Source organism: Melopsittacus undulatus, chromosome 6 (assembly GCF_012275295.1).
Source record: "Melopsittacus undulatus isolate bMelUnd1 chromosome 6, bMelUnd1.mat.Z, whole genome shotgun sequence".
NCBI lineage: Eukaryota > Metazoa > Chordata > Aves > Psittaciformes > Psittaculidae > Melopsittacus > Melopsittacus undulatus.
The window spans coordinates 27,174,731-27,296,712 of record NC_047532.1 but is presented as its reverse complement, the minus strand read 5'-3'; the positions used below and the strand labels follow the sequence as shown (position 1 = coordinate 27,296,712).

Here is a 121,982-nt window from a genome sequence, read left to right as displayed (position 1 = left end):
AATCAAATCAGAACACTTCTATGGTCTGTCTTCAGAAGCAGATGCAAGGTTAAATGCTGTTCCTAGCACAGGTTCTTGAAGACACCTAGACTGACATGTGCAGAAGCTGTAAAGCGTTCAGAGTTTCTAAATAACTCACTTGAAACACCAATGATACACCCATGGTAACATTCTTTGCATTTTAGCATCATTCCTGCAAATGGTCACCAAACAGCAACAAAGGTCCAACAGAAAACCCTCTGAAGAGCTATAGCTGGCTTTTGCTGATAGCTCAACAGCTCTTTGGAGTATTTAGTACTTACACTGGACAAGCAATCCAGTTCACATCATTTATATATAACAAAGTGAGCTCAACTTTCAGATTCTCTACTCCTGTTTGCCCTCCAGCACAGAAACATGTACAACAACTATCAGAGGTAGTGTCTTAGACAGAAAATGTTTCCAGAATTTACACATTCTAATATGGCATACATAATATTTCAGTATTCGCAAAATGTTTATTTGCTCCTTCTCAGACTAGGAACCAAAATATGTATTAAGTGCAGAAGTTACTAATGCAACAAGCAACTTCACAATACACACTCTCTTATTACTGCAAACAGCTAAGGAAGTCAGAATAAATGTAACACACAAGTTACAAACAGGCCCCAAAATTTTATTTAAAAAAACATTCTCAAATGCAGCATTGAAAACAGAGGGAGTGGAATGTGCCAACAGTCAGAGAACTTACGCTGAGTTGTGTTTTCTTTGATAAACTAGCACCATTGCATCACAAGTCACAAACTAAATTATTTCTAGAGGCATAAAAAACTTCCACCATTATAAAATTTCTATGAGTTCTATTAAAAATTGGTTCTCAATTTACCACTCCTAAACAGATGAAAGCAGTTTGAAGTACAAGTTTTCATATCTACTCATTGTTCAAGTTACCCCTAAAAGACAGTTTATTCTTAAGTCTAAACATCCTGATCAAGGGGAAAAAAACATCTAAAGTGAGCTTCACAATTCTTTACAAACTAAACAAGTAAGAAAAATCTACTGTGTTACAAATATACACAGTACAATACATACAGGTCTAATCTTACAAAATAAGAACTTCCTAGTCCATAAAAATACTAAATCAACTACAAAATTTTCTTAGTGTTCAGTCAAGCTGTCTCAAGCAGTCACTACATCAAATTCCAAAACCACTGATCTGTTCCATAGCAGAGCAGCTTTAACATGTTCACAACAGGAAACAGACCAAAACTTCACCATAAAACTGATTTCTAACCCTAATTTCCCACTCAGGTTTAGTGGTAATGTTAGCATTTGCTATCTATCTTAACGTCACGAGACCTTTATGTATTTCTAGACTGTGTTTGAACTATTCAAAGTGCTGAAAGTGCGATCAAAGAATAGAGTTTTGTATCTATTCTCCAGTACACTCTTCTCTGGCACTGGCAACAATAGCCAAATATTTATAGGTCTACAAGGTCAGAAAGGCACATGCTCCTTTGTACGTGCTCAGACAAGTATGCACAGATACACACATGCACTTTGCTTTAAAGACCTGCCCCTAAACATTACAAGGCTTTCTTTTTAGTAGGGAGGTTCAAGAATTAGTTACAAATTATTTAATACAGATGCCTGGAATTCATAAAGACCATGATACAAACTGCTTAAAATGACTGAAATTGTGGGTTTGGTTTTAAAATTAAGATATCCAAGTATTGCTCCAGAGTACAGGAAAACAAAGTCTATGCTTTCTCACCCTTTATCAAGTGACATCCAGGTTACAACAGCCATGTGATTTATCATCAGAGTTCACACAGCATACGTGAGCACACACATACAATAACATCCCCTCAGTACTTGTTCTTCTGTTGGAGACTACCTGCAGACTGAATGAAAATAAAACTATTTGAAGAATGTTTCAAGCAATATCCTTTTGTACTTACACATACAAGAAATAACAGAACTGAACTGTGCCTCAATCAGAACACAGACTTTCACTGATACACAAGTTAACATCGTTTCCTTCCCACTCTCCTTCCCTACAGTGGTCTTCTATGACATGCATCGTAATAACTAGTGCTGTTAAAAATTAAGAACACATCCCTCTTGACAAAATTGACAAATTTTTCTAGGGGGCACATTGGTTTTGTGGACTTTTTATAATAATCCCTACAAAATGAGGTCTGGAATGTGACATCAGCGCCATTATACAGGATGCGGATAAAGTGATCTTTGGGTCTCTTCCCATCCTGCCACAGCTCAAAAACTAATCTGGCAGCAAATCTAGGAAATCTGGCATCTGTAATGCCCAAGGCACTAAGAACAGGTGACAATGTGACATCATGTGCAGAGTAAAGAACAAATACTTCTTCTTTCTTCCCTTCTACAATACGCTGCAGCCGATTAACAGTTTGGTTGAGGAGAGGATGAGTAGCCAATAGTGCATATAAGAAATAAAGTTTCTTTTCCTGTCTTTCTCTCTCATCCTCCAACTGGTGTCTTTTGATCACTTTGAAGTGTTCCATATCAATGCAGCCAGTTTTGGTACATGGAAAACTGACATTGTGGCAAAAATAGCACAAGAGAGAATCTATTGGGTTAGAAGCTCTCAACTGCCTGGTGGGAATGCCTACAACCTTTGCCATATCCACATATATTTTCTCTAAGTCATTGTTTTTCACCCGCAAACTGTACTGTCTGCGCTGTTCCTCTTCCAGGTAGTGGTTTCGCATAGGACAGTTGCAGCTTCCAGAGCAAAAAATGGTGCTCCATTGATGTCTGATGTTAATTTTCTTCCAGTCAAAATCTGGCAAAAAAGTGTAGAGCAGTGCCAAAGCACTCTGCAGGGTTCGACTTTTTCCTGTTGTCTCCAAGTAAAGCTGTTTTGCTGTCCAGTCACTCAGAAGCAGTTTATGTTTGTTTATATAAATATCTCGCAATAGTTGTCCATTTTTCAAGTGTTGCACAACCCCTGAAAGAGAATTTTAAAAGTTACAACACATTATTAGAATCTTGATTTTTTGAGGGGAGGGGAAAAAAAAAGAAACACAGCTAGCAGTCCTACTGGTAGATGAACAATTAGGTTAAAGGTCAAAAAAGTTCAAAACTGAAATTCACCTATGCTTTACTATTTAGGAATATTGCATGTAATGTGAGATACCTGCTATTCTTCAGTATGTCTTAGATTCTAGGAGTTAAACTGAGATGTAGATAAATAAAGCTGGCTCCTTAAGATTTGCTTCAAACCTTAGTATTTTTCTGGACTAGAGACACAGACTGAATGGGTCTACCATACCTGAAAGACAGTTATGAAGATGAATCCAGACTCCACCTGAGTCAGGTTTTCAGGCAGGCAGTGAATGCTGTGCTCGCTGCAAATTTATGGCAGCTGGTAAAACTACCAGCAGTCAGGAAATGAACACACAGAATATAAACTAGTGCGTGAACTCACAAAACAGAGTGGTGAGGTTTGTCAATTGCATCAAACTTCCTTCTCCAACTTTCTTCAGGGAAGTGCTACAATTGCTCAATAAATCTTACACTAATGCTCTGCCTTGATCCAGCTGGAAAGGAAGAGGGTGCGTATCCTTCTCACATGCTAAAACCTTTATTCCAGAATCCACCTTGCTTGTGTTATCCTCCCACAGCAGCAAAGCAGCAGTCATGGACCCTTTATGAACCAGACCATCTATATAGCTTACTACAGGCAATACAAGTCCCAGATACTCTCTCAGTTACAAGCTGTGGGCAGTGTTGAGTCCAGTTTCACACACAGCATGCTGTGTTAGGAGGAGCTCCTTGGTAACCTGACTAGCTTTCTTCTGACATCATTTTGCATTGACACTCGCTTAACACAAGCATTTCTTCTGGTGGGATCCCAGAACTTACAAGAATATGACAGGCAAGTTTTGGATTGAAGAATACAGGAGGGTAATGGAAAGACAGTTGGCAAATGGAAAATGCCACTAACTCCTCAGATCTTCAACACTCTTTTTGTTCTCCATACACAGTCTCCAAACCTACTGACTACCCAGATCCACTGTGATATGCTCTTCCAGTCATTGGTATTTCAGATAAAAAGAGCAACATAGTAAAAAGCAAGGTGTGGGAACAAAATGGAATGGATCAATGTTAAAATTTGAAAAGATATAGGAGAACAAAAAGTGTTATTAATGTGAATTTTCTGTTAAATTCTGAATGTTGAAGAGAAAAATCCACATGTGAATAACCTTTCTCACAGTCGCATTTCTGCCCAGTGGTGCAACAGTATATTTCCACATGTTTGTGGGAAAGCATTTCTATATGTTTGGTTCTGACACACTGATATGGATATATGCAGAAAAATAAGCACAGCAAACAAACACATGGACTTCAGCCCATACTAGTTCATCTGGCTATTCTGGGTGGAGAACACAAAAAATTCCAAGAGCTGTGGAATCTGTTTCATATAAAGTGAAAACTTATTTCTATACTTCTGCCTTCTTACCTTTTGTTCCCCTCATATTTTCTATTGCCTGCTGACAGCAGTCCGAGGTCTTTTGCAAATGCCCCTTTTATCGCTGCTCTGACCCAGCACTACCATTTTCCCTCTCCAATCCCGAACACATTATCTCTTTCTAACATTCCCAATGCCCTCAGCACCACATTACTCTCAACCTCCACATACTTCTACATACACAAATCCCTCATGGCAACACTTCCGGTTACCTCCCATCTCCCCCACCCCTTTGGTACAGATAAACTAAACAATATGTTCACTAGCAGAGCTCAGCAGTCTTCTTGCCAGAAGTAATACTGATAAAGTCTCAAAACTTCAACTTTTAAAAATAGTTGTTTGGAGCTTAATTGCTAATTTCCACCTTTCCACCTTTCCTCCCAATAAGTAGCTCAGCAGACCCGATAGATGGAATAAGAAAAAAACTAATTTTCCTGTGGAAAAAAATTACAAAAATAAATATGCCCAAACCCACAACCTTGGGATTTCACTGCAAAGCTTGGGGCAGGGGAGGAGAGAAGGAAAAAGCACCATGTGTAAAAAAGTTTTCTATTTCTATAATATAAGCATCAAATTTATCTATTGCATCTGAATCACTTGCAGGGGACACAGTAGTTACATCACAGGTAAAAACTGGCAACTAAATTCTTTAGTTCCATGGCCGTGCTGAATTACAAACCCTTACAGACCTTCCTCAGGAGGGACTGAGCAATGCCGTTTTCTTACAAGGGTGACCAAGCAATTTTGTGGTGCAAGTGCTATGACTTGTTACAAATAACATTACTAAGAGATGGCAAGTGTGATGGATCTGTAACAGAGCTGGCAAACTATAGGATAAAGCACAGTTTCTAGAACTGTTACCACTTTTACTGTGGAGACTCTAATACTATATGCAGAACTTAGCAGAAGCTAGGCTATGACCAACTTTATAAATTTCCCATTAAAAAAAAGCATTTATTTCAATATAAAGAAAATAGGAGATCCCTTTTTAAGCAGACTGTATTTAACAGAACAGAGGAAAAGACAGAGCTCTATTGGAACTTACCTGTCTGTGTTAGCTCTCCCATTTCACACAAAGAATGGCTAGGGTAGCGAGGCAGGCTGCTTAGGGAACCACCCATCTGGGCTGCAGACCCTTTTGACATATGTTTAATGAAAGCTTCAAGCTGAGGATGAGAAGGTTTCCTAGAGAGGTAAACCAAAATGTGAAAACTTCCAAAAGTATATGGGAAAACAGCTCAAGAGAGTCAAGTGTTCTAACTGTATCAGCTCAGACATTTAATGGTGTGAGGTTATTTCCCACTGAGACAACATCTGGTCTCACTGAAGACTTTTGGAAGTATGCAAGATAAACCTAAGTACTTACTAACTACCAAAGGCCTACAGGGAAACTTGTCATGTTAAAGCTATGATACCTTTTGGTAATTAATTTTGAAAGTTTTTTTTTTTTTTAAACGTAGTCACTAATACTGTTGTGAATTTTAAAAAAAAATCCTTACCAAAAAATACTCTGTCCAGTTTCTGAAGTACTAATGCACTTTAACCCTATGGCCAAAGGCACTAACAATCTAAAAGGGTTCAAATAACCAGTATTTTAAGTAGATGATCTTGAAGGTATTATCAAGTTTTGTAACATACTATGCTGATTGCAATATCAGCCTTTATTTCTATTTTTATTGGAACTAGATGATCTTCAGGTCCTTTCCAACAACAGCCTCAGTTAAGCGGTACCTGGAAAGTAGTATCTGGTATCCCCCTTAAAATTAGAAATCATTGTTTTGGATATTGTACCATTACCTACGAAGAAAGAGATCAACACTGCTGGACACTTAAAAAGATGAGATATTCCCAAAATGCACATAATGAATGCAACTGGAAAAGATATATAGACAAAAATGCCTAAGTTAACTCACTGAATTCAAGTCAGTGGAAGAATGCTTAGATGTCCTAAACTGATCTGCAAATTTCAGATACACTACAGGCTCTGTTCACTGCTGTACTACTCTGTGGAAAACTACACACACAAAAAAACTCCACAATGATTTAAAACTTTAGAAAACTAAATCTACAATCACACTTCTGCAACAGAAATACATAAGTAGGGATTTTCTTTGTTAAATGTCAACATTCAAGAAAAGTCACACAGTCACCTCTCTACTTTGGTGTAGAACTAAATCAAAAGCCAGCAACCCAACTCCACCCCAGCCAGTCCTAATTTTAATAGGGCTTTCAGCCTGAATACAGTAAATGTTTTTTATGTTACTTACAACAACAACAAAAGTATATAAAAATAGAAGATAAATTGGATCACATAACTTTTACAGAAGTCTGGTTTTAGTGTTTATTGTTCATATTTACACTTTGCTAAAATGATCAACTATTGTGATACAAAAACTTTAGGTCTGGAAAAAAAAAACCTTCAAGAGTTGCAGGAACCACAAGAGGGAGCAATAACACTATTAAAGTAGGAGGAAGTGTCTAATCAAAGTTTACTAAGACAAAGACATTCATGCTTATACATACAAGAGACATCTAAGACACTCCCATGTGCAAAAGCACCTCTTGCAGAGCAATGCTGACAGCATGTGTGTACAGGTCTCATAAGAATCAATACCTCTGTCGACAGAGAGGTAGCTCACTCTCATACCATTTTTTAAAACTTGAATTTTCTAGTATTTAATTTGCCTTCAGAAAGAAAAATATCTTGTGAATAAAATGGTACAATAAATTCTGGTGCAACTGCCAGAAAGAAAAAATGTAAATGAGACAAAAAGCAAGGTGAGATAAAAATATCTTTTTTTTTTTTCATTTTTACTTCCAATTAAAAAGAAAACCAGCCAATTTATGGCATTCTAAATCCACAGCTTCTTCTGTATATTATAATTTTGACAATTCAACTGATAATTAGTATTTGAGAAATAGAGCTACATAAAAAAGGTATTACTCCTTTCCAAAGCAGTAGAGCTTCCTCTTGCAGTAAGCATACATTAGAAAGCTTAATCCAGCTCCAGAGGTGAACTAACTTTTTGTAAATTTCACTGTTTTTACAGCCCAGCAGTACAATCTAAAAATTGAAGAATCAGGTTGAGAAAAAATTAAATTAAACTCATTAGTAAATAGCCTTTTAAGCTTATTACAGATGTAGCAGGCTGAACCCCCAGTGTTCTAAACTTTGCCCTTTAAAAAGCTATAAAGACAAATAAATTGTCAGTCATAATTTTCCTTAAACCCTGTTTACTTAATTAGCAATTTCTGCAAGTACATGTGCAAGAAAATGAAAAGAACTGCATTAACCATTCTGCTTCTTTTGCTGCTTTGCTTACAAAAATCTGAATACTAATGGAATCAGACCCACACTGATAAAAACTGTCTCAGCAATCACTTGGGGGAAGGAGGAAAGAAAAGAAGAAAAAGAAGTATGTATCAGCACTTTGCAAAAAGATTTATCTAAAAAGCGGCAGGGAAAATAAATTAACATCCAACACAAAATAATAACATATATGGTAATTTATAAAATCATATTCCACTATATTAATACAGCTTTTCATACACCCATGTAGATGCAAGTTACTTGACTTTGGATTACGTTCTTTTCAAAGTGAGCATAGGTTAAGCACATGCTTACAGAACTGAATTATGAAATATGACTGTTAAATGTATTTCTGAATATAAATTCAAAGCTTACTACTTGCTAAATACGTCCCAGGGGAAGAAGAAAAAACCCCCAAAAAAGCAACAGAAGTAAGAACTATTTTGCCTGACAAGGACAGCATCTCAGGCTACAATATACTATTACCCTGAAAGTAATCCTCATGTATGCAACAAGATTCTGAACAAACTGACAATTCTCCTGATTAACCCTGTATAACTGAGCAAATAAAAACTTATTTTTCTTAACAGCAAAATTCACTGCGCCACTCCGGCCACCTGGTAACAAAAGATTCCCCCTCCCTGCCCCAAGATTTCTCTTTTATTTAGAATATGAATCCTTCTGTTGAATTGGCCAATTTACAGATGCTGCAAGAGATGGGAGTATCTAGGCAACACGACTAAGACTGCTGGGACTGTTTGAGTGGGAAGCAAAGAAAATTACTCAGTTGTATAGTTGAAAAGACTGACATATCCTTAAAATTTAATTTCCATAAAAGTAACCAGAAAATAAAAATGGGCTAAAGAGATGACATTCTGTATGTTGCTGGGCATTATGATGATAAGTTACTACATTTGGGAAATGTATCTATACAATAAGTATCTCAAATTGTGTCAGAAGACGGAATGGCTTTTCACCTAACATCACTAGCAATAAACATACTTTTTCTTAATTTTGAATATCTATTTCCATCTTTAATGTCTGTTAATTTTCCTTTTAATAATCTTATTTTTGTAAAATAAAATAAATTTTATCTGTGACAAAACTGAGGACGCTTATTTTCCCCTCAAATAATGAATTCGGCTTATCTTTTTGTTATTTACAAACTAAACACTAGGATAATGGGCCCAGATTTAATAGTGCAGGTTTCATGCACTAGCATTAAAATAGACCAACATTTAAATCCTTATTCAACATTTAAATATCTTATTTGTAAAGGTCTTAAGAAGCTTTAATACCAAAATGTCACCTCTTTATTACTACACTGTAACCAGTGTACACTGAAAGAAACCATCCTGTGCAACCATTTGAACTATGGTTCAAATGCCAGCAACTGAGCTGACATCTTTTCACCCTTTAATAACAATTTCCTTTTTCCTTGAGGAGCTGAGATACAAAAAAAATAGAAATGAGGTGGTTGTTTTTTTTAATTAATTGCTTGATGGACTGATTTCTTTATTTATCTATCTTACTTATTTATGAGAAGTGAACACTAACTTGCTGGTTGTTTTGAATTAGCACAGCAAAGTGAGAAATATAGTATCAGAGTGAGCGCATGCACATGACACCTCAGAAAATCTGCTGATTGATTTTGGATGGTAACGCTATAATGGCACAAAACACTGTCAGAAACATGAACAAAAATATATCTATTGCACCCATTATAGACACGCAAAGGTATGAAACCTTATTCATGCAGTTTCACATTAAGTTTAAAGATACTGTACAGCAAACCTTCAAATCTTGCATAGCAGTACAATAACTTTGTCCCAGGACATTCTTGTACCCCACCCCATGAGACTAACTGAAGTCATAGAATCATAGAATAGTTAGGGTTGAAAAGGACCTTAAGATCAAGGTCGATATTTAGGAACTGGTTCAGGAGAAAATGAGGCTTTCTGCCCCTGGATAAAGTGATGCTCAGACTGAGTGCATGGAAGCCTATTTTGGTAAAATGTTAGCTCTTTGAGCTGGTTGCCTTTGTTTAAATATTATCATCATCAGCACAGTATGAAGACCATCGCTAGAATTCATAGTTAATTCACAGAGCAAAAAGAAAATCATTACTGTGTCTCAGGGCTACTTTTTTCAGGATCACTCAGGAAAATGCTGCTATTGATTTATACTGTCTACTTGTGAAATACTTGCTTCCCTTCTGATCCTTGTTAGCAGAAATTAGTTTTATTAAAGAATTAAAACATAAATAGAAATTGGATCTAGTTTTGCTCCTCTAGACCTAAACTGCAAAACAGACACAACAAGGTCAATTTGGGTAAAAATTCCCCACCTTACGTTTATTAATTCCCCATCTTAATGTTTATTAATTTTAGGATTACTTTTATAAAAATTAATTCCTCAGTAGGAACAGTCTGAGATTCCTTTAACATTCTTCCCTATTAAGGCTACTAGACCACTGAACTACTGCCTTATTTCTACTATGTATACTGTAAAATGAAGTACAGCATAAGCCTTGTTTCTTAAACAAATCTGATGGTCAACAAACCACAGCATTCACTCTGTCCTCCAACTCATTAAACTGAATGCTCTTTTGAACCATATACAAATTTGAGACCATATATCTCTAAAAATTGCCAAGTTACAGAATTTAAGTAACAGACGTGGAAAGACATCATCTTGACAAAACTAGAGGTAACTACAGTTTATTTAATAATTTACATGTTCATAAAAATTCAGGAGTGGCATAAATAACATGCTTTTGCCACTATGCAAAATGCTACAGGCCAAGGTTATAATTAAATAATGTTGGTCAAGGTTATAATTAAAAAGAAACTGTCAGAAAATGTAATTATTAATTACTGTGTCGCTTAATTAAAAGTAGAATTACGGAGAGGTACACTTTTTATTCATCTTACCTCTGTAACTGCACAGTGCTGTCCTTTTACAGCACTATAGAATTCTGAGGTCTACACGCCACAAGAAAGAACTTGTGGAGGTGGACATTTACAAAAATGAGATATAACTTTTTCCTTCCCAAATTGCATTTATCTATGCAAATGTCACTTTTGTTAATAAATGCAGAATTTGCAGAGGACTGAACATCTCACAGGGAGTTGCAGAACCCTCAGTGTGTCACTTGGTGAGTAAACATGACCACGCCTGGCACACACAAAGCTTTGGACAGAGGAACGTTACCTTTCTGTGATCATAAAATAGATATACAAGATCTTGTCTGGTAACTGAACCAAAGGGCAGTCCCTCTTCTCTTTACTTAAAATGAAAAAAATTACAACTTCAAGAAAAAATAACATGTTTTCTGTGATGTTTAAGTAGACAAAAAAAAGCGTTAGATCAAAGGACTATACTGTTTCCTTTTAGAAGGCAAATGAATGGAAGAGCCACTAAAACCAACAATAGATTATTGCAGTCTACAAAACAGATAGTTACAACAGCATCAGTACTGTTGGGGCATATTTATTCATATAGGTCTTAGAGCCTTTACATTTTTATAACACTCTGTAGTGATCCAGTCTACTTCATTGCTCTTCTGAGTTTCTAGAGAAGTCAGAAGAGCCCTCAGGAGACCTTTCTTCACCTAATTCTGGCCTGCATCATGTTTGACCTCCCTCCAAGTCAAACCCACACCTCCTTTAGCTTACAATATGGTACTTGTCTCTCCCACACTTTTTGCTCTAATTTTTCTGGCAGTCTCAAGATATGTGCATATTGAAGCTAAAATTCAAATGTTTATTACTAAGCTTCTTATGATTAACATCAACACCTTTCAAAATGCCTCAAAGCATATGCTAATTAAGCCAGCATACTATGAAACGATAGCATCTTTCAAAAAGCATTATTTCACTGTCTTGCATACAAACTCAGTGAAGAAACATTGCATATTTTTATATGCAATATAGTACATTTATGATTTTATAAGTATATACTTACATACTTTTGCATTTTATATGCAGTATAGAACATTTATAGTTTTGACACTGTAAGATACAAAGGGAAAATGTGGAAGATTAATTTATTCTTCCCATAAGCAAACACTACAATGAAAGGATTTTTGTAACATCATTCCATTAATTTTCTTGAGGAAACGAAAGTACATATTATTCAGCTCCCTTTGGAAATTTGTTTCCAGAACAATGAAAATAATATTAATTGAAGTTTTAGATGAAAAAAATCTCCAAAGCATCTAATCCATTTGCTTATATTCATTTCACACTTACATGTCACAATCCATAATTCACAAAACCGACGTGTGACCTCAAGGCTATTTTGCATACCCATTAGAAGTCCATGGGCCTGTAGCATAATCTACTTAATTAATGAATTCCATCAGCTGAATGCCAAGTCAAATAAAGAACAGACTGAATATGAGCAGCATACTTATCTGAAACTGAAGTCAAGATAGCTTAAATAAGGCAGAGTTTCAGACATCTTAGCCATACAGCACCACAAAAGCTTTAGTTCAAAGGTAGCAATTATATACCTTGTAATACTCTTGACATAAATATGTTTACAACTGAGCACCAAATTTACATAATAAAAGAATATAGGCCTGACAACCAAATGCAGCAAATAGCTTCCTGATGTTGAAGTAATAAATGTTCCATTCAAAACAATGGCAGAAGCTAACAATTCTAGCTTTATTCAGGTCAGCTTTAACACATCTGGATGAAATGGCACAGTCAATTCCTTTAATCTTTCTGCTGCCCTTTCAAAGTCACCCAGGAGATTCTATTTTACATAAACTTTGCTTCAAGGAGACAAAGTCTTTTTGGTTCTCCACTCATTTTCAGCAGCTGCGAATGGTAAGGGAGGTATCATCTATATACTGATGTTCTAATGCTTCATTAATTAGTAATAGCCAAGAGCATCTACCCTGCTAGCCCCATCACATCCTGACACTGTGCCCTCCTATCTGCTTGACTTGGTGATTCTGTTGGAAATGTTAAAAGCTGCACTACTTCTCTGCCTTATGTGGATAGTTCTCCTGAGTTCAGGGCCTTCATGCTGTGTTCCTTGCCTGAAACTGAAGCAGAAACAGCTATAAAAACTTTTCTGACAAATACAAAACTGAGGTCTTGCATGGCACGGTAATACTGAGAAATACAGCTTCTCATACAACATTGTCACGTGCAGTTAACATCTTTGCAATAAAGTGTTCTCACATACATTCTAATGTGACAGATACTGAGCAAGATCAGGAGATCACAGCCTATAAGAACTCCAGAAGGAATCTGGATCATATTTCTTTACTTAGTATTTCATGCTGAGAATAATCTCAGCCCTTATAGGCAGGTAATTAAAAATGTTGTCATAGCTATTAGCAGATGATTCATTTTTCATCTTGATAAAGAAATTAATTGGTCAGTTAAATCTACTGCAGAGATAATTGATCTTTGGTCTCCTGTCTGCAATCTCAGAGCTGCATATCTAATTTCAGAAAGCCAGTCAGCTCACAGCGGGCATAGAACACTGTTGGGATTGGACACCTCTCAAAGAAGTCAAACTTCTCTTGGAGGATGTTAGATAGGATCACCAAATGCCACTTTCACAAAACAAGGATTTTTGTGGTGGAAGCTGAAGTATCAATACAGAAAAGTAGCAACCAATATGGTATAAGAGGAAACTTTAAATCTGTTTAGATCCTCATGCAAAATGTAGGCAGGTAGATACAGTAGCGTGAATATAACTTGGGAGCTCCTAAGTACCTGTTACCTATGAACAGGTAGACACACATACAGGTGAAAACTGGTGATGGTTTCAGACTTTTGTAGGGTTGCCCTTGATTCAGCACTAATGGTTACTTTTCAATTACTCGTGCCAAATAGCATTACAACACTGACCACAACTGAAGTCAGCATTGCACGCCTTGCAGATTTCAGGACACCTACTAATAACAAGCACAATTTTTTTATGCAGCCAGGTATATGAAAAGAAAAGCAACATATTTCAGTCTTCTTCAGAGAAAGACCCTATTTTATTATCATTTTCTGCCAGCTTTTGTGTCCCCTACTGTATGTATCTACTAGATACTAGGCAAGCCTCTTTAATCAAGCTTCCCAACAGCTTTATGAGATGATTAGCTTCAGGTATTCTTTCATGTCACTTCAGTGTATTTAAGCAACATTCCTACTGTGCAATATCACAATGGTGTTTAGGTTTTAATATACTTGAGCCAGAAACTGACATAGGACCAGTTATGAAAACTGGTTCATGTTTTCAAACGGAACTGCTGTAGACTAGCTAATCACAAACCTAGAAGCGTAAAAGTGTACCATAATCCATCTTCTCCTTCAGAGAGATTCATTTGTTAAAAGCCCATTAAGGAAAAGCTGCAAGGACAGACTATTTCAGGTATAAAAGATAAAAATCATAAATGCTATTGATGACAGGAAGCTACTAAAATTTCAAGGAACACAGCCCATGAATCTATCTAAACAAGAAACACGCATCTGATGTATCTAAGTCAGAAATGTACTTTCAGTGTTCCATTAACACTTTCAGCACGGGAGAGTAAAGCCAATTCTGAATAATTGAAAAGCAAGAACATTATTTCTTTAAAGATAGGAGATTTCATGCTGTTCTCAAAAAAATATTTATGGTATATCTGCATTGTTTTGTATACCAGCATGCTATAACTCTTTTCCTGAGTAAGGTGTGCAAGTGTGCACAAACCAGATGCAGCTCCCAGTTACTGAAATCTCCACACCTGACACTGCTGAGTGGGCAGCAGCATAAATGTGTAGATTTGCTTAGAGGTTTTGCTAACACATCTGATAGTTAAAAGAAAAATACCAAGAAAAACCGTAAGTATTCAGTAGGTTCACTTGTAAGGCCTCAATTTTTATTTGGAAAAACAAACCCAAACAATACCACAGATCCTACTTAAAAGGAAAAACCCTCATGTAATCAAGCAAGCTAAGACAAAGGTTGGTGATTACATCATCACTGTTTATTTCTACTGCTCTAACACTATAATTCCTCTTTATCAATGAGACAAACAAGAAAGAAAGGTTCTTCCACAAGGAAGAGAAGCAATCCAGTTTATAGCTACAGCTCACAATGGTTCGTATATGAAGACAAGCATCAGACATCTACAAAGACATGATATTACACAGAAGCACACTATAATGAAATAGAGAGGTAAATGTTTATGGTTTAATGACAGACACAAATAAAGTGTGACAGTTTTAACCAGTGAATGGTAACTAAAGTAAAAGTGTAGTTTTCAAGTAGCGAATAATGTACTTTTTGTTTAACTTTTAATAGTTAAATGGACAACCTTCATATTTTTTCCTGAACACTGACTTTAACTAATAACTTTGATCATTAATTTGAAGGAACTATGATAACCTATATTTCTGAAAAGTTAAAGATAATGACAAATCACAAATATTCATTTTCCTATGGTAGTGATGAGCTCAGACCTGTTTGTATTCCATGAAAGGAAGTATACTTAGCTGAAATGGAAGAGACATTCTCAAATACTGCACATGCATTTAGAAAACATCTAGAAGCTTATCTAAGAGGAATGGTAACCTAAATATTCAATTAAATAGGTTTTGCTTTTTAAAGATATACCAAGAATTTCTTCTGATCTGAACTGGTAACAGGTAATAGTTCCTGTTTCCAAGGAAATTGTACTGATGCAGTCTTCTTTTTTTTATAATCCATGCCAATGCACAAGAAGTCACAATGTACTTCAGGCTGCACAAATTGTTTCCTGAAGAGGAATGAAATAATTATCAACCAAAACACACACTTATCAAAGATGAAAACCAAGAATTTCACCTGTTAGGCTGCAGTATACAGTCAATGTCAGGTCTCTTTGTCTTGGGAATGGCATATAGTGGATATCTGTCGCCATGTCGAATCAACACTTGAACTGAAACTAGCCTAAAATAATGAGGTGCATGCCCTAAAGTGAAGACAGAAAAGGGGGAGGGGGGGAAACAAACCCCCAAAAAGGAGTGAGAGAGAAATCTTTTCTTTGCACATGTTTTCTTTAATAAAATAGAGCAGGTATAATTAGATTAATAGTTTTGGCAATTCAGTGAAAGAAAACCCCATAAGAAATGACAACTTACCATCTCAAGAAGGATTTCCACTTTAAACTGCAAGACAACTTAGTACAGTTTCCACAATACATCTAAAGTCCAGCAACTATACAAGACATTACTCGAGCACTGAATTCCTCCAACATGATAATGTTGACCCACTTTTATAATGCCTCTCTTCCAGACCACTAGCATAATGATGGATTTTGCAGCATTTCTAATGTGGAACTTCTTGATATACCAGTTTGTAATTTATTTTACATGTATTGGTGGGATATTCCAATGAAGGAACTCATTCAGAATAACTTGCTGCTGTCTTGCTAGGGAAAGAATGCAGATGTACCTTCTAGCTGACTACTGGTTTGGAGTTCTAAAATTAATTACTTCTGTGTTTTGGAGGTTAGGGTATTTTTTTGAATTCCAAGTCAACTGTTTACAATGCAGCTCACTTGTAAAAAGAATTACAGTTCAAGTATTAAATACCTGTATCTCTCCCACACCTTTCAGTTTTAAGCCTCCAGTTGACCATTGACTGGAAACAAAACCACCTCCAAAAATCAACACAACAGAGAAGATATAAAGGGAAGAAAAGAAGAACAGGATATTTTGACTGATTTAACAGAATTCAGCAACCAGCTGGCATTTGCTGTTCCTTCTCCAAGCACCAAAGAACTGACAATGTACAAAGTTATCATGTCCAATGACATCATGTAGAAACAAGCAAATAAGCTGTCATTTGCATTTACAAAGCTTACCTTCCATGCTGCGCTCCGCAATGGTGGGAATGTTGCAGTAAACACGCGCTTCATAAACAGGATCTATTGCAGGAGGCTCAGTCAGCAAACCAGGCATTATTCTCTTTCGGCTCTTAGTGTTCATCCCATCTTCCCTGACAGAGTTCACTGGGATTAAATGCACTGAAAAATGCAAAACATACGCCATATACCTTTAAAGGTGTTTAAGGAAATCTAGGACTTTTTCTAAAAAGTAATTATGCACAAAGATTATGGTTTCCATGAAAAGATGTCACTCTACTGTATAGATCTTCGCTGTGATTTTTTCATGATATACATAGTAAAGCAAGCCCAGAGAGCTCTTTAGCAAAGTCAATGCTTGACTAAAACTGCAGAAATACGTCTAGATGTAGAACAACTTTCCCTTTTGCACTCTTCTTGAGGCTGCTCTGACAGCTTCTCATAAAGCTCTAAGAGTATGAACAGGAAGAAAAGGGCTGTAACAGGCCCAGCTGTCTCTCATCATTTTAATTTAAAAACTGAGATTGAAGGACTTAAGCAAAAGACAGCACAGTTATGTCAATGGTGCTACAAACCACTGGGAAAACAAAGTAGTTGAGATTGAAGGGGCTGGATTGTTCAAAATTTCTTACTAATTTCTGCCATTCCATTGTTACCCTTGCAAGCCTTAAATAGTCTGACTTATCTAAAGAAAATGCACACAAACTATATTAGTTGCAATGCAACAGAGACACAAAAATATTACATACAGAGAAATGCAGTTAACACACACGGCAAGGAAATTAACATAAATACCATCACTACGTCTTCTGACACAGAAGCATGCTGAAGCATATCTGAATTCAAGGCCAGAGCTGTATTGGCCATGTCTGTTTACCTTGTCTTGATGTGAAAGCATTTGTTAATTTTTGAACCTTACAAGCCTACTTGTAACAACAAATGACCACTTTCTTTTTCTATTATTATTTTCTGATATTTAAATCTCCAGAAGATTTGAAGGTTAAAATGACAAGGGAAAGTGTTAATATTTTTACCCTTAGTAGTCTTCTGTGGTGAGAGGGAAAAATTAAAAAGAAAGAGAAGACATTTCAATGCAGAATTTTACTAATCCTTCTGGGTCAGTTCCTCAGTTGCATCTTGATTCCCAGTCTTAATTTAAGAGGTGAATTTGTTCCACAGTAGAGTTGTGCAGACAAAGAAAACCAATGAAAACAGCAAACTGAAGTGAAACATACAAAGATTTTTAAGAGCATGCAGCCGTTAATGTAACACATTTCACTACATTTTAAATATTTTATGTGGTTTCTCTTTGCCTGCCAAAACCAGAATTGAAGCATTTTCCATACTGTTCCTAGTGCTGTTGACACAGCTAATACTTGCAAAGTGAAGAGACTTTCAACTTTTCCTTAAGCTGTTTCAGATTTTGCATATAACTGCCCACAGGACTGTAGCTGGTGAGAATTAAACTGTAGTTTTGATTTTGGCCACTTAAACTGCAGAGCTCAGCTGCCTTTCCAGCATTTATCTATCAGATTCAGTCTTTAGCTCTTTCCATGTGAAGACTCACGTTACCGTGAGTCAGTGCAAACCACTGACCAAGAAACTCTAGTGGTCACACAGTCTTGGCAACATCTATCAGAGGTTGGTAACTCTGACTTGAAGCGGAGCTTGCAGCAAATTTGTATTTGGGGTATAAATCCCAAAAGCTAAGAGTGTGCTACAACGGTTGCTGGACTCTGCAAGTAAGCTACATTACAAGACAGTAGCTGGTTAAAAAGTAGAAATGGGAAATTCCAGCAGTTGTGTTATACTGGTTGAGTTTCCTAGCCAGAAAAGGTTAGGAGCAGCAATTCTCAGCTTTCTGCTAACACCTTTTTCTCCAGAGCAACTCACAACATTGCTACTGATTGCTTAGTGTCACAAGAACATATGGAATTGGCTTTAGCACTCATGGAAGTGTTTCAGAAGACAGGGGAAACCATACCCCAACAGCAGCAGCTATTCCCTAGTGCTAAAATTTGATTGGGAGATTTAAAAGCAAAAGAAGGCACCTAATTTTTCTTCTCAGGCAGTTTTAACTACAAAAAAAAACCCAAATAGATCACATTTGTGCACTAATAACTACAGCAGACAACAGATGCATACATTATCTGATTAAGATCAAGCGCCTACAATTCATGGAGCCAAATATTTGATTAGAATTGAGACTTGCTATCTGCAAATAAAACTAGCTGAATAAATATTTTAACAGTGCCAGATGAATTTAAGAATAAGGAAAAGCACTAAATCTTAGAGAAGTCTACTCTACTTAAAACTAAAATTGCATATTAAAAATAGCACCTACAGGATTATCAGATTACATGTTTGAAGTTTAAAAAGCCACTGACAACACCTTTAAAGGATCAACACAGCAGTTCTGGGTGCAATGCAAGACTGTTTTGTGGACTCAAGAGATTAAGAATAATAACCGTTCCTGTCATTAATTTTAAAAGTTTGTTAAAAATTATCCTACTCTAAATGCTAACTACATTTATTAATTAGTAACAGCTAGTAAATACTGCCCTAACTGTACAGTGAATAAGCCTGGTTTATACCAGGGAAGGAGGGACATAGTACAAGCCTAGTAAACTACTTTCCCCACTAATCTACTACCACCATGTCCAAGTATCTCAGATAGGGACTGGGCTAAAGGAGCTTCTAACTTTGAACCTGCCTGGAGCATAACCATGTTGTCCGGATTTCTGAACATATCTGAGCAACCTCATCTAGTGAAAAATGTCCCTGACCATGGGAGGGGAATTGGATTAGATGATCTTGAAAAGGTCCTTTCTGACACAAACTGTTCTATAACTTGACATAAATAATTCAAACTGTTTGTATGTTTGACAGAGAAAAATATCAAGAAGGTAAAAAATCTCCAGTCACCTAAATAAGCACTTTTGTAGCAAACAGTATTTACTTTTAGCACACTTGAAATAAGACGTACTGGGGGAGAAATATTAAATAGAAAAAAAAAATCATATGATCCAGGTACCAGTCTAGTCAGTCTACTGGAAATTTCTACCAAATGTATACACATAAGAGTAGAGTATTCCCAAAGAAGGTGGAAGGAACAAGACCAAGGAGAGATGAATTCCAATTGGAAAGATGCTTTCTGTTTGCTCAGCCTTATCAGCACAGTGACCCTGAAAAGCCCACCCAGCAAGGTCAGCCTTTCTTTCCCCTTGTTAAAGCTCCTCACAAGCTGTAACAGTTATGCAATTTCAGTACTTTGGATCAGGACTCAAGACTTCTGCTGGTCCGAATGATGACACATTTTTCCGTACTGAAGCCAGGATATATACCAACAACTAAAGTCTCAGTGGTCTCTCAATTGTTTTCTCATCTTCTGTAATTCTCTCGACATTGCTAATGCCTTGTGTATTTATGATGTTTCTTCCTTTCTCCCTCCTTTTTAATTTCAAATACCTGGGCTTCATGTTTCCTTGCTGTCTTCATTTATCCCACTTCCTCACTGTTGAGTCCTTCTTTGCACACCTCATCCTCTCCAGCTCTCTACTGCCCAGAAGGCTCCACTAGTTCCTCCATTTTGGTACCCACTTCACCACATAGTTCAGCTATTTAAAGCTCTTTGGAGAGCCAACTGTCTCTCTGTATCCAAGTATTTAATTACTGAAAGTCCTCCTCTGCAGTGTCAATCCCACCTCTGTTTCCTAAGTCTATACCTCATTGCCTAGCCTGGGTCGGGTGTCCTGTCTCTCCTTCCTCCCGGCCTCCCCTCCTCCACCTGGCTGGAAAAAAACCTTGAACAAAACCACCCTCAAAACATGCTCAACCCATGACACTGGTCCATATGTAACTAGCCAACCTACAGCAGTATTGGACTGACACAGCTCACAGTGGGGGGAAATAGTCCAAAACGGTCCTTCATATGGAGCTGGAATTAATTTTTTTTTGCAAACTCTGTTGTACTCTTTCAGCTGTAAATCATAAGATCAGAATTCTGTTATCTAGGTTTCCCACAACTTTTTATAGCTTAGCACTGTTTTATGACTTGCTCTATTAGTTAACAGTAACAAGCACTTGCCCAAAACACAAGTTCTACCAATGTGTATATAGTCATACTTAAATCTTCGATTAAGGGAGTTTTTGAAAAGGATTTTTACACTGCTGTGCCTTTCAAAGCTGATGTTTTACTATGACAGGAATACAACACTGTAAAACAGAAATGAAACAGATGATTTTAATGTTCACTCCCCGCAGCCAGGGCAGTTAATAAAACATATCTGAAACCTATTTGGTGATCTAACTGGAAACTTTGCCAATGCTGAAACTATGAAGAATATGTAGTGATAGGACAAGGGGTAATGGGTTGAAACTTAAACAGGGGAGGTTTAGACTGGATATAAGGAAGAAATTCTTTACTGTTAGGGTGGTGAGGTACTGGAATGGGTTGTCCAGGGAGGTTGTGAATGCTCCATCCCTGGCAGTGTTCAAGGCTAGGTTGGATGAAGCCTTGGGTGACATGGTTTAGTGTGAGGTGTCCCTGTTGGAACTAGATGATCTTAAGGTCCTTTCCAACCCTAACTATTCTATGATTCTGTGATTCTATGTACATATTATTATAGAGCTAGTCTGACAACAAAAAGGGAAAGAAAATAAATATCTCGCACTATTCATAAGCTAATTTTTAAAACTAAAGAAACTGCATAAAAACTACTTTGAAACATTAATTTTTAAAGAGTTGTATCTAGGAAAAAAGCAAAAGATTTACAGAAACAGTAAAAAGAAAGAGACCTCAATGCAACTCTGCTTCGTGTTCCAGCTAGTTCAAGCTACTTAAAATACAAAGTAGAACTAAACCCATGGGCTGGTATCAGATAGAAGCAAGACTTGATAGAACAGTCAGCAGCTATCCTGTGAGAGACAGAGGGGCACTAGTCACATGGTAGGATAACTAAACAGTGCTGGAGAATCACTCCCGCCTTCAGGCATTTTGCAGGTCCAAGCTGAGCTTTTTTAAGCTGACAAAATTCAGAGGAAATAAAATCCAAACTCTGATACTAAATTTAATGAAATAAAAATCCTCCAGTAATTTTTATTTTAAATAGAACCACAGAAAATGGAGACCGAATTTTAAAGTCAACTGCTTTGTCTTTATGAACAAAACCAGTGGCATCTTAAATATTATGACATATGGTTTTATTCTTAGTGTGCATTAAATATTACCTTAAATAGGTCATAAGACCAAGAAGCTAATTCAACAGATTTCCACCCCCCCCTCATGCGTCCCACCCCTTCCTCCTCCCCCCCACCAAGACCTCAATGGCACAAAAATGTATCAAAAAAGACAACTATGAGATAAGTAGTTTCTAAGCAAGAGAGAAAATCACTCTTAAGTGCTTTCAGAATAACGACTGTAACAATCACTATACAGCAACTAATCCCTTCTGGAACAATGTCAAGTTTATCAAATCAGCTAGTGTACTCAGAAGCCCAAGCAGAAGCCAGCCTGATATGAATTAGGGCTACAAAACTGACATAAATTTGACAGACCTCAGTACAGCAGCAAGTCAAATACAAAGCAAAGTGCAGTTCATATAGTAGAAACACCAAATTAAATGCTTAATCACCCCATTACCGGTTTCTTAACCTCTTGCAGTCCTAGTTTGTTTCGAAAAACAAAAGGTATCACCCCTGACCACCAAAAAAACATTTATCCATTTAAAAAAATCCACTAATATTTACCTAAACCCAGATAGATAGGCAGCAAAACCATTTTCCATTTCTGTTTTCTCTTGTAGCTCCAACCAGCCTGCAAAGCAGCAGCCCAAGTAGCCATGTTAGTCTCAATATTCTCACTGAACAGAGACCTGAAGTTTTCATCTTTCACAAAACAGAAGGTTCTTTCAGCCCCATGCAAACGTACTATTTAAAATAGTCACATGGAAATGAAGCCACACAGCAAAAATGCAAGGAAAAAAATTAAAAATAAAAGCAAAAAAAAATTCTACCAACCCCACTGAAAGTAACCTAATGCTAACAGGTAAAAAAAAAGCAAATACGCACAGCAGAGAGCACAATAAGTTATTTATTCCTCCTCCACCTTCCTCCTTCCTCCTCCCCCCCCCCCCCCCCCCCCCCCCCCGCTCCTAGCAGGGCACTAACAAGGGTGCCCAGCGCAGAGAAGAGCACTCAGGCTTGTGAAATTCTGATGATGAAATACAGGCTTCTCTTCTAGTTGCTCTTCCTCTGAAGAAAAAAAAAAAAGAAAAAAAAAGAAAAGCAGCTAGGAAAAGAGAAGTGTAGGGAAGAACCACCAGAAGGAGGTAGGAAGGCTTCAAAAACCTGAGATGGGGGAAAAGGTGAAGATGCATACAGCAAGAAAACAATCTGGAAAAAGCAGATAAAGCGCACATGGGCTGGAGAGCATGTAGGGCAACACCAAAGGTACATGCTGGCAGTTTGGCAGCAAGGAAGCCTGGGCATAAAGCTGCAATAACTCCAATACCAAGCCACCCTGGGCTTGAGCCCTGCCACCCTGCACTCATCCCAAGGGTCACTTTAGAGTTCTGCTTCGGATTTCGAAATGCATATTTGGACACCAATGAAGTTCAGATATGCCTGTGTGACACACAATCTACCCTTCTCATTTTATTCTTTTGTACAGCTGAATAAAGGCTTTGCAAGCCTCAAAAGGTGAGATCTATATTAACAGAGAGGGCCTTCATCCAAAATGCAGACTCTGCAGGTGCCACAAGTGTCCACCATACTGCATACAGAAAAGGAGTATGGCATTAGTCCAGGAAGCTGGGAGCTAGTAACAAAGGGGGAAAAAAAAAGTCCACAAAAAAACCCTAAAACCAAAACCAATAAAAAACACCCAAACCCAAACAAAAAAAACCAAAACAAAAACACCCCCCCCCCCCCCCCCCCAAAAAAAAAGAAACAACCACAGCACCAAAAAAAAAAGTACAATAAAAAGCAAAGGTCTTCCTGCTCCAGAATCTGACAACCCCACCCAGAACGGTTTCATAGTTCTGCAGGGGGCTAACGAGGAAACGCACACTGCACCAGTAAACAGGGCTACTACTGGTGCACAGCCTGGGCCTGGAGCACTCAGCTTCCCTGACACCTTTCAGCTACTGACAGCGTCCCGCAGCTCAGCCCCTGCTGCAAGAGGACCTCCACCAGGGCAGCCCCTCCCAATCTGCACCCTCGCCTGCACCCCGCGCTCTGCGCTGCAGCCTCCCCTCTCATCTGCTCTGTTTGGTGCCGCCGCTGCCGCCCCCGGGGCAACCACAGCAGAGCTCCCAGAGCGGTCCCTACCCCTGAGAGGAGCACCCCGCCCGCTGCCCGCTCCCGGCGCCAACCCCCGCATCAAACTCTCTTCGGGGCGGGTTTTCCCCTCTTAGGGCGGGACCGCCCCTCCTGGCACCGCCCCTGTGAGCCCCTGCCCGTCTCCGCGGAGCTGCCAGGTCCTGGGCAAGGCCTGGCGAGGGCTCGGGGCTCTCGCCGCTCAGACCTGAGGCTCCGGGACGCGGTGCTTCCGCTCACTCCGGTTTAAGGCGTCCTCTCTGGAGATACCTCGGCAAACGATGACACAAAAGTTATAGTCTCGTTTCCTTCCCAAATTACTCTTTGTGATATAATAAAAAGGTGGATTTCCTTTTTCCTTTACTTTTGCAGACCCAGTCAGAACAGAGCCTGAATTACCACTTCCCTCACTATCCTCCCTCCACCTGGAGGATTCAGCCAGTCAGTCATGGGACAAGCAGGACAAGCTATGTGAGGAACCAACCACTCTCTTCTAACTAGAAAGAATAAGGGAAATTTGAATTAAGGTTTAGGATAAACAGATACTGTTTTTCACAGCCAAAGCAAACTTCAGCATTGCCTCAACTGTTCTTCAGCAGAAACGCAGAGAAGCTCAGCACGCTGTGACACATGCTGCATATCACAGTTTTCATAAATGTCATATACAGGTACACATTTTGTCTATGAGAGAAGTAGTGCCATGCAAGTTAAAGTACATAGATAATGACTGTTCCCCAAAACTTCACTTGAAGCCTTGCTTCTTATAATAATTACCCAAGACAGTCGATCCATCACAGACAGCACTTGGGCAGCGCCTCACTAACAAAGCACAGTACATGCCCCAGGACTGGCAAAACCTAGATGACAGCTTGCGCATTGCCCACTGGAGCAAGTGCATTACTAGTGTGCTAACGTGACTCAACATCACCATTAAGTTATCATCTTCAGGCTGATCGCTAGAAAACATCAGCTGGATTTCCTGTTAACAAATACTTGAAAGTAAAGGTATTTCAGCTATGTTTTAAAGACTGTCAAAGACATCCTTTGAGGAAAAAATTGCAGCAGACAATATAACTAACAAGACCATCAGCTACAGCAACTCACTATTATGCATCTTACAGTGAAAATAAACCAAATGCTCTTTTTGGTTTGCTGGCTTCATTTTCATTTGTAACCTGAGGAAAATCATGTGTCAAGGCTGAGATGGATGCATCTACTGGAAATAAGAAATTTTAATAAATGCTACCTGAAGTTTTCTGTATTCCATTTTTTTTTCCTAGTTCCTCAAGCTTTGATTTTTATTTATTTTTTTTTTCTCACTACTGGCAAAAGTACATGAGTTGTTTAAAGCTTTAAAGTTGTTTAAAGCTTTAAACAACTCATGAAAGTATTTCTGAGAACAAGTTTCTTATTTCCAGCTGCATTAGCTTTATGCTTTGCTGATTCTTTTACAGGGTCCCAGTCTGACTTACACAAGGAAAATAAATATGTTAAGAAAATCTTTTTTTAACCAAAGCACAACATGGCAGGCCTTGCAGTGTTGTGTTTTCGGGACTGAATTTAATCAGGTACGTTGAATTATACAATGGGTGTTTGTACTTATTAAGTCCAGATGTGGCTCTGAAAGAGCTTTATAGTTTTAGGGTTCCCCACCCCCCAGTTGTTTTTCAGTTGACAATTCAGAAGGGCATATGGCACTGCTTAAATAGCTTCCAGGATTTTCAGCTTGACAGCAATAACATAGCTATACTGACTGGAAACCCAAGCCTTTTCAAGTTCTGAAGAAGACAGTAATTTTCCACTTCTCCTCCCAGAGTGAAAAATTACTCTCTATTCTGTTTTCCTACTACACTGAAACACTATGTTGTTTAACATGGAAAAGATTTATATTTCCATCAATTAAATGTACTCCTCTCTTTAAAATAAATACATCTGCATAATAAAGCTTTTCCTTACCAGCTTCTCACTAATTACTTGACTGCTTGGCTCTCCAGTCGATTTGAAGGGGATGGGGGAGGTTCCTACTAGACATCTAGACAGGCAGACAGATTTCCTGCTCTACGAACACATTACTCAAGTCAGATATTGCTCATGCTCCAGGTTATTTAGTGACAAGATGCAAAAAAAGCCCCATCAATGAAGCAGTTATGTTGGTCCCTTGCCTATCCTTGTCTCATTAGGATTCACAAATGAGAAGTGTTACATAAACTGTACCATGATGCTATAAATAAAGTCATTCCCATTGATGTATCTGCATAGCTGTCGTGTCTTATCAGGCTGTGAGATGACTTTGACTTTACCAAATCAGTGTCCTGAAAGGTACCACACAAGGCTTAAGCATACAAAGTAGAGGGGTTTTATGGCCTGGAAACATAATTTTTATAAATACAGTAGAGCCAGACACTATCTAACAACTTATCTAACAAAATTCATGAGTACTACTATAAGATTCTAAAGCTCCCTCCTGTGTCTGTCTACAGAACTCAGCAACTGGTAAATGAACTAATCCAGCTGAGATGTCCTAGAACAGATTTTCAAAACAGCTTTTATCAGCTGTGTTCAGAAATCGCTGGCAAATCTTCACATTTCCATAGTATTGTCTCAAAATAAAGGTCAACATGAAAAGGTAGCTGCAGGACACAATACACTGAATGCTACTGCCATAATTTGCCTGTGGGTGGTGACCTTTATTATTCTTTTTTGTCCTGTGTATTTTTTGGATCTTGCAAATACTGGAGTGGGAAGCTGTGCAGCAATGATTACATCATGACTGAAAAAAAAAAGACACTTGGCTGTTTTCACATGTGAACTGAACACAAACATAGAGGCCAACAATAAGTGTTCAACATTGCAGAAGGAAACATGGCAAAAAAAAATTTCTCAGGAACATGGACTGCAAATCCTCTGGCTTCAGTGATGGTTTCATTGACAGCAGCTGAGAATGATACAAAAATACTCCCTGTGCAGTAGAGTACAAGATAGTTCAGCAGCTGCTCCTGTTCTCTTCCCTAGCAATCTGTCGCTAACACTTAACATCTTTGACATTGGCTCTCTGCTGCTGTAACATGCATGCTCCCCTGCATTATTCTTTAAGGAATTCATTAACTCTAACTAATCTCTTACTCCTCAAAGAGAAAGTCTGTACAATTGTTTTTTATCATCCTAGATAACATATTTTTTACCGCTTTAAAAGATAGCATATGGTTATCTACAGCTTCAGGTGCATGTCATTGCCTCTTATGGCTCTTCTTAGGATTAAAATCACAAAACACATAGGTAAAAGCAAAAAGATTAAAGGATTTAAAAGTACATCTTTGCCTTGCCCATCTTTACAAGCATTGCTCCTGTGGTTTCAGAACACCAATTCAGCAGCTTTTTGGGCTGTAACAAATTCTGTACATCTGCTCACTAGTAAAAGCATCTTTCTGTCACCACCCAACAGAGCTGCTTTCTGAACTTCGCAGCAGTATCTCTATGTCTGCACACCTGGGTCAGATAGAGTAATCTCTCTCAAGGGCAGGAAAGGCAGGAAAGCCCACCATGTCTACAGATCAGCCATAGCCTCTGCAAAGGCACAGGATGAAAACTGTTTAATATGTTAATGTCATCCATCAAACACAATCCACAGACATCTGCCACTTTTCTACACGAGTGTCCTTCCAAGATAAAAAGCCTTACGAATTCAAATCAATATTTTCACTACTGCGTTAAATTAGCAGCTTTCTGTTTCATATCTAATCCCAACTGTTTTCTGTCCACAGCCTGACCTGCTCAGGGAAGTGATCTCAACACCATATGCCACTGCTTACCCGAGCCAAGCCAGCTCACTTGTTTGTCCTTGTCAGCACCAGGGCACAGAAAACTGCCATGGGTTTGCTAGCAGTAAAGCCCAGAACAATGTATTTAATACTGTAGAGCCTGACAGATTTTTGTGCTGGGGAAGGCTGTCCAGGCACAGTCATTAACCTTAGAAATTCAAAGCAGCATTCTCTGCATCACAGCGTTATTGATATCTTTAAGACACTTGCCATAAACAAGCTTAGAGGAAGATGGTGAATCTTATTTCTTGTCTTCATCAGTATTAATGTGTGCAGTTAGTAAACCCAAAATTACACCATATACCTAGGGTTTCCAGCTCTTTTAATCCAACCATCTCACAAAAATCATAAAGGGAGATCACTTCCATTTTCCAACACTTAACAATTCACTGCAGTAAGTCCACAAAAGCCTCAATCTTTTAAACACAAACTGCTTAGACCCAACATCATTAAGCAATAAACCACAATGCCATTTAGTATGTGCAAGCACTGCTTTTCTCTTGGTGAGCGAGCTTTGAAAATTTAAAAGGGAAGTAACTTCGGAAACAGAGATTACGATTAAAAAAAAAAAACAGCAAACAAACAAAAACTGCCTGCAGTCACTAAAATCTTCAAAATCAGTACAGCCTCAGAAACCTCATTAATCACAGAAGACACACAAGCCCAAGAACACACAATAAATTTTCCAAAAATCTTCAGTCAAATGATGAGACACTTTGCATTAAATAAATCACTGTACCGTTTCAGCAATGAAAGCCCAGCAAAAGCACAGATAAAAGAACAAAACTGCCTAGAAGATAAATTGCAAGAGGAAAATTAAAAGGACTAAGAAGAAACATGCAGAAAAACTATCTGAAGAATATGAAACAGATATATACAGGAGAACTAGCACATCCATAAAAACAATAGTTTTCAACTAAAATTGCAGCAGCACAGTGGGGATTAAGGCAGGCACAAAGCACAGCTCTGAACAACAAACCTATCATCATATCTAACGTTTAAGCAGTCGTCCATGATTTCCTGAAGACGGCACGTAGCCCATAAATGGGGGAATACAACTGCATTATAACCACTGATGTTATGATAGTTTCTTGGTATGCTCACATTGAGACTCTGTGCCTGAACTCTGGACAAGGAGGAAAGAGAGTTAAGTCAGAACATTCCTCTGATGAAGATGCAGAACACAAATCTCAAAGAAAGGAGAACAAACTATGTACGAGGAATCCATTTGCAATTAATAGATAGCATTGTCCTAAAAGGTCTAATTAAAGAGGGATAAAGCTAATAGAGTATAAATTGACTGTGAATTCTCAGAAAGCTGGTCTAAGAGTGGTCAGCAAAAGATTAATAAAGGGCTTGTACTAAAACAAAGCAGAGTGATGAGGCTGTCTTTACCTTCTTAGCTTAAGACACCCAGGTTTTGTTTCAATGCCATAATCTACGAAACATGAAAAAACAAAGGTATAAGGGAAAGCAGCCTATAGCAAGCGGATGAGCAGCTGAGAAATTGCACATGGAAAAGAAACTTTCAGAGGTGACAATCACTTCCCAAAGTGCACCCAAAGCACAACCAGCCAGAACAGGGAAGCTCAGCAGAGGGTAAAAGAGATGGACAGAATCATGCCCAGGTGTTCTCTATGCCTTTGCCTATTCACCCACAGGTGAGCAAAGACCAAAGCTGCCCAAAGCACGTCTATCTTCTTGGCAGCCCACGGCTGTGGGGTCTGGATCCACACAAGTGCCTCTAGAAAACTGAAATCTGTTATCCTGGAAAACCCAAACAGGAGCTAGAATGAAAACCCTGCTCAGAGGGGCTGAATTCTTGTGAGCATTGAGGGCTTATACGGTGCAGATTTCACCTGCTTGAACCAAACCCAAATCCCAAACACCTTATGATTATAAAGAATGTAATAGCTTCACATTAGAGATACAACTATCCCTCTTTAGTATTTCTACAAACAAGGCGAATTTCAGAATGTAAAAACATTACACATGCTAAAACATAGTTCAGGTCAGTATACAACTAACCTATGGAAAAATCCTAGAACAGGTTGGTTGTTTTTTTTTGGCTTTAAAAGACCTGCTAATCCAAAACATATCTGCCATTACCTATATGGCAGCTTGACTCAGCATTAGAAAGCTATGGAAAAGGAACAGCGAAGAACTGCATTACTATGCTTTTGTTGAGTTGATAAGGGTGATATTCCTAAAAAAAAAAAAAAAAAGAATTTGCTCTTAAATAAATAAATAACTGACTGTCTACTGCTACAGAATAAACTAACCGTTTAGATTGGAAGGGACCTCTGCAGGTCATCTGTTTCAACACAGCACTCAACGCAGAGCTAACTCCAATCAGGTTGCTCAATGCACTGTGCAGACAACCGTATACAGTTCAAAATTTACGTATGCTGGCTAAAACCACCTACAACATAGAATGTTAGCAGCCATACTAAAGCTTGGTATGACCAAGCAACTCTTAAAAGAAAAAGCCCAAATTTCTTCACTGTCATGTCTTAACTGAAATTACCCATCATCAAGTTTATACACGTTAAAGTACAAACTGCACTTTTCTAAGAAAACATTCAATTGACATAAAAAGGCAAATAACTACTGGCTCATAGAAGGAAAAAAAGAAGGAAGAAAAAAGTGGCATAGGAATAAGAGGTATACTTCATGTTAAAACCCCCCCACAATAACAACAAACAAAAACCAAACAAAACCCAGAGCATTTATTAAAGCTTTACAGAAAATCTGAGGTACTTAATCCTATGTACTGTATCTCAAATTGTCTGCAACTGCAATGCCAGACAGTTCAAAGCAATGGTTCCAAAAAAACCCACTACTGAGTTCATAATAGACTAATACAACATAAGCTCACAGGGCTGTAAAATGACTGCAATATCTGAAGAGGTAGGAAAAAAACTACAATAAACCGTGAGTCATAAGAAGAAAACACTATACAATCATCTTCTATTAGCTCCCCCAAAAGCCAACTGCATTTTCACAGACTTTCATGCAAGACTATATATGCACATGGTTGTAAGAGTTCAACTGCAATATAGCTTCTAGCAGTTACATTGGAACATCACTGATTTGCAAAAATCTTACCCCAGGTCACCAAAGGAGTACACTCACTTCTTGGGGAGCCTCATGCCCTCCACAAGGCCTCTCAAGAGGAGGGCCCTTGGCTGAAGAGTGCTTTAGGAGGAGCAAAGGCCAGTCTCACATCTTCACACAACAAACATATAGGTGTGTCTCACATAATCATAATGAAAAAAATTTAGATACTTCCTCATTTTATGTTTTACTCTCATTTAGTTTTACAGCCCCATTCTGGTGATAAATCCAAGTATCTTGAGACAGCCAGATCATGGTGTGTAGAAAGATAAAGGTATTACCCACATCACTGAAAGAAAACATAGATCAGGTTTGTTTAAATAAAATACAACTACATATAACATACAAGTTATCTTCTGGTGGAACCTCATTGTGGCATTATTTGCAATTAGAGCAAGAGCCCAGTTTGCCAGGATGCAGGAACAGGAAGGATTTAACTACAGCACAGGTATTCCAACAAAGATAGCTTAACTATTAGCAACAAAACAGAGTTCACTCCAAAGTTAAATGTAAAGAGAGAGAATTAAGATCAATGCATTTGTCTAGGTAAAGACTGACAAAAATATTAATTACTGTAAAAACAACATTTTTTTTCCTTCTGAGAATATTGATTTCCATTTTTTTACTATCTATTCAAGGCTCAGAAAAATTAATGATAGGTACATGTCTATAAGACTGTCCCTAAAAAAGTCATTGAGCCTTTTAAAATTATTCTAAAATAATTGCAAGATGTATCACTATAATTATTAAAAGACTGAAGCAAAAATTTCAACACTTTTAAACTTTCTTGAAGATATTAGGACCAAGACTTGAGCTGGGTTTTAAGAGAAACAGCGTTAAAATGCTTATTATTTTCTAGTCTTGTCTCCTTCTCTCCATAATATAATCTAACACTGTAGTAAGGGTTTGCAGAAGCCTAACTAGTAACTTGCTGTTAGATTTTGCAAAATACTAGGTTTTACTTACAATATCTTTCAAACATATGTTTTAACAGCTCACATTAATATCTGCTTAAATACATTTCAAATAATCATCACAAATGAAGCCAAAACATGTATTTAAAGACCTATGAATTTCTGTAGCCTGCCAGGTAATTTCTATAGGTCAAATCCTGTTTGAAGCAACCTAACCTGACCTATAATTAAAGAAGGCATTTAAAAATTATTGATTTATTTTTGTAGGAGAAAAGAAGATTGTCCCACAGTGCCATTGTCTAGCATTCATTGTGTCTCCCTTCAAGGCTTAAATTTCTGCCTTCTGTAGTACGTAATATCACCCCTTTTGAGAATCACAAAAAAAAAGTTATTTAAGTATCTGCAGTTACAACATAAAAAGCATCTTTAACAAATATCTTTATATTTACAGTTAGTTTTCATTCACTACTAAAATGTACACAGCCTTGTATATATTATTTGTGGCTTATTTTTCCCTTTAATCTTAAATTCAGATTAAATCAGTACTTTCAAAAAACCCAGAGAGACTTCTCATTAGTGGAAAATCTGCCATGCTTATAAGCTTGAAGGCAAATTCAGGGAGGGATGTATCTGGTCTCATTTTAATTTTGTATGCTGGTAACACATGACAAAACCAGCTTCCCTGCATCAAGAAGTCTAAAGTTGTGGCTTTTGAAATATAATTAGCTGAATAAATCAGGAAAAAGCAATACTCTTAAATTTTTTTCTTCCACTGAAGAAATTATATTCTTAAAATACGAAACATGAGTAGCTACTGCTTGTTGGTAAGGAACAGTAAGAGATTGTAGAATCACAGAATGGCTTGGGTGGGAATGGACCTTAAAGGTCATGTAGTTCCAGTGCCCTGCCACAGGCAGGGAGACTTTCCACTAGATCAGGTTGCTCAAAGCCCTGTCCAGCCTGGCCTTGAACACTGCCAGGGATGGGGCAGCTGCAGCTTCTGTGGGGAATGTGTGCCAGTGCCTCACCATCCTCACAGGGAAGAACTTCTTCCTAACATCTAGTCTAAATCTCCCCTCTTTCAGTTTAAAGCCATTGCCCCTTGTCCTGTCACTACATGCCCTTGTAAAAAGTCCCTCTTCAGATTCCTTGTAGGCCCCTTTAGGTACTTGAAGACTGCTCTAAGGTCTCCCCAGAGCATTTTCTTCTCCAGGTGAAACAATGCTAAAATGGGTAAGGAATTCACCTTAGAGAGATGGTAAGGATATGTATTCTATCCAGAAACAGCTAGAAGCTTATATTATCTTTTTACTGAATACCTTGGAGTCTTTCCACCCTTCTTCTTCAGAAATTAAGTTCTGGAAAAAAAAAACCAAGTCACGCATTTTTTTTCGCACAGACTTCACATATCCCAGCTCCTCTTGGCATCCCACGGCAGTCTCTGGTTATGAGGCTGTGGGTGCAGCTCACACTCCCAGTCTGGTTTGGGGTGGGGGAAAAGTGGCAGCTCTGCAGTGGCACACTTACAGCTTCACAACTTGAGGAAGCACATCTGGTTTTGCAAATGGAAAGGCTGAACAGGAATGCTTCACCCCCTCAGCTTCTACCTCTATTCCCACCTGCAATTCCCCGCTGAGTGTTTGACCCTGGCACACACTTGCCTGGAGCCTCCTCCTCCTCAGACCATCCAGCACCTACTGAGCTACAGCTTCTATTGTGGTAGGAGATGCAGTGAGCAGTGGTGAGGATACCATGCTGCAGTGTTGCTGTTGTACAGCTGTATTGAGCCACCGAGCAGGGTGCAAAGAGGATTCCAAGAGGAAAAAACTGCCTCCTACAGGCAACATCCTGGTGGGTCACATACAATGCCCATATGGTCTTTATAGAGTAAGAGCTGGCTGCATCCCTCAGGCTGACAAAATAAAACTCTACTGGTTTTCCTTGTGGAGAATCCTGATTTCTGTTTGCCATGACTCATCTGTAAAACCAAAACCTCCAGTGCAAAACCAGATGACAAAGTTGAGGGAAATTATTACTGGAAAAGCAAAATGTCATCTCTAGACATGCTGAAACATCAACACCCAAACCTGAAGCATCAAGGCAGAAAAAATTATTTAAAAGAAAAAAAATCAAAAAACCTCCTTACACTCCACTTTACATGGGAACCAGCACCCTGCCAGGGTAGTGACTGACATCCTAAAAAACAGTTGCAGGTACCAGAATTCTTTTTATCAAAGACAGGCCTGAGGCACAGAGCAAGGTATTAAAGTATTTAGGGAAACTTCAAGCCAGAAGAGAAGCTCCATATGCAGGATCTGCCTGAAAGCCGGGAACTTCATGATTCTGAAGTGTCTGAAGCAGGCAGGCTCAAAAGGAAGGTCTGTAGTTTATGCGTGTCACAGGGTTATACAGCAAGTAAAGAGATGCTTTCCCACTATAGTTTTAGTCCTCTGTTGACTATTACTTTCTTTAGGCTTTCAGTACATGTAAACAAAAATAAAAACCAAAGTAAAATAAAGATATGTGCCTCACTGGAAAAAAAAATTAGCTTCATTCAATTAAAAAAAAGTCTGCAGTCATTGTCAAGTAAGCTTTAGAGAGATTATACTTGGCATCTTAACAGCTACTTAAATTTTTTCTCAGTTTGGTTTATTCAAGATAATTCAAAGATAAATAGTTGAAGCATCCTGAGGAGACCCACCTTAAGGCTTCTGCAGTCAGTCATAGATGTTTCAATACAGTGGAAGGTCTGTGCTCACCCAGTAATTGGGTTCTCATGTACTACACCAATTGTAAGGGAAAAAAAAGAAAGCAGCTCTTCAGGCATACTTGCAAACTCCTGTTCCTGAGCTGACCTAAGGGCTAACCAGTGTAATTAACACTGACAGGGTCCTAAATTTTGCCTTTTCCCCTCAGTGTGAGGTTGCAGGACCACAGCCCTTACAGCACACTTAAATCTAGCTGCACTGATCCATTTCTATTGTATAGCAACTCCTCCAACCACTGCATTTACAATCCCTTTGCACTGGTCTGGGCATTTTACAGAGCACAGAGTATGAAGGAAAAGGTTGCAATGGTTGAGGTATTTCTCTAGCAAACAAGAATAAAGTATCCCAACTTGCATTCACTCTGTTTGCACAGAAGTGAACTGCCCAGTTTTAGTCAGCAGCATTACATTTACAGAGACAAAAATACAGCCCACAGTCCAGCACAGGTCATTTTTCCATTCTTCAGTTCTTCTGACAAAGCAAACACTGAAGTCTTTTAAGAGAAAAACATTATTTCATTTTAGAACTAACCAAAAAGTCTATCAAAGCCAGTTCTTTTGTTTCTAGTGCTGAAGTTTTAAATCATTTTAGAACCATGACCATTTACATGACAGACAAAGAGGGGAAAAATAAAAACATGTGTGGAATGACACTGTAAGGAAAATACTTCTCCACTCTTTTACATAGATCTGGACACAAACATAAACCAGGAGGGAAACAATGACAATTCCCAATAAAACTTTAAGCTGTCAATCATACCTGGCTTGGAAGCCAACCAGCCACCCTTTCAGTGTGTTTCCCAAACAAACTCTCATCACTATAATTATCCGACAGAGATGACGTAGTGTGCTTTCAACCAGCAGTGGAACATATTGAGAGTTTGTAACCTTTAACACTGCATTTTTCTAATCTATTTAAAAATTAAAACATACAAAATTCAGAGGTATTTGCCATTCATGAGGGTTTTCCTCTATTGCTGATCTGGTCCAGATTTCACAATGTACAACAGCCAAACTGAATGTGAGAACACATCTGGCTTCCAGTCTTTTGCTTCAAAGTCCAGGCCACACAATTATATAAAAGATGCCTAGAACAATTACGATTTGTAAGTTTTAATCAAGTATAAACCCCTTTTTAAGGGTCTTCTATGTGCCTACTAGAAATGGTAAACAACTCTGGCGAAACTACGAAGTTTTCAAACATGCCTCAAATCTCATTTTCGTACCATCCACCACATACATTCAGAGTCAAAACCTAAGGCATTATTTATGTAAGTAGCTTAAAAAAAAAGTAGGAATTTTTCAAGAAAGTCGTCTTACCCTACTGCTCCAAGTGAAATACCCAGGAGCCAGCTGGCAGCACCTCAGGCAGGCAAGCCTAGCACCTCATGCAGTGGGAAACAGCATACAAAGAGACCATACTCAGACCCTCTGCCTTTTGCTCCTGTACAAGGGCATAAACAGCACAACTGGTCAAGTCCCCCATTGTCCAAAACCTACTTGGCAGAGGACTCTGGCAGAAGGAAGGAAGATACCTTATGGGATACACAGCAACTACATCACCTTGAAGAATTACTATTACAGTTAAAAATAAAAGTCCTTTCTCCAACTGTCTGTCAAAATGCAGTGTGCGTACATGTCTCCCTCTTCACAGGATAAGGAAATAAGGAAGATTTAGCTGGTATTTGATCCAGCAAGCTAATCCAGCACACAACATTTGACAAATGTGAACTGACTGCTCAGCACAGCTGCCTTCTACACCACTGGTACCACAGCAGTGCAGATATAACACAGAGAGTAGCTTCGGCTCTGGTGAGAATGATCCTTGACAAATGGTCCACGTCCATCCACTGCAATTGTTGGTGGGACAGAATACTTTAAGCATTCAAAGCTGTTTGCTGTCGAGAGAGATTCTGGGGGAAACTTTCTCAATTATTTACCCTGGAAGTTAAAGTGTTAGTATCCACGTAAAGCACCAGTCCTGGAGGAAAAACAACATAAGAAAGCAGACTCGTTTAGATTGGAACTCAGAAACTAAGACAGAAGAGAAAGGGAACACGAACAAACATCAAACAGGACATAGAGTATTCCATGGATCCTGGATCCATGCCCCGCCTACCACAACTGAAGACTCTGAGGTCCAATCCTAGTTATTTTCCTCGACATTTCTGAATTTCCCGAACATATATAAATCTGAGATGTGACAACTGTTAGCTCTAAAACAATTGCCTTGGGAGTTTGTTTTACAAGGAAGGACAGACTTACATTAGGACTGCCAACACAACACCTATCACCTCCATTTCACTATGGCTGCAGGAATCCCTGCCCACTAAGCAATTTCAGACCCTTCACAGCATAGCCTATTAAAGTAAACCAGCATTGATTTCTCTCTGCCTGGTGGCGAACTGCTGCAAGCAATTCCTGAACTCTCACAGCTCAAGCATGGGACAGACATCCCAGTGGAGGCTGTTCATAATATTGAGTCAGAACCTACAGAAAACCAGCTGAACATGGCCTTCACCACTCCCTTTAGTTCAGTCAGCTACCTCTCACAAGTTTGGCTTCAGATTACCACAGTGCCACGTGTGGACAAGAGAGGATATAATATCAAGCATTTACAGGAGTGATGCTCTGCCCTAAAGCAGAAGTTTAAAAAAAAATATGTATCATTTGTATAATTATGCCTCTACTGTTACTGATTCACATTTGTAAACAAACAAATTTAGCACTGAAAGGAAGAAATATTTTCAACATTCGCTGCTTAGAAAAGCAGTAGTATGTCAAAATGACCAATCCTCCTCCAAAAAGCTGTGCACTGCTTGCTAAGAGAGAATCGCAATCTCACAACAGCATAAAACATCCATTTCCACTCCAAATGTTTCAGGAGTTAGCTCCCTTCAAACAAAGCAAACCAAACTAGCCACAGATTATAGAATAATACAGGTTGGAAAGGACCTTTAAGATCATGGAGTCCAACCATTAACTGAGCACTGCCAAGTCCACCCCTAAACCATGTGCCAAAGCACCACATCTACACCTCTTTTAAATACCTCCAGGGATGGTGACAGAACCACTTCCTTGGGCAGCCTGCTCCAGTGCTTGACAACCCTTTCAGTGAAGAAAAGTTTACTAATATCCAGTCTAAAACCTCACCTGGTGCACCCTGCGGCCATTTTCTCTCATCCTGTTGCTTACTTGTGAGAAGAGACTGACCCTCACGTCACTACAACCTCCCTTCAGGTAGCTGTAGAGACAGCATTAAGGTCTCCATTCAGCCTCCTTTTCTCCAGACTAAATAATCATAGAATCATAGAATAGTTATAATAATAATCCCAGTTCCCTCAGCTGTCCTTCATAAGACTTGTGCTCCAGACTCTTCACCAGCTTCCCTGTTCTTTGGATCTGCTCCAGCACCTCAATATCTGTCTTTGTGAGGGTCCTAAAACAGAATGCAGTATTCGGTTATAATAAAGCAGTATGATCACATTTTTTCTCCAGGCAGCTCAGAAGGGATCAAAATTTTGAAACTGAATTTTACAGTCTGAAGAAAAAGAAGCATATTGCTTTCAGAAAAAAGGAACAAAAGAAAACCCTTAATAAATAAAACAAGGCTACATTACTACCAATTTGGGCAGCAGCAAGAATCAAACTGTGAGGGATGCATGGCTCTGTACTATGTTACGTGTTAAGAGGAAGCGATTCAGTGCAAGGAAGGACCTTCAATATGGGAATATGAAACAAATGGTAAATACAGACCTACTAAGTATGTAGTGTCTATGTCTATGTAGTATGTAGTGTCTAAGAGGAGCTAGACACTTAAAAGTTCCCAGCCTTCACTGCTCTATTGCAGTGAAGTGCTCCATATCATGCAGTTTCAGAGGGCCTGACAGATGTTTTCTAATGGATGTTAAGGGGGTTACTGCTTTACTGAGTCAGCTTGTGGGTCACCATGTGCTAGTACTTGATCCACTTTTATCAAAACTGCAATTTTATGAATTTGTATTAGTCGTGGAGATTGACTAAATGTTCTGCCCTAACACAGTACTTAAACTACACTTCCTTAAATATTTGCATGCCCACTTCAGTAAAAGCTCAAGTTCAGAACCAAGTGTTTTCTTAATTTAATGTTAAACTAGTCAGGGACTGTAACTTGGAGAAGACTTAGAAATGTACACCTATGTTTAATCTGAAAGCAGACCATTAAACACTTGTAGACTCTTAAGATAATTTTGCAGATAGTGGATTGTTTTGTGGTCAGAGGGGAAAAACTGGTTTTGGCTTTAAGACTTTGGTTTGTTTTTTAAATTCTCCAAATTCCTGCTGGTTTCCATAATAGTTTTATATGGTGATAGAAGAAGAGAGCTTTGTCTTTCCTCTGGAGATGACCTTTGCTCCAAGTTTGAAGAAATTGCTCTACAATCTGAAGCTGGTAGAAGTTGCAATATAAGATTACCTGTATACTTTAAACTACCTGGTTTGTGCTAGCCTTTATTACAGTTCTCATTATGTAAAAATTTCTACATGTATTTTGGAATTGGCACTAAGCCTCCTGATGTCTGCCTGCTGTACCTTAAGAGCTTTTTAAAGCACCCCCTCAAACATCTTCTGGACCTCTACTTGTACAAATGTTATCTTCTAATTCACTGAAAAATAACTTCCTCTTTTGATAAAATGCAACTGACACACCTGCAAGTTTGGTGATGACACGAAGTTACGTGGTTTGGTTGATACACTGGATGGAAAAGATGCCATCCAAGAGGGACCTTGATACCCTTGAGAGGTGGGCTGGTGCAAACCTCATGGAGTTCAACAAGGCCCAGAGCAAGGTCCTACACCTAGGTTGGAGCAATCCCAGGCACAGCTACAGGTTGGGCAGAGAAGAGATTCAGAGCAGCCCTGTGGAGAAAGACTTGGGGGCATTGGTTGATGAGAAAATGAACATGAGCCAGCAGTGTGTGCTTGCAGCCCAGAAAGCCAACTGTACGTACCCTGGGCTGCATCAAAAGAAGCGTGACCAGCAGGTCGAAGGAGGTGATCCTGCCCCTCTACTCTGCTCTCATGAGACCTCACTTGGAGTATTGTGTGCAGTTCTGGTGTCCTCAACATAAAAAGGACATGGAACTGTTGGAACAAGTCCAGAGGAGGGCCACAAAGATGATCAAGGGACTGGAGCATCTCCCATATGAAGACAGGCTGAGAAAGTTGGGGCTGTTCAGCCTGGAGAAGGCTGCGTGGAGACCTCATAGCAGCCTTCCAGTATCTGAAGGGGGCCTACAGGGATGCTGGGGAGGGACTATTGATTAGGGACTGTAGTGACAGGACAAGGGGTAACAGGTTAAAACTTCAACTGGGGAGATTTAGGTTACATACAAGGAAGTTCTTTACAGTGAGGGTGGTGAGGCACTGGGTGCCCAAACACGTTGTGAATGCTCCACCCCTGTCAATTTAAAGGTCAGACACAGGCTTGAGTGACCCGTACTAGTGTGCGACATCTCTGCCATGGCAGGGGGTTTGGAACTAGACGATCTTAAGTTTCTTTCCAACCCTAACCATTTTGTGATTGTATATGCATACCTCCTTATCTCTAAATAAAGGTCACTTTTGTTAACAATTTGCTTTCATACTCCTGTTGAAGTTCCTCTAGGATGTTCAAACTATGCACAATTTCCTAACCAACCAGGTAACGTCAAGGCCGGAGCCACAGAGCGCCTAACAGACAGAACAAGCTGCAATCAGACCCACTCACCTGCACCTGCAGGAGGCTGAAAAAGCAATTTGGTCACATAAGTCCCCATATTACATGCAGATGGGTTTAAACACACAAAAAAACCCCAACATAAACCTACAACGTTTCTTCCCCTGCCTTCCCCCCCCCGCTTTTTTTTTCAAGTTGTTCATCATATTGCAAAAGATACATTTTAAATCTAAAATAATCCTCTGGGTCTGGGTTTGCTTGGAGGTTTTTCACAATATGCAAAAAAAAAAAGCACAGAGCAGTAGGACCACACTCTTACATCAAAACACAGTGCAACAGCAACAAATAATATTATCCTATACTACGGATAAGCATTTTCCTTGCCTTCTAAGAACAACTGTTTACATTAACATGTTTTAGTACATACCAGATTACACAAAACATGGCTTTACGTAGTAAATATTATCATTCATGAACTAGGTGATAGCAGTCACCTGGCACATTTATTAACAGACATGAACCTGCATTCAGCACCACCTTCCTGCCTAGTCATCAGTAAGTGACAGCCCTTTGGACTGACCCCTGATTAAGTGATCCAAAGCACAACATAATGAATCTTTCATCTATATTTTTCTTAACTTTTCTTCAAACTGGCCACTTCTGATAAGCCAATTCTACTTTTCAAAGTTTGTTTGAGGGTACAAGTAAGAAAAAGTTCCAACACTCAATCCTCTCACAGCAGTTTTCTCAATCTCTTCTGGTCTGATGCAATATAGAATAGAAATTGCAGCAGTTTTTACTCAAATGTGTTTTGTCTCTTTCATGGGAGCATTCAATCGCATTCAATTACCTAATTGCACTACAAAATTAATATTATTTTTTTCTGATAGCCTGATTTGAAAACTCTCTAGATTGTATAGATTTCTACATAGTTTTATGTGCTATCTTTATTCTTACATTTATTTTCCTACTTGGGAAAAAAAAACCAAACACACAACAACCAAATATTTAAATACAAAAAGAATGTTTAAATAACATGTAAGCTTGGCCATTTTTAAAAACACCTACAGATGACCATACACAGGAAACAAAAGGGGAGGACACTTACAGAATTGTAGACTGAGGCTCAAAAAGGCTAATAAGGCTGCCAAAGCCAGCAAGAACAGAAAACGGTTTCGGAAAAGCATTATTATTCGTTCTGCTTTCTCTTCATGGTTTCATCTTCATATATCAGTGGTTCCTGCAAACAAAAACACATTGGCTAACATATTTCAGATGTAGAAGTATCATCTATAGCAAAGAAAATTCAAATACCCTTTTGACAGTGTCAGTTAATTTCCTTAAGGCAAGCACATGAGGCAATTCAAATTGGCAACATTATCAGTAAGTCTGCAAGTTGTCTCCACTCTAGTTATGAGATTAACTATATTTCCACAAGACAGAACTTTCAAGTAAATAAAAATAATGCTATTTCCCATAAAATCAAGTTTTCTTCTGCTAACACAGGGTTAATGCTTATGTCATAACTTTATCAACAGTTCCTTATCAGGAGTCTCTTGCCTCTGTGCAAAGCAAATCACCATAAGGATGTTATTATGATGATGATGATTATTATTATTATTATTATTATTATTATTATTACTGGCTGGATGGCCACATGCAAAGAGTTGTGGTCAATGGCTCAATGTCTGGTTGGAGACCAGTAACGAGTGGTGTCCCTCAGGGATCAGTGTTGGAACCAGTCTTGTACAACACCTTTGTCGGTGACATGGACAGTGGGATTGAGTGTGCCCCTCAGCAAGTTTGCTGATGACACCAAGCTGTGTGGTTCAGTTGATATGCTGGAGGGAAGGAATGCCATTCAGAGGAACCTTGACACACTTGTGAGGTGGGCTGATGCCAACCTCATGAAGTTTAACCATGACAAGTGCAAGGTTCGACACCTGGGTTGGAGCAATCCCAGGCACAGCTACAGGCTGGGCAGAGAAGAGATTCAGTGCAGCCCTGCGGAGAAGGGCTTGGGGGTGTTGGTCAGTGAGAAATTGAACATGAGCCAGCTTCAGTGTGTGCTTGCAGCCCAGAAAGCCAACCGTATCCTGGGCTGCATCAAGAGGAGCGTGACCAGCAGGTCAAAGGAGCTGATCCTGCCCCTCTACTCTGCTCTCGTCAGATCTCACTTGGAGTATTGTGTGCAGTTCTGGTGTCCTCCACATAAAAAGGACATGGAACTGTTGGAACAAGTCCATAGGAGGGCCATGAGGATGATCAGGGGACTGGAGCACCTTTCATATGAAGACAGGCTGAGAAAGCTGGGGCTGTTCAGCCTGGAGAAGAGAAGGCTGCGTGGAGACCTCATAGCAGCCTTCCAGTATCTGAAGGGGTCCTACAGGGATGCTGGGGATGGACTCTTCATTGGGGACTGTAGTGACAGGACAAGGGATAACAGGTTAAAACTTAAACAGGGGAGGTTTTGACTGGATATAAGGAAGAAATTCTTTACTGTTAGGGTGGTGAGATACTGGAATGGGTTGCACAGGGAGGTTGTGAATGCTCCATCCCTGACGGTGTTCAAGGCCAGGTTGGACAGAGCCTTGGGTGACATGGTTTAGTGTGAGGTGTCCCTGCCCATGGGAGGGGGGTTGGAACTAGATGATCTTAAGGTCCTTTCCAACCCTAACTATTCTATGATTCTATGCTTCTAAGAGCTCTCAAGAGCAATTTGGTAAATCAACCCTAGAAACAAAACAATCCTACAACATGTTAAAAGGGTACACACACTTTCTTAAATATAGGTTAAAAATGGCTAACTGGTAGCCTAACTTTAAAATGGCTTTCTAACTGGTAGCCTAACATTTTACTGATAAAAAATTCACAATTCTTATTTAAGGAAATGAGGAGTAAGTAAAATTACAAATGCCACTACACAGAAAATGGAAAAGTACATTGACTTAAGATTAACACCTGGAATAATTCTGCATAATAACAATTTTAAACTACAGTTTTGACAAAGATCAGAACAACAGATTTCAAATCAACAGTATTTAATAAAACTTCGAGACTTAAATAATTCATTGCAAAAGTTAAAAAAACCCAAAACAACCCCCGCAAAAAACCCAACAAAAAACCCAAAAGAACCCCAAAGCAAAACAAAAACCAAACCAACCAACCAAAACACCACAAAAAACAACAACCAAAAAAAACCCACCCCCCAAAAATACAACAAAACGACCCAGGAAAAAAGACCCCCAAACCTCTCCTGAAAATATCCAAACAAGAAGCACTGTTAGTAAAATCAACAATTTTCCTTGCAAAATGTCATCCCAAAGTGCACAGAATTTGCTGAAGTTCCCTGTTTTCACTTGAAAATTTCTCTATGTAAGAGATGGGGTGTTTGTCCCCATTTTTTTCCTTTCTTTTCTATATGTAAGAGATGGGGTGGTTGTCCCCCTTTTTTTTCTTTCCTTTCTAAACAACCAGCTGCTCTTATGTGCAAGAGGTGCCTTTTCCTAGCCAGTTGCAGGAAATTGCTTAGTCTTGAAAGCAATATTCTGAGATTGCCAGATCCTTTGAACTGAGCTCTGTTCATGACAGCACATTCAAACATGTTGACAGAAAATAACTTTTTTTTCTCTCGATGACTGGATTTTTTTTTGCTCTGGCATTTATTTGCTCACAGAAAGAGATCTCTCCTGCTTCCTTCCTGCTTTTGAGAATGAAAAGCCTTACATGTACATGTAATTGATGCATATTTGTTTATAAAAACTCTTCTCTCCAAAAGCTATCTTACCAAGTGAGTGCTGATAACTTGTGTAAAATCACAATATCAAAATTCAGATCCAACCCTCTCCATAATTTCCTCATTAGTATTTGAAAATGACTCATGTCTCACTGAACTTATTTTATCCACTGTAGTTAGGCTTAAGAAGAGTTGTGGGATCTACAAGTTGGCCCAAGGTGACTTCACGGTGAGAAACAGTGGGACCCAAAGCATATGTGGTGATCTTCCAGAAACGAAGGCAGTGGGGCTTGCAGTAAGTGAAATGTATTAAGCATGTATATTTTGCAGGATTGAGGTCTTTTAATCTCATTTTACTTTGAGAACTATCTTTACAGCTTTTGGAAACTGTGGAAAAATTGAAAGAACTAGAGATTATGAGAAGCAAGAAACCAGAGCTATTACAGTATTTTTCCAAAATGCCAATAGAACCATAAATGGTATGTGCAAACAGTAATAAAAAAGTTAAAAAAAAAAAAAAAGAGACAGAAGGAAAAATTTCAACAGTCTCAGTTTCATAAAATCACAGCTCATCCTGGAACATCTAAGTGAAAGGTATGCTGAAACTAAACTGAACTAACCCACTGAAACTAAACAAAGCTGCAAAGAGTAAAAGCTATAAGGATTAGTGTATACAAGAACACCAGGAGAGAATAAAGCAGTTAAGCCAAACAGATGGAAGAACAGAAAGGGAACCACAAGAAAAAGCAAAATTAGACTGAGCAGGAAGGAGAGAGTAAAATCTGTTAAGAAGCTCTTACGAACAAGAGGTTTTGTGCACTATCAGTGCTCATTAATACTGCTACTGCATAAAAAAGCTGCTATAAAAAAAGGAAAAATTGCAAGACTGGAAAAAAGGAGATCATACACACCTCATATTGGCAAGATGTTTTAGAGGAAAAAAATTAATTAGCTTTAAACCTTAATTGCAAGATCAGAAGTTGTTTTAAAACATATTGGTTTAAACACAGTATTCAAGAAATTATAAACAAAATTGAAAGATTTAAATATACTTTGGCCCACTAACAAATTAAAAGTTGCTGTGCTACAACTCTGGAGGAACAGGAACAGCTCCTGTTAAGCAGCTGTTAAATAAGAGCCTGCAAATAAAATTTGTTATCAGCTCCTACTTGATATCAAGTTGTCAGGCATCACACAGATGTATGTAAGACCAAATACTGAAGCCTCTGCCTCAGTGTCCTGGCTGTGCCTTGCTGGCACACAAGGTACTCCCAGGGACAAGAAGCACTTAGCACATATTAAGTGAAGTCAGAACAATAAGTATTGCGAGTACTCACCGAAGTGAACATTTGTAAGCTAAAAGTGGTAATACTGAGCCTGGGGGTGGGTGCGTGTGTGGAATAAAAAACTAACCAACCTTATCTCCCCACAAAACTATTTTTATATGCAGATCGATCAAAAAACCGACTACAGAGAAAAACACATTGTGGATCTTCAGAATATACCACCCCATAGCAAGAGGCTGCAGTGTTGCTGAGCATCTGCTGCTAACATGACATTTAGAGAACACTGATCTTTAACTATTTACTCTGCACACAGGCCACAGTGCAGGTCATGCCCCAGCCTCACCATCGCTGTGCTGAGGGTACTCAAAGGTCAATTCTGTCTACAGCTGACAACACCACCTGGCTATTCTCCAGGCACTGGTCCTTTGTTTTGGAGATAAGTGTTACTGCTTTTAAAGGTAAGCACCATACTGCTGCAGAAGAGGCAGAACTCAGCACTGGGAGCTCAGCTCATGAGAGGCAGTATTCTGATGCGTGCCAGAAAAGCATTGATTTATGCTCATCCCTTAAAACAGGTCTTTTGCCCAAGACCAAAACAGCCTCAAGTTGCATCAGGGAACATTTAGACTGGATAGCAGGAAAAATTTCTTCACTGAAGGGGTTGTCAAGCACTGGAGCAGGCTGCCCAGGGAAGTGGTTCAGTCACCATCCCTGGAGATATTTAAAAGAGGTGTAGATGTGGTGCTTTGGCACATGGTTTAGGGGTGGACTTGGCAGTTCTCAGTTAATGGTTGGACTCCATGATCTTAAAGGCCCTTTCCAACTTAAATGATTCTATGATTCTACATTTTCTATGTAAGCAATTTTTATCAAGTTCTTCATTCAAACCCCCAAACTTTTTTCAGGAACACTAATTATAAGTATGACATGCATAAGCAGATATTCTGCTTATTCAGATATTCTGAAGAACAGCTGTTAATAAAGTATCCTGTATCAAAATGCAGATATATAAAAAGCTACTTCTTAGCCACCTTTTGCACCATACAGACCTACCCACAGAATTTATCTGTTAAACATGATCCGACTCATCAAAACATGCCAGAATGACTCACAGCATTAGAGCACCCTCAGCATGGGCATAGTTTAGTGAACACCCATGCAGTTCCAAAGCTCAGGATTCTGAAAGGGTTCTCCGGATGGTCCTTGTCTGTGGTGTTTGCTATATGACCTCATCTTTTGTACATACTCAGTTGGCTTATACAAGTCTGGTAAGCATGTTCCAAAGTCCTGTGGAAGCTTATCAGCCTCAAACAAGGAGATCAGAACAGTCCCACCTACAGGGTATCGAAAACCAACATCCTTGTTCTTTGCTGCATTCACAGTCATTCTTGGAAAGCTTTCCATGACTGAATGCAAGCAATGTTTGGGACAAACTCAGTTTCTTGTTCTGATTCTACACAAAAGGGCCGACATGTGCTAATGGAAGGTGCTAAGCTATTACATGCTCACACAAGTGTAAAAATAGTTTTACCACTGACAGCAAGGCCAGACAGCTAGCCAAGCCTCTGGAGGGCTCTTTGAAAAGCCTGACCAAATCACATTCTCCATGTTAGGCCATTTTACTGGAAAAGTTGGTCCCTACCTAGAAAGGCGGTGACAGCAGCATGTCTGCTAAGAGCCTAGGCTAAGCATGTAGCTCCCAGTAGACCAGCTGGCATGACTAACCTACTTTTCGTTCAGCACTAGCTGGGTATTGCTAGCTAGTGCTCCACATGGAACCTCCCACCCAGCAACCCCTCCTCCTGTGCAAAATAAAAAGACATTTTCTGCAGGGTTGACTAGCTAAGCTGTTTCTTTTGATTATTTTAAGTCTGGCCCCGAAAATAACTTGACATCAATGCTTTCAATGCACTTGAGAGGTTAGACATGACACTAAACCACCACTGCCAAACTTCTGTGCCAACTAAATGATACCATTACATCCTCTAAATCACCTGTATCCATCTAGAATACAAACCTGCTATCTAGCATGAAGCGTAAGCACATTATTGCACTGACTCACCATGACAGCTTAAACGAATTTACTTGATTAAAATAGCATGTCTCCATAAATAATCAATAGTACTCTTCTAAGTCTGCCTCAAAAAAATTAGTGTATTTATCTGATGTGGTAAACCAAAGTGACATTGTCCACTGAAATACAAGCAAGCGAAACCGGCTGTAGTGAAAAAGCAAAGAGAAATGGTGGCTTTGTCCAAAAAGGAAGGTAGCATGAAGTCTCTAACTGTATTCTGTACTCCAGTCAGATAGAGGTATATTTTGTAGCAAGGCTCTGTAGCCTGGGAGGGAGAGCAAAAAGCCGACAGACAACATAAAGCTGATCTGGAGTAACATTCATATATGGTTTTAGAAAAAGTCATAGTAGAACACAGGGACCCACTCACTAGTGTGATGTCTCTACAATGCAAAGTTTTTAACTGTAATTGCTTTTTGATGCATCTTTTATCTTTCATCTACATCTGCAGGCTTATTTTCTGACAAAATCCGTTTTGAAGACATCTGAAACGAAGGTGACAGCTCCTTATACAATTATAATGAAGAATTCTGCCTTTACTTTCACTCTAACTCGTGATGCTCCATCAGTTATTCCCCAGCCATTTGGCAGCAGACTACCAGGCAGTATATTTTTCATCTACTAAAACCCACAAGTCCAGCATCCAGACATTCTCTGGTAGCTGGAGAATTTCATACTCTTGAATTGGAAACTGGGAGAGTATAGTTGTGTCAGCAAGTGGCATGAGCCAAACTTTTTCTTTGGTGCTTCAAGGGATTTGCTCTTTTTCCTGCAGGAATGAAAAATAGTGGCTGGGATCATATGGTCATGACCAAATTGACCGGTGCTACAAAGATCTATAGCAAGCACCAGAGCAGAGAGGAAACTGGAACACTCAGCAGCACCAATTTTCTGGTCCACATGACCTGCTTAGTTACTCATGCTTGTAATCATCACATTGAGGAAACCCTCATAAACCCCCTGCAGCAATTTAAATGGGACATATGATTCCTGCAACACTGAAAGTGTATTTTGCATAGCATCATGAAGTAACAAAGCTAGCATCTGCGATATTGTTGCTAGTAATTAATTTTCCCATCAGAACCAAACAACTATTCATTTTTAAAAAAAAAAAAATTATGAAAAATAGGTTACATCACTTGGTGTAAAAAAACGCATTTCTAAGAAATGTAGAACTAGCTCATCATTGAAAAAATCAAATAAAGCCTGCTCAGTAATGTTACTCATGTAAGCCTCCTCCATGACTTAAGCTAGAAGTTTGTAACCATGTGAATCACAGAACTTGACTGGAAGTATAAACAGGTCATCAGCCTCATTAAAAAAAAATAAAAAATAAAAAATGAAGAAGAAAAGAAAAAAGGTGATACAAAGAAAGCCAGGGTAAAAAAGGCAACATGTACTACTCCATGGCAGTCATGCATGGAAGCAGCAAGCACCACCTACCCACTACAGCACAGCTACATGTCGATATGTAAAAACTAATAGCCACTTATAACTTTATTTTCAAATTACTTAATTTTTTTTTCAGCATCTGATATATGTATAGAAAAGAACAACTAAGTTGCCAATGTTTAATATATTTTCCTATTTAGAACACTAAAATATCTATAATTTTCTTTTTTCTCTGATTCCAAGTTTGTTCCTTATCTAGTCAGTTCTAAACTCCTCATACTGGCACAGCTGGTCTTGAGATGTACAAAAGCTTCTGAACATAGGACAGAACTATTGCCCAGTCTGTTGAAGCAACTAACACAAGCTCTCACTTCGTTATAGCTAAGGGATCAAATAGAGCTCTTACTCAAACAAATTTGCCCCTCTCTACAGCACTCATTATTTTTGCTGTGCAGCAAATTTACTGCTGGATTTAATAAGTAAAGGTGAGGAGTTGCTTAGCATTCAGAAGTGATGCAGGGACCATTAGCCATACTGAGATTTGACCACACCATGAAGGTAATCCCCTGTTCTGAAAAGGTCCACTTGACGCTGAGATCTCGGCTTTTAAATCTCAAGGTGCACAGGCAGATAACATGGTGAATATCTTAAACATCTCTTTCTCCTAACCAGCTTTCAGGTTTGAGCAGGACTGTCATACAGTTTCACACTGGAAAATGTGAGAAAGCAGTCTTCAGCTTATAACCTTCAAAAGACAGTTTCCTGCTTTTCAATTACCATTATGAATTTCCTTCTTTCAAGGATCAGCAACTGAGAGAGGCAAGCAGAACAAGTTTTTACATAGTTTAAGTTTGCATTTGATTTTTGTCAGTCCACATCCTTTAGAATATATTTCTTTTATTCAAATTAGAACCTACAAGTCTGTGGATCTCTTAAAATTGAGTAATAAACAGTCATGCAGAGACATCTATATTCAACTTATGTTTAGTGCATTAATGTTTAGCTAATGCAATGTAACATTGCAACATTATAACTACTCTTTATGGGTTTCTAGGCACTGGAAGTTGATTTATTTTGAAGCCCGAGATGTGTTTTCTTGAACTGGGGTCAGAGTGAGGAGGGGAAAAGAAGTGTAGGAACTGTTAAGACGCATTAAAAGATCATTACAGTGTTTGATTCTTTTATCTTTTTCACATGTCCACAGAATATAAAGTAGGTGTATCAGCTTATCTCTCCTGTACTCCAACCACTAATCACCTTGCAAGGAACCCCTTCTAAAACCAAATACTTCTGACAATTCAAACAATAGTTTTTGGAAGAAATGCTATAATTAGATACTATAATTGTGACTTTTATTCAGCAACATTTCAAAGTCACACTTTAAAAGACCTGAATTCCCCTAAAAGTATTTTTTTTAATCAAGAACAGTCATTTTTGACATGTAATTGCTAAAGAGTATCACTACGTAGTTATTTCTACAAAATCGATAGTTCCTAGGACTATTGGGAAAAAAATAAACTAACTTAGATATTAAGGAAACTATATTGCCAAAATAGAAGGTACTGTAAACACATAATTCCTTTGGGAGGATGCCATTCCCCTAGACCATCCTTCTCCTTCTCCAATCCCTCTTCTATTCCTAGAATTATCAGTATATGTGAGAGAAGTTCTGAACAGCTGCAATTCAAATAGTTTATATGTTGTGCACATCTTTCCCTTAAAAAGAAAGAAATAAAAACATTTTAAATTTAGTCTCTTTCTATCTCTTCCCAGAACACTTACCCTTTAGAGGTTCAAGATGGAGACAGCTTGCTGCTTTCAAGCCCAGGCTCTGGCAGCATCCTGAGAGGCATTTTTGCTCCTACAAGCTTCACTAGTCTATTTATAAAGAACATAAGTGTTCCCATCAGTCGGGACAAAAAGATGACATGCCCCTGCTGGGAGGAATTTTCAAGAGTCTAAATTAGCTCTAACTGTAAACAAATAGGAAGAGCAGGATTACACATAGAAACAATTATGGAACATTTACTGTGACCTCTCTGTGGTCTCCTTTATGTTCTGCTTTGTGCCCGATTTAGACACCTCTTTAGCTCAGACCACAAAGTGATGGTCAGCATCAAAATTCATGCTTGCCAGCTCATGCATTCTCTCTCTTTTGATTTGTACTTTTAGTCATACTTGTTAGTCAGTGATGCTCTGCCATGTCACTTCACTGAAGGGCTCAGGGCCAAGACAAGAACCTCTCCTGCTGAATTCTGCTCCACATTATGGGAAACACACAGGTAAAGCTCCACGCTGCACCCAGAGAAACCTGTAGACATGCGTGTTGGCAATGACTGTATGAGTACTACCTTCTCCAATTATGAACATCTGCCCTTCTACAAGGCCTCTGGGTTCCAAATTACAGGTGTCATGCTGATCCTGCCTTCCATGAGCTGCAGAGAATTGTTCTTTTAACAGTGCCAGAGTTCTTCCCTTCATTGCTGTTCTCCAGAGGAAAACAGGGTGACTTACTCTCTCATCTACCACTGCAAACCATCTCCACCATTTCATCTGGTCCCTTTTACAGGGTCTGTACCTCTACATATTTTCAAGTCCCACCTACCCAACTGATTACTTTTTCTCACCCTTCTTAGAAGATTTTGGATGATCTTAATTCCATCAGTACCTGCATATTAAACAAACAAAAAAACACCCAAACAAAAACAAACACAAAACAAAACACCCCCCTCCCCCCAAAAAAACCAAAAACACCCCAACAAAAAAACCTCCCAAAACACACACAGGAAAAAAAAAACTAAACCAAAAAACATCCAAACTCCACGAAACCTACATAATCATATATGCAACAAGTCCCTATACCAAAGGTATATATATCATACACAGTATTTTTCTTCCCTTGTTTTTTCATCAAAATTGACATAGATGCCCAAGTTGGAAACAAGTCTTAATCTCTTTTGGTCAGCAAAATGTTTATATTTAAGTCTGTATTTATGTCATTGCTTGCAAGCACTAAAAATGACCCAAGTTTTAATTTTGCTATTATTAGTTGCATCCACACAGGATCCGTAAGATTGCATTTGTATGATGCGTCCAGGGAAGGAATTGTGACAGATGCTGTGATGCCACATAATGGACCTGGGTTATCTTGCTGGGCTTGTTTCTAAACCAGTTTGCTGCCAAGCAAGCCACCAAAGCATGAAATGAAAAAACAAATGAAAACACATTAGAGCAGATTTCCATTGGGTTTTCCTGCTTCAGAGTTAACAGAGATTGGGTGCTAAGCCCAAATACACCCTCACTGCAGCTCATTACAATTTACTCCACTGCTGCTATTTTTTAAGTTGTAACGGATGTATAATCAATTTCTACAAACATGAGAGCAAAACCTGGGCCTTCATATACCCCTGGGTTTCACACCTATGCTCTTTAACAGAAACAAACATCTAAACTCAATACACAGTACCTTTTATTTTTTCTAATTTCAGTAAGAAAGATTTGTTATATTCCTATTAAGTAAAAGAAGATAAAGCCCACCGAATGACAGGAAGAAGCATCATTGCAAGCTGACAGCATTCCTTTCTGCAGTAAGGAAAAATATTTGCAAACAAACGAGTATTTTGAACCAAAATTTTATTTCTGTCCAACAATATAGAGAAACTGCATGTAAATATAAAACTTTACATTTTCTAGGCTACACACTAGTCTGCCTTTGATGACTGCTTTGAGGACAGGGTTTACACAGAAACATATTTGCTGCAGATTGATTCTCTGCTGTACATGAAAGGTTTTAGAATGTGTCCTTGCACCTCACTGAGAAAAAAACCCAATGAAAATTCCACTATCAATAGCATTGAAGTCAAGAACATGCTGCTGCCATGTGCATTTTTGTGACATTTCAAAGAAAGTTTCTCTTGCAGTTCCCTTCCCAAAACTCTTTTCCTTCACCTCCGTCTATCAGGACTACTCATTTCCTAAGTATGCCTCCAACAAGCCTGCTCAAATGAATCAAAAAGCTAAAATAAAGTCCCCAGCTCTAAGGAACAGACCCCTTTTAGATTACCAAAATGAAGACTAAGAAAGACCATTTCATTCACAGGAAGAAAACCACCAATCTATGACTGCTCTGAGTCCCTCAGAGAGCAGCAGATACTCCGAAGATGGATGTGGTTTTGAATTTGAAGCTGCATTTTGAACAAGACATGATATAGCACAGACTACTTCCTTTCAAACCACAGAGAAGACTTAACACAACAGTGAAGCTATCAATAAAATCCAGTCTATAATGCAATCTGTCAAATTACAAAGCTTTAATTGGTTCCTAAATAACTTTGGATCACAAACCATTCCCCTTTTAAAAAGTCATACTTCATGGCATACTCAAAACATAGGTACTGAAAAGACAGACCACTGCATTTCTTTTGCTAGCTTACTATCACTTCTCTCATTTTCATACCCCCTTTAGGAACTGTTGAAAGCCCATGCTTTGGGCTTTTGTTTTCCAACTATACTGATTTTATAGGTCTCACTCAGTTTATTTGTTTGAACAGCAAATGTATGAGAGCATGAAATACTTCAAGGAGTAGGTATCCTTAACTTCCATTTCTTTTGGTCCATTTAAACCCTTAGTTCAAGAGATCCTTCCATGCAGACAAAATTCTCAGTAAGTGCTGTAATCTGGCCTTGACTACCTCTTTTTGGTTGGAAATAAGGTCAGTATTCTACAGCTATATACGTTTACTCTGTAGAAATGTGAAAAAAGTTGAAGTCAGCAACAACCTACCAGTGCAGCACATAACTTAGGAAGCCCTGTGGAAACAAAATTTTATATCTAGGAAAATCTGTCACAAGCCCAACTCTTAGTCATCCGTTTCAGGAATGTCAAAAGCAATGTTCCCACTCCTTTTCCTACACAGTGATAGGTCATGCATGTCTATGAACTGCAGGGAAAGTAAAAACAAAAACAGAGGAAGTGCTTTTACTTCCTTAAAGGAAATCAAGTGACTTTTTTAAACATTATTATGAAACCTGAAAGAAACCTTATGATTTTGATGGCTACAGGCCAGAACTGAATCTTAATTGGCAGCAAAATCATTCCAGAACATACAGACAATAATTCTTGAAAAATGGCATCAGAATGTAATTATTTTAAACTTACTTTTTTAAAATGGTATACCATATGCTCATAATTGTATGAGCATAAATCATAATCACACACAGATTACAGCCAGTGGCTGGTCAGATAACATCACAGCTCCAAGAAGCACTCAAAGGCAAAGCAGTTAACATGCTTAAACTGATATACTTTCCTTTTTTAGTTAAGCTTCTACTTTTTACAGTTTTAACTGTCTGAACAACTTCCTCTCTTACTGTAACACTCCCCTCCATATGTATTTCCAATATAGGCTTTTGAACATGCCTCTGAACAGGAACCTGCCTCCCTCTGCTCCAGTGTCAGAGGTTGTTGCGTTCTGCTGCAAATACTTTCTTCTGGGACTAACTTTGAAAGCAAACATTCCAGGGATGCACTAGTTGCAATCAACCAGTGAAGTTAATTTGAATAAACAAATCAGTGAAGAAATCTCATAAATGTAGGAAAATGTTTATTTTCCCACACCAGCTCAAATTTACCCTATCCAGCATCTGAGATGATGTCAGTATGCTCCCCTCCATGTCTGCGCTTCTGCTCAGATTAGACAGATTTGAGAGTAGGACCTGAGCTCCCAAATCTGTCCTTATTCTTTTAATTACAGATGTTTTTACACTGGGTCTGTTTATAACCTGCCTGCATACATATATATTCTAATGCTGAAAGGTTACATACCCACAGTTCTCAGGGGTTCACACAGGCTGGTTTGCTCACAGTATTCCAACTGAATGGATTTGGGAAAACACAAAATTGTAAAAGCTTGCTGACTTACTCCAAGCTCTTCACCCTACTCACCATCCCATCTTGTATACCCTCTCCAGCTGATCCATTATCCATCACCCTCTGGAAAACTGCTGGAATCTGAATCCACTAATTTTCCCTGGCAACTTACCCACAACTCCACATGTAACCATTAGCTAGCCATGTATGTCTTCATCTTACCCTAAAAAATACCATTTTACAGCTGGAGATTTGGCCATTACTGACAGCTTTCCATTATGTAAAACACAATTAAACTAAATTATCTAAATTATACTGTGAAAAACAGCTGTGAAACAACCTGTTGTTAGAAGTGTTTGTGCAAGAGGGATGGAAAGGCTGACATATATTTCAGTACTGATTCTATTTCTACTCTATCCTCATGCTTAAGCTATATTCTGACCTTAATTCCAAAATATTTTTTCTCCTGACTATAGCTTTCCTATGGGATCTGTTCCATCCTACCATAATCACAAGGATTAATTCAAAATTACAGGGTAGATAAACACTTCTGTTTCCTGTCTTCCACATGGAAAACTTTTGTTCATGTCCACTAGCTATACTATTGCCCATTGCAGCACCAACAGTTGGCAGCTCATACTGGAAAAGGTAAAAAAAAGGGGGGAAAAAACAGACTAAACAGGCTTTATTCAGCAATTTGGTCATGTTCTTGCAATCTAACCCCAGAGTGGTGATTACACAGATGCATCAGCAGACAGTCAGCATTTTCTGCTGCCCTTTCTTCCCCACAACACTTCATACAACTGCCAACTTGCCTGGCTGCTGGATAGCTGGATGGGGAATAACACAGGCCACATACTGGGAAAACTGCCGTGCTGCTGGCAAAAGGATGTGCCTTGTTTTATTCGTGATTATTGCAGCAGCAGCACAAGCTAACTTCTACAACAATGCCCTCTTACAGTTAAGAGACAACCTGAACACAAAGGTTCAAGCACAAGAGTTATTTTTTTTCAGAAGCAAAAATAAAAATAGGCTTAGGTAAACAGCTCTGAGACTAAACACAATGTCCTAGCATTTAATCAGAAAGGCCCACTGCCCACATTTTTCTTGCTAAGTTCCACAAAGTTGTTTTCACAGTTTATTGGCTCAACAGAAGCTCTTCATGAAGGCATTCAAAAGCCTTCACAGACAGTCCATGTTCAGACTTTTGCTTCAGGGGCAACCAATAAACCAGCATCATAACAGGGATGTGAGGAGGATGATCAAAGCATGAAAAATATGGCAAAATTCAAGGTCCAGCATTAGCATTGCTCTGTCCTATTAAATTAGTTATTAACAGAGTGTACCAGGGATTCACAAGGCTTCCCTTTTTACCACCAGAGATGGTGATAAAAGGTCAGTGTTAGGTAAACTTAGAATGGTGTCTTCCACTATATAAGTAACTGTGAAATTCACCATAGCAGACATAGAGACAAAGTTATGGTGTTTATTTTTTCATTTTCACAAGGGAAACCATGAATCATGTGACAGTTTTCTGGGGGAAACTGACTTCATTCTTTGTCCATGAAAAGGTTTAAGGTGGCTGCAGAAACCATAGATGAAACAGCTGGAAAAGTCAGCGACTCGTATTTCCAAACAACATTTCTGAACAATGTATTTTCCATGTGGCACAAACAAGCCCAATTATTTCACCTTCCAAAAATCAGTTATTTTAATGAAATATGCCAGCTGTCTAGCTGTTCAAATACCCAGTTCACCTCTCTAATCAATACAAAACAGTCTTCAGTCTTGCTCTGAATCCTTTGCCTGTCATCAGAATCACTTAGTGCTTAATCACACACTTACTATCCACCTTTGTAGCCCTCCTGGCAAGTGTTCTTATTATCAGCTTGCACAATGAAAAAATGCTCTTTTCTGCTGCTTAAAATAAATCATTACATTTATGATTCAGGCATTATCTGAACACAATAAAATGACATTATCTGATTTTTTTAGAAGAATCATAAACACTGATTGTCAGAGTACAGCTACCCACTCTATTTCTTCACTGAGCAAGAGTGTCTCACCCAGCTGTAATCAGAGACCATTTAATACTTTCAAGACAAACAAGAACATCAATTTTGAATTCTAACCTATATCTCATGCCACAAATTAAGCCATATGGGCTATGCTCACATGCTCCTACATAGACATAAGATTCATGTACCCTCTGTTACAATTTTTAGACAATAACATTTCTACTATGTTCTGCCCTAAATGGTTTTCAAAGTCAAATGCTTGCTTAAGGGGACTCCATTTGGATTTCACCAAATTGCAGCCTGATTTTAACAGAACATGAAGTGTGTCAGGGTCCATACAACATCTCTAGTGTCTTTCTGGAAAGCTGCAACATAAACTTTCAGTCATCATCATCATCCTATATGTAGCTTTATGATCAACTGCTTCAAATTCTATTTCTATGTAATTTATACCATACATTGACCTGAATTCTGGAAAGCATTTGAAAGAAGAATACATACATATATTTTAAAGCATTATCTTTTTATCTGTAGTGCAATATTTTAGTTCCATTTCAGTAAAGCTTCCACAACACCAAAATCCACGCAAGTAGAAATTTTGCAGGAAATCTAAATTTAAAGCCTTCTCCCAGGCATTTGGCATTTCTTCCCTTTTTGCTACACAATTAAAGTTTTTGTTTCTGTATATATTTTACCACCCAAGCAATTTTTTAAATACAACCTCACAAACGTGAATCAATGCATAGGTTGCTTATTGACTCCCTCTCCCAGCAAGTCAAGATTAAAGGCTATGTCAAACACTTCCCAAATGCAACACACCACTTGAACAGTTTTGTCACAAACCACACTGTCTGTCCATCAGTTGGACCACTGAGGTTCTTTTTAAGCAAGACTTTCCTCACCTTTGAGGATGCTGTCTAGCAGAATTTGCATGTACTAGTCAAGTCCTTACCAGCACAGCAAGCTGCTGTGCTGTCTTTTCATGTATCTGATCAGTAACTGTCTTGCACATCTACTAGTGACTCTCAAAACCTTCTTGTATTACCAATAAAAAACTCCATCCTCTTTAGTCCTCTCATACTTCCTTCACCATTGATTCCTATAACACCTGAAGCAGTAGCTGCATGTCTTGTCTGCGCTTCCCAATGCCCCTTGAAAGGGCACCTCCACCATCTTGGTAGAGGCAGAGTTGAGCGCTCTGCCCTCTTGAACAATTAAGGTACCACCACCTCTCTTGTAGCATCCATCATAAACCATAAATCTAATAATATCTAAATCATAAAGCATATGTTAGTAGTTGGCTTAACATTACATTCCTACACTTATTTGATATATGTGAACAATACACATCTCAATGTGTTTCTTTACATACTAATAGCTAATATTTTTTTGTTAGTTAAAAGAGAATAAAAACCTTGAGGAGAGGAAAAGAATATGCAACTAGAACTGACTATAAATCCAGATAAAAGTCACACTTAGGACCACATGAGTTCATCACTCATGTTTCAGGAGGTAACATGTAAGATACACTTCACATACAAGCCTTTTGTAATTAAATATAAATAAAAAATAATAATCTGCAACTTCAGCAAAAAAGCATCCAGAAAAACTCAGCCAAAGTCTAGTTTCAAAGGTCTCCTATGACATAATGAAAATGAACAAAGACTTACATAAGAAACCACACAGGACACGCACAGTTTCTTTCATCTAAGGAGCTCATGGGGGAAGGCAAGTATGTAAAAATATACACCCCATTGTAAAACCACTGGAGAAAGCAGACTTCACGAGGGACAGTAATTCTGCACACCCTGAAGCATCGCTTTTTGTGTGTGTTCATGGTAAGATGACTGCTTTTTCAACTAAAAGAAGCCCAACAGAAAAATGAAGGCTGTCAGGGAAAAGCAAGTTGAAAATTATGAAAATAAAACAATATAAGTAAATGCCTGAAGTCTAACCAGAGCTACACCTGTGTAGGTACACACGTACAGATGCACAGGTTTAGTTACACCAATGCAGTTTTACAGCTCTGTTGTTGTCAGACCTTCACACAAGACACTGCTACTCCTCAGTACTTCCTTTCTTGCAGAACAGGGATCTCCTTTAGTACACATTGAATCTTACAAAAATCAATGTTTCAGCACTACTGATTTTACATAAAATATTTAAGAGACTACAATTAAAAGCCATTAGAGAGAGGAGCATATGTGTTTTAATCATATGCACTACTTTTAGTTACCTTTTTGAGAAGATTAAAATTAAGCAGCTTTTGCTTTTCATCCCACTCACACCCTCCCACTATAAATTCTGTCTGAGCTAATCCTCCTTCTACAGACGTCAAAACAGTGCATACGTATTACAGCTACTTACTGCCAAAATGTGTTGGTTTAATATCCCATTACTATTGTAATACTGGCACAATAACTTATTATATGAGACAGCTTTTGCAGTTAGTCACGGATAGAGCCACTTACCCTGTAGTTTTTTTCAACCACATGAAACTGTACTTGTAAAACCTGTAGAAAAGAAAATTTAAGGTCTGAAGTAGACGCTCACCTCAGACTGTAATGCCAGACAAATAAAAGGCTTAATAGGCCATTACACACACACTTCCCACCCTGTCATTTCCACTGTCCCAGCCTTTATGTAAAGTGATCTGTTCAGAAATTCAGGTTATGGTATTCACAAATACATTGTTTAACTCCTTATTCCCTAGCATTTTAAAGAATATTTTCACTGATTTTTAAAAAAATGTATTTATTTTTAAGTACAGCATTTCACATGAAGGTCAAGGCAATCTCTACCTCAGAACACGCTTCGGATGGAAAGACCACACTTGTTAAAAGGTTCAGGGTTATTCCTTAGGAACCTGCAGCGCAGAAATACACCAAGAAGTCTGTTCGAGGCTCTACAAATATTTAGGTTGAAGTGCATACAATGACAGGGGCTGCTGTCAGATACACTAAAGACAACAGGCGTCAAAAAGAAGACAAAATTCAAGCGAATTATTCCACTCCAGACACGGTGTATCGGCCATCACCTGATGGCAAAGTGTCAGCCCTCCGGACAGGCTCGGCAGCTCTGCGGCACTCGCCGGTCAAAGCTGGTGAACCCGAAACCCGTCACCACCGAGGCTCTGCTCCGCGGGACCCACGGGCCCGCCCCGTCGCGGGCTCTAGCCCCGCACGCTGTCTGCGCGCCCGTGCGGCCCTGCGCCGTTGAGCCGGCACAACGCACGGACCGCTAGCACGCACCGAATCCTGCCTGGGAGCGCCTGGACGCGGCTGCCTGGCGCGGGCACCGTCCTGCCGGCAAAGTTTACCCGCCCAGGCCCCGCAGCGGCCGGCTGGCCGCCGGCGAGTCCCCCGCCCACCGGGCCACTTCAGCCAGCCCAGAGGAGCCCGCAGCGCTTCTGCTGCCCCGGGTCGTCTCCGTACGCGGGGCAGCACCGGACCCTTTCCATCCCTCGGAGCTGGACGCGGGGTAGCCGCTCCCGCCGCGCCCAGTACGCCCGGGCCGCCGTCCTCGCTCTGTCCCCTGGCGTCAGTAGCGACCGCCCGCCGGAGCCGCCGAGTATTTACCGGGAGAGGGAAGCAAGGCGCACACAGCCGGGTCGTACCGGGCACCAGCCCGAGCACTCCGCAGCAGCGCACCCAGGGAACCGTCCCGCCTGCCCGGCCGGGGGAACACCCTCCCGCAGCGCACCCGTACCTGCCCAGCCTGCCGCGCTCAGCGCCTCCTCCCGGAGCCGGGGCCGCTGCCCGCCGCCACGCCACGGCGCCGGCTCGCCAGCCCGCCGAGCGCCCGGCTCCTGCCAGCGCCGCCCCCCAGCGGCCACGCCGCCCGCCACCGCCCCGGAGCGAGAGGCCCCGCCCCAGTGGAGCGAGTGAGTGGCTGCCCCGGGACGGGACGGACGGGACCTTGACCAGCCCCACAGCGGGACGGGACCGCGGCCAGCGCGGCGGGGACACCCGGTCCGCGGTTCCGACAACCCGGCGTGGCGCGATGGTGCCCGTGGCTGCCCTCGGCACATGCGGTCCCCGAGCCGCCCGCCAAGGGGCCGCGCGGTTTCAGCCCTCTGAGGGATTCTTTCATCGTCAGCCATGTGGGAGACCAGCGAGCCGGCTCCCGGGCCAACAGCGGGCAGCTAGCCCGGGTTCTCCAACATCAGAGCCTTGGATTTACTTCCTGCTGCTCTCAGCGTCGAGAGGTGGCCATCGGGTCCCTGGAGAACAGCACAAACATCTCAGCCAGCGAAGCAAAATGGTTACTGCTGGTGACTGCTGGCAAATTCTTTTCATACTTATCGGGACGTGCCGCTGGAAGCTGTAGTGCCCTTTTGTAAGAAATGCTAATTTCAGGCCCTTGTCAAATGAGAATTCCATGAATTTCAATAAAAAGATAAACCATATTTTGCTGTATAGCTGGTACAAGTAAAGTAATTTCATAACTTGTATTTGCCAAGATCTGTTGCCAACTAAGAAGCTTCCAGTTAACCAGCCTTTCCCTTCTAGGAGCTGCTCCTGCTGTGCCAGCAGGAGAGCTGGTGCAATCCTACAAGCTGATCATTTCTGAAATACACTGATTTTTCCTCAGTGTAGCCCTAAATCAGGCTCTAAAATTAGTTCTGAAGGTTTGGAGAATGCCTTAATTCCCTTTACACACCTGCTTTGACATGTCTGTGCAGAACCCATGCAAATACAGGGTGATCAAAGCAGACATGCTGATACTAATAAACATTTGGCACCGGTGTTTATGGCAAATGGCTGCAGGGTTTTGGTTGCAGCCAGGAGTCACCTCAATGAGTGTATATGGGTCACATACTCCGAAGGTTCTGCTTGCTGGCCTGGATCCTTCTGCCAGCTTCCAACTCCGTTGCCATACTGCTCTGCCAGCTGACCTACTTATCTGCGTGGCCTCTAATCTTGGGTCATGGTGACCAGGGGTCACTGCCCTTAAAAAAAGCATGGAGCCAAATTTTCTTTCTTTGATATTGCACATCCATAGAGTCAACATACTTAGCAAAAGACTAGGCTTGTTTTTCTGGCTAGACTAGTACCTGACTGGTATGATTTCATCTGGAAATGTGCTGAGGTTCTCCATGTCCCCATTTGGGATAAGATGTAGGAATTAATCTTTTTTTAACACACTGCACAGTGGTGTGGGAAGCAGTTGTCCAGCTGCTGATCAGAAGACCAGAGCCTTTACCAGCTGCTGCTCTTTAAAAACCATACCCAGAGATGCTCAGCGTTTTGACTGCTGCACATAAGGCACTGCTGTTCTTCCCACTACAGCATCACATTAGATTATAGCTAATCAGTCACAATAATTTTCCTGGTTTTTTTTAGAGAAGCAGTACTGACCAGCTGAAAAAGAATGATTTGCTGAAGAGTAGAAGAAAAACTATGGGACCCCAGATGTGGAACAGTGAGACTTCTGACTGCCCTTCACTAGATCACCCTAGGGCATGTTAGGATTACATAATGACCCACATCAGCACAAAGAAATTTGTTGTTTCCCTACCCAGAAAGCAGAATACATACATTACAGAAAAATACATCCCCAAACATTAATCTACCTTGATAGCAGATGCTAGCAAGGGCAGTTACATTTCTACCTCCATCAAGCATGAAGTGGAATTAACAAAGGATTTGGGATTCAGAAACTGTCAAACTATTCTCCATGTAATAAAAGGATTTCATTTTCTTCACAGGATGTTTTTGCTTTGGAGACTAAAATACAGTTGCTCATACACATAAAATAAATCAATTTTGTTGGAGATAGCCATTAAGATATCTATAATGTGAATGACTATGTACTCCAAAGTTGTTAATATCCTGAAAATTTATCTGCAGAAACCCCATACACTTGTATTTTAAAGATAAAATTAAAGGAGGCAAACTGAATACTCATAGGGCAGAGCAACTGCAACTTGGAGCAGTCTTGGAGTTATGCACAGGCTCACTATATCGCCCCACTGATATTCTTTAGCAAATGAATCTGCTTTCTCTTACACATACTATTATGCATCCAACAACCTTCTCACGGTGCAAATACTACTTCACATGATCAGAATTTGCTCTTTGGCAAGTATTGTAAGAATGTCCTTAGAGTAGAGAGAATTAGCTATGAACTAACCAAAATTGTATTGCATTAACTGAACAGTAGCTATGAGCATGTGTGAGCACTGAAACCACAAGCTCACTCACCAACATCCACCAACCACTACTGGGACAATCCATGACTGTATGTGGTCAAAACACTGTAGTATTCCTCCATCTGACCTCAATCCCAAGAGGTAAACTGACAACATGAATTACAGAGGATAGGTGGTGAAATGCAGCCCCATCACCAAGGGAGGACAGTTCTTATTTTATGGTTTACTTAGATTTCCAAGCTCCTGGTCCTAATCCTACTTTATTTATTTATTTATTTATATCATTACATATGTTCTAACTGTTAGGTGTGAGGTTTTTCTCCTTCTACTTCATTTCTAGTCACCAAGTTAGAACAATTACACATCCTTCTGTTTGCCAGAGCTTTTGAATACAAGATTCTTTGGAGAAGGTATGGCTTGGTTCAGGGATGTCCTGCAGGCAATTCCTAACACACATAGTACACAATCAGTTACTTTTCACCATGTAAAATATTTCAATTTTCTGTTTAATCCAAGAACTAATACTTCTGCAAGAAATGAGAATCAGGAAGTAAGGCCAAGGACTTTACCCACAGTACCAGCAAGATCCCAGCTGCTGCTCCCAATAGCCATGACAGCAGTGGAGTGGAGTACAGCACATAAGCACAAGTGAGTAGGAGGAGAGAGAGGCAAGTCAATCCTTTGCAGATGAATCTGCAGTCAGTTTTGCTCATAAAAGAGGATCTCAGGCACTTCTAAGCTATTGTACCTTTGAACTGTGTTGAGAGAATTTTAAATTAAGGTGTATTTGAATGAGATATTTCAGTTCTAGGGTTACTTCTTCACTTTAACAGTTTTAGACCATACATGTTTGTGGGGGTTTTTTTTCCCTCTCTTTTAAGAAAATGAGAGTTTCAGTGGTTTGAATCATTGATTCAGTTCCATTTTTTGACCTTGGCTGGATTTCTCAGCTACATGCCTCAATGCTTTAGAGGGTCCTTACTCTCCATCTAGCTAAAGGTCACTTCTGGCAATACCCCATTCTTATCAAGCACTGTTTTTAGTTTGCTGATTACTGACTGCAGTGCTTTGTGTCTCTGTCCTACTCCTTTAAAGTAATTAGATAAACCTCTGGCAGTTCTGGAAGGAAACTCCTTTGAAAACAGTTATTTACGCCTGCTTTTTGCCCTCACATACCTGAACTCTGATGTCACCTCTTTCAGTTGATTTGCACATGTTCCCTGCAACATTCCAGTGTCGTATCTATCCAATGCCTGACAAAGTTGGACCTGGTTTTATAGCTTAGAGTGCCTTGGTGACTCATGTATATTTCAACAGCATATTCCTCCAACTTCTTGGGATGCCAACATTGTTACCCAGTAAGTTCCCTCACTGAGCCTCATTGGATCTTTTGGAAACTTTGATTTCCATAACCATAGGTCTGGATAAGGTGCCACAGCCACTCGCCCAAGATTTCTGTAACTCTGATTTCATTATAGCAGCTTCTGTTTTCTTCAGAGGCTGCCTATTATCGTATTTGTCAGCACTTCTACATATATGGCTTTACAGCATTTGAATTATCTCTGCAGGGAGTCACTGAATTCAACCCTCAAATATGCTATTTTGCAGTATATAATGTTTGTGTTAAATATTACATTTTCATCTCTTGTTCTCAGGCTTAGCTTCCTGCTAATATCACACTCAGCCTCATCAGTTTCAGCAGTAATCAAGCAATCAATAATTAAAGTACATACTAGGAATATTACCACATATTTTGTTATTTTCCTCTGCTCTTTCACAGGTTGATTAACTCCCAAATAATAATTACAAATTCTACATTGTTTCTAGGTGGAAACAGACATAGCAAAAGGGGCCTTATCTGTTGGTACTTGCCAATATTCCCATTTCTTCTGGATAGCATCAGAGGAAAGCCTGTTTGCTTTTCAGAGAAAAGCCTGTTTATTTTTGAGAGTGAACAGAAGACTGCTCTTTGCACATGACTCTATGTCCTGGTGTATAAGTGGGTTTATAATTTTGCTTCATTTGGAAAATCATCTGATTTAATTGCAGGATTTTCAAAAATAAATTAGAACCTCTGAACAAATATAACTTGAATAGCTAGTTTGGCCCATTACTTCCTCCTCCTCTTTTCCCAAACCCTGCTGTCATGCAGCTGGATGCATACCAACTCTGGGATTAAAACCCAGGCACCTCATCCCAGCAGGTCCATATTTTATCCTAGCAGGACCCTGCATGGTCACAAGAGAACTGTGAGTGCACGTCAGAATAAAAGACCAGTCAATCAAGTCATTGAACAGCAATGCAGTCAGCTACCTACAAAGGCAGTTTTAGTATTAGTGGGATAGGTATCACCAAATGGCAATACTGCACATTACCTTCCAATTGTGCTTTTTCTAAATGTGCCAAGAGGGTGCTGTATTTTGAAGAAAAGAGCTTGTTGTCACTTCTTTATGGAGAAATTACTGCAAGCAGCAGAAACCACAAACTAAATTTGGGGCTGAAGTTTTTGAAAGAGGAAGTCTGCATGGGACCACACTCATAGAGGAATGTGTGCAATACAAATACACTTTGTAAGTCAGCTAAGAAAATTCCCATATTGTGCATTGCTGATTTCTCCCCAACAAAAAACTAAGCACCTGTTTCTACTTTGCAGAGGTTCAGCAGTAGTCCTTGTAGCCAAATTTCTTCAGCATGAACATGCTAGCTAAGACACAGTATGGGAACCATAGCTCTCATTTCGTTCAGTGACATGGGAAACGAAGCTTAAGTGACTTCCTTATTTTGGCATAATGCTTTATGACACATTATACATCAGTTCTGATCAAAGGACTCCTGTTCACAATTCACACTTCAAAGCCATTTCAAATGATATTTTACACTCATTTAAGAGCATAAACAAGTGACTCAAACTCTAGCTTTTGTTACCATCTAAGATCTCTTAGTGAGTATTGGCTACATCAATAATCAGTTATTCTATTAAAAGATTTTTATCCAGGTGCTATTCTGAACACCTGTGTAAGTTTGAATACACATAAAATGAGACATGGCAAACAACGTCTTGAACAGCCTTAAACCAAAATTAAATGTTGAGGAACTTTGCTCCTGAATCACCTCACTTTGCCCCTAAAAATAGCAGCCAGCAGTGCAAGGCTATGAGATGGAAACTGACTTGTAGACAACATCCACCTTTGCCATGCTAATAGGTGCACTATTTGTCTAGCTCATTGTGTCACCTATTCGAAGCCTTGTTTGATAATTTTCCACTAGATTAGCTTCTGAAAAGAAACTCCAAAATACAGGTCTCAGATTGTCTGAATATGTATCATTGCTTTTATTTGCATTTCAAACAACTCAGATGAAAGTACAAATGCCCTAAAAGGCAGCAGGTGCTTAGAAAAAGCCTAAAAAACAACCCTTAAAATAACTGCATATATACACAACTACTCTCCAGTGTCAGTTATGATCCCAAACAGCTCCTTCTGTTTCCCCTGAATAAGGCAGGCCATTCTTACAGCACTTAATTGGTTGTAGGGGTAACCAAGTCCAGCTGCTCTGTCTAGCAAAGCAGCACAGCTGCCTTCTCTCAGTCCAGAGGAGCTGAGGAGAAGAAAAAATGGAAAGTACCCACCACTTTAACAGCTCCATTCCCAGGGTCTCACAAACATGACTAGAATCTGGATCAGAATTTTAAACAGATCCTTTAGGAGCAGCAATCAGCTTCCTAGGCAACCAGGGTGGCCACATAGCTGTGCTGCTTACATAGAGATAGGAGGAAAGGGAGGGGGTGTGGAAATATGTATATAATTGCCCTTATCCACTCACAGGAGGGTTTCCTAGTTCATAAATATTCTTGCTACAAGCTGTGATTTTAGTTAAATTCAGACGTGCCTTGCCAAAGTGGTAGGCAGTAAAGTTATTCAGAGTGACAGCTTTTAGCCCTTCTGGTGAGTTGGGACCAGATGGTTAGATGCCAGCAAAACTTGCTTTAGAGTATCTGAATGTTTTGCGTTGCCTGAGGAATGCCCAGGTACCTTGCTGGGGAAGAGTTCTGATCCTTCTGGTGGGTGGAACTAAAGAGTTGTCCGTGAAGCTAGGTGAATTTTAAGCACATTATAAGATTTCCGCGTTGCGTTTATTTCTCAGGGAAGCTGACAACTTTTAAAGTCTAATTAGAAAAACCTACCTAGAAAAAAGGCCCTTGGCACAGACATTATCACTGCCAGCTTCCTTATTACCCCTTTCCCTGATATGCTTCAAACCTGCTTATGAAGGACCCCAGCCAGACATGAAAAGGAATGGCTGTTCCTCCTTAGTCATTTTCCTTCTATTAAAACCAATACCAAGGGCACCCACATAGCAAATGCATGTCCCACACTGCTGTTCAAAATGTGAAGATGAGAAAAGCTTTGGAATACTTAATGGAGACACACAGAGAATATCATGTTGACATAAAAATATTATTCATACTGTATCCTTTCAGAAAGGAAAAAAAATCATACGGAAGAAGACATGTCAGTCTCCTTAACCTATACTCAGTAACACTGGTTTGCATTAAAGCCAGCAGGTACAGCTGCATTCAGCATACTAACCTGATGTTCCATCAGTAAAGAATGTATATATGGATACAGATACCATGGGTGGGTGTAGCAGAAACAACATAACATGGGTGGGTGTAGCAGAAACAACATTCAAATAAGAATATTAAGTCATTGATACTTGAAATATAAATAACACCAAACAACTTAAGTATCTGAGTATCCTAGCTTCCTATTTTTGTGAACAAATCTATTGGCTGAGAATGCAAGACATGTTTAGTGTGAAGCCATGTCCTAGTTTAAGTGAAGATAAATAGGACTGCCACCTTCCCGAACTTTTAATTTTTACTGCTTAAAATTAACACTGACAGATTGTGAATCAACAGAAGGCTTCTTCTACACACATATATGCACATACTGCTGCATTACATGAACTTCCAGTATCATAGAATCATAGACTGGTTTGGGTTGGAAGCAACCTTAAAGTTCATCCAGTTCTAAACCCCTGCCATAGGCAGGGACACCTTCCACTAGACCAGGTTGCTCAAAGCCCCATCCAAACTGGCCTTGAACACTGCCAGGGATGGGGCAACCACAGCTTCTGTGGGCAACCTGTGCCAAGGCCTCACCACCCTCACAGGGAAGAATTCCTTCCTAATACCAAATCTAAATCTCAATTGCTCCAAAGCAGAAATAGTATGTACTGAGCAGATACAAAGCCAGACACTTCAGTATAATTTCTAACTATATTCAATACTCATGTCTGGAATGCAGTTCATTTTTAGGGCTAGATGCTTCTAACATACAGAAGGCATTTTGCCAGTGTTGTAGGAGTAAATAAGGAAGCGGGTAGAATGCAGACAGTGAATGAGTTGTGTTTTCTTGGTGTGACAGAGGAAAAGCAGTAAATGTAGCTAAGCCAGACTTCTCTGTTTCCACACCCACATAGGGTGAGTATTTCAAGTATTCATTTCCTCCTTATTACTTTAAGGTTTGTCAGATGAACAAAGCCAGTAACCTCAAGAGTAGCTGCAGCCCTATGAGAACTTGCTTTCATACAAGGAATAGAAAAAGTCATATTTTAATATTTGATTCAGTTTGGATGAGTCCACTGTGAACACTAATGATGAGCAGGCAAGAGACAGTATTCTTAGGAAAACTAGATAAGGAAACTGCAATTGTAGCACTGTCTCATTCCATGTAAACTTCTTCTGTTCTTACAGATCTTTGCGTAGTACATTCTGGGGACAAAAAAATATTCCCCATTTTAATCTATACTTATGAACTCTTTAGCCAGTTAATTCCTATTTCTTCCCTTGTCTTTAAAGGATTTGAATATCTTGCTTTTCCATTTACAGTTTTCAGATACTGCACAGCTGGATCTTCAGGGATCAAAACCAGAGCTTCATCAGAATTAGGTTTTGACAATACAATTGAAACAGAACAGAAACTGGGAAATAAACAGCAGCTGAAAATTAACAGAGAGAATCAGATGCATGAACTTTAGGAAAGAATTTCTAGATCAGAATAAATTTACATGAATCCTGAAGTGATGGGCCAGAGTGTTTTGCACTGCTTAGGCAGTTCAGAACAGCTGAGAAACTATAATAACTATTACTCTCCCACATGTAAATCCCTAAGCCCATTTCTAACATTTTTTTTCTAGCAGAAAAATTAAAAAACATTATCAGGTCCAGTCCTGGTTAGTAAAGTCCTAGACAGATCTTTACCATTTTCTAGAACACAAAGCAGGATTGGCAGATCCAAGAATCATTATTTGGCAAGGCATTTACAGTTTCTCAACATTCAAGTTTCATTAATGAATTAATAATACATTAGTACAGCCTCAGAGGTCACAAGTGTCCTTATTTTCCTGAACTCTAGGGCTGCTTCTTAAAGTTGTCTCCATAATCCCTTTTTTAGTCTCCTCATCTTTCCTCTGAAAATACAATTTATTGGCACTTCTTACATAGGGGGATATTTTCACTGCCTTCAGTAGTGTTACTGCTGATTTAAAAGTGTATAAATTGTATCAGAAAAATACCTACTTAACTCGGGCATTTGAAATCCTAGAGTCAGTACGTTAGATCTTTGATACACCCCATTCACACAGCCTCTGAGCTGCAGTTGCATGCTGAGGGAATTGAAAGGATGAGCTGTTCCCTGTGGGGCACGAGCCTTGCCACCCAGGGCCAGCCCCACAGCAACCAAACAAGGGGAGCAGGCAGATCCTGAGGTGAGAGCCAGGTTCAGACCAGAGCCCAGATCCCCAGGTGAGTTCATGGTGAGGAAGCAGGTCCCAGGACAAGCCAGAAAGTAAATCCACAGGTAAGAATCAGACCAAGTGATTGACAGACAGATCCACAGGATAAGACATGCCCAAGGTCATGCCAGGGTCCAGATCAATGCGGTCCATGGCAAGGCAGAGCTGTAGCTGAACTAGAGACCAACACTCCGACAGCATAGTTCACACCACGACTGAAGGTCCTAGACTAAGCTTAAATGGGCTTTTGTGTCCACAGGCAGGGGTTTGCTTGGGGACACTGGGTGAGGCTGGTCAGGACCATTAAGGCCCTTAAGTGCCCTTGGGGCCATAAGATATATTTCCTTTCTATACAAGCCTCTTGCAAGATCTGTTTTTTACAGACATGCCCAGTGACACCCTCCTCAGTGAATTATATTGTGTGTTAATCAGTTATTTTAATACTCTACAAATAGCATCATTGTCTTTCAAAAATCAACTCTCACAAGATTTCTGTGTGCCAAACACAGACAAAAAAGGCAAAGGGCCAGGGTACTAAGCTGATATGTGAGAGTAGGTCAGGAGAATGACACCTTTTCCATAGCTGAAGATCCAGTACATGCAATGGGATGGCAACAAATCTGTGTGTGTAACAATTGCTTGGGGAAAAAAAAATACACAAAAAACTTGATAGATGCCAAAAAGGCTACTTGGAGGTTACCCTTTACTGCATATGTCATATGGGGAAATGTAGTACTTTTATTTTCAGTATGTTAAATACAGAATTCTTTTTTTAGGTTGAAGAAACAAATAGGCTGTAAAAGTCACCCTGATATATACATACAGACTGTCAGCATTCAGTGTTTATAAGGAGTGCCTGCCAGTGCTAGTATAAATCATTTGTTATTGTCACTCTGAGAACTTATGGGTGGGTTGTGGGGTTTTTGTTTTTGGTTTGTTGTTTTTGTTTTCTTTTTTTTTTTTTTTCCCAGAAAAGCTGTGACTTCTTTGTCTTGTTAGTTTTTGTATACAGCTAAACTAGCATGTTTCAAGGGCAGGACAAGATCAAAAAAAGATATGAGGGTGTTGAGTCAGAAATGTGAGAGAGAGAGACAAATGATTTGTGAGCTGTGTGATGACAAAAAAGACCATTTGATAATAGTAACTGCAGAGAATAGCTACATAATACAAATCATTTGATGAGCATCATTTTGCCGATAATGAAGAGAACCAACCAAGCGATGACCTGAATGCTTATTAGCACAAATATATATGTCTGAAACCAAACATATTCATAGAATCACAGAATCGTAGAATAGTTAGGGTTGGAAAGGACCTTAAGATCATCTAGTTCCAACCCCCTGCCATGGGCAGGGACACCTCACACTAAACCATATTACCCAAGGCTTCATCCAGCCTGGCTTTGAACACTGCCAGGGATGGAGCATTCAAACCTCCCTGGTCAACACATTCCAGCACCTCAACACCCTAACAGTAAAAAATTTCTTCCTTATATCCAATCTAAACCTCTCCTGTTTAAGTTTCAACCTGTTACCCCTTGTCCTATCACTACAGTCCCTAATGAATAGTCCCTCACCAGCATCCCTGTAGGTCCCCTTCAGATACTGGAAGGCTGCTATGAGGTCTCCACGCAGCCTTCTCTTCTCCAGGCTGAACAGCCCCAACTTTCTCAGCCTGTCTTCATATGGGAGGTGCTCCAGGCCCTTGATCATCCTTGTGGCCCTCCTCTGGACTTGTGATAACAGTTCCGTGTCCTTTTTATGCTGAGGACACCAGAACTGCACACAATACTCCAAGTGAGGTCTCATGAGAGCAGAGTAGAGGGGCAGGATCACCTTCTTTGGCCTGCTGGTCACGCTTCTTTTGATGCAGCCCAGGATACAGTTGGCTTTCTGGGCTGCAAGCGCACACTGCAGCCAGCTCATGTCCATTTTCTTATCGACCAACACCCCTAAGTCCTTCTCTGCAGGGCTGCTCTGAATTTCCTTTTTGTCCAGCCTGTAGCTGTGCCTGGGATTGCTCTGACCCAGGTGTAGGTCCTTGCACTTGTCATGGTTAAACTTCATGAGGTTGGCATCAGCCCACCTCACAAGTGTGTCAAGGTCCCTCTGGATGGCATTCCTTCCCTCCAGTGTATCAACTGAACCACACAGCTTGGTGCCATCGGCAAACTTGCTAAGGGCGCACTCAATCCCACTCTCTGTGTCACTGACAAAGATGCTGAACAAGACCGGTCCCAACACCGATCCCTGAGGGACACCACTCGTTACTGGTCTCCAGCTGGACAGAGCCATTGACCACAACTCTTTGCATGTGGCCATCCAGCCAGTTCTTTTTCCACCGAGTGGTCCACCTATCAAACTGATGTCTCTCCAATTTAGAGACAAGGATGTCATGTGGGACAGTGTCGAACGCTTTGCAGATGTCCAGGTAGATGACGTCAACTGCTCTACCCCTGTCCATCATTTCTGTAGCCCCGTCACAGAAGGCCACCAAATTGGTCAGGCAGGATTTCCCCTTAGTGAAGCCATGGTGGCTGTCACCAAGCACCTTGTTGTTTTTCATGTGCCCTAGCATGCCTTCCAGGAGAATCTGCTCCCAGATTTTGCCAGGCACAGAGGTGAGACTGACTGGTCTGTAATTCCCTGGGTCATCCATTTTCCCCTTCTTGAAAATGAAATGGAGCTGTCAGTAAGAAACTGATTAATCCAGTGATCCCAAATGAAATGTGAGCCAGCTGCAGCAGTCTTAAGAGCTTCACTTTCAGATATAGGAGAGAGAGGAAGAACTACTATTACTCAGAAAAAAGCTACACAGAAAAAGCTGCAGGTTCCCTTAAATATGAATTAGGGACCATACCTGAGGGATCTCAGGTCATATGTAGGGTTCAGGGCTTGAGGGATCTATCAAGCTACCTATTTACTTATAGCATGGTAAGAAATACATGCCATGGACCTTTACCAACTGGACAGACAGGCAGGGCATGAATACTCTCAGTCTGTCACTGTTCAAAGGTCTAAAAACATCTCCCAGTTTGGAACCTCCTCTCCACACCTATGCTATGGGAGAACTAGGGTTTGGATCTTCATCCCAAACATCTATGCACATTGTGAGCTGTAGACCAAGTGGGGAGAAAATAGAGCCACTTGCCCTCTCTCACTGACTGTCATTAAAGTGAGCTCTGGTTGCCTTCACAGCTGCAGGAAATCAGGGGACTATTTTCCCAACAGCCTTTAAGTGAAAAGAGTTTGTAGAGAGTTTCATTATCCTTCCCCACTTCCAGTAGTTCGATATTCCTTTCCAGAATCTTGAAAGTAGTATTAGCCACTGAAATCTGTGTTTGTTTTTTTCTTTTTTTTTCTCAAAACCTGATGTTCTAAAATTGAATTTGAGACAGCATTTCAGTGAGTCCTCCTCCCCCCACCCTGTATTCAATGGCAGTCTTAGTAGATTCTTAGAGCTTTTAAAGTAGCCTACATTGGTTGTGCTTATTTTGTAGGCTGATTTCAGATACACAAAAGGACTCTGCCATCTCCCCAGTGACCTTAGTGGGGTTATTTCAGGTTTACATCAGCATGACTAAGTGGAGGAGAATTAGCTATTTTAAAAAGTCAGATAGCAATGAATGCCTCTTGCCCACAGTCAAGTGCAAGTTCTGAAAGAGGAAATCATTCTTACATTTAATACATGTTTGAGTTCCACTGAATTGCTGCTAATATTAAGTGTGTGTTTAAAGATTATTAAAAAAGAAAAACAAAACAAACCCAAACAAATTTCCTTTAAATTGGCACAGACACAAAGGAAGCTGACTCTTACATTCTGCTCTTAGCTACAGTGGTGTTGGATTTACTTCACCTTCCTTCACGAGAAGTAAAACCAAGCCAGATGGGAATTACAAAGATGAGCTGAGGTGTCTCAAAAGAGCAATCAAAACCAGGCAGCAAACTGTGCCAGGTAACTCAGGTAAATCCTTCTAAGGCTTTGTGCCTCTTTAGGAGGGTTCATATGCAATTGGGAAAAAGGACAACTAAAACCAGATCTACACAGGGTGTGCTATGAAACTTAAATGTTCCTTTATTATGGCTGATCATACTTAAAAAAGTAAAACCACTGTATAAATCTCAGTTAGAATTAAGGGTTAAACCTGTGTGTGAAATGAAATTGTACTGTTTGTATGTGTTTGTTTGATATCTTGCACAAGAGTGAATGCTTGTTTCTTAGCAGACTATACAGCAATCTGTGTTTCTGTAAGGGTGCTATCTAATGTTTAGAGGCCCCTGTTTGTATGTGTTTTTTTGATATCTTGCACAAGAGTGAATGCTTGTTTCTTAGCAGACTATACAGCAATCTGTGTTTCTGTAAGGGTGCTATCTAATGTTTAGAGGCCCCTGTTTGTAATGCTCTGAAAGTATGTTTTCTTCTGTATTTTTTCCTGTTCTGGTAGATTAGAAATCCCCTGCAGAAGGCAACATTTTTAACTATAGACTTAGTAAGCATTCAAACTCTTACACTGAATAATCTATTGAATAAATGTAGTAGCCTTCGGCCTTTTAACAGCTTTCTCATTGAAAATGGCAAGTAGGCAGCAGAATTCATAAAAGGTATCTTAAAGAAAATACCTAGCTCCAGAAGTCTTTGGCATATTTGTTCCCCTCTCTCATGTATGTAATTGCTTACTCCTATAACAAATGTGCAGTTCACAGTCCAGTCAGCACAAGGTTCAATAGACTTCAGGCCCTTGTGATACTGGTTCTCATTATATGATCTTTAAGATCTAATTCATCACAGCACTTGTCACAGTAGGTAGTACTGTGTTAAATCCTGTTTTGTTCTCAGCCAATAGATGGGTGGCATATTAAATCACATGTAGATGAGAAAGCTAATTTAACACCCTGGATGCTTAAACAAAGAAGCTTATTAAAAGAGACACTGATTTCGTATGACTTTGCTACCGCTGATAAATAAAAAATGACAGTTTTCCTCTCCGGTTTTAATGCTAAACATTTTAGTTCTGAACAAAGGAGATGGGTAAATAAGCAGCTTTGAGGACAGGAGGAAAATATTGTTATTCTTTGCAATGAATGCCTCAAAGCGTGAAAGCAGAATACTCTGCACTGTATCTATGATACTGCTCTCTCCCTAGGGTACAAAGGGATTGCACATGGGCTCACACAACTTTGACTGCAGCAAAGTAGCAGGGATCCCAGCAGTGTTCCCATGGAGCTTTTCATTAGAAATGGAGTCTCATGGTGTGTTTAATCTCATCTCCTGACAGACATTGCTATGTGTCATTTGGCAGCAGTGCATGAAGATTAGAATAGCAGTCTGGCAAAACGTGTTTAAAGTTGCACAATTTAGTGTAAACCAGCACCCCACATCCCTAAAAAAAATCTGAAGACAAACTGAAGATGGATCAGGCTTATAAAATATAAAGAATCTGAATTATGATACCTCTGGCTTTTCTCAGCATATCATTGTTATTATAGGACAAACTCCTGTTGCAGTTGCAGCTCGTATGTCACATGTGATTATGTCCTGTTTTCCCCCTCAAAGTCAACAGAACGTAGGCACAAAGGTGTTCATTACAGAGCACCCTGATAAAACACAGATGAAACTTCAGACTTGAATGAGCTGAAGGAGTAGCTGTATATTGAGGAATTTCTTGCCTTAAGAGAAAGAGACAACTTCATTGTCTGCCTGCTCTGAAAATCTGAAAAAGATCAGGTCAGACAGATCTTCTCACAGGGTTACTGGTTTATCTTATATGATCCCAGGTGGTGCCTCCGAAACAGTTGTTCTACAAATTTTCTCTCCAAAAAGGCAGCAAAAAGTAACAAAAGACTGTACTTAGTATCTCAGCTTGCCTCTGATTGTTTCAGTTTCTGTCCGTATGTTTATTTCTTCTGATACAGATTACAGGTATAGCAGATAACTTATTTTTTAACCCAGAACCCTACAGGGTTAGCAAACTCCCCATACCTATGTCATCTTGCGGAATTTTATCTTCATGTAATTTGTGAATGAATGAAGAGCAGAAATATCACTTAACATCAAATATGGATTGGTTTGACTATTTCTCGTAGTTAGAATATTATGAGAAAAGAATTTAACTCAGTCATTTATTCCTGTACATTCTCAACATCTTTTAAAACGTTATCCACTCTGGTATCATACAGACTTTTAAGTTGAAGGCTTTTCAAATACAAGTGATAGCAAACATGTTTCAGCTCTATATAATTGCTTTCTCTTTTTGTCAAAACCAGTGACAGAACACAAATTGCATTTCCAATAATGCTTATATTAAAATGTGCAGTCCTTCAGGAACAGACTGCTCCAGTGTGGGTCCCCTTTGGGGACACCAGTCCTGCAGCAAACCTGCTCCAGCATGGGCTCCTCTATATTAGTCCACAGTGTGGGCTTCCCACAGGGTCACAGCATCCTTTGGGCACCCACCTGCTCCAGTGTAGAGTTCTCCCTGGGCTGCAGATGGATATCTGCTCCACCGTGGACCTCCATGGGCTGCAGCCTGCCTCACCATGGCCTGAACCATGGGCTGCAGGGTAATCTCTGCTCTAGTGCCTGCTGCCCTCCTTCTGCCCTGGCTGTAGTGCCTGCAGAGTTGCTTCTCTTGCATGGTCTCACTCCTTTTACACAGTAATTATACACTAATTACACAGTAGATTTTCCCCTGTCTTGGTTTTAGCTGGGAGAGTTAATTTTCTTCCTAGTAGCTGGTACAGTGCTGTGTTTTAGCTGACAACACACTAATGTTTTAGTTGTTCCTCAGTAGTGCTTACCCTGATCAAGGACTTTTCAGTGTCTCATGCTCTGACAGTGAGGAGGTGCACAAGGGAGCAGAGACAAAGCTAAAGAGGTATTCCATACCAAGGCATGTCATGCTCAGTATAGAAATAAGAAGGGACCAATCGCTCCTTGGGTCATGCTGGGCATCAGTCAGCAGGTGGTGAGCAACTATATTGAATTGCATTGTACATCACTGTTGTTTACGTTTTTTTTTTCCTTTTTAGTTTCATCTCCCTCTTTTTCTTGTTATTTCCATAATTATTAGTAGTATCATATTGTACTTTATTTTAGTTATTAAATTGTTTTTATCTCAACCTGTGGGTTTTACATTCTTTTGATTCTCCTCCCCATACTGTCCAGGGGAAGGGGGGAGGGCTTTGAAGGACAGAGTGAGTGATCAGCTGTGTGGTATTTAGTTGCCAGCTAGGTTTAAACTACAACACCCTTTTCTTGAATATGTTATCCCACAGGCACTACCATCACAGCTGATGGGCTCAGCCTCAGCCAGTGGCAGGTTCACCTTGGAGCCAGCATTGGCTTTACTGGACATGGGGGAAGCATCTAGCAGTTTCTCACATGAACCATCCCTACAGCCCCCCTGCTACCAAATCCTTGCCATGCAAACCCAATACACTGTCTTTATATGTTATGAATATGGTGGGTATTAAAAGAAATTGGTAACTCGATCAGCAGCTGTCAGGTTTCAGCAGCCATTGTGTTTACTATTTTACTTCTGGGAAAAATAGAGGAAATGCTATGTCCTACTTCCCCAAAGTGGCAAAAGACAAGGTAAAACTCCGTAGTATCAGGCACATGTAGGCTGGCTGCAGCTGAACAGTTTAAGAGCAACAGATAGAAACAGACAAGATGTGTCTATACAGCAAAATAGGAATATCATTACATCGGCACTTACCTCTGCTAATGCTTGCCATGGAGATGTGGCAGCCAGCTCTGACAATAGCAAGCTCTAATATGGCTGCTATTCTGTGCTCGAGAGCATGCCACCAAATTTCTGCTGCAGTCTTACAGCTGCTAGCTAAATTAAAATTATCATGGATATAGCAATCATGCTGTGACCACTGTAATATATTTTATTGCACTCTGAAAGTACATGCAGAGAAAATAACCCAGTACAAACAGCCCCTATCCACTGAATACTGCCCTAGACTTGATCTGCCAAAACCCCAAATTAAGTGCTTTGAATATTATCTGAAAAAATCCCATGTATATTGCCTGAGCTTTCAGTAATGTCTATAATAAAGGACACAGAGGGAAAGGTAGATCTGATTAGAAGTCCTCTCTGGTAATTGCCGGTTTACACTTTTGTGGCGGAATCAAATCTTAAATTGCTAAAAGCACATACCCAGGACAAAGTGCTTCAATAATACCTACTTATGTGAAGTCTATCTGGTAGTCAGCAACTACTGGTATCTGTCAGGAATCAGTACTGTCTAATGTCTTCATTCATTATTTGGATTATGGGACAGAGAGCATTCTCAGCAAACCTGCAGACAACACAAAACTGGGAGGATTGGTTAACACACTGGATGGCAGGTCTGCTCATCAGCCTGAACACGCTAGAGAAATGGGCTGACAGGAACTTTGAGGAGTAAACCAGAAGCAAATGCAAATTCCTCTGTCTGGGCTGGGATGACCCCTTGCAACCCAGACAGTCTGGGGCTACCTGCCTGGGAAGCAGTGCTGCAGAAAAAGATCTGAAGGTCCAGGCAGACAAATTCACATGAATCAGCAGTGTACCCTTTGATCAAAGAAGGCCGACTTCAACCTGGGCTGTATTAGTGTAGCCAGTAGGTCAAGGGAAGGATCGCTCCCTCTATTTGGCATTTATGAGACCTCTCTGGGATATAATGTCCTGTATTGGGCTCTCCAGTACAATAAAGACATTGACATACTTGATTGAGTCCAGTGGTTGGCCACCAAGATGGCTGGGGGGCTGAAGAACATGATGTAAGAGGAGAGGCAGAGAGAAGTAGGCCTGTTCAGCCTAGAAAACACTTGTAGAGAGTCTGTAGAGAGACTGGAGGTAAAGACAAGATGAAGCCAGATTCTCCATGGAGGTACCCAATGGTAGGATGATAGGCAGCAAACATAAGTTGCAACATGGGAAAATGATTACATGCAAAGAAAATATTTTTACCATCAAAGTAGTCAAATGCTGGGACAGGCTGCCCAGGAGGTTGTGGAATATCCCTGCCTCCTTGGTTAAAACTTAACTAGACATGTGCTGTCACAACCTGACCTCATTAGATGTGCTTTGTGCTTGGAGTTAGACTAGATGACCTCTGGAGGTCTTATCCAACCCAAATTACTCTATGATGATATGCTTCTTAGATACAGAAAGAAATGCTGTGGGGAGCTGTTGACAGATAAACTGCACATGGTTGGAGAATAACAGTCAGAAAAGCAAACTAAGCAACTGTGAGATGTTAGCTTATCTTCAACAGACTTTAAGATACATTTTAAAGAAAAGAAATACTGAAGACAATGTGATGAATGGACACTGAGATAATATCCTATATCAGATTACCAGCAGCATATCATTCAGATCATCCCAGTATCTTCTTTGATAAGGAATTCCAGGTAGCTTAGACCTGCTGAATTTAAATAGCACTTTAAGTTTTTGAGTCTGATAGGTGGACCACTCGGTGGAAAAAGAACTGGCTGGATGGCCACATGCAAAGAGTTGTGGTCAATGTCTCTGTCCAGCTGGAGACCTGTAACAAGTGGTGTCCCTCAGGGATCGGTGTTGGGACGGGTCTTGTTCAACACCTTTGTCGGTGACATGGACAGTGGGATTGAGTGTGCTCTCAGCAAGTTTGCCGATGAAACCAAGCTGTGTGGTTTGGTTGATATGTTGGAAGGAAGGAATGCCATCCAGAGGGACCTTGACACACTTGTGAGGTGGACTGATGCCAACCTCATGAAGTTTAACCATGCCAAGTGCAAGGTTCTACAGCTGGGTCGGAGCAATCCCAGGCACAGCTGCAGGTTGGGCAGAGAAGAGATTCAGAGCAGCCCTGTGGAGAAGGACTTGGGGGTGTTGGTTGATAAGAAAATGAACATGAGCCTACAGGGATGCTGGGGAGGGACTATTCATTAGGGACTGTAGTGATAGGACAAGGGGTAACAGGTAGAAACTTAAACAGGGGAGGTTTAGATTGGATATAAGGAAGAAGTTCTTTACTGTGAGGGTGGTGAGGCGCTGGAATGGGTTGCCCAGGGAGGTTGTGAATGCTCCATCCCTGGCTGTGTTCAAGGCCAGGTTGGACAGAGCCTTGGGTGACATGGTTTAGTGTGAGGTGTCCCTGCCCATGGCAGGGGGTTGGAACTAGATGATCTTGAGGTCCTTTCCAACCCTAACTATTCTATGATTCTGTGATTCTATAAAATGTTTAGTGCAATAAGTATAAACCAGCAGGGATCTGATTAAACTAAAGAACTGATAATTTTTGCCAAAAAGAGAGGGTTGAAAATGGGTTCCTAACTGATCTTTTCATGGTCTGAAATTGGGACGATCTCTCCCTTTAATGATTAATTTTGCCATTGCCATTGAAAAGATGCAGGAGGTATTATTTGTCAAAGAAGGGCCATGTTATGGGCCATGTTATCAATATCAGAGAGGGCTGAAGTAACCTACAGGATGAAATAAAAGATCTTGGGGGTGATAGAATAGGAACTAGATACTATTTAATTGCACAGCATGCAAAGCCATGTATTTAAGCAATTGCAGCCAGCTGGAAATGACTAAGAAAAAAGATCTGGACACACTGGCAAATCACTCACACTCTGTGTAGTGAGTCAAAGGGGTATGATGCAGCTGCACAAAAAAGTACAACTCAAGGCTGTAATTTTTACTGCTCCTACATTTCCTACCAGAGACTGACCTTGAATATTGTCCAGTTTTTCAGAACCAACTTTTGAATTTTTAGAAACCTTTTGGTATCCCAGACAGAGAACAGCAAATGAAAAGTATGTGATGTTTGCACAGAGGGGGTGTGAAAACCAGGAAAAACAGGGAAACACTGGAGCAAAAATATAATTTTTAAGGGCTGTGATTTTCTATTTGAATAAACAAGCATTGATTCCAGAAATGTGTCCGAAGTCTGCTTTTGAAAACTTTTGGCAACATGAGTTCTATTAAGTAAAGGATTAGTATAGTAAGGGTTATATAAGAGGGTATGAATGTGGGGATAGCAGGTGATGTCTTACCAGCTTCTCTTTTGGCAATGTTATTTCCATGTTAGATCTATAGCAAAGATTCTGTATGCTTGAAGTATTCAATGTTGTCCATAGGCTGTGAACGCCAGAAGTAACAATTTTCTTAAATTGAGTCATATTAGTAAGTTCTCTTATTCTGCTCTGATAGTTTCTTATTTTATTATTATATACATTATTAACTATGCCAGCAGCAGGGCATAACAAATGCAAAATACTTGTTCAAGAACACTACTGTTTTCAGCAGGGAATAATTAAGAATGCATGTCAATAACATTTAGGATTCTAATGAATAAAAGATAACTCATGCAGGCAACTCAGAGGCTTGCATAATTTTCTCAAAGTAGGTTAAAATGCATGACAAGTGCTTGATTCAGAAGGAAGCACTTTTGGGTCATATATTTCAATAGCAGACAAGATGTGCTCAAGGTTCAGGTAACATAAAGGTTTGAAATGTCATCTTTCCTGCAGGAAGCCTTTAGAAGGATGTCAGAACTCTTCAGTGTAATTCACCTGAAAAGCAGAACATACCTCAGAGAGGTAGAATTTTAGAGCTTCAGTGTTTTGCAAACAGGATGTGTATCAAAACTAGAAACTTTGCCTCTTATTGATGGAAGCACTGATTGCATTTTCCCAGCTGGATCTGAGCTGGTAAACAAGCACTAAGCACAACTGTACTCCCATCTCTAACAGCAACAGAATGAAAGCAGTAAAGAATATGATCATGAAACTGGCTTTCTTTTAGACCCTTCACCAGTCCTCTAATTCTTCTAATTCCCAGATGCAGCTATTTAGTTTTGAATCAATCCTACAATTCCCTTGATTTTACTTTTTCTAAAAAAATAACAAAGGACACAATGCGTTTATGTGGCTCAGTTCATTCAGACTGCCTGTCTAATTTGTTTTAAACTTTGCTGTCTACAGCAAGTGTAGGCTGTAGCAGCATTGTCTTAATCTTCTTGGATTCTCATAGCAGCCTTCCAGTATCTGAAGGGGGCCTACAGGGATGCTGGGGAGGGACTATTCATTAGGGACTGTAGTGATAGGACAAGGGGTAATGGGTTGAAACTTAAACAGGGGAGGTTTAGATTGGAGATAAGGAAGAAATTCTTTACTGTGAGGGTGGTGAGGCACTGGAATGTGATGCTCAGGAAGGTTGTGAATGCTCCATCCCTGGCAGTGTTCAAGACCAGGTTGGCTGAAGCCTTGGGTGACATGGTTTGGTGTGGGGTGTCCTTGCCCATGGCAGGGGGGTTGGAACTAGATGATCTTGAGGTCCTTTCCAATCCTAACTATTCTGTGATTCTATGATTCTATGATTTCACTCCACAATACTGTAACAGCCTGATTAGAAATGATTCCTACCTCTTTATAACTTTTAATTTCAACTGGCATTTGGTATGCATTCCAGGGGCAGGGCTGAAATGATGATTACAAAGAAAGCAAGTGCAAGCGCTATGATTGTATAGAGCACAGGCTTTAGATAACCAGGATTGAAAAGATATTTTGTACACAGATCCCCACACAGTACTGCCCTTAAAACAGCAGATCTGAAAATTATCAGAAATTTGTAACAAAGAAAGCACAAGATTAGTTGGTTAGTTTGTGAATATTAGATGAATATTAGATGCCTGTCTCTCAGTCCCATTGTCTGATAAAAGCAAAAGCTGAAGTTCGGTTGCTGTCTTTGTACTCCCCTGGCATAGCCTCCTCCCTTATGCAGCCCCAGCTGAACATTTTTTTTCTCCACTTTCAAAAATTCCTCTTAAAACTTGAACCAAATCAAAAGAATATAATTTTTTTTTGGACAGGTTACAATCTCCCATCCCTACCAAGTGAGCAGACAGGAGTTGGAACTCCCTACAAGGCACTCTGGTGTTTTCAGACTAATATTAGCATCTGGCCAGACTGATGCTGTTCAGGTCTGGTGTGAGGCACGCAGAGGAAGTAAGAAGCTTTGTTTACAGGCCCATTCTATTGCCGATAGAAGGAGAACAAGGGTTTTTCTGCCACTTCTTGTCAGTGTTGTTCAATATGCTTTTCGACTCATAAATCTGCTTGCTGGCAGCCTGCTTTGTCTGTATACATGCAAAGATTGCAACTAACTAGTTTCATTCCTATTCTAAGTTGGGATAAGCTGCATTAGAACTTGATTTAAGGCAGCCTTCTGCCTCTATGCTGTTGCCAGGACTACAGGAGAGAGAGTGGATTTTGGCTAGGTTGGTTCTTATGACGGATGGGCACAAGAAAAGGTCTTTCCCCTGGGTGCTTCTTTCCCCTTCAGCATAGCTCCTTTCGTAAAGCAAGGCTTTCCCTTGGCCCATTACCATGTCATATATAAATAGTTTGTTTTCCTTTGTTTTATTCTTGCCACTCCATTTCTTTCTCTTTAAACCAAATTTCTTCTTCCTGTTATGAAGGAGACTAAATTTCGGCATTGATTCTGCAAGCTGTATTTTTCTAAATGATGATGACTATTTCATCCTTGGGCAGTGATGTGAATTTAAACTGCTGATCTCCTGGTTCCAGGGGCCTCCAGATTTCTAGGGCTAGGTGACACATTTCTATACTTCTCAAGCTTTCATGAATTTAGAGCAAAACTTGGAAAACTTATGAGAGCAAATTCTAGACCTAAAAGCCAGAAAGCAAACCAAAATGGATGTACAAGCATTAGTTGTAAAGTCTCAAATGATGTGTTTGCTAAAAGTCAGTATTCTAGGTGCTGCTTGGCCACAAGAGATGTAATTAGAATGGTGTTTGTGACAAGGAAAACAAAACCATTGTGGCTGCTCTCCTTTACCCATGGCCACTAACTGCAATGATTTAGGCCAAGGAATATGTGGTGATGCTTTTACATCAGAGGTTTTGAGGGTATTTTTTAAAGAGCAGGCATGTGGTGGAGGCATATCAGACAATTTAGCATTGTAATAGTGTCTGATCTCCACCAGCCTGATCTCTGTGAGCAGCGGTGGGAAATGGAGCATCAGCTGGCAGCTCCAAGTTCACAATCAAAAGGCTGAGGTGCATCATGCAAACCATCTGTGGCCTGGTCTCCAGAGGACAGAAGACACACAGGAGTGCTTTGAATTCTAATGTGTGCATTGACTTCTCAGTGCCCTCTGTACTGGAAACCTATTTCCCTTTGCACTCAATGTCATTTACTTCATACTTGCAAATATGGCTAAGGGTCTAGGCTATGTCATCACAGTTCAGCTCAGGTGCAGTGCTTTGTAATATCCTGACCAGATCTCTCCCTTTTCCCTGCATTCTCCAAGCAGACAGAGTTTCTTGCTTGGAAATAAGATTCTGGAGGAAAGAGCCTATTTGTTAAAAATGGAGTTAAGTAGGCACCAGATAATATTTCTCTAGTTTCTGAGAAATGCTATACAGCACAGATCTTGAGACACTGGATACCAGAGGCCAAGCAATAACTTACTTGATGTATCTGTCTTTTCATTGACCAGTGTATGGAAATGATGTAAGATTTGCCACTCACTGACCATTGCCTGGAGATGGTTTCACGGGAAATTATTACTAGTCCTGACATATATTCTGCAAATCCCAATTAGGGAGAGGATGAGAGAAGGGTTCTCTACAAGTAGAATAATTACATTAGACTTAGCATGGTTCAAATGAAGTCAGTATTTGGCCCTAAGCCTCCGTTTTAAGGATGTAAGTCTAAATGTCTTTCTGAAAACAGCAGTTACAGTATTTTCCAGCAAATTAGGCAGCATTCCAGGGGTATACTTGGGTTTACTGGAAATGATCCTTTAATTCCTGGTAAATGAAGGACTAAAAATTATGATCAGGTCAAGAGACAGAAGGTCTGAGGTGCACTTCAGAATGTAGATCAATAGTCAGAAAAATTCAAAATAGACTCCCAGCTAAGTGTCAGTGCAGATTTTCTGCATGAAATGAGTAAAGTGCTGCTCTATTGGCAACCTCATTATTCACTACTTAGCAGGAGCAGTAATGACTTTAGGCAAATGTGAATATTGAACCTGAAAGGTCCTAGTACCATAAGCAGGAAATGAGCATAAATAACAGTTGTGTTATGTCGTGGCCCCTCAGAGGGCCAACAGAGCAGAAAACAGGAACTCAGAACTTCAGTAAATTGTTTTTCTAAAGCCAAGCTGCTCTGAAAGTAGGGGGATGGAAAGTGAAGCAGAAAAAACACCTGTGAAGTTTCTTTCCTTGTTTACTGCGTCTTTCTTTCTTTGAGAGAGTAGGGGCACTGTGATGTGCAGGGGTGAATGGATCACACAGACACCTACTTTCCTACTACACCACTGATGGGGAAAAACATGAACTGTAGCCTCCTCCATAGGAATGCCAAACTAAGCAAGGTTTATAACATGGGAAGCACACACAGGAGGTCTGTATGCATGTTCCAACCTAGTTGATTCTATGAACACTCTCCACCTTCACAGTGAAGAATTTCTTCCTAACATGTAATCTAAATCTCCTCTCTTTAAGCTTAAAGCCATTCCCCCTTGTCCTGCCCCTACATGCCCTTGTAAAAAGTCCCTCTCCAGATTTCTTGTAGATCACCTTTAGGTATTGGAAAACCATTACAATGTCTCCCCTGAGCCTTCTCCAGGTTGAACAAGCCCAGCTCTCTCAGCTTGTCTTCATAGGAGAGATAAATAGGCTGAGCAAGAGGCCCCTTTGGCTTAACTGAGCTTCTGAGTCTACTCAAAACCAAAAGGGAAGGGCAGCAGAGATGGAAAAGTTTATGAATATCAATTTTGAACTACAAGGGCATTACCAGGGCTTGCAGAGATGAAGTTAGAAAAGTAAAAGCCCAGCTCAAATTGAAATTGACCAGAGATGTAAAAAAATGTAAGAAAGGGTTCTTCAGGTACACAAATAACAAAGAGAAACAGAAAGAAAATATCAGCCCACCATTAAGCAAGAGAGGGGAATTATTTACCAACAATGCTTAAAAGGCAGAGGTTCCCAACACTTTTTTCACCTCTGTCTTTACCAGCACAGTTAAGCCCCAGGCCTTGGGAACAAAAATCCAGGTGTTATGGTCTACACAAGTGGTCAGTGTGGCGAGTGGGGAACTGGCTGATTGGTTGCACCTAGAGGGTGGTGGTGGATTGCTCCTTTTCCAACCCATCATTAATGGGGTCTCCCATGGATCAGTATGGGGTCCAATGCTGTTAAATATTTCAATAAGTGATTTGGAAGATGGGATCAAGAGTACTTGGATGAAGTTTGCTGATGATATCAAAGTGAGTGGGGAAGTGGACACTTCAGAAGGGAGAGGTACCCTGCAGAAAGACCTGGAGAGGCTGGAGGAGTGGGCTAATGAGAACTGTATGAAATTCAACGAGGCCAAGTGTAAGGTTTTGCACCCAGGTAAAAAAAATCAAAGAGAGCAGCACAGTCTGGGGTCTACCTGGGTGGGGAGCAGCTGTGTAGGAAGGGACCTGGGTGTCCTGCTGGACAAGCTCAAGATGAGTGAACAGTGTGCTGCTGGAGCAAAGAAAGCTGACAGGATGCTGTGTTATATCAGCAACAGCATCACCAGCAGAGAGAGATGTCATTGTCCCACTCTATCGCTCTTGTCAGCTGGAACACTGCGCTCCGTTTTGGTGCCATCTATGCAAGAAAGATGTGGACAGGCTGGAGGGAATCCAGAGAAGAGCCACAAATATTATCAAAGGACTGGAAAGCTGACATGTGACAAAAGGGTTTGTTCAACCTAGAGAAAAGGAGACTGGTAAAAATTTTAAATGCCTTTTGAAAGTCAGGCCATGGAAATTATTAAATAGGGCTGCTTGTGTGGTCTCCTAAAATCCACAGTGTACATCACCGTTGCTTCATCTGTGCCATTTCCTTTGCACACTAGCTACTGTTCAGCTAGGCTTTAAAAAAATCAAGCAACCCCACCCCACCTCTCACTGTTTCAGTGGACATCTGACTCCTTGTTTATATCCTTTTTCTGTGTCTTTCTTACATGCACAAACAGAATACGCCATTAATAGGGACATAGGCATCCTTTTGCATTTTAAAATATGTGCAAAGTCCAGAAATGCTTGACATTTTGAGTAATTTCCCCGTTAACTCAGGATTGCCCGCCCTGCCTCCCTGTGGTTAGTGGCCTCCATCGCACATCACAGAGCTGAAAAGCACAGCGTGTCCTGAGATTCCCTCCAGGTTCAAAGCAAAACCTCTCCTGAAGGGTTGCCCGACCAGCTCTTTTGAAAGGCTGCAGTTTTATCTGCTCTGCTGTGTGCAGATGGCCCATGATTTCGTTGTGGGTTCTCTTTAGGGAGGGCTGGCTTAGCGGGATTCAGCACTGCGTAGAAAACCTGCACTGAACTAACAGCCTGTACACATCTTGTAAAAGGCAGACGCCTAGTGCAGCAAACAAGCTGCCAGGCCTGTAAATGGAAATTACTTATGTGACCGCTTATGTGGTCCCCTGAAATCACTTCATGCATCGGCAATGCTCCATCTGTGCCCTTTCCTTTACACACTAGCTAGTGCTCAGCTGTGCATAAAAGAACCACCTCTACCCCTCCACCCCACAATTTGTAAAGAGCTCTCTAGACACAGCTCCTGTCTCTATGCTGGCATGGTCCTACTGTGGGGGTGAATAGTACACAGCTTCCCAGCAGCTCAGCAATTAATTTCTCTGACTTTGTTAAGCCTGAAAACAGTTTTGAATAACCAAAAGGGGAATTCTGTGTGCTGTGGAAGCCAAAAGAATCATCAGTGGCAGACTAACATGTCAGTAGTCTTGGAGTTTCTCTAATGCCTCTCTGATTATGAAGAGATATTAAAAAATACCAAGTAAAATAAGACACATTCTAGTGTAAACTAGCTGAAATCTGAGCTACACTAACAAAATTAAAATTATTCTAAATTGAGATATTAATCTCACAGTGTGAGGCTTTTCAAAGGAAGCTTTTATAAATTTACTGGCTAGAATTTGATTACATTTCTTTTTTTTGCCCCACTCTAAAGCCTGATTATAACATTGGTATAGGATACTTATTTGCTTTCTGGAATAGGTTAATCGCAATTTGTTATTACCAGCCTTTCCCTTTGCTTTACAACAAAGGGCACTTCAGTGAAATTACTGTGAATATTGAAACATTTTACTTGGATACTTTAGAATAATTTTCATTATTTGCATAAAATAATCACTTGTATTTAGAACATTTTCAGATTCATTAATTCTGTTGGCTCACTGACCCTTAAGCACAGCTCAGAAAGGGTGATGATTTATGCAGCTGATTTTTCAGTGTCTAAATACTGCACATTGCTTTGAATGGTTCCAACAGCTCTTGCAGGGTCTCAGCCTAGTCTTACTTCTCTCCACCACTAGAGGGAAGCATGTTCTCATATAACCGCTTGACAGAAGACTAACAAAACATGTACAAGATGTTAATTTACTATTAATTCCCAGAATTAATCATACATACAGTTCCGGGGAAAAGTGTTGTCTCTGCTTCGTAGCATTCTAGATGAATACTAGATGGCACCCAAAATTACTGTAAAAAGTAACAAGTGGCAGAAACTGTTTAAAACCAAAGATACATTAGTTCTCACAATATATCCTTATATATAAGTATATAATAAGGATATAAGTAATATCCTTTCTGAACCACTCTTCAACAACTTAATAGGAAATGAATGAAACATGGTATCTTTACTGCATTAGTAGTACTACATTAATTCCAGCACTGACTAGCTTTGAGCTGGTTTTCAATTAAAAAACAAACAGAGAATAACAGTATTTCTTTTTCTAGGACTTTATAAAATTTCCTAGAAATGTAGTGTCAGACAATGACAGGGCTTAGTCATCATAGCAAGTCTGAGAGCTGCAATGGAACAGGGAGATCTGAGACATTTAACAACACTGGCAAGTTGTGGTGGTGAACCTACATTCTAGCTAAAGTAGATTTAGCTTTATCTAAAAGCAAACCAGTTTTCTAAAGCAGAAAACATGAATGAAATTATGTATAAGCACCTGAAGATGTATTTTCAAATAACACAATTCAAAACAAATGAAAACAGTTAGAAATGCCACCCTCAAACTGTTAATAATCTGAGTCTCTCTAGTAACCAAGTAAGATCAAACAGAAATAGAAGAGCAGAAGCTCTTCTCACAGTATACTCCAAAAGGCCACACAAAGCATGTGAAGAGAGCGCTGAAGTCATGCAGCTCACCATTAGGCACTGAACCTCTGAGGAACTCACTTCTTGCCCTTAATTCTGGGGGAGTCTCCAAATCACTGCTGCAAATATCGTCATTGAAGAAGTCTGATGGAGTAAAAAGAAGTGTGATTCAGAAAATAGAATACAGGCAGATTGAGAGTCCAGGTTTCTAAAATTTGTTTATGCAACCTAAACGTAACTTGCTTTCTAGTCTGGGTTTATTTCTGGCTGTGGTTTACTATGGCCTTGGTTTAACTTGTCATGCTTCAGTTCACCAGTCTGTAAAGCAGGTTCTTACATCACATCATCTGTTTGTAATCAGCTGGAACAGAGTCTAAAGCAGTCCTCAGTCTCCCCTAAACTCAGCTGATACAGAGTCCAGGTTGCTCAGTGTTGCTGCAGAAACTGCCCTTAGTGGAGCTGCAGTACATCTCTTTGACCTCGTCAGCACTCAAACACAAACTATCAAGTATCATGAAGTGCCCTCGGCATTTCATGCACCATTACTAATTATTTATTTTGTGATTAAAACCTCATTGGTACAGTGTTGCACAGTATCATTGAGGATTCTTTTAATTCATTCTTTGATATTTGGAGACAGATCTGACAGGATACGGCATCTGACAGATGCCATTTTCCTTTTCCACAGGTGGATACTGAAGTGATAAATTTGTAAGGGAAAAAAGAAAGAAAATCTAAGCCATGTGGATGGCATGAATGTGTTTTCTTTTCTGCTTTCCAACTGCACAAATCCAGAGAGATTTGGCTTTCCCAGGAGCCACAGATAAGGGCTTCCCCCTAGACATATTGTAAATACTTTTTTTTTTGTTTTGGCTTTTTTTTTGTCTGTTTGTTTTTTTCTGCTCCCCTTTTCCAGACCCAGAGTGTGAGGCTTTGAGGTATTCACAAGGTGAAGTCCTTGTTTGGGGGAACTGGCCCCAAATTGCAGGGGGAAGAGAAAGGAATGGGGCAGCTTTTGCAAGCGCTTTTATTTCTACAACAGAGAGATACTGGGGTGGGGGTTGGTAGGTGTTGAGTTTTAAAAGCCATTCTTAGATATCTATTTACACATACACATATTTAGGGAATAGATGTGGTTTTTATACATTATCTATATTAATCTGGAGACAGACTTGGGAGCCTCTGGACACAGGGTTGGTCCCTTATGCAAGTATGCTAATGACCAGCAGGCAAACTTGCAGGCAAACCTGGGCTGGGGGTATTGAACATCATGAGATGCTTACACCATCATATCTAAAACCAAACATCTTAAAAGAGTGAAAAGTCTTGTTGCTGATGACTTCTGCTTCTAAGTACATTGTCTCTGAAGACACACTCTGATGGGTGTCATGGAAGGCTCAAGCACTAGGCTCACAAGACAGAAGTAACAATGTACCTCACTGAAATAAACGCAGTGGTAATTGTGACAGTGGTTTAGTATGATCAATAGGTGGCAAAGCTCACTTGATTATTTACTACATGAAGGACAGGGTTAGACAGAACTGCCAGGGTGACCCTCCTATTGAATCATGAGGTTCAGAGAGGACCCCTTTGCTTTCTCAGATGGGAATTTTGCTGCAGCTGAATCCACTCTTGGTTCCAGACTACAAGCCCCAAAGGAAATGTATTTAATAAAAAACAATTTAATACTCCGACAACAGTAGTAGATTACAGGGTCTACATACCAAGTGGAATCTACATGACAGGGAGTTGGCCCAGGCACCATAACAACTGAAGGGGAGAAAACTACTGCAGACCTACTGCTCCAAGGTGGGTACAGCCAATGGCATCCCCAGGGTAGCAACAACTACATCCGCAGCACGGCCTCTGGCAGAGGGAAAGAAACAGCAGCAACCAGTATTACTGTAGGTCACCCCAGACGGGAGACCCTGCTTCCACACAGGCTTCTGGAGATGCCACTTTCTCCCTGCAAATAGCACACATGGTAAGGGAGAATCAAGTGTATTCGAGGACCAGCTTGCCACCTGCGACACAGGGCTTGGAAGTGACTTGAGGCTGTGGGCCAGGCTTTCAGGAAAGGTGATGGGTCTGCTGCACGGGGAGAGGGATCGGCGGAGGCTCAGGAGCATCCCTGGTGAGCCGGGGAGGTGCATGGTATCTCTGTCTGAGGGCCTGTCCGCCTCCTTTCCCCTCTTCCCTTCCGTTAACTCCTAGTGAATGACCCAGGGCTGCCCCAACCAGGCTCAACCCCAACAAACCAAACGGTTTAAGACTTCCCAGCAACCAGCGGGCAAGACCTGCATTTGTACCCCCCAGTGACCCCAGCCCTCTTCCGCCGCCGCGCCGCTCCCACGACCGCGCATGCGCTGGAGAGGCCCTAGCCGGCGCCGGAGCTCGGATAACGGAAGCCGCAGCGTGTCGCGCTGCCTGGCTGCAGCACCGCACATAGGTCGCTGGGGGGCAGCACCTCCGCGGCGCTCGTTTCTCCGAGCAGGTACCGCTCCCGCCGGCCTAGCTCCTGAGGTGGTAGCTTACACCGCTGCCCTGCTCCCTTGCAGTCCGCAGCAGACATTCGCTGCCTAAGCACCAACGGCAGCCCAGCGGCTCGAGTGTTTCCGACCTTCGCATTTGATCACTTTAGAAGCTTTTTTTAGAAATTAAAAGTAGAAACTCAGCATTTTGATAGTCCCTAAAATGGGACAGTTTTTTCCCTTTATTTTTGCTTTCTTATTTATTTATTCAATTAATTAATTACTTAAAACAAAGCATAAGTTGTGCTCAAATAAGTTTGTTTGAAAGGGCATCTTGTGACTTTCAGTGATGTGTTGCAGTGTCATGTCTGCCAAATATTTTGAGTAGAATTACTTTGTTGTGCAGATCTGTTGGGAGGTTGTGTAACCTTCAGCTACCCCTTTGAAATTTCTGTGTGAATGAAAAATAGAGAAAAAAATGCTTTTAAAGAAGAGGTAAGAACCTGCTTTGAGTGTGTGGTCTATGTCACTGCAGCAGTGGTTCCGTGGCCTTCCTGCGCAATTCTGAATTCTTATAGATCCATATGTAGCATTTCACAGGGTAGCATTTCCATAGTGGGATCCTGAACTGAAGGAAAATTGAAAACTTCCATTCCAAAGTGAGCAAAATGTGAAGCTATCAAATGAAATAAAACCTGGTAAACCATGTGAGTACTATGTTTAACATTTTGATAATCTCAAGTGTTATCAGCAGAACTGTGTTTGGTTAAGGTACAGATATTTCTGTCCTCAGGGTAAGATACAGAGACTTCTATTGTCGGAGTAAAATTCAGCCTTCAGTTTTGACAGTGTGCAAAAGAGGTCACTGAAATGTTTCTAATGTGTTGTTGTATCAGGAACTGAAGGAGGTGGATTTTTTGGATGTACAGAGAGAAAGGAAGGTTTATAGTGATGTTATCCAGTGTCTTCCTCTCAAACAGATTGTTAAATTGTAGTTGTTGGCAGCTTCCCTTTAGCAAAACTGACAGCTTTGAGTTTAATAAGTTTCTAATGAGTGCTTACTAACATTTCACATGTTAAGGTTATGTACTACCAATATATTTCACACTTCCAAGAGCAGGTTTTGAGAGCTGTTAAGCTTTATTCAGAGTTATTACATAGCACAATATACTTTTTCAGTAACTCACAGACATAATAAGTATTACTGTTCAAAATATGGAGCAACAATGAACTGAAATTGACTGATAATGTGTCTGTGTTAGCTGTTTGGATGACAAGCTTACAGAATTGCTGAGCTAACTTCTGTATCTTCATGAATATTGAAAATTAAATGCAGAAGGGGAAAATAATGTCCTAGGTACCTAAGCCATTTAGGAGTGCAAGGACTTTGGCCTGTATGTTTGTCCTTAAAACTGCTGGATAAGATCTTGTTCCTATCAAAGTTGGTAGAAGTAATGTGACGAGCAAGACTTGCAGTAATTCCAGAGCACAGAGACTTCTTTTTGTATATGCAGAGAGATGAATCAGTCCTTTTCCTGTTGAAATGAAATTGGTGCGCTTTCTGGAGACAGGCATGGACCCTCACTATTTTTTTTAAATTTATTTTTATTTCCCCTTAGTTTCTTAGGAATCACCACTGTTATCTCCTGTTCTTCCTGTTACTTGTGGCTGGAGTAAAAATAATTATGTACAGGACTACCAGTTGTATGTGTTTTAAGTAAAATTCACATCCTAACAGTTAAGCATTTTTATACATATGTGTATCTTAAAAAGAAATTAGTGAAGAGAGCCTTCTCTAAATGAGATGGGTGTTACTGAGGCTGATATACAACATACTGAAAAGAAGGGGTAGACAGGACTATGGTTCTCTAATTACTCAACTTCTTGCTCATCCGTGTTGCCATTTCCCAGTGCTGGAAGCTCCCTTTCAGGTAGCAGCCCATACTCATTTAGGAAAGACTCCACATCCACAGCAAAAAACTCCTCATTGAATTGTTCAGAAATGCTAATGAAATTGCTCAGAAGTTCCCCACCCTTATAGACAAGTAGAGTGGGAAGCACTTCATTTGAGAAGCGGTCTCCGGCCCCTGTGTTGGAGGCCTTGATCTTGCAGAACTTCACGGTAGCATACTCGGCCGCCAGGCAGATCAAGCTGTTGTTGAGAGCATCACAGCCCTTGATGCCATCTTCATAAATGTGGACGATGACTGTAGTGGTTTTACGTTCTTTCTCAATGGCTTCCAGGAACTGTTCCCCGTTCTGCAGCTCACACAGATAACCATATTTTGGCCCAAAACTCAGCCGCTGGTGCATATCCTGCATGCAGCGTTTGCGGTATTTTTGTAGGCAATTTTCATCTTCTTGCTCATCATGAATTAATTCATATTCCTGCATGCTCATCTGTGAATGTTTGAGAATTTTACATTAACAAGTAGTAATCTGTTGGTGCTGAAACAGGAAGAGACTAAGTTGTTGTCTAAAGAGCATCATACTGAAAACTTAGCCAAAGGCAGTCACTTCCCACAATGACTCTGGAAGATCTCTTCAAGAGACAGATGAAGATGCTGTCTCAACATTTGCATGTTAACTTGATGGTATTGAAGACTGTTACATATTTGGCAAAAACTTCCAGAGCTGGTGGGAATTTTGCCAGTGACTATAGTGGAGTCAAAGTTTAATTCCTATGTTTTTTTGGGGGGTTTGGGTTCCCCCCTTTCAGAATGGGTGAATAGTAATGAGTAACATTCAGGCTCAGAACTCTAGTCTGACCAGTAGGTGTTTGAATATGTTAAAAAATTTTCCATTGCCTTAACCAGGGATAGAGAATGAAGGCAAGGAATGGAGAAAGAAATGTCAAACTCTGTGTTGCATAGTATGCTGTTGTGAAATATACTGCTTATGTTACTGAAGTTAGACTTCGCTTGAGAGAGGACTATGTAGATGGTTGCATGTGCATTTGTTCTGTCTATACATATTATGTGAGCTCTGGTAAGGTGCAAAGGAACTGAGTCTGGCAAATTCAGGATTTTAAACCAGTATGTCTTATATAGAATCAAAATTGTTTTGCTTTCCTTGTCTTACCTTACGGCAGAATCTCTCTCTGGTGTCTTTGTCATCTTTACTGAATGATCTGTGTGGTGAAGACATTTGTCTAAGAATTTCTTTCTTGCTTAAGGATAAGGAGTCTCGATCTTCACTTTCTAATTTAAACTTCCTCCAGTCATTAATCACGCCTTTGGGCCCTGAGAGATAGGAAGTAAGATGAAAAACTGGCTGTAACAAAGAAGTCTCTTTACTGGCTTGTCATTCTGTGCCACAGTTTATCTGTCTGCCCCTCTTCTTTCCAAAATGCTCTCCAGGAGTGTTGAAAACCAAAATTTTGGGACCAATGTGTTATGTTAGCCTCCAAAAGAAAGGAAGAGTGTTTTTTTTCTAACCTGGATCGCTTTAGTGGTCTGGTTCCTATCAGGATCCTGTAAAAGGGTTTTAGTGAACTCAATGAGTAGTTAATAGAGATAGGGATGTTGAAACCTGTTGAAACTGACATGTTGGTGAAAGCTAGTGTTGTGTAGAAGTATATTTGCATTTCTCTATAGACAGTGTATAGCCTAACATTTGTAAGAACTTACAGTAAAACTAAGAATACAGGACAGTTGAGATTTTTGAAAAATAAATGATTTTTTAATTGGCAAATGAATTGTATCTACTTGAATTCTGGGCTTTCCCAGTGAACAGGGACAGTTTAGCTTATTTTTAGAAAAAAAAAGAAAAAGCCAAAATGCAGACAGTTTCCTTGCCTGTGTGTGTTGCCTGTCCTTCAAAATCTTCTTCGAAGCTGGTGTTGGCATTTTCTTCCATTTTGGTGGCCGAAGTAGGAGATACTGCAAGTTCAAAAAGCAGAATGAATCAATAACAGCATAGAAAAGGGGTAAGCTTACAGCAGGTACAGCACAGCTGTAATTTCCTGCAGCTGTCAGGTATCAGTAAAGATCAAAATACACGTAATTGTAGAGCTTCTATAGAGCAATTAAATTATTTGTCAGTCTCTTACAAAAGATGTCTACCAGATTCTTACTTGAAGTGCCTAGGCAAGACTTTCTTCATTATACTGTTACTTCTCAGTCATCAGAGAATGCAAGAACATGGCGTAAAATGGTGGTTGTGAAACTTTCTGCAGTGGGAATGCAGACTCAAATAATGCAGGGTGCAGTGAATATTTTCTTTCTGATTTCTTTTTTATTAAAATGGTGCATCTCTGTAAAGAAGGCAACCCAAGGAGGCAGATGGCAATCTCGGGGTGCTGCAATACAGTAGTACTCAAGCAACACATTTTTTATCTTTTACAATGGAATCTTTGAGGGGTGAAGTAGAACCACTGTTCTCTGAGCAAGGGGCAGAGTGTATTCATACCAAAAAGACAGGCCCAGTTGGGTGCTGCCAGAGCATTATGGAGCAGCAGGGTTTGGCCAGAGCATTGAGCTCTGAAAGTCAGGCTGTTTTCTGCTGGTTCTCAAAAGTCACAGTAAATGTTCTCAGGGTTTTGCAACTTTCTTGAGAAGATACCTGTTAAAGGAGGATATATGAGTGCAAAAAAGTACTGATTCTTCACATGTATTTTCACTACACTGCTGATAGATATTTACGATAGCCAATCTGCATGAGCTCCACCACATAGTACTGACTCCTTTCTCATGTTGCACGTCGTTCACAACTTTCCTTTGTAATTGAAAACTGTAATTCTAATGTGATAAACTGTCACTGTCCACAGGAGTCTTAAGGCGGATGATTGAAGTTCTCACATTTAGTCTAGACTAGTTTTAGCTGTTCAGATGTTATTTGATTTCACAGTAAATCCCATCTTGACACAAATGCTAACACGTTATCATGCCGTGAATGCCATATTTAAAAGCTGCTAGTGTGTTAGATTAAAGTGACATTAGTGTTGCAGCATGTATGCACAGAAGGAAATGTACCTTCATTTTTACATACCGGTGTCAAGGGATAAAGTGGAATAACAGCTGAGCAAGACAAAGAATCTGATTTTTCTTCATGTTGGAACTAAAACTGATAAGTAAATGTGCAATTAAATGTTGTACATATATACTCGTGGCAATAAATTGAAACTTGTGAGAAGCGTTGCAAATAATATTGGAAGAAAAGCAGGTAACAAATAATACTTTACCAATATAAATTCTTTCTGTAAATAGATTGTTGTCAGCATATAGATCCAGGCTGTTGGTTCAAGTGCTATTAAATCGATATCAAAGTAGAAATAGGAAGCTAATCCCTTCTCATGTATGCAAAACTAAAAATACTTGCCATGTCAGGGTTGGACTGCTATGTGGATATGCTGGGTCAAAGCCTTGTAAATCATTCTAATGACTTACATGGACATTTACAAAAAGCTTTTCTTTCTGTGGGCTGATGTTGTTTTCCTTTGTTCCATGAGGAAAGAGAGGGTATGATTCTGAATGCTTTGCTTTTTCATAGCTTTTAGCCCTGAAAAGCACTAAAAATATGGGATATGAAACTTAAGCAGTCTGTTGCAGGCTCAAACCAGAAATGAAGCATTAGAGATGGGAACTGATTGCTTAACAAATGAATGCTCTCCATAAAGCTTATGTTACTGATCTATTGTACCTAATAAATCTGGAAAGATTAGGTGACTTGCAACAGCATCAAAAGTGTTTCACCATTCTGCAGTTTGGTATGAGACAACAGTGCTGACAGTGCACAGGCTGGCAAGCTGCCTGTGGGCATGGCCCTGTGACTGAGTCAGGCTGTGAGCCTGGAGAAGGTCATGCAAACTATTCTTCTTTCTGCTCAGTGGACTTGTAAGTATTTATCATTATTGTTTTGGCACTGTGAGAATTAGGCCATCCAAGCCAGGTGTTTCCCAGTTAGGTGCCTGAGGACAAGGGCATATAAACATGTGACTGTAAGGTGATCCATGGGAATCTTGGTTATAGGATGAGCTGTCTCTTCTTTCCTCTCAAGAAAGTGCCATGGAAAAAGGTGTAAGCTATTGCATTTAGTGTGGGGGCAAAAATGGGCAATCACCAGGGTAGGAAATTCTCTCACATCCTTTTAAAGTGTTTGTATGGAAGTGTTTTGTTGCTGATTGGCTTTTTTTTTTTTGAGTGGTGAGGTGTTGTTCTTCTGTATGCTGGGCAAGCAGCATTTTCCAAAGGAAAAAAAAAATACGTTCCTAGTATTCCTAATATTTGGAGAAATGTGGGTGCTACAAGGTCTAGAGCATGTTGTGCAAGTGTCTCCATGAGGAAATGTAAATGCATAATGCTGAGACAGTAAAGCAGATGGTGAGTGTCACAGAGCATCACAAGATGTCTTAGATCTGAAGTTCCCACCTCTTGGTTTAATAGATGCGCTGAAATCTGGTGTGCCCAGCAGTGGGGACAGCGAGAGCCACCCTCTCTGCAGGACAGATGCTGTTGTAAAAGCAGCTGCACTTTGCAGCCCAGTGGACAGAGCTCAGCACTCACATTCACACTGAGCTGCAAGTGGGTCATAATTGGTTGACTGACAGTGCTGTCTTTTAGAAATTTGTTAAGGTCATCTGTTAGTACAAGCCCCTAAAACCTGAGTCAGCCTGAGAGCATCATGGAATGCAGAGGGCAAAGGCAGCACTTAGCTGCATGGGGATGGTTGCATTTGATAGGAATGAGCTTGCATGCTTTAGAATGTACATTCCTGGCCATTGCAACCATCTCTCATAGATTCCTTACTGTTTTAAATTAGGTTATTTTTTTTTTTCCATGTAAATGTGCAGCCTCACAATTCTGCTAAATTCTTGCTTGGGGTAAGAATGAGATCAGAATTTCCTGGGAGTGTAGTCAGGTCAAACAGCAATGCAGCAATGGCAAAGTGTTGTGTTAGTTCTAAGGAAGTACCGACACACTTTGCAGGGCACTATCCCCACTATCCCCTACTGATCGCAGGTTTTCTCCTTTGCACCATTTTAGCAGCATGAGATGTGCCGGATCAACAGCAATCTTTGTGGGGAAAAAGTTGCTAATTTAGAAGATATATTTCATTTTCATTAGCTTTTGTTGTTGGTTTTGACAACTGAAAGTGGCTCTTAACATTTTTATTTGAAAAATGCTAATGGAGAGAAAAATTTTCCTCATCAGGTCTGCAGATCATCAATGTATTAGACCATATTTGTAATGCATATGGTGACTTCACATACACATTTTAAGAGAGTGATCATTCTAGAACTTTTTTGTCTTTATGTTGGACTTTCTGTGTGAAGAAAGCAAAATTACAGTTTCTTCATAGAAGAGGTGTTGAGACCTATCTGTGTCCCAAAAGTCACTTCAGCAAGAAAAAACCCCAAACCCTTAGGTGTATGTCTGAAGCTACCATTTAATTTCTATGAGCTTTGGATGTGTAGTTCAAGAATATCAATTGCTTTTACTGATGCTCAGCCTTCTGTTATCATTAGACCAGATGAGCCAGCCTTACCTAATGGTAGAAATTACCATCTAATGAAGTGTTTCCTTTTCATCCAATATGAAAGAATTCTCTTTACTTACTAACAAATATTTTGTGCCTTTGGCCTTCACAGAGAGTTTTCTGTTTACCCAAAATTATGATTTTTTCTTTCTCTTATGCATAATGAATTTCTAAGGTAGCTCAGGAAGAATGTGCTGTACTTGTGTATTCGTTATGCAGACTTATTTAATCCTTGTAAAAATACTGCAGCTGTAAATACAAAAACCTGTGTCTTCTAGTGATAAATTATAGTTACAGAAGAGAGGGTAATAAAAAGTAATAGCCTCTAAACAAAATGTAAAATGCAAGATGCATTCTGTAAAGGAAAAAGCCAATAAATAAAACTTGCTGTCTAAAGAAAGAGTTTTTGCTGCTAGTCCAAAAAGTAAACAAGAGAAATACTTTTCTCAAAATATAAACATGCTCTAGACATTGCTGCTCTTCATATGTGCAAATCCTGCCAAAAATGCTGTTCTGTGTCTGGGCTTACATAAGGCCATCAATCAGCAGCATTCTGATAATGCCCAGCAATAAGTGGGACATTGCATATGAACTGGGAAGTATGACATTTTGGAGGCTTGTGTAAGAATTAAAAGTAAAGGATCTTTGTCAGCAAGCTGTTATTGTACATTTATGTTTTGAGCTACATACAGGTGGCTGATCAGCTGGTGTCTGTGTCCAGAGTGTCCCCTTGGCTCTTGCCTCTTGGGAAAAGTGTCTGAATTTTACCAGCATTTCTCTCTACCCAAGCACTAATTTGAATCTCCCTTCTCTGCCTGTTTTTCCTGGTTTCCATATGCAGAATTCCTTGCTCGTTTACTCTTGTTCCCTCTGTCAAATGATAATGGCCACCAAACTTAATAGGCATATAGGCAGCTTCTTAAGCAAGCAAGCCAAGAGAAGGACCAGCTATGGATTTAAATGTTTGTGTTGCTGGAATTTTGGGGAATCAATAATATGGAACTGGAAATAGGCATTGTTCACTCCTGTCTAAGCAGTGGACACATCCCAGTGTAGCAGAATCTAGTAAATCCTCCGTGAGGTGCTGCACCTGCTCTCAGGAGTCCTCCTGTGTTAACAATTGTGACAGACTTCCAAGGACCCTAATCCAGAGCTCACTGATGTCATTGAACACTTCTTAGAAACTTCAGTGCACTGCAGGATGTCATCTGCAGCACTGAGCAGAAATGATTGAAGGTGTATTTGCATGTGATTTGCATGGTTAGGACATGCCTGCTTCAGCTCCGGCTGTGATCTATTTCATAGCTACTATCCTTGGTCATACATCCATTTAGATTTACAAGAGGCATCAGCATCATTAGTTAAGCAACATCAAGGTCAGAGGTCAGAGTTTCAGACCTTTTGCCCGCACGCTGCAGAGGAAGCTGAAAGCCATAAGGACCTTTAGTGATCTGCTCCCAGTGACAGCTGTCAGGCACCAAGCTAAATAGCTGCTAGTTGAAAACATGGAGTACCTTCATCTCCCTTTGTATTCTGAGACAATCAGGTCCCTTACGTCAAGGTGGGTAAATACAGAATTATGAGCCAGTTGTCAGGGCTGCAGTCACCTGCCTTGATCACTTTCACCAGCATTGTGTTACCTAGATGTGCAATGACAGGCTTACTATATGGATAAATGGAAATTTCCTGGGCTTACCTAAAGGAAAAACGCAGTGTATCACATAGTAATTAGATCACTGTGTTTGGGGAAAAAAACATCATTTCAGAACACTGGAATGGGACTTTATTTGCTCAAAGAAGAGGTCATATGATACAAAGAATATATAAACCAGTACGGGTTGACGTAGAAAGCTGTCAGCTTCGCTGCAGGTCACTGTGACTGATGAGAGGGTTAGGGGATTGGATTATTTGCTCTATCCGCTTTAGGAGACTTATGCTGTTCTTTATTTGTGAGGTGGAAACATTTTAAATAGATGAGTCCAATGTTTCATTTATCCTTAAGGCTTTGCCAATTAGGAAATTCCTGGTTTCAGCATCATGTTAGGTTAAAAATCCTAGGATTAAAAAAAAAAATAAATTTATTTCTCTTCCTTTTTGTAGGCCTTTCAAAATTTGGCTGTAGTTATGCACCAGAAATTACTCATCTTTTATGAATTGCACATTTATTTCTGGATTTCAATCTGAAATGGGAAATTAGCTCAGTGTCTTTTGCATCAATCAGCGTCACTCCTACCATAGTAAGACTATGTTTTGTATGGAAAGGCAGAATGCATTTTGAAAAGTCCTTATTTTAAATCAGGACTCAATTTATTATTTCAGAAAAAAAATATTAGTTTACATTAATAATGTCAAATTTGAATTATCTTTTTTTTTTTAATTTGAAAAAGCTTAATTTTATGTATTAAATGGTGAATTTCTTTTGAAAGCCAGGATTTGAATTTTTTGATCATGTTACATATGGGGGTGGTTATATAGTTGTTACTGTTATGGTATATTATTTTTTCTTAATTTTAAACCTATTAATTTACCTTATTTTTAAAAACACTTGGGTGTATCAGATAGAAGAGAAGGAGAGTGACTGGAAGCTAAGAAAATGTCTCTGAAGTGAAAGCAGAACAGCCAATGCTTTCATATGCAGATACTTAGGGGCATGAACCTCAATCCATGTTTAACCTCAAAGCCTGGCTGGATTTGTCAAATGGATTGAGCGGTACTCTGAAGGTCAGGACAGAGTTTTCAGTTGATATTTAAGTACATATTTGATTTCTGAACTCTATGCCTGCTGGAATTGACATGTCCTTTGGAGCTTTGGTTCGAGGGGAGATATTTATTTTCTTTTTCCTAACCTCAACAGGTGTTTGGCAGTGCAGATAATCCCTATAATTTGTCAAAAATCACATATGTCAGAGCTGGAACTCTAGCAGTGACTGGAGACAGGTGTTCAGAGAGGTTGATGGCCAGTATTTTATGGCAAAGAGAAGAAACTTAAATTTGTTGTGAGGTCAATTAAAGATCTAACAGAAGTAGTACCCTGTATGGACTTTACATACACTCTTGCAGTTTCCTTCCAAGGAAGAAGGTGCCTGCAGGAGAGGAATGGAAGATACAAAAACTTATGAAACTGAGAGAACATCGGAACATCTACTGTCTGTTTTGGGATAGGGTTTGACCAAGAATGCCTCCTAAGGCTCTGGAGATGCAAAAGATTGTGCACAGAGAGCAGTTAGCAAAATAGGTTTGGCTCAGAAACTGTAATATTTAATTCTGGTGTGGTGTTGTTGGTTTTTTTTTTTTTTTTTTTTTCTTAGCTTGAAGTTTTTTCAAATGTGTATTTGTAACTGTACAAGTAAAGCAGTAGGAAGTCTTGCTTTGCTTTTGCTTTTGTCGTATCCTTTGTTACCATTACCCGCAAAAGGCAGGCTTGACATAGCCATCAGGCTCTCCGTAAATGCAGGGTTTACCTGAACAGCCTTTCTCTCAAATTTGATAGAGCTAAGTATAAAAAAAAACCAACACCAACAGCCCCCCCCCAAAAAAAAAAAACAAAAACAACAAAAACCAAACTAAAACCAAAACCCAAACCACAAAACCCAACAAAACAAACCCAAAAATCTTTGTTCAATGCAGTCCTCAAATTCATGTGTTCTTCACTCCTGGCTTTCTGTGAGCATTAACATGCATCCTCCGAGATGCATGAAGATCTTGCTTGCTGTTTTCCTATAATTTAAAAGTTACATTATCTTACAATTCTGACACTCTAACAGTGAATCAGTACTTGTCCTTGTTACATGTCCCTGTGTATAAAAAGAAAGAGTGCAGCATGTACTGTTTTGGGCAAGCTAGGGCAGTAGCTCTTGAGAGGGAGTATTTATTGAGTTCTTGTCAGTTTAGTTTTACATACATCTTGTGGTGATGATTCAGGTATAAAGTAAGTTAGAGCAGACCAAGTAAGTTATCTCATAATTTCTTTCAAAACATTTTCAGTTTGCTTTATTTAAAAATGTTAAAGGCCTTCCTTAAGGGATCTCTGAGAAGAGGGCCAGACAGTATTTATACTGTTTTAAGCCTAGAGAGTATTCCTGCTATAAGAAGAAATGGGAATGTGTGGTTATCTTAAAGTACCTCCAGCAGTATCTAAAGTACCTAACGTACTGCTGGAGGCGGGTATTTTAATAGGATCCCAGCAATTATGAAGGACAGGACTCAACACTGAAATTATTTTATTTGATACTTCATGTCAAAATTACAAGACCATGCTTTCATGTCAAATTAAGATAAAATATTTAACTCCATGCAAAGGAAGTCTCCTTAAGATATTGAATAAATGGAATAATTTAAGAATATTTTAATTATGAACGACTTATACCACTAAAATGGCAAGGATATGCAGATAGAAACAAATTTAATTTCAAGATGGCATTTTAATTTATTAATTTAATATTTTCAAAACAAAGACATTACATTTGTGAAACTTCTGATCTATACTGAAAGAATTGCCAAAAAAGAAATAAAAATCAGTGAAATAGTTTTTTTCTTTATTAACTTTATTAATACGTTTCACTTTATTAACAAAGTGACTTTATTAATACGTTTTTAACTTTATTAATGCTTTTATTAATTTTATTAATATGTTATTTACTTTATTAATACGTTTTCACCTGGCTGTGTTCAAGACCTGTTAGCCAGCAGCTTTCTATGAGGCTGAGAAAGAACAAAAACTGAATCTACCAGCCAGTGCGGCTGAGTGTAGCCTGACATCACTGCTGCTGTGACAGTTCATAGAGCTTTTTTTGGACGGCTGGTTTAGGTAACAAGTGGTAATTTGGAAATTTCTTGGAGGGGCTTTGACTGTGTGGAGTTTTATAATGAAGCAGGTGCTTTGCCGAGAGCAGCTGAGATGGCTCATTAAAGCCCAGGCTCGTGCTCTCTGCAGGAATCACCATTCCCACAATATTACGATTGCTTCCTTCAATTGAATGCAGTGAGAAAAAATATATGGCATTAGCTCACTGCAAATTCTTGCATTTTCTTTCTCTTCCATTATCTGTGGCTGTTAGAGTGGAAAAGGTTCTGGGTCATCAAAAAGTGTTTCTTGTTTTGGCAGGCAAATATATGAAGTTATTTTTCAGGCTTATCATACTTCCTCTGCTTGTTGCCTTCATCTTGCATGTCTGTCTGAAATGAAAATGCCAATAAAAAAACTGAAATGTTTCATTTCAGCTTAAAAGAAAAAGAAGAAAAACCAAGAGTTGTCATGAATTCACTAAGTCTTTCATTTGAAATAGTTGGAAGTTATTTTTTGTTTTGCTTTGGGTTTTGTTCTTTTACCCAGAAAGTGATTTTCCCCTAATTTTGGCCGGTTCTGCTCCTACATCATATTGGGTAGACCTCATTTATGTCTTTAATGTCATGTTCTTTTACTCATATTTCTGTTATATCTTCCTTCCAGTAAGCAGCAGAATAGGAATTGCTCTGTAATTGGATCCATACTGTGAAAATCGTTAAACAGCTTTCAATTGAACTCTATAGGCATTGAACATGACAGGCAAAAACTCTGATGTATGCTTGTCACAATAAAACAGAGTTCTCTGTGTTGATTTATAGGATGTTCCATCTTACATTTAAATCACTGAGAAACATTTCACTGTACTGGGACTTGAGATAAATCTTTGTGCTCATCCATGGAGTTCAGAATTAAGGATATAATTCATTTGAACTGTGGTTAGCCACTTGCCTTAAAATGAAACTTATTATGTAGTTTAAGATAGGATAGCACTGAAAGCTAGTTGCCAGGCTCTCCAGCTGTGTTTCCTGCATTCTTTTGCCATGTTAAACATTCCAAATGATGGGAGTAATCTGATTTTTCTTGCTTCTCCTTGCTCACCATTGTCTACCTAGAGTGCTGCACCATCTCTGGAGGTTTTTTTGTCCACAGGTGGCTTATGGAATATGTGTTTGACCCATTCCTGTAATCCAGTCTAGTGTGATACCTGTTGAAAGTTATTTCCCCACTGAAGTGGGGCTACTGGTTGATTCAGTCAGGCCCCTTTTCCTGAATCGGTGCTTTCTAATTTTCTGTTTTTTCAGAGATGGAAAGAGGCAGGGATGCCTTTTAATAATATAATTCAACCAGGAAAAAACTTTGCAGTTGAAATAATGATATAAACAGATGTCATCATCAGTATTTTGAAGATGCAAAATACCTGTAGGGCTTTTGCACTTTGCAAATTGGGAGTAAGGGAACCCTGTCATGGTTTGAATATCCATGGATGCTAGTGATGAATTTATCACTGGAAACCAGCAGCTGCATATATGGGCATATAGCAATCATCTTTAGCTATGCAATTTGCTCTCAAGTTGTATTTTTTTGATTATTATCGTTCATTCCCTAATTCATTTCCCCATGATATAAGCTGAGCTTTAATTAGAATTGCAAGGATTAGACATTAATATTTATAACAGAGATCAGTTTAAAATCCTATTCTGAAGTAGGATGAAGTATTTGGATATAATTCTAACAATCTGGTCTACATCAGCTGCAGAAGAGTGACTTTATGTTCAGACTGTTCCCTCCTGTCAAAAAAATTTCAAGTACTTGCTGGAAACCTGTAAAACTGTTGATTGTGAAGATCATATTCTTTGTTTCTGCAAGCAGGTTGGAAGCAAGCATCCAAAATATAATTTTGCCCTGAAGTATCTTGACCACTTAGACCTATACAATTCAGAACATGCTTACCTTCTGGGGATCTCAGCTGTAGAAAGAAATCTCTCAGTATCAAAAAATGGGAATTTAGTGGACTTTTGTACATACTAAGCTTGCTTTGTCTGCTCATGTTATTGTTATTTAATAAGGATTGACATCTGTATATAAGATGTTACTGTTCTTATGCCCACTGCCAAATACAAATCTGAGTACAAATGAAAAAGACATGCCTCTGAGAACAGCAAAATAATGATAGGTAAGTAAAGCAATCTCTGCATCTCTACTGAACTGTGGACCTGACAATTTTTTCCATTACTGTCCATGGCAAATTGCCTTTAAAGTAGGTAGGCTCACCAGCTAAAGAGAGACACTTTCTTCACCTTTTCATGTAATACATCATTTATACCTGTAGTTATGTAATTGCAACTTTCCTAAAATTAATGCTGTCACACCAGCTACATAGCAAAATTTCTTGTGCAGTGTCCAGTACATTTGGTTTATTTTCTTTCATACCGATATTTACACTTACTAAAACATTATTCTGGAAGAAAACAGTTCTGAGCCTGAAATTAGATACCTGGGTAAGAAGGATTTATTCTATAGTTAAGAGTTTCTTGAAGGCTCTGAAAAGAATGGACCCAGACATGAAGATTTTCTGGGGATTATCCCAGACACCAGAGCCCTTCACTCACCCTTCAGCAGAGCACAGAGCTCTGTTCCACTACAGGCAGAAGAAATCGTGTGTTTGTATTCTTTTGCAGATTCTTATATGCAGGTTAGTGTTCAAAGGTTACAAAATAACAGAAATCCCCTTTTGAATTAAATCAATGACAATGTCAAATAGAGATGAGATTCCATGTAAGACATATAGAAGCTCTGTTAAATTAGACATAGATGTTGCTTCTGGTAGTCTTGGCACACACTGTAGCAGCTCAGGGGGTTGGGTTTCTAATATATATCCTCTTCCCCGAAATTACTCCATGTGGAGTGAAGCACCACTTCCTGTCCAGGCTAGGGCAAAACCTGTAGTTATTTCAAGATCAGCTAACAACAGCTCTTGTAGCTTGTTATTCTCAGCTTAATCAAAAGAACTTGTCAAATTCATAACTGGAGATCTGGCATTAGTTTTTATCTCAACAATTACATCTACATTCCAAAGGTGAGGTTCTTCTGACAGACTATCAGTTGAATCTATCTATTAGAATATTTAATGCACCACTAATAAATTTTAGCAGCTGTGGCCATCTTCAAAAGACCATATTTTATTCCTCTACTAAAATAAAACTTCAAATGCAATCAACGTACAAATCACCTACCTGACAGGTTCAGTTGCTCACTTCCACTTTTTCTGAGTACTGACAAATGTCCTTGGTGGTTTCCAGGAGAAGAGATGGATTACAACTGACCACAGATAGACCTGGTCTCAGATTTACATCTCTGTGTAATGATTACCCTTGCAGAAATAGCTTTGGATAGGTAATAGGATTATCATAAGGGAATTAGAAAATTCTGTTCATTAGTTTGAGCCAATGAAGTTGCAGACTGGATGGAGGTTTAAGGGACTTAGTGCATAGATATAATTGAAGAGGTAGAAAAACAACTGAACCTGGAGAGGAGTTACAGATGGCACCTTGGCATTGCAGAGCAAGGGGTATTGCAGAGCAAGGTGTATTGAAAATGCTGGAGATATACAGATGGATTACAAGCACAAATAAGAACCCATTACTTCATGCAGGAAAGCTACCCTTACAACCCTGATGACCTTTTAAATATTTCTGAATTGTGATAGGACTCCAGTTTATAAAAGGGATAAAGCTATTCATGGAAATGATGCTAATAATTAAATCACTCACCCAGTCATACCTAGCTACTCATTAATTTAAAAATTTAAGTAACTACAGAGTGCAAATAATAATAATAAAAAAAGGATAGATAATTTTATTCTATGGAAAACTAGAAATGTCTTATGTGACATTAAGAAATATTAAATTCAGAGCACCTTTAAGTGGAAGATTAGTTTTTAAACATCTGCAGCTGTGGATCATACACTTAGCTGGATGCATTGCCATAAAGAGGGTTCCATCACTCACCCACACTGTTGCTCAGATGAGCTTAAGGAGGGTGGCTCTGTGTGAAACAAGTAATGAACATCAGCAGAGGTTTGCAAGGGATAGGGACCCTGGTGAGACAGTGTAGAAATGACCTGAATGCAGTGAGGTACCTTAGCTGAGAGTCTTCCTCCCCATGAGCTCATGTCTCATTTTGGATCTGCCATCAAGGAGAACTGGGAAATGCTGTCACTAATAACACAAGGGGTGGTAGAAACTGCTGTGCTTGAAGTTAAGTCCTTCCTCTCAGACCCTGAAATAGCTGGTGGGTTTATCCTACTGTAAGTATGATAATGTCTGGTGGGATAAAGGTAATCCAGAAAATTAGTGTGTACTGCATTCCTTTTGTGGTCTGCACAGACTGATGTGGTATTATCCTCTAACAGCAGTACTGGGAGTAAGGGGCAACGCTCTCAAGCATTGAAAGAAGAAATCACAATTTAAAAAAGAAATCACAATCGTTAGAAGCTGAGATGACAGTATTTCCTTTTAAAATTATATGTTCCAGTTCAGTGACATTTTTGCTGCAATTTCTATTTGGAAGTTCGCATACATCTGTTTTTTCTTTCTTTGTCTTTTATTGTTTCCTGCTTGATATTTCTCTGTTTGCTAAGCCTGGCCTGAGCTTTTTCCTACCAGACGTACTAGCTTTCTGAGGTTTCAGGTGCTTCATTTCTTTCACCTTTTTTATGCAATATTTAAATGTCTTTTATGAGATAGTCGTTAAATCTTAATGGAAGATCCCATTAAATTGTGAAGCTCACTTGACTCTGTTCTGAAAGGCAAACCAAGGAATTTCATGCCCTATAGAAATACATAATATCACTGTTTTCAGACAGTATCATGTAGGCAGAATTCAATTTAGTAATGAAGTACCTGAAGGGGCTTTTCCAGAGCCCTATAGGAGGAGGACCTATGTATAGGAAAAAAGACAAGCAGGGGATTTCTAAATATAAATTTGTTAGCTTCCAGTTCTTTGAAGATACAGGGTTGCATCAGCTTGAGACTGAGGGCATTAATTTCCATCTCTGCAACAGCATTATTTTAATATAAGGTTGGATACGGCTTAATTCTATCACTCTGTCTTAATTACATCACCCTCTAGGTTTTCTCTGCTGCAAGTCACAGGAATATAAAAAATATTTAAAAATACCCAGTATGCCTTGTGGAGGTAGGTTTCTAAATTAACGTAGCCAAAAAGCTTTGTGAGGCCTAAAAGAGCCATTTTGAAGTAATTTACAGTCATCTGTAACAGTAGGTTTTCTTAAATGTTTAGGTAATTCTCTCTTTTTTTTTCTTTTTGATTTTTCTATTCCTCCTTTCTTCTGATGAGCTATCACTTCTACAGTTTTAAGTTAAAACGTACCTTAGTATCTTTAAAAAATTCTGCACATTTACATGTTGCCCATAGAGGTCGGTGTTTGCCTGTGAAAAGGAGATCTGTTTGCCTGAAGAGCTGTAATGTTTGTCACACAACAGGCTTTTATACCTGCTTCTACTCATTTCTCTGGGTTAATGACATTACATGGATCTCTTTTGAGCTTCTAAAGGTGCAACTGAGAACGAAAATGTTAGGATGTATTTTGGTGTATCTATCTCGTTAAGTTGTGCTATCTTTAACATATTTTAAAAGATCAAACATGGTATTTCAAAAAACCCCAGCAACTTTACATTTCAGAAAATATTTTCATATCTAAAAGAGGACTAGAGGATGATTCAGAGAAAGAACCATATCTGTAGTTACCATCTTACATATATTTTATGCAGTCATTTTCTGGCTGAAAACATTAAATGTTTTCAGTGATGCGCTTATAGAACAAAACCCTCCCTCTTTATCCTCAGACCTATCTGCCATTATGTATCAATAGTAGTGACACTTGTGGCTGTATGAGAGTAATTACATGAGCTAATTTCCTGAAATTATGGAATATTCTTTGGGACATAAAACCTGTAAAGTGTTTTTAAGTGAGTGCTATAAGGAAATTTTAAAAGCAGTCACTCAAAAACAATGACTGCAGGTTGTATTTTGTAAGGACTGTCTTCTCAAATGCTCTTTACATTAACTGTAGCTAATGATACCAAGAGACATTTGAAAAATATTACTTTGAAGTAGGTTTTTTTTTCCCACAGAAAGTGAAGTGAAAATTCTGTGGGTTGTACCATGCTCAGTTATCATCTTAACTTTAGTTGTAAACTTCCCCAGGTTGTGTGTACTGCAGTTAACTTAGCTGTCTAAATGCTCTTTAGGCAGAAATGTTAAATGAATTTACTGTTTTAATAAAAATCTTCAATTATCATATCAAAACATGGAAACTTTGTTTACTGAAATAAGCATTTCTTAGCTTCATCAGGTGTTACAGTTGGAAGTGATTTAGAGCAGTATGCCTGCCTGAAAAGTAGTATGAATTTTTATGTTTCATGCCTGTTGATAAAACTACCATTAATAGACCTGTGTTCCTTCAATTAAGTTGGCCTCTTTGAAGTGTCCATTTTTATGTAAAAATCAAAATGATTTAATTTGATCATACTTAGCATTCCACTGATTGTGAAGTTTATAAGAAAAATAGATTATTAATTAAATGTTTGCTAAAAGCATGGTTCAACTAGTGCTTTTGGAAATGCACTACTGGAAGTGTTCAGCTAAAAGTACCTATACATTTGTTCTGATATTCTTTTTCCCTCCTTAAAAAAGTGTTTTCCCTCTTTAAGTGTCTTAGCATTGGGATCAGGGGTTCTGATACTTTTCAAATACTCTGTTTGCATCCAGTTGTGTGTCCCCTAACTTTTTTATTTTTAAAATGAAGTGCATAGAGCAATATAATGCATGACTTCCTCAATTTAGGTCTAAGCAAAAAAAGATTTCTTTTCAGACTTTCTTCTTTGAGCTCTGTAGCCAGAAGGGAGCACACTTAGCTAAGGTATAGTAATGTTCCCCTCACCCCTTAGTTTCTCCTGGCTTGGTGCATGTAGGCAGCAAATTCTTTCACTAGAACCATGGGAAAGGGTGAGGCTGGGAACTGTTTGACGATGCACTTGCAGTCTCTATACTAATTTATTGCTACATAATAAAACTTTCCTGACTCACTAATGTTAGAAGCCTTTGCTTGCTAAAATTGAATGGCAGTTCAGGGAAAGATGAAGCTACATCAGGAAGAACTTATTTACTGTAAGAGTGACAGAGCACTGGAACAGGTTGCCCAAGGGGATTGTGGAGTCTCTTATGTTGGAGATATTCAAGGCCCGCCTGGACAAGTTCCTGTGTGATGTACTCTAGGTTACCCTGCTCTTGCAGGGGGGTTGGACTAGATGATCTTTCGAGGTCCCTTCCAACCCTTGGGATTCTGTGATTCTATTGTCTTCTCATGGAGATTTGCCGTATATGTTTTCTCAACACATTTAAGGGACAACCACTTATTACTGATTTCTATTTAGACATTGAGCCACCAGTTACAACTCTTTGGAAGCAGCCATCCAGCCAATTCTTTATCCATCAAATAGTCCATTCGTCAAACCCATACCTCTCCATTTTAGAGAGAAGGATGTTGTCTGGGTCTGTGCCAAGGGTCTTGAAGAAGTCAAGACAGATCTCATCAGTTTCTCTTCCCTTATCCAGCTATGCAGGCCCTCCATCGCAAAGACCATCAGATTAGTCAGGCATTGATGAAACCATGTTGGCTGCCTCTAATCATCTCCCTGCCTTCCATATGCCTTGATATTGCTTCCAGGAGGATTGGTTTCATGATCTTACTGAGCACAGAGGTGAGGCTGAGTGGTCGGTAGTTCACAGAGTCCTTCTTATTACCCTTTTAAAAGATGGGTGTGATGTTTCTCTTTTTCCAGTCACTGGACTTCACCTGATCGCCATGACTTTTCAAATATGATGTCGAGTGACTTGGCAAGTACCTCTGCCAGTTCCCTCAGGACCCTGATTTAATCAGATCCCATAGACTTGTGTATGTTCAGGTTCCTCAATGATCTCAAACCTGATCAATATGGTATCATCTAGGATGTTACCAATTTGGGAGTCCCAATATATTTGCTATGGGCTAAGTGTAAAGGATGCATTACAAAAACCTGTTGTGAACATGTGTAACATGACTAAAATTTCATGGAAGAAAAGGTTCAAAACTGAATTGTGCAAACTGACCTGTCAGTCACCTCATTATTCAAAAGCTTTCAGTAGTCAAGTGTGGACAGCTTGCACATATCTGTTTTCCTTCCCAGGGATTAATCAAAGATCCACACATGGTTCAGTGAAGGCTTTAAAAGTGAATAGGAAGTTTTTCCCTAATTGAGTGCAAGCGATGCAGGTGATCTCATGCAGCTGTTGATTTTCCACATAGACAATTGTTAAGATGACAGCTAACAGCTAACTGCAGGCAGTAAATGGATATCTGAATACAGGCTATCACAGTTCCTGGTCCAGAGAGTCTGCAACTGAAAAAGCTGTTTCCTAGTCTCAGACTACGTGGTTCCCCTTGCTTTAGATGATTTTTCCAAGAATCACAGTATGCATGGGTCATATGGCAGAGAGCCACACTGGCTGTATGGTAAGTCACCTGCTGAGCAATGTCACCGAGATCCCAGGAAAGGTCTTTTGGACCTCTGCTATTTGCCTGTTTCAAAAAAAATCCAGTCTTTATAATAGGGAGAGAAATGCAGTGCTTGCTGGTCTCCTTAAGCTCCTTCTCAAATTTCTCTCCAATGGCCAGCTGCTCCTCCAAAGTTTATTTAAACTTAAATGTCATAGGCAGCAGTTGAATTCTAATTGCCTGTGATAATGTTGGGGTTTTTTTTGCAGTTTATCAAAGGCATCTTTTTGGCAGATGTTTGAATATACCACAGGAATGTTGGACAGGGGCCGGGTGGGAGGTCTGCGTACAATAGCCATGGTTATAACATGGAGAGAGTAAATTATTAGAAAGCCAGAGAGGAAAAAAAACCAAACCAAACAAACCCAAAAAAACCCAGAAGTGACCAGGGCAGACACACAAAGAAGATGCACAGTTATTCATAGCTCCTGATATAGTATTGGACGTCATAAAATGATGCAGATGCAAGCCTGTCTATTAATTTGGAGCGAAATGGGGAAATAAGCTGGCAATACACACAGGTATTTAATCAGCATATTATCACAGAAAGATATTTGGAAGAAATCCTTCACTGGTCATCAGGTCTACTTGCCTGCGTCATGGAAGAGTTTATTATGCTAAGCTGCTCCTGCTCAGATGGAGGCCAAGTAATCGTTACGTCTAGCAAAGATGATTCTTGGCAGTTTGCTGCACTGTCCATGTCTTAGAAACAAAAGCACAGCAGTGTAATGTTGTTAAACTCTGGAAAATGTCAGTTAAAAAATGGCATAATTTGGGCTCCATCGTTACTGCTTCTCAGTAACTTCCACCTAAGTATTTTCAGTGAATAAGTAAACTTGTAATTTCATTTCCTGAACAGGAGTCCTGGAAAATGTCCTCTGGTAGTTGAAATTTTGTGGGTTTTATGTCTTAGCTTTTTACTAAAGAATCTCTAGCTCAGATGCATATGTTTTATGTTGTCCCATATGTGCTCAGATAATGTTGCCTACACATGTTAGTGTTCCACACACATTTAAACATTGAAAAATATGAGTTCTTGAATTGTTTCTGCTTTCTTGGAGGAACTGAAAAATTACAGAAAAAAAGTTTTATTCATTGACTTTTACTTTTCCAATTTGACCTTTTGGTGCAGTGAGTTACCTGAACAGGCTGTGCCTTATTTGTAGGCAATCCTACATACAACTTTGCAAAGAATTTATGAGTTTTTAGGTCCTTTGTGCACACTTTTTTTTTGATATTCAAGATTCAAAATTATTTTTTTGTGCATGGTCTTATTTTTTTATTTGGAGAGGTTTAAATAGCGGTAGTAGGATGCTGTCCCTACAAACCTGAGAGCAGAAAATAAAGGTGTATTTACAGAGAAAATAACTCTGGATTTTCTGAGAATGATTAACTTTGAGCCTGCCCTGATTAGCTTGGGCACAAGATTATACTCAAGTGCTACATATATTGTCAAAAAAAAGTGTTTGCATCTGTCTGTGTCTGTCAGTCATACTGTGAGTGGAGTTCACAGATCAGATCTGATAATTCCTGTTGGTATTGCAGTCCATGGCAAGGCACCTGAGGGAGTTTATGGGAGTAAGCAGAGTTCATCTGAATTTGAACACAGAGGATATTTCTGCTAGTGCTTTATTATATATACCTTTCATTGATATTTTGTGCCTTTAGGCACACTATAATTTCCTCTGAGCCATACTTGTCTCATGTTGGTGAAGAGATAGGACTTGGGATGATGGAACCATTAAGATAAAATTAAATTTACTAAACTAAATTGGAGAGGTGTCAATCTGATAGATGGACCACTCGGTGGATAAAGAACTGGCTGTATGGCCACACGCAGAGTTGTGGTCAATGGCCTAATGTCCAACTGGAGACTAGTAACGAGTGGTGTCCCTCAGGGATCTGTGTTGGGACCAGTCATGTTCATCATCTTTGTGGGCAGTGGGATTGATTGTGCCCTCAGCAAGTTTGCCAATGACACCAAGCTGTGTGGTTCAGTTGATACGCTGGAGGGAAAGGAATGCCATCCAGAGGGACCTTGATATGCTTGTGAGGTGGGCTGATACCAACATAATGGCAAGGTCCTACAGCTGGGTCGGAGCAATCCCAAGCACAGCTACAGGTTGGGCAGAGAATCGATTTAGAGCAGCCCTGTGGAGAAGGACTTGGAGGTGCTGGTTGATGAGAAACAGAACATGAGCCAGCTTCAGTGTGCACTTACAGCCCAGAAAGCCAACTGTATCCTGGGCTGCATCAAAAGGAGCATGATCAGCGGGTCCAAGGAGGTGATCCTGCCCCTCTACTCTGCTCTTGTGAGACCTCACTTGGAGTATTGTGTGCAGTTCTGGTGTCCTCAACATAAAAAGGACATGGAACTGTTGGAACAAGTCCAGAGGAGGGCCACGAGGATGATCCGGGGACTGGAGCACCTCCCATATGAAGACAGGCTGAGAAATTTGGGGCTGTTCAGCCTGGAGAAGAGAAGGCTAGAAGAAGTTTAGATTGGATATAAGGAAGAAGTTCTTTACTGTGAGGGTGGTGAGGCACTGGAATGGGTTGCCTAAGGAAGTTGTGAATCCTCATTCCTGGCAGTGCTCAAGGCCAGGTTGGAGAGTGCCTTGGTTGACATGGTTTAGTGTGAGTGTCCCTGCCCATGGAGGGGGGTTGGAACTAGATGATCTTAAGGTCTTTTCCAACCCTAACTATTCTATGATTCTAAGATAGCTATGAAGCATTATGTGCTGCTTTTGAGACATACTTGAATAGAAATGTCAGTAGGTGCAGCTTAGTCTGGGTTATTACTTACGCTAGCTCACAATCTGACATAATATTGCCTGTTGCCCAGGACATTTCTGAACCCTTGTTTGGTGACAGCTATCCTGCTAATAAGTGATTTCGGACACCAGCACATCAGACTTCAGTCTTAGGTTGTGCAAATACTTTCCTATATAATTCATGAGAAAACAATGTAAAATATATATTCTTATAATGAAAGATGTAGCAGACATAAGGATTTTTTTTTCTGTGTAAAAGGTGAGAAAGAAGAGAGAATTATTACAGATATGCTATTGAACCCAAGCAATGTTGTAAATAGGAATTTGTAGGCCTGTTTTATGGGACTTCCATTCTCTCTCAGGTACAGACAATCTCACAAGAGGCTCAACTACCACAAGGAATGCCCAAGTCATTTATTGTAATCTTCGTAATGTGTTAATGATAACCTTCTGCTTACATCAATAAGCTCTTATCCTGTTTTGCTTAAGTAACCTTTCCCTTCTTGCAAAAGGCTCAAGACATGGCAGAACAAAGAGTCTGCAGTAAGATGACGTGCAAAGTTTGCTAAGTGTAAAGAACAGATCATGAGATTCCATACTATAAACTTTAGCTTCAAGCATGTTTCCTTCATGTGTGTTCCATTCTCCTTTCCTCTAGAACATCACTTTCCAAAATCTCATTCTTGTACTATCCAGTGGGGCTTTTGGCTGACAGCTTTTGCATTAGCATCTAGTCATCTGTAGCCGTTTTTGTTATTTTGATATTACTGTGGTATCAACTCCAGAGATCTTCGTTTGGTCTATCTGCCTGGGCTCAGTACTCTGGCAGCAGAATCTATCCATCTCCACTTTGTGCTATCTTTGTTGTAGCAGAGAAGATAATTTTCAATTTGTAGTTGCTGTATTAAAGCTCCACTCTTTTCTGAGTGAGAACTTCTTATGAACTTTTTAGGGTGAATTGTTTCTCATCAGAGTGACTGTCTTCTGCGTAGCTTTTCTCCCCTTCTGAAGGGTCTTCAATATTTCTGTTACTGATACCTCTTAATGGATATGCAACATTGCAACATTGCAACCTTTTTTATTTATGTTTTTTTTGCAATGGCAAGAACTACAGGGCAAGTTTGTATTAGGAGAAGGCAATTTGGGGAATTTATTTGTGAAATTCTAGAGCAAAGAGGTTATTTCAATTAGAATGAGAAATTGGCACAACAGTCAGATAAGCTGGATGTTATCTTGTATAAATGTATTGCTTTCAATCTAAGTGAAAAGCAGATGAGATGTAATTAAGTTTTGCTTTGGGAATTCAAAGTGCATGATTCTTGGTAGAGAGCACAGTAATTGATCAAGAGGTAATACTAAGACTTTGATCAGGCCAAGCAATCTCAGCATAGTCTTTGGCTTTGCTCAGGTACTGCTGAAGTAATGGGCTCATTGACTTCATTTGACTTATGGGTAAGTTTGATTCATAAATTTAAAAATATATGGATGGGCTATAAATAGTTTCCTGGCCTTTTCTGATTTCTTGGGGTGTTTATATTACCTCATTTGACTTTCAAAGGACTTCCTTTGTTGAACCTGCCAGTCATTGCCTGAGGAGGATGATTTTTGCCTAGTCTGGCGTGGTGTTAATGGCATTGAGCCCAACACTGCTGTGATCTGGCAGATTCTAAATTTTAAGGAAAAGAGATTGCTTTCTCTGCGTCCTGGGGCTTTCACTTTATCTGTTATTTGAACTTACGCATTTCTGAAATCATACTTGCATTGGCTCCCATTCTTGGCTGATTTATATGATGTTAACACATCTGTGCTGAAGGCTCTTTCCTTTTTCCACAAGCCTCTAAAAGTTTTGTTTGGATCTTTTCTATACCAGCACTGCACCCTAATAAAAATTATGTCTTACAATATTGCCGTTCTAAAAAAAAATAGGTAAAATAATACAAAGACAGCATTTTTTTTTTTCACTGACTGTGAAGGATGCTTATAGCAGTTAGCTTTTCTACATTAATAAGTATTAATGTTTGTGAATATCTCTCACAATTTATTTTATGAACAGTGGGATTGGTGGGACTGGTGCATTTCTCTTCTCAGAAATCTTTGCCTGAGCCACTGCAGCAGGCTGTGTTTAGCTGCAGAATGTATCAAGTAATTTTATTTAGATGAAAGGCTGCATGCTGGATCTGAGGAAAGAAAATGATTTGAAGCAAATTTCTGAAGGTATCCTTGGCTACCTAACTTATTGAAAAGCCTAAGGTCATGCATATAAGGAATTTTTTATACATTTTTATAAATGGAACTGTAAATATCTCACAGGAGTCCTTGTAACATAACCTTTTGAAAAGGTTGTAGAAATGCATACTGGAATCAGTTTTGGCACTATTTCTTCTGTTATCAATTGCATTACAATACATCCAGGGAAATTATGGGAAATATTGCTGTGGTCATTATAATTTTTATCAGTAACGGTTGCTTGGCTGATCACCCTGAGTATTTAAATCTCAGATTCTCTTCTACAAAAAAAAAAACAAACGCAAAAACCTAAAATGCTTACTATCCAGCAGGAGGGAAATTGTGTGGAGGGCTTCAGTTTTCATATGTACTTATGTAATTTTTATTTCTGTGGATCCCATCTTGCTAGGTTGGATCAGATCTCAAGATCTTTTGCCTAAAAAGTTTTAAATAAGAAGAGACAAAACAGGATATATATCATCAAGTGTCTTGTTTAGCTTGGAGTACGTCCCCCAAGATTCAGATACTAAGAGGAGTTGCCTTTTTAAATTTCTGTGCTGTTTATGATCCATGTAGCTGTTGCGTGTTGTTCATAAGTCAAAAATCTGAAACCTATGACTTAAGCAATAGGAATTTGCTTGTAAAATGGTAGTCTGGTTAGGACATACCAAAGAATATGTGTGTGTAATATTGGTGTTGAGTGCCCACTGAAGCCCACTGAGCTCACCACCTAACTCCTTTAGTCTGCCGGTCCACAGAATCGAAAGGGTGAATTAAAAGTTTGTCATCATCAGCTGCTAGATGACAGAGGAACATGCTTAATGCTTCACACCGTCAATACCTTATAATAGTGATTCATGAGGGACAGCTGAACTCCAGAGTATCCTAAGTAGAGGATATGCATTCAAAGAGGTCTCACCAGGATAAGCACATGTATTTTTGTGTATGAAATAGAAGTTGAACATGTAAAACATTGAACAGTCATGCTGGGGTGTTCTGAATGGAGAAGTCCAGGGAGGTGGGGGTTTAATGTCACACATTTCTTTTATCACACTTCTAACAGGAACAAGAGGAAAGTAAGTCAGATTTCAGCTACTTTCAGTTATGATCAAAGGACTTTTGAAAAGCATATCAGCTTAACAGGGGCATCAGCATCACCTTGAATTGGGTGTGCTGAGAGCTTACAAAGGATTTACTGAAGGAACTACACTGAGAGAGAAAACTCTGTAAACTTTTGGTTTATATGAAACAGTGATCATTTTTATCTCAAGACAAATATCAATGAAATCATGCAGCAGGTATGTAGTCCTTACAAATAATGGGACTTCTATGTAGCATATGGAAAGTAGCTAATGAGGAAACACTGTACAGATGATGGAAGTACCTCAAAGGACGATGAAGGGAAATGAAGGCTTTAGGTGAAATGAATGTATCTTGCTCTATCTAGATGTAATAAAGGACCACGGTTTTACAAGCAATTCAAAATTGAGTGCATCATTTTCCTTTTCCATTCTCTTTTTATCTTGGCAACAGGTAGGGAGAATTATGCTGGAAGGGAACACCTGCTGCTTACAATGATCTTTGGCAGCTCCTGGGGTCATTGGTAACTGGCTTAATTTATAGCAGAATGCTGTGAGTTATGTTGCATGACTGAACAGGCACATCTGGCCTGGGCTTAGGGGACCACGACGAATGCTTAAAGCTTCTTCTAAGTTATTACTCCTCTCCATGTTATATATGTTCCACAGCTGTTTCTGAAAATTGCAGTCATTATCTTTTCCTATTTTTTTTCCCTGTCTTTAGAGTTTGTTGTGTAGTTTCATAAAATTAGTTGAAGCAGGGGCTTTTCGAAAGCAGGCTTTGTCTTATTTTTACAGTCCTTCCCCTAACCTTTAACTGCTAGGGTTTGAGAATCTTTTTCCAAAATAATAGATAAACTCTATCTAGTAATGGAAAAAGCTCCATGTTCCAGTGGTTTAAGCCTGAACCCTTTCCAGCCCTGTTTTTTTTGCGTGTCTGCTGCAGCAAGAAAACAAATAGATGGAGGAAGTAGAACTGGCTGTATTCCCCAGTTTTAAGGCTTTTTCTGTATACATTTGGATATTTCAGCAGGTTGTTCCAATGTAAATATTTAAAGAAAAAGGGTGGAAACCCCAAACTGGAGTGGATAGCAGTTTCCAGAGCTGCTTCAGAGAATGCCTGTGTCAGGACAGCTCTTGACTGTGAAGAAGGAGGACACAACATGTTATCAAAAGATAGAAAATAATTGCTAGGCAAAATCATAACCGGTCTGGCACTCACATCTGCCTTCCTGATTCTATGATTCTATGATTCCTGATATCCAGACGGTAGGAAAACAGCCTTGGTGTCAGACTGTGGGGGGCTGGTGGAGAAAGGGTGAGAGGAAACCCGCAAAACCGCAGTCCTTCCTCCCCTCTCCTCAAAATGTCAAATGCCAGAACAGTTTTTCCTTGCATTTCTCTACCACATCTATACAGCTGTGCAAAAAAATATGAGTACCTTGGAGCACATCATGCTACAGTCATGGCTGCGTGGCTCGTCTGCCTGGCCGTGATGCATCAGTTAGTGACGGAGAGTGTGGGGACAATAAGAGGAACAGCCATGTCTGCAGTGTCTTTTCCCAGGCAGCCCTCCTGGCTGAGCCTCTCAAGGGGCTTAAAATTGCCTCGACTGTTGTAAGTTCCGTGGGGAAGAGCTAATTTCCAGATAAGAAAATTGGAAACAGTCCTATAATCCTTGTACATGATCATTGGGACAGATATTGCTTATAGTCTCTAAATGACAATGATGTAACTAAACTTGCAGCCGAGGAGTACAACCAGTAAAGAAACTTTCTCATTTGCTCACTTGTGAAGCCTCAGCACTGTGGTTTAAGAACTCAGCACAAGGAAAAATAGATTTCTATTTCTGTTTCTCTTTTTACTGAGCTGCTATGACTTCAGTCTCCGAAATAAGAGAAACACTTGTGCTTTGAAAATATCTTTTGCTTTGTGGGGTTTGGTTTTTTTTTTGGTTGGTTGTTTTGGTGTTTTTTGTTTTGTTTTTCAAGAGAAAGTGCTTTAATCTCCTGAGTTACTGGAGTGTGTATAAAATTGATTAACTTCAGAAAAGTCAGTGAAACTAAATAGTCAATTTTAGCTATGAATCCATTCTTGTGCACCAGATGGATTCATGAAGAAATGTTATGAATATATAATTTTCTAAAGTAAGAACACTTAATTCTCTTTTCTGTTGCCCTTCCAGGAGGCTAACTGTGAACCTCTGAAATTGAAACACTTTCTTTTTCTTCCTGGAAAACCCCTGATCCAATCCACGTTCTCTATGTTAGTTGCTTCAATCTATACACTGTATGGAATTTACAGGTCTTGTTTCCACAGAGTTAGGCAGAAGAGAGGTATGGTTCAGCAAGGTAACTGAAACTTGAAAAAAGGGAGATTGAGTCAGAATATCAACTTCAATGCTTTTTGTTGAAATGAGAACATTAAAAAGTGATTTTGGCTTAACTCTGTGCCACATGTAGATGTCTTATTTAATATTGAAATCACCAACGCCTTTGGATAACCTTTTAATTTTAATCAGTTAAAAAAAAATCTCAATGATTTCGCTGTGTTTGTAGTGAAACTTTTCAGTTAAAAACATCCAGATGGCTTTGAACCTTCTAATTCCTTTTCCCCACCAATTGAAAGTAATTGACAAGTAAAACCAAAATTTTTGGCATTTTAAAATCCTCTCCTCAGTCTAAAGTTATTTTATACTTTGTTTCTTCGGGGAAACAGAGGAGGGTAGAATTTATGTTGCTGTTCATACAGTATACAAATACTTCTTTGTCCCAGCTCTATTTCATACTGACTTTCTTCTAATTTAGTCTACCATTTGAGGACTGATCTTCACCAAGGGGAGCTGCTGACCTCTGTGTTCAAGGGGGGCTGGGAAGCAGAAGGATTACATATAGATGTGTGTTATGTACCCAGAAGGCTGACCTTCTGAATGGCTGATGGTTAAACTGTGAGCGCCACATCTCCCTGCACTTCATGAGCCTTATTGCAATTCCAACTTGGCCCAAAACAGGTAGAACTATGAAGGTTTGTAGGAGATGTGATTGTGTCCGTAGAGTAAGAGACACTGTCTCATAAGCAAACTAATACATGATGGATGTTAAACTGCACTGCCACCAACCATGAACTTGTTTATATGAAGCCAGTGATTGATGTGATTACCTCAGATGTCTTGGCAGACAGATGTTGAAAGGGGCTGGCTGCCAACTATTATTGTGTTACAACATGCACTAAAAGTGTGATCTCTATTTCAGTGTCTTGATACAAATATTGTATCAAATATTGTCATGATACAACAAGCCACAAGCAGGTACTTTGAAATACATAGATTCAAAATGGTATAAGTAAAGCATGTTTAGAGTGATTGCTTGTCTCTGACAAAAGTGATTCTCTAAATTCTTGTTCCTTACTATGATGTCATTGGTATTTAATAGGGAAAATGGTAAATCCTTTTGCTTTATATGTAGGTGCAATTAGTTAACTATGCTGTCCCTACTGACAGTATGCCTCTTCACTTCCCTGCATCTTCCTGGCCCACAAAAAGTGGTTAAGTCTACATCTACCTTTACTCTGTTCCAGGCTTGAAATGAAAGGGTTCATTTTACGTGCAAATGGGCCCTGTTATTCACTATGTTTAATATTTAAAGACTCTGAGAAGGAAAACATGTTGCCTGTTGTCTACAAAAAGATTCATGCAGTGAAAAGATGACTTCTTCAGCTATTTTTTCTTCCCTTCTCCCCTTATTTTCCAACTGAAGTCAAAGCGATGGAGTTA

At 39.6% G+C, this 121,982-nt stretch overlaps 2 protein-coding genes across 8 annotated transcripts; both read right to left on the bottom strand.

Moving 5' to 3' along the window:
• Nucleotides 1–634: 634 nt before the first annotated feature.
• PXYLP1 (2-phosphoxylose phosphatase 1) lies at nt 635–60,467 on the bottom strand. 7 transcript variants are annotated; one of them, XM_034064007.1, is made up of 8 exons: nt 60,359–60,453; nt 59,452–59,516; nt 59,122–59,163; nt 41,384–41,515; nt 16,648–16,809; nt 15,627–15,753; nt 5,538–5,677; nt 635–2,968 (listed from the first exon to the last, which is right to left on the bottom strand). In XM_034064007.1, the coding sequence occupies exons 4-8, from the start codon at nt 41,460–41,462 to the stop codon at nt 2,037–2,039; spliced, it is 1,440 nt and encodes a 479-aa protein (XP_033919898.1). In that variant the 5' UTR covers nt 41,463–41,515; nt 59,122–59,163; nt 59,452–59,516; nt 60,359–60,453; the 3' UTR covers nt 635–2,036. The 7 variants fall into 7 exon arrangements, with proteins under 7 accessions (XP_033919898.1, XP_030903099.2, XP_033919899.1 ...); XM_031047239.2 differs by lacking the exon at nt 59,452–59,516 and having other exon boundaries at nt 60,359–60,442; XM_034064008.1 differs by lacking the exons at nt 59,452–59,516; nt 60,359–60,453 and adding an exon at nt 60,229–60,332.
• Nucleotides 60,468–93,124: 32,657 nt separating this feature from the next.
• PDC (phosducin) lies at nt 93,125–95,132 on the bottom strand. Its single transcript, XM_005147106.1, has 3 exons — nt 95,050–95,132; nt 94,334–94,494; nt 93,125–93,652 (listed from the first exon to the last, which is right to left on the bottom strand). Exons 1-3 carry the CDS (start codon nt 95,108–95,110, stop codon nt 93,125–93,127), a joined length of 750 nt encoding a protein of 249 aa, XP_005147163.1. The 5' UTR covers nt 95,111–95,132.
• Between the last annotated feature and the right edge of the window lie 26,850 nt (nt 95,133–121,982).

Coding starts and splice junctions, on each gene's coding strand:
- PXYLP1 (XM_031047240.2), bottom strand. CDS start 41,462: ATGCTTTTCCGAAACCGTTTTCTGTTCTTGCTGGCTTTGGCAGCCTTA. Junction 16,810..41,383: donor GAGCCTCAGTCTACAATTCT/GTAAGTGTCCTC, acceptor TGCATTTTTCAG/TGCATTTAATCCCAGTGAAC. Junction 5,678..15,626: donor TGTATACTGCAGCCTAACAG/GTGAAATTCTTG, acceptor TTACCTCTCTAG/GAAACCTTCTCATCCTCAGC.
- PDC (XM_005147106.1), bottom strand. CDS start 95,110: ATGGAAGAAAATGCCAACACCAGCTTCGAAGAAGATTTTGAAGGACAG. Junction 94,495..95,049: donor AGGACAGGCAACACACACAG/GCAAGGAAACTG, acceptor CCTATCTCTCAG/GGCCCAAAGGCGTGATTAAT. Junction 93,653..94,333: donor GAGAGAGATTCTGCCGTAAG/GTAAGACAAGGA, acceptor AAACATTCACAG/ATGAGCATGCAGGAATATGA.